We start from the raw sequence: 144,179 nt of genomic DNA on the forward strand, positions 1-144,179 counted from the left end.
TAACACTTTCATTTTCCTCTCTCTGACAATGTCTCAGATGCTACATATGTCAATTAACTGTTCTCCTCTAGATAGAAGCAAGCACCAGGTGAGTATCTCTTCATCTTTATAACTAGAAATTGACTTTTAGGTTGTGCTAGGGCTTCATTACTGCTCAGGCTCTTCTCTAGTTGCGGTATGTGGGTTCCTTATTGTGGTGGCTTCGCCTGTTGCACACCATGGGCACGAGGCGCTTGGACTTCAGTAGTTGTGGCACATGGGCTCAGCAGTTGTGGTTCCCCGGCTCTAGACCACAGGGTCAGTAGTTGTGATGCGCAGGCTGAGGTGCTCTGCGAAATGTGAGATCTTCCTGGATCAGGGATCAAACCCAGGTCTCCTGTTTGGCAGAAGGATTCTTTACCACTGAGCCACCAGGGAAGCCTGAAGATCCTTCTTACTCTCCAGTTTTGGAGAAATAGTTTGGTGTCGTGGATTCTTCCCCACAGATGGCCTGGGTTCAAATGCCATTCTAGCCACTTACTAAATTGAGGGCATTGGGGAATGTGAATTACCTTCTCTGTGCCTCTGTTTTCTCATATGTAAAATAGGGATCAAAAAACTATGGCTTAAAAGAGTAGATTGTTTATTATATTGAAAATGTTTAATTTAAATTTAAACATATTTAAAATTTGTATCTTTTCAATTGCCCTCAGGCAGGGCAGTATCAAATGAAACAAGTTCCCAAAGGGCTAGATGACCAGGGTCAACCTAGGGCATTCGTACATGTACACTTTCCATTTTCTACCTCAGATCTGATATAATTGGGGGGGGGGGCGGTGTGGAGCATATGTAGGGCACAGCTTTCTGTATCTGCCTGAATGCCCTATTCCCTTACTGGGGGAAGATCTAACAAAGTTAAATGCCCAAGTGACTTTCTCACCAGAAAAGTAGACACTAAAGTATTCCTAGGTCAAGCCTGCCCCATCCAAGCTGTGCATGACAATGGAGAGACAAACTTCAACCAGAAGTCCCTGAAGAAATTCTACAAAAGGTAAGAGCTGATGCTTGAGTTGCGGGGAGGCCAGGAAGAGCCAAGACCGCTGACCCAGTAGGAGGAAAACTCCAGCCCGGTGCCAAGTGTCAGAACTGAAAAAGCAATAACCTTTAAAGAGGCATGTGAAGTATAAAGCTTCTGAGAACCACCTTTATTAAATGCCAAGTAATCCAACGTGTAGCGTTAGTGGTTCAGTCATGTCCCATTCTTTACGACCTCATGGACTGTAGCCCACCAGGCTCCTCTGTCCATGGGATTCTCCATGCGGGGATACTGGAGTGGGTAGCCATTCCCTTTTCCAGAAGATCTTCCTTACCCAGGGATCCAACCTGGGTCTCCTGCATTGCAGGCAGACTCTCCACCTACCATCTGAGGTTCCAGGGAAGCCCCTTATCAAACTTACCAATATCAATAAAATACTCCAATACTGCCGGTACAAAAGCCAGGGGCCAGAGATTATTGTTTGCATGGGATCTGAGACCCATTGACTAAATTGTACACGATGTATGTCCCACAGTGCCAAATTCTTATACTTTTACTTACAATCTTATTTGGAGACTTTTGCTGGTTTACAATTCTGGACCTAAAAGATCCCTTGTACTGCATACCACTCAGTCCTGAGGCCTAGAAACTGTTGCCTTTGAATGAGATGATCCAGAGACTAATATGAAACAACCCTATTGTTGGATGATGCTCCCACAAGGATCGAAGAATGCCCCCACCACCTTCTCGGCAAGCCTTAGCCAAGGACTTAAGGGACCGCCAATTAAATCAAAGAGTTGTACTGCAATATATGAATAATATACCTAATGGCCAGTAAAACGAAGGAAGCTTCAGGCCAAAATACAATCCTTACTTTCAACTTTCTGGCAGACTGGGGATATAAAGTGTCCATGGGAAAAGTGAAAACTTCTCAACCAACTGTAAAATATTTATGACAAAAAAACATATTCCAAATGGAAGGGACGCATTAGAGTAACGGCATCAACCACCAGAAGGCAATCCTGAGGATTCTTAGGAATGGCTGGGCTTTGTTGTATTTGGATCCCTAAGTTTGGGATCATGGTAAACCCCTATATGACGCTCTTAAAGGAAATGACAATGAGCCACTGAGATAGACTGCAGAATGCCATAAGGCCTTTCTGTACAATTCACTCAAGTCCATTCTAGCAGACCTGACCTGACAATCCAGATATGGAAATGCTTACAAATGGGAGCAGCTTCATGGACAGGGGGCTGTTTGATATGCAACAGTAACTCATCAGGAAGTCCTAGAAGCAGAAATCCTCCTCCAGGTATGTCTGCCCAGAAGGCAGAGCTAATAACCTGCATGAGAGCCCTGCACCTTGGAGCTAAGAAAAAGGTAACTCCTGCTACTCATTCTAAGTACACCTTCTCTGTGGTACAGGTATGTGGGGCCATATGAAAAGAGAGGTCTATGAACATCAGGAAGGAAAGAAATTCACAGAGGAGATCCAGGACTTACTAGACTCTGTTAGAATGTTGGAAGAACCAGCCATCACTCACTCCCCAGGCCACCAAAAGATGGATAGTAATATAACTAATGGAAATAATTTGGCCCATCATGCATGCATGCTAAGTCACTCAGTTGTATCCAACTGTCTGCAACCCCATGGACTGTAGCCTGCCAGGCTCCTCTGTCCATGGGATTTCCCAGGCAAGAACACTGGAGTGGATTGCCATTTCGTCCTCCAGGGATCCTCCCGACCCAGGGATCAAATGCACCTCTCTTGTGTCTCCTGAGCTGGCAGGCGGGTTCTTTACCACTAGCATCACCTGGGAAATAATTTGGTCTGTCAGGCCACAGAAAATCAGCCAGAACCAAAACCCCAGGTCCTAAAACCCTAGCACTCATCCCACGTGTGGACCTATTGCTGTTTAAGCCTCAGTATTCAGTCATGGACCTAGAGAGCAGATGAATGGGGATGTTATGCTCAACATCACTAATTAGTAGAGCAATACAAATTGAAACTTACCATGAGGGCTTCCCTAGTGACCCAGTAGTTAAGAATATGCCTTGCAATGCAGGGGACACTGGTTCAATCCCTGGTTTGGGAAGATCTCACATGCTGCAGAGCAACTAGGCCCGCGAGCCACAACTACTGAACCCCACGTGCCTAGAGCCCATGCTCTGCAACAAGAGAAGCCACCGAAATGAGAAACCCACACACCACAGCTGGAGAGTAGCTCCCATGCAGCACAAATAGAGAAAGCCCTCACACAGCAAGAAAGACCCAGCACAGCCAAAATAAACAAATCAACAGACAGTTCTCCAGAGAAGACATACAGATGGGCAAAAAGCTCATGAAATCATGCTCAATGTCAGTAATAATTAGAGAAATGCAAATCAAAACTACAATGATGTATCACCTCACACTGGTCAGAATGGCCATCATCAAAAAATTATATAAACAATAAATGGTGGAGAGCGTGTGGAGAAAAGAGAACCCTCTTGCAGTGTTGGTGGGAATGTAAATTGGTGCAGCCACAATGGAGAACAGTATGGAGGTTCCTTAAAAAAACAAAAATAGAACCACCATATGACTCAGAAACCCCACTACTGGGCATATACCCTGAGAAAACCATAATTCAAAGACACATGTACCCCAATGTTCAATGCAGGTCTATTCACAATAGCCAAGACATGGAAGCAGCCTAAATGTCCAGTGACACAAAAATCGATAAACAAGATCTACATATATACAATAGAATATTACTCACCCACAAAAAGAAATAAAATTAGGACCTAGAGTCTGTCATACAGAGTGAAGTAAGTCTGAAAGAGAAAAAAAATCATGGTCTATTAATGCATATATATGGAATCTAGGAAAACGGTACTGCTGAACCTATTGCAGGGTAGAAATAGAAATGCAGTCATAAAGAATGGACATGTGGACAAGAGGGGGAAGAGGGAGGTGGCCAACTGAGAAAGTAGCACAGACATATATACACTACCATGTGTAAAATAGACAGCTAGTGGCAAGCTGCTGCATAGCACAGGGAGCTCAGCTTGGGGCTCTGGGATGGCTTAGAGGAGTGGGATGTGGGTGTGGGAGGGAGGCTGAAGGGAGGGGATATATGGATGCATACAGTCGATTCACTTTGTTCTATAGCAGAAACAAACACAACATTGTAAAGCAATATATTCTGCCCTCCCAAGAGAAAAGGAAACCATGGCTTCCAACAGCACAAGTAGTTCAAATGGGCTGATTTAAGACTGGCCAATCAGCTGATTCCTCGAACCCCTTAAATTTCTCCTTTAACCTTGGGGTGAAGAACCAGATTTGAGAGCCTTGCCTCCTGTCTCCTTGCCAGCTGACCTCACAATAAAACTTCCTTTTCTCAAAAGCCAATGCTATAGTACGGGGTTCTATGCACATCAGGCAGTGAGTCTTTCTTGGTAATAGACGCACGGTTAACCAGACGCATCAAGTGACATAGACACACACACATTTACCTATTTGTTTCATCATAGACTGCTTTGTTTTATACCATGGGTTGTCAAACTATGGCCTGCAAGCCAAACCCAGCCCACCATCTACTGTGTTACTTTTTTAATTTGTTAAAGACAATGTTTTTTGAGAGTCCCTTCAACTGCAAGGAGATCAGACCAGTCTGATTCTAAAGGAAATCAACCCTGGATATTCATTTTAAGGACTATTTCTGAAACTCCAATATTCTGGCCACTTGATGCAAAGAACTGACTCACTGAAAAATACCCTGATGCTGGGAAAGATGGTAAGCAAAAGGAGAAGGGGACAACAGAGGAAGAGATGGTTGGATGGCATCACTGACTCAATGGTCATTAATTTGAGCAAACTCTGGGAGACAGTGGGAGGAAAGAGGAGCCTGACATACTACAATCCATGGGGTCACAAAGAGTTGGACATGACTTACTGACTAAACAACACTTTTAAGAGCAGTTTTAGGCTGATAGCAAAATTGAGAGAAAGGAACCGAGATATTCCCAGGCCACATATTCCCTGACCCTACATATGCATAATGTATGCCACAGTCAACATCTGGCAGCAGAGTGGTAAATTTGATACAACTGATGAACCTACAATGATACATCATAATCACCCAAAGGCCATAGTTTATGTTAGGATTCCTTATTGGTGGTGTACATTCTATGGGCTTGGACAAATGTATAGGGACATGTACCCCTGATTATAGTCATGTACAGAGTTTTCAGTGCCCTAAAAAATATCCTCTTCACCTATTCTTTACTCCTCCCCTCTCAACCACTAATCTTTTTACTGTCTCCATATTTCTTACATTGAGATATAATTGACATACACCAATGATTTCAGGTATATAACATAATGGTTAGATATCTGTATATGTTGTGAAATGATCCCAAGTAGCTGACATCCATTACCATACAATAGTTACAAATGTTTTAGTTGTGACAAGAACTTTTTAGGCTTACTGTACTAGGAACTTGCAAATATACAATAGTGTTATTAACGACAGGCACCAAGCCATACATTATAACCCATGACTTATAACCTGAAGATTTTGTCTTCTGCTTCCTTAACCCATTTTGCTGACCTTGACCCCCTCACCTTTGCTCTGGCAATTACCAATCTCTCCTCTACGAGTTTTGGTTTTTAGTTGTTGCTCTTGTTTTAGATCTCGCATATAAAGCAGATACATATACAGATACATATACGGTATCTGTCTTTCTTAGTCTGACTTATTTCATTTCACCTAATGCCTTCCATTTGAGGTATTTCAAATCCTAAACGATAATGCTGTGAAAATGCTGCACTCACTATACCAACAAATTTGGAAAACTCTGCAGTGGCCACAGGACTAGAAAAGGTCAATATTCATTCCAATCTCAAAGAAAGGCAATGCCAAAGAATGCTCAAACTACCGCACGATTGCACTCATCTCACATGCTAGTAAAGTAATGCTCAAAATTCTCCAAGCGAGGCTTTAGCAGTACATGAACCGTGAACTTCCAAATGTTCAAGCTGGTTTTAGAAAAGGCAGAGGAACCAGAGATCAAATTGCCAACATCTGCTGGATCATCAAAAAGGCAAGAGAGTTCCAGAAAAACATCTATTTCTGCTTTATTGACTATGCCAAAACCTTTGACTGTGTGGATCACAGTAAGTTGTGGAAAATTCTTCAAGAGATTGAAATACCAAATCACGTGACCTGCCTCTTGAGAAACCGATATGCAGGTCAGGAAGCAACAGTCAGAATTGGACATGGAACAACAGACTGGTTCAAAATAGGAAAAGGAGTATGTCAAGGGTGTATATTGTCACCCTGCTTAGTGAACTTCTACATCATGAGAAACGCTGGGCTGCAAGAAGCACAAGCTGGAATCAAGATTGCCGGGAGAAATATCAATAACCTCAGATATGCAGATGACACCAACCTTATGGCAGAAAGTGAAGAAGAAATAAAGAGCCTCTTGATGAAAGTGAAAAAGGAGACTGAAAAAGTTGGCTTAAAGCTCAACATTCAGAAAACTAAGATCACGGCATCTGGTCCCATCACTTCATGGCAAATAGATGAGGAAACAGTGGAAACAGTGTCAGACTTTATTTTTCTGGGCTCCAAAATAACTTCAGATGGTGACTGCAGCTATGAAATTAAAAGATGCTTACTCCTTGGAAGGAAAGTTATGACCAACCTAGATAGCATATTCAAAAGGAAAGACATTACTTTGCCAACAAAGGTCTGTCTACTCAAGACTATGGTTTTTCCAGTGGTCACGTATTGATGTAAGAGTTGGACTGTGAAGAAAGCTGAGCACTGAAGAATTGATGCTTTTGAACTGTGGTGTTGGAGAAGACTCTTGAGAGTCCCATGGAGTGCGGGGAGATCCAATCAGTCCATCCTAAAGGAGATCAGTCCAGGGTGTTCTTTGGAAGGACTGATGCTGAAGCTGAAACTCCAATCCTTTGGCCACCTCCTGCGAAGAGCTGACTCATTGGAAAAGACTCTAATGCTGGGAGGAATTGGGGCCAGGAGGAAAAGGGGATGACAGAGGATAAAATGGCTGGATTGCATCACCAACTTGATGGACATGAGTTTGGGTAAACTCCGGGAGTTGGTGATGGACAGGGAAGCCTGGCCTGCTGTGATTCATGGGGTCGAAAAGAGTCGGACACGACTGAGTGACTGAACTGAACTGATGATAAGTGATGCTGAATACTTTTTATGTACCTCTTAGCCATCTGTATGTCTACTTTGCAGAAACATCAATTCAGATCTTCTGTTAGTTTTAGTAATCAAATTTTTTTTTTTTTGCTATTTTGGAGATTAACCCCTTTTCACAGGAGTCCTCAACCTCCAGTCTGAGCAGCAGCAGCATTAGATTAGAAATAAAGTTCACAAAGTATGTAACGTGCTTGAATCATCCTGAAACCATCCCCTCACACCCAGTCCATGAAAAAATTGTCTTCCACAAAACTGGTCCCTGGTGCCAAAAAGACTTGGGACCGCTGCCTTATCACATTTATCTTTTGCCGATATTTTCTCCCATTCTATAGGTTGCCTTTTAATTTTGTTGATAGTTGTACTTTGCCGTGCAGGAGTCTTTTAGTTTCATGTAGTCCCATCTGTTTATTTTTGCTTTTCTTGCCTTCACTTTGGTGTCAAATACAAAACCTCACCTCCAAGACTAATGTCAAGGAGTTTACTAATGCCTCTGTTTTCTCCTACAACTGTTATGGCTGCAGTCTTACGTTCAAGTCTTTAATCCATTTTGCGTTGATTTTGGTGTATGGTGTAAAATAGCGGTCCAGATTCATTGTTTTCCATGTGGACGTCCTGTTTCTCCAATATCATTTACTGCAGAGACTGTCTTTTCTCTATGTATATTTCTGGCTCCTTTGCATAAACTAATTAAATTGGGTTTATTTCTGGGCTCTATTTTCCACCATTGATCTGTGTGTCCATTTTTATGCCAATACCATACTGTTCTTGTTAATGTTCCATACTTTTGTTGCTTCTAGATTGTGATACATTTGGAATCATACAGTATATATAGCCTTCTTAGATTGGCTTCTTTCACTTAGTAAGATGCATTTATGTCTTCTCCATATCTTTCCATATCTTGATACCTCATTTCTCTTTAGTGCTGATTAGTATTCCACTGTCTGATTGTATCAAAATTTGTTTTATCTCTACACATATAGAAGGATACCTTGGGTATTGTGAATAAAGCTGCTACAAACATCTACATGCAGGTTTTTGTGTTAACGTCCCTGATGACATACAATATGGAGCATCTTTTCATATGCTTGTTTGCCATTTGTATATCTTCTTTGATGAGCACTTAAGGTCTCTGTCCCATTTTAAAACTACACTGCTTGTTTTCTTATTGTTAGGTTTTAAGAGTTATTTGTCTATTTTGGATAACAGTCCTTGATCATGTGTCTTCTGCAAATATTTTCTCCCAGTCTGTGCCTTGTCTTCTCATTCTTTTAATATTGTCTTTCACAGGGCAGAAGTTTTTAATTTTAATCAAATAAGGTTATCAATTACATACCCAAGGTCATCTGAACTTTCTCCACTGTTCTTTTCTGGAAGCTTTATAACTTGACATTTTACATTTAGGTCTATGATCCATTTTAAATTAAATTTTGTAAATGATGTACAGTGTGTGTCCTTTCTTTGCATGTGCATGTCCAGTTGTTTCAGCACCATTTCTTGAAAATACTATCTTTGCTCCATTGTATTGCCCTTTCTTCTTTGCTAAAGATCACTTCATCATATTTATATGGTTGTATTTCTGGACTCCCTGGTGGTGGTTTAGTATATCCATTTGGGGGTCCTAACACTGCTTGGAGATAAAGTGTGTGTGTTCAGTCATGTCTGACTCTTTGCAACCCCATGGACTGCTCCTCTGTTCATGGAATTCTTTAGGCAAGAATACTGGAATGGGCTGCCATGCCTGTCTCCAAGGTATCTTCCCAACCCAGGGATCCAACCAATGTCTCCTGCATTGCAGGCAGAGTCTTTACCTATTCCCTAGTTTATTCATTGAACTATCTGGCTATTCTTTCCCCAATATCATGCTGTCTCAACTACCATTGCTTTATAGTAAGTCTTGAGGTCAAGTAATGTCAGTTTTCCAATTTTATTGTTCTCCTTTAATAGTGTATTCGCTCTTCTGTTTCATTTTTTGTTTGCCTCTGCTTACCAATTTTAGAATAATTTTAGTGATATCCACAAAATAACTTGCTGTGATTTTTACCATCTGCTTTTGTAATAAAATTTTACTGGAATTGACCCATGACCATTTATTTACATGTAGCCTGTTACTGGGCTTATTCTACAAAGTCAGTAAGTAGGCGAGACAATGTCCACCAAGACAGCTACCAATCCCTTCCTATTTGATTAAGCTCCATTCAAGTGTCCTGAGTACAAATTATAAGACTTTATATTAATTGATATACTGATATATTTATTGATAAATTGTATCAATTTACTTTATATCAATTTACTTTATATCAATTATGCCACCTTGCACAAATAGTATTTATGGTTATTTTAAGCAAGATGCTTGCATATTGAGTGTGGCACTTTCACAGCATCATCTTTCAGGATTTGAAATAGCTCAACTGGAATTCCATCACCTCCACTAGCTTTGTTCGTAGTGATGCTTTCTAAGGCCCACTTGACTTCACATTCCAGGATGTCTGGCTCTAGGTGAGTGATCATACCATCGTGATTTTCTGGGTCATGAAGATCTTTTTTGTACAGTTCTTCTGTGTATTCTTGCCACCTCTTCTTAATATCTTCTACTTCTGTTAGGTCCATACCATTTCTGTCCTTTATCGAGCCCATCTTTGCATGAAATGTTCCCTTGGTATCCCTAATTTTCTTGAAGAGATCTCTAGTCTTGCCAAAGAATGCTCAAACTACCGCACAATTGTACTCATCTCACACACTAGTGAAGTAATGCTCAAAATTCTCTAAGCCAGGCTTCAGCAATACGTGAACTGTGAACTTCCAGTTGTTCAAGCTGCTTTTAGAAAAGGCAGAGGAACCAGAGATCAAATTGCCAACATCTGCTAGATCATCGAAAAAGCAAGAGAGTTCCAGAAAAACATCTATTTCTGCTTTATTGACTATGCCAAAGCCTTTGACTGTGTTGATAGCAATAAACTGTGGAAAATCCTGATAGAGATGGGAATACCAGACCACCTGACCTGCCTCTTGAGAAATTTGTATGCAGGTCAGGAAGCAACAGTTAGAACTGGACATGGAACAACAGACTGGCTCCACATAGGAAAAGGAGTACGCCAAGGCTGTATATTGTCACCCCACTTATTTAACTTATACGCAGAGTACATCATGAGAAATGCTGGGCTGGAGGAAGCACAAGCTGGAATCAAGATTGCCAGGAGAAATATCAATAACAGATTCGCAGATGACAACAACCTTATGGCAGAAAGTGAAGAGGAACTAAAAAGCCTCTTGATAAAGGTGAAAGAGGAGAGTGAAAAAGTTGGCTTAAAATTCAACATTCAGAAAACGAAGATCATGGCATCTGTTCCCATCACTTCATGGGAAATAGATGGCGGAACAGTGGAAACAGTGTCAGACTTTATTTTTCTGGGCTCCAAAATCACTGCAGATGGTGACTGCAGCCATGAAATTAAAAGACCCTTACTCCTGGAAGGAAAGTTATGACCAACCTAGATAGCATATTGAAAAGCAGAGACGTTACTTTGCCAACAAAGGTCCGTCTAGTCAAGGCTATGGTTTTTCCTGTGGTCATGTATGGATGTGACAGTTGGACTGTGAAGAAAGCTGAGCACCGAAGAATTGATGCTTTTAAATTGTGGCGTTGGAGAAGACTCTTGAGAGTCTCTTAGACTGCAAGGAGATCCAACCAGTCCATTCTGAAGGAGATCAGCCCTGGGATTTCTTTGGAAGGAATGATGCCAAAGCTGAAACCCCAATCCTTTGGCCACCTCCTGCGAAGAGTTGACTCATTGGAAAAGACTCTGATGCTGGGAGGGATTGGGGGCAGGAGGAGAAGGGGACGACAGAGGATGAGATGGCTGGATGGCATCACTGACTCTATGGACATGAGTCTGAGTGAACTCCAGGAGTTGGTGATGGATAGGGAGGCCTGGCGTGCTGCGATTCATGGGGCCGCAAAGATTCGGACACGACTGAGTGACTGAACTGAACTAAGCAAGATGCAACAACCTTTGACTTCCTCTTTCCCAAGTTATTCATCTTTAATAGTTAGTAAAATTAATTGGCCGTGGTATTACACAGCATAGACAATGCATTTTAGTGGTGTATCCTCTGCCTTCCCCTGTGACAATTTCAATAGAATACTTTTTGTATGGAACTTTCCAATTTGCATGTGTTCTACATATTTATTTTTGCCAGAAGTTTGAGTTTTTTAATCTTATTTTTTTAGATGAAGAAATTAAAGATGTTAAGTTACTTGTATGATTGTCCATCCATTTTCCCTAGAACATTCAAGTTGATGAGGTGGCTCTTAAGTTTTTGAACAACTTCTAGATCGCCAACCACCTCTCTGTGAATGCCCTAACTTGCAGATATTTCTGTTTTATGTTCTCAACACAAGGCAGTTTTTGGAGTTTGGATTGTGGTTTTTGGCCCTCATCTCTGATTATCTTTCCTGTCATGCTTGTTCAAAGAAAGGAAGAAGCCATATGAATGCTGTATATAAATGTTACTGGGCCCTCCTCAGCAATACAAACTCACTGGGAACATAACCCACTTCCAAATGTTACTAGGCAGGTTCTGAACTGATTAATTAGATAGAATATGCTTGGCTCTACTATTTCCAATTATGCATAGGGTCCTTCAGCCTTGAGCCTGGATATATCTAAGAAGGTGATTAGCTGGATATCACAGGAAGTACACACACTGTTGCCCACAGCTGCTTCCTAGTCCCCACACCAAGCAGTAGCAAGAGCGGGGGTAAATGCTTTTAGATCAGAGCAGGATGTGTGGAAGCTTCTGTCACAGGTTGGGACAGTACCCACAGGTGAGTAGAAAAACCCAGGAAGAACAAGGAGAATCCAAATCCAGCAGTTCATCAAAAATATGAGTTGATTCTCTCCAATTTCACTAATGACTGGCTAGAGTAGAAGTTGTCCCCCCTCTTATCTCCCCGGCTTTCTAAATTCACACAGCTGAATGTTTAAAAAGGAATCTAAAAACCAATCATGAATTAAAAATCATCAAATGTTTGAAGAAAACCTTGAAAAAATAAACTATCAAGAAGAAATATCAAACTGAATAAATGAAAAAAAGAGTCCTTATACTTAAAACATTACACAAGCTGAAAGTCAGAAACACTATACAAAATAACTGGCTTATGATTCTGAAAAGTGGCAAGGCATGCAAGACAAGGAGAGACTCAAGAATTACGCCAGACTGCAGGAAGCTAACAGTCATGATAACTAACTGTAGCATGAGATTCTAATTGGGTCCTTTTACTGCATAAGCATTTGGGGGATAACTGGGAAAAACTTGAATGGTATCTGACTATTCGATGGTAGTAATGCATCACTGTTCATTCCTCAATTTTGCCTGTTGTAGCTACAGGAGAATTTCCATATTTTCACAAATTAGACACTAATGTATTTCAGCTGATGAAACATCAGGTCAACGACTTATTCTCCAATGGTTCAGAAACTACAAGTTCTTTGCACTATCCTTTCAACTTTTCTGAAACTTTGAGAATATTTCAAAATAAAAATACATAACAAAAACCTTACTAACACTCAAAAGATAAAGCATTAGTAGAGTAAGACCAAAACTTCAGAATAAATACTCTTAATATACTCAGGCAGTAAAATATATATATATATACATACATATATATATATATATTTCATCAATAAAAATAAACTAGAGATCATGAATGGAGAAGGCAATTACAACCCACTCCAGTACTCTTGCCTGGAAAATCCCATGGACTGAGGAGCCTGGTGGGCTGCAGTCCATGGGGTCGCTAAGAGTCCTACACTACTGAGCGACTTCACTTTTACTTTTCACTTTCATGCATTGGAGAAGGAAATGGCAACCCACTCCAGTGGGTTCTTGCCTGGAGAACCCCAGGGACGGGGGAGCCTGGTGGGCTGCCATCTCTGGGGTCGCACAGAGTTGGACACGACTGAAGCGACTTAGCAGTAGCAGCAGCAGAGATCATGAAAATGAAAACACTAATTATTGGAATAAAAAGTCCAATAAATAAAATAATAGATTAGGCACTGATGAATAGCAAATTAGAGTGATGGTTAAGTAATCAAAGCAATCCTGCCGCAATACAATAGGACCAAGGGAGGACAGAAATCGCAACCAGCTAGTAAAGGAACAGCGAGGAAATTCTCAAAGAACTAATAGGTATAAAATATATGAGAAAATAAAATAATATATAATAAGGCATATAACAGGGAAATTCCCAGAATGACCAACACAGGAGTTTGATCCTTGATTTTTAGAAAACAGAGACTGAGACTCAGCTTAAATGCTGTTAAGATGCTGATTTTGTTAGAATGTGTGAACTCACAGCAATAAGGGTGAGAAAAATGAAACATCAGGCAGGGAAAGATGTGAAGAAATGTAATCCTATGTGTTTATCACGCTGGCCACTGCTTCCCAATGAGCCACAGTGACTCAGCAGAGCATTCACTGAACAGGCTTGTCTAGAGGTTTAGAATCTGAAAGCACTTCTCAGGTCACTTGGCAGTGTGCAAGAGGGTGGCATTGGTATTTATCTTACAGGCTCTCTCCAGCCCCCCACTTCTCATTGGTCAAAGCCCACCCTGAAGGGGCTTCTTCCACACGTAAATGACACGTAACCAGCCTCTCATCAGCCCCTCAGGAGACTAGCTTCTACACACTGTAGTCTGACTATTTCACTTGAATCAGAAAGTAGAGAGTTGAGAAGGACCTGGAGAGAGACAAGGAGTGGAGCTTTTCTGGGTGATTTCCCAGGAGCTGATTGTTGAAACTGCCTTACAGTCCCCTTGCAACAGCCATTACGTCACCAGGCAGAAAGAAGGAGGGTCAAGACCATAGACCCCGCCCGCCCATGGATCCCGCCCACCCACGTGACCTCTTCCTTAACCAATCTCAAGCCCAGGCACTGACCCGGCCCAACGGACACCATTACCCATCCATCCCAGAGCCCGCACCCAGCCACCTGTCGTCTGGCCCGGAGCCCGCCTCCGGCCACCCACATCGTCCACCATGGGAAGGCTCCGAGGAGGCCGCTGGCGCTCGCGCCCCCGCCGATGCCAGCCCCGCGCCCCCGCCGACGGAGCCGCCATTCCCTGGGCCTTGGAGCCGCCCGCCATGATGCCCACACCGCCCTCACAGGTTCGTCAGAACTACCGCCTTGAGTGTGAGGCCGCGCTCAACTGCCACGCTGCCCTGGAGTTCCACGCCTCCTTCCAGTGCCTGGCCCTGGCCTTCTACCTCGACCGTGATGATGTGGGCTTGAAGCACTTCTACCGCTTCTTCCTGCTCCGCTCTCACGAGCACAGCAAGACAGCTGAGAGCCTGATGTTCCTGCAGAACCAGCGTGGGGGCCGCGTCTCCTTCTTCGACATCAGAAAGCCTGAGACCCAGCAGTGGGAGAGTGCACTCCGGGCCATGCAAGACACCCTGCACCTGGAGAAGTGCGTCAACCAGAGCCTGCTCGACCTGCACAAGCTGGCCACTGACAGCAGCGACGCCCATCTGTGCGACTTCCTGGAGACCGGCTACCTGGACCAGCAGGTCAAGTTCATCAAGGAGCTGGGAGATCATGTCAGCAACCTGAGCAACGTGGGGTCCCCGGAAGGCAGCCTGGCAGAGTACTTCTTTGACAAGCTCACCTTGGGCGATGGCGACAAGGAGGACTGATCCTAGACTGGACTTTCCCCTGAGTCCCGGGTGACTGCCCAAGGTCACCCTGCCTGCCATCAAGTCTGCAGTATTGCCCTTGCAGAAAAACTTCACTTTAGTTTTTTTCTTGCAGTTTTGGCAGTTCTTCACATAAAAAGTTATTGGTTGTTCAAATAAAGTTAATAGTTGATGCATAAATAAACGTCTCTAATTTGTATGTGCAAATCTCTCACTCTTAAACTTTAAAACAGGTGTACAAGAGTCTCTCCAGCTACCCAGGCCCTGTCCACATGCAGCTTAGGATCTCCACTGATGGAGAGGGAAGGTGTTCCATGGGACCATGGAAAACAGAAAATCAATCCTCCCCTAGTAAAACAATGTTGGGTGGGGCGTGGTCTGGGGCCCTGGTGAGTGTGGATGCCTGAGCAGAGTTCAAGTATCAAAACATGGCCTGAAAATCATGATTGGGGTTGATCTGGGGAAAGAGTGAAGGGGATGGGGTTGGGCAAGGGTTGAAATGAAGGGGGTTTTCACTTTATGTGAAATGTTACTGCTTAATTCTGGGTAGCACGATGGTGGGTCCAGAAGTCAGCTTGGCCACATCCCTCTTCGGGGTACTCAGCAGCCAGCTTGCCTGCCGATGGACCAGACCCAGCGGCCATACCTGGGACCCTTTTGTCCCTGGTCTCCTCCTGACGTGGACAACTGGCCAGAGCTCCCTGACCGGTAAGCAACAAGAGACTATTGACCTCTCTCCCCTTCCCTCTCTCTTTCCTCTCCTTAACCCTTCCTATCCTTCCCCGTTTTTCTTGTCCCCCAGTCCTGGACACAGGAATCTGGTCGAAGGGCCTCAGCCTGAACTGAGGATTGGAGACTGATCACCTCCTCTTGGCAGAGAACTCGAATTCTGGTTCTGATTTCTGGTAGGGCCAAGTTCCAGTCCTCCCTTCTCTGGAGGCCCAGGGTAAAGTCCCATAACGCCTGGGTATCTGTAGGTGGCAGGAGACGTCTGTAAGGCCACCCCTTTCATCCCCTTCTCCCACCTCCTGCCCCTTCTTCTTTCAACCTGGCTTCCTTTCCTCCCTTTGAAATCTTTGATGTTAGTACTTGGATCTGAAGTTCTGTGTCTCTATAGGAGGTTTTCTGAGAGACTGTATTCTTGTATTTAAGGGAGTGTCTGATGAGGACTGCCAGGTTTATATGTGTGTGTTTTAACACTGTGTTCTGTGTTATGATTTTTGATGGCCATTTTGCTTTGTCTGGCCACCATTTGGTTTAGACCTGCTGCCATTTTGTTAGAACTTGATTTTCTTTCCCTGTGCCTTGAGACCAGGGCTCTCAGGAACACTTATCTAGACCATCTCTAACTCCTGAGACTGAGGGGAAAAGACTTTAAAATTTTTATTTATTTCAACTTTTTGTTTTATAAACTAGTAAATTTTATATTGTAATATCTAATTCATGACTAAACTTAGAAAATGAAGCTAGATCTTGCACTGTGTCTGTCTAAATATGTCTTGGTATGTCTTTGTCTCTGGGTAATATTTTTGAGGTTAATTTGTAAATGAGCTCTATTTATTTGGCTTAAAAAAAGGTAAGCGCTTACAAATCAAATAATTCTAAATTAAACAATAAATTCCAGGTTCATGTGAATTGGGAAATATTCAGTATTAAATACCTGATATTAATGTTTGTTGACCTATCTTATATAGACATGTCTTAGAGTAATTAACATTAAGTAGAATATTTTCATTGTACCTAGGTTTAATATAAGTTAAATATTATATCTGTTACAAGTTTGTCAACAAGGAAATTACCTCAAGTGAGGAAACTTCTAAAAAATGTAAATGAGATATGAGCTTTTATATAAACTCTATTAAGAATTATTCTTTAGAAATATCTGTCTAAAGTAGTCTCTCCAGATTGGCATAACTTAAATTTCTAAGGGTTGTGCCAAGTGTGCTAAGTGTTGGAAGTCTATTGAATAGTTAGGTCATTTCCAAATAAAATAAGATTTTGAAACATATACTACTAAACACTAATTTCCTTTTACAGAGAAACTAAAGAGATTTGGGACTATAAATGATTAATGTTTGATGCCATTCTAAAATGTTCTAAGAAAGCAAGGGTTTTAGAAATTAACACTGGTATTTATGCTCACTGATTTAGAAAATGCTAATATAAAAGTTAGTTCTTGGTTGCTAAAGGAAAGTAGGAAGTGTGTTTTCATTTAAAAAAAAAAAAAGAAAGAAAGAAAAAGGCATGAAAAAAATACTAAAAAGAGTTATGCATGATCAGGATTTTCTAAAATTGGATTACAATTAGATAAATGCATTTTGTTAGAAAGGACACAGCCATAAGAAAAGTGGTTAGAGTCAACTAGGTCCAAATTGGTGGAGCAGACTTTCACTAGACCTTGGGCCTTGGTATTTAGGCCTATTGTGCCATATCAACAAGCTAAATGATACATCCATCAACATTGACTAAATCTGACCAAATGTTCTAAACCCTTTTAATTGATCTTTTTGCTAAAACTTCCTAAATAGAATTCTTTTGAAGTTCTTTTGACCTCTAGCTAACTTTGGGGTGCTTCAGAGGGCCCCTGAAACATCCCAAAGAGAGATATTAAACTGTGTTTATCTGGTTGGTTAAATTACATGAAAAAGATTATCAAATGAGTAATAAATCTGCTCATATTATAATGTATGGTAAAATTACTAATACAGATATCGTAGAAATTATATGGAGTTCTTAACATTCTGATATGTCCTGGTATTCTAATGGAAAACCCTATGACTTCATAAAAGTTAACAAAAGGACTGAATGAAATGGTTTCTATCTGAAAAATTATGGGTTTTCAGGGAGTAGGGAAAACCTTCCTCTCAAACTAATTATGACAATACTTTGGTAAAATTAAACATTATAAGCAAAACAATTATATTTTCTATCTGACTCCTTCAAAAATTGGAAATTCTTAGGTTTCCAGTAAGTTTATCAAATGAGTTAGGAAGGTTATCTCATGGGGTACAAAAATCTCAAGAAATTTTTGAGACCTTAAAAAGGGAAGAATTCACCTAGATTTGTTAGGCAAAATCTGTGTAAGCCTTTGGTGTGAGTTTCTCAGCCTTGTTTTATTTTAAAAGTTCAGTCTGAGACTCTATAAATGTTTCAGCAAGATAAAAAGTCTATAATCAATTGTGGTTATAGAAATCATCAGACCAAAATTAGTGAGAACAGACCTATTTTGCAAACAAACCACCCTTAATTTGATTATATTTGATAAAAATGAGGATAACTTTAGGGAAAAAAAAGATATTTCAAAAAATGTTAAATCCCAGTTAATGGAGGTCTGCATCTAGTAAGACTAATAAGCCACCACCAATGGGAAGAGTTTGGGAAAAGTTGAAAGGAGACACCAGGTGTCTGTCCACTTCCCAGAATCCCTCTCACTAGCATCCATCTTGGCTGAGCGATGCATGCGTGTTGGGAGGCACAGTGCAAAATAGCCTTGAAGGAGAAGGTCCATGGGAAAATGGCAAAGGGCCAGAAGTACCCAGGCATTATGTACTGATAGCTGAAAAACATTTCCTGCCTTTGGCTATGCTCGGTGCCAAGATTTAACAATTAAACATTAAAGACGTTGCTTGAGAAAATGAGTCATGGATAAACACATGGGTCGTTAAGAATGCGCTGTTCCTTGAAGTATCTTTTACTGATTATGTCTTAGCCTCGTACGTGCTCTGCTGGCCGTATGCTCTAAGCTCTTTGTTCCTCGTTCCTATAAAAAGGCTCGACTGCAAAAATAAACTTGTCAGTCCTTGAAGAGACTGTCCAAGTGTTGTTCTTTCAGGTTCGCCACTTCCAAGTCCCGGAGAGAAAACTCCAACAGTGTGCCACCAGGAAAGACTCTGAATTAGAATGATTGGCCAAAGACCACCCGGAAACTAATCCCATCACCATAAAACCCGAGACTGTGAGTCACGCAGCAGAGCAGTTCTCCTGGGTTCCCTTACCCTACTGCTCTCCACCTGGGTGCCCTTTCCCAATAAAATCTCTTGCTTTGTCAGCACATGTGTCTCCTCAGACAATTCATTTCCGAGTGTTAGACAAGAGCCCAGTTTCAGGCCCTGGAAGGGGCCCCCCTTCCTGCAACAGTTGGACCATAATGAAGCCTGAGCACCAAAGAATTGATGCTTTCGGAATGTTTTGTTGGAGAAAACTCTTGAGAGTCCTTTGGACAGCAAAGAGATCCAACCAGTCCATCCTAAAGGAAATCAGTCCTGAATCTTCACTGGAAGGACTGTTGCTGAAGCTGAAATTCTGATACTTTGGCCACCTGATGCAAAGAGCTGACTCACTGGAAAAGACCCCAATGCTGGAAAAGATTGAAGGCAGGTTGAGAAGGGGTGACAGAGGATGAGAAGGGTGGATGGCATCATCAACTCAAGGGGCATGAATTTGAGCAAACTCATTCATTTTTTTTTCCAGTTTGACAGGACCTGTTTATTTCTGTATCCTTATGTATGTTCCTTGGGAATCATTTGATTCCCAAGACGGTTGACTGAAATCGCCCCCTCTTGGTCAGGCAAAATAATAACCACTTGCCTGAGTTGTCTCACAACAGTGGGTCCTGATAAAGCATGTAGAAAACTACCAAGGAGAATGTGTGAGGAGCCACAAGGAGGGAGGAGACACCAGTCCACAATTTGTCTTGTAACACTAACCTGGAAGAATTTTAGAGGGGCCAAAAGGAAGAATGAGGAGATGATATGTCCTGCCGACCTCCCAGAAATCTTCACACTAGAATCCAGCAAGATGACTGGCCAGAGACAACCCGGAAAGCTAACATCATTACTGTAAAACCTGAGACTGTGAGCCACATGGCAGAGCAGTTCTGGGTTCCCTTACCCTGCTGCTCTCAGCCTAGGCACCCTTTGCCAGTAGTCTTTTGCTTTGTTAGCACTTGTGTTGTTCATACCCAATGTTAAGACAACAGCCCACTCATGGGGCTTAGAAGGTGTAATTCATTTTGCCCCAAATAAAACTTAACTCTCAAGTTGTACATTGTTTCTTAGTCGACACTGTCTCCTGGGTGATAGACCTCAGTTCATTTCAGTTCAGTTCAGTCGCTCTGTCATGTCCTACACTTTGCAACCCCATGGACTGCAGCACGCCAGGCCTCCCTGACCCTCTCCAACTCCCGGAGTTTACGCAAACTCATGTCCATTGAGTCGACGATGCCATCCAACCCTCTCATCTTCTGTCGTCTCCTTCTCCTCGTGCCTTCATAGACCTCATTAGGCCCCAAATAAAACTTAACTCACAACTCTCACATTCTGCTTTTTTTTTTTTCAGTTGACAGTACTGACAGGAATATTGATGAAGACTATCTTCCATTGGGCCAGAGAAGTTAGAGCAGAGGCCCTGACAAAATTTCCATAAGATACTCTGTGTACATAAAAATTTTTTTGTATTATCCTCACAAATCACAGGTATTAGTGATACTAAGGTTGTAAAACAAAAGGAAGAATAAAAACTTAAATGATTATCAGCAAAAGCAATGCCTCTTAAAATGTATTTTGCTATGTCTCAATACTTTACAAACCAAATACAAATGAATTCTATAAATCAGGGAAGTCTGAGAAGATAAGTACCAGACAAATCTCAAGTGTGTTTCACAATCATTTTGTTGCAAGCGTAAGAGCCTAATGTCCAGAGCAGCAAATGCTACATTAATTCATCTCCTTCCTGAAATTTTCCATTCTTCCTTCTTTGCATGTCAAAGGCAGCCATAATGTCTGCATATTTCTTAGACTAATTTTATTGGCATTTTCTAACCTTTACCATTGCATCTTTATCTTCCTTTTGGGCCTGTTTCCATTTTATAGAGACATTATGCTATCAAAATCTCCAGACAGGAAAGATGGGGGCTGGCCAGTTCTCAGGCAATGCTAATAGGATTTCCATACCTTTTGTAAACCCTTTGGAAATGCCAAGCGGTGATTTACAGTTCCTCACCCCTGCAGGGCCTTTGTAAAGAAATCACCCAGATGGTGTGAAACACCTGGAACCATGCAGGATGCAAGGCTCTGGGCAGTAGGAATGTTTTGCAGGCTCTGGGCCCTTAGGTGAAGGTGTGGAGCATCCATGAAGAAAGGGATAAAGGGAAAAATAGTGGAGCTTTAACAGGAAGCCTGTATCCTAGACTCACTGAGGGTGAAACTATGCAAAAGAATGGTATCCTGTATTTATGGAAAGTCATGTTTTATTGGAACTGAATAAATACCACAACATGTAGATGTATTACAGAAACTAGAAATAGGCCTATAGATATACAGAGACATATAAATACATATATTGCACATATTAAATAGAATACATGAATGTATTGTTTTATCCTGGGTTGTTTTCCAAAATCCAAAATATTTTAGAACATATGCATACCAAAGAATGTCTAGTCATTAAGTCGTGTGTCAGATTGTTTGGGACCCTACAGACTGTAGCCCACCAGGCTCCTCTGTCCATGGGATTCTCCAGGTAAGAATACTGGAGTGGGTTTCCATTTTCTCCTCCAAGGGATATTCCTGACCTAGGCATCTAACCAGTGTCTCTGGAATCTCCCACATTGGCAGGTGGATTCTTTACTACTAAGCCACCGGGGAAGCCCATTATTTTAGAGCAAGGGGTCAACAATTTTTTTTTTTCTGTAAAGAACCAAATAATAAATATTTTAGGTTTTGTGTGCTACATACAGCTTTGACTATTCAGCTGTTTTGTCACAGCTCTAAAGCAATCACACACAACATATAAACAAACAGGCATGGTCGTGTTTCCATGAAACTTTATGGACATCAAAATCTTCATGTCACAAAATTTTCTTTTTTTTTTTCCCAACTATGCAAACATGTAAAAACCACTGTTAACTCATATGCTGTACAAAAATTGGTGGTAAGCAGAATTTGGCCCATAGGCCATAGTTTACTAACCTTTGTTTTAGAGAGGATCAAGAGCCATAGGATGAAATAAAATTTGATGCTATTTGAACACTGAAACTATTTTAGATTTATGGAACATCTAAGCAGAATTGACCCCTCCTACTGGATATGTCTGCTTTGAAGTGCTACAATAATCACTAGGTGGCTCTGTATTCTGTTTCCTCTGTATTTCCAACAGCATTTCACCCATGCTCTGACAGGCATTCAGCACTAGATGGCGGCAATAACTGACAATGTGCTTTTTCTTTTTTTTTTTTTAATCTTTCCAAGTTAATACACTAAATATAGAAATCATTTACTTTCTGGGTATAGCAAGAAATATCTAATCAATCTCTGTTTTTATTCAAAGAATGTTAAAAATTAGTTTAATGTCAGCTTACAAAAGAAAGTGAAAGTGCAGTCACTCATCGGAGTTTGACTCTTTGCAACTGTCCATGGAATTCTCTCGGCAAGAGAACTGGAGCGGATTGCCATTCCCTTCTCCAGGGGATCTTTCTGATTCAGGGGTTGGACCTGGGTGTCCTACACTGAAGGTAGATCCTTTACCATCTGAGCCACAAGGGAAGGCTCAGCTTACAAAGTGGGTCTCATTTAAATATCCTATCAAAAGGAACACTTTTGAATGATGATTGATTAAAAAAATGCATTTGGTCACATGAACTTAGTTAGGACCTACAGAGAATTAACCTAACACATTTAAGTAGTTCCCAAGTATCTATTTTTAAATATTACTTTGTAAATTACTTTCTATTTACTTTGTAAATATGTATGTAAATACCAATCTAGACAGCATATTATAAAAGCAGAGACATTACTTTGCCAACAAAGGTCCATCTAGTTGAACCTATGGTTTTTCCAGTAGTCATGTATAGATGTGAGAATTGGACTATAAAGAAAGTTAAGCACTGAAGAATTGATGGTTTTGAACTGTGGTGTTGGAGAAGACTCTTGAGAGTCCCTTGGGCTGCAAGGAGATCCAACAAGTCAATCCTAAAGGAAATCAGTCCTGAATATTCATTGGAAGGACCACTGCTGAAGCTGAAACTCCAATACTTTGGCAACCTGACGCGAAAAAATGACTCATTGGAAAAGACACTGATGCTGGGAAAGATTGAAGGCGGAAGGAGAAGGGGATGACAGAGGATGAGATGGTTAGATGGCTTCACTGACTCGATGGACATGAGTTTAAGTAAGCTCGGGGAGTTGCTGATGGACAGGGAAGTCTGGCGTGCTGCAGTCCATGGGGTCACAAAAAGTTGGACACAACTGAATGACTGAACTGACTGACACTGAAGTAGGATCACTCCTGTAAGTCACTGCTTGACTTGGAGGGTTAAATTGCTTTCAAAATCTGATTATTAGCACTGTTGCATTGAAGACTTCTAGTCTATTAAGGCAGTGGTCTCCAGACTTTTTGGCACCAGGGACTGGTTTCGTGGAAGGTAATTTTTCCACAGACCGGGGGAGCAGGGGGATGGTTTCAGGATGATTCAAGTACATTATATTTACTGTGCATTTTATTTCTATTATGATTACGTTAGCTCCACCTCGGATCATTTGCATTAAATCTGCTGTCTAGATTGGTCATAGCTTTTCTTCCAAGGAGCAAGCGTGTTTTAATTTCATGGCTGCAGTCACCATCTGCAGTGATTTTGGAGCCCAAAAGGCTGGGGACTCTTGTATTAAGGAAGAGACAGGATTGCACTTTTGGTAACAGCTCACTAGCTTTCAAAAGACCAAGTTAGAAATTTTGAGTAGGCCACTTTGAGTAGACTTGATTATCAAAAATTGAAAGAGATTAGTTCACTATTGATAACTGATCACAAAGGCAAATTTTTAAAAATTACAAGTTAAAGAAAAGTGCCAGAGTAATATATAAATTATAAAAATCATTGGCACATTTAAAAATGAAATATTTTTCAAAGAGATGGCTTTATTTATGATTGGCTCATTTGACCTTCTTTACCACCTTCTTAATTTAGATCTCCCTCAAGCTGGGAAAGAATAGATGAGGGAATCTAATTATGTCATTTTATTTTACTGCCAAATCCATACTCTAATTTCTTTTCCACATGCTGTTTTCCAAATGTCATGAGATTAGAAAGCCGTTTGTTTTTATTCAACTTTAAGTGGCTTTGTGTATGAGAAATGAATTGCTTTCTGTGTGTGCATACCCGGTGCATCTCCAAGAGAAAGACTATTAAAAATAACTCATCAATCAACAGGTTTAAAATCTAATAAAAATGTTTTCAATGAGGTACAATTCATTGCAGCAGGGTTGAGCAAACCATATGTAGTTATCTCTGCTTGTTCATTCCTTTTCATTTCTGTATGAAAAATGAGTTTTGCTTTGGTATCTTTTTATTCATGTGTATATTAAATCAAGAAAGTACATGATACATTTTGGAACTGATAGAATGTTATTAACAACTCAAAACAATGTCTATGTATTGTTATAACTATGTGTGAACAGGGAAATAAAGGTTACACATTATTCTTGAAGTAGCATCTCTAATGATGCTAGCTTTTTTTGGGCCATACCACTTGGCTTGAAAGATCTTAGTTCCTTGGGCCCCCTGCAGTGGAAGCTCAGAATCTTAACCACTGGTCTATTGGAGAAGTCCCAATGCTAGCTTTGCTTTGCATTGAACATAGTTTCATCTCTCCTTATCATCCTTTAACTAAACTATATTCATCTGAATAAAAGATCTGAAACACATTATTTTGATTAGTCAGAATACTTTATTCCACTAAGGAAACTACGCTTGTTTTTTCTAAGAGATTTTCAACTGACTCTTTGAGACGAGTATATTAAAAGCGAATCAAGGAAGGATGTCTGTACATTTAAACTTTACTTTCTTAGTGAAAATCACATGTAAGCTACATCTGCACAGCATAGAGTTGGAAATGTCGTTGACAATGATCTAGTACATTTAGGTTTAAACATTAAGTCTAAAAATAAGTCAGATCTCAATGACTTTCTCAACTATCTTCGAACAAGTTCCCATAATATCATTAAATTTCGTTTTTTAACCACATACAACTGACAAACCAATCATATAAGCCAATTCAACAGGTTTCCATCTCCATTCTTACATGTGGTGTACTACGGATAATGGCAGTAAAAGAGCATAATCCTATGGATAGCTGTCAGTGTAAATTCACGTTCCATGGTGAATGTTTCCTTTAGTTCTAATAGTTTAGTCAGTTGTCTGAACTGTTTCATAAATGACATTATCTCTATTTGTTTGTTTTCATGCCACTTCATTTTTACAAAAGGCCTACATTATTAACATGACTTATTTTTGCTAACTGAAGGGAATTTGAAAGGATTTTTGCATTTAGGAAAAAAGGTGAATGGTGAAAATAGTGTTCTGCATCTGTTTCACAGTGAGCTGTTAAAGGGGCAGAGCACACCCCAAACACAGAAAGTATCCTCTCCAAAAGCTCCTTCCCTGGAAACAACACTCAGCTTCTCAGCATTAAGCCGTGCTGGCAATGAATTTTGTCTGTGAGCATCTCTGCTTTATCCCAGTTTATTTTGTGCATCTGTCAGCAAGAAATGTCCTAAGGTAATTGCTCCTTGACTTTATGCCATTTTGGTTTACCAAATGTTTCACAGAAACGCTCTACTTGCAGATAGAGGGGGAAATCTGTTGTATTGTTTTTATAAATTGTCTCTAACTTTTACATTTATGATCCATATTTTTTCTTGTTTTACTGTAATGGGTAGGATTTTGAGCACAATATTGTTTTTATAAGAGGTTTCTTTTCCCCCTGGCTTGAAGTTAAGTATTCTTAAGTATTCTTGCATCTTATGGTGTGTGTGTGTGTGTATATATATATTTTTTTGTTTGTTTGTTTGTTTATTATAGGTGTCTTGTAGATAGACATATGAAAGTTGACTTTGCCAAAAACAATTATCATTAGTTGCTACTACATTTTATTTCAATAAGATGACAATTACTGCTAATGAAATATTTCTCTCATTTATTTTATAGAATTACTTAAATAAATTATCTAATATATTACTACTCTTACAATGTTGAGGTCAGTTTTCATTCCAATCCCAAAGAAAGGCAATGCCAAAGAATGCTCAAACTACCACACAATTGCACTCATCTCACATGCTAGTAAAGTAATGCTCAAAATTCTCCAAGCCAGGCTTCAGCAATATGTGAACACTAAACTTCCTGATGTTCAAGCTGGTTTTAGAAAAGGCAGAGGAACCAGAGATCAAACTGCCAACATCCGCTGGATCATGGAAAAAGCAAGAGAGTTCCAGAAAAATATCTATTTCTGCTTTATTGACTATGCCAAAGCTTCTGACTGTGTGGATCACAATAAACTGTGGAAAATTCTGAAAGAGATGGGAATACCAGACCACCTGATCTGCCTCTTGAGAAATCTGTATGCAAGTCAGGAAGCAACAGTTCGAACTGGACATGGAACAACAGACTGGTTCCAAATAGGAAAAGGAGGACGTCAGGGCTGTATATTGTCACCCTGTTTATTTAACTTATATGCAGAGTACATTATGAGAAACGCTGGACTGGAAGAAACACAAGCTGGAATCAAGATTGCTGGGAGAAATATCAATCACCTCAGATATGCAGATGACACCACCCTTATGGCAGAAAGTGAAGAGGAACTCAAAAGCCTCTTGATGAAAGTGAAAGTGGAGAGTGAAAAAGTTGGCTTAAAGCTCAACATTCAGAAAACGAAGATCATGGCATCCGGTCCCATCACTTCATGGGAAATAGATGGGGAAACAGTGGAAACAGTGGCTGACTTTATTTTTCTGGGCTCCAAAATCACTGCAGATGGTGACTGCAGCCATGAAATTAAAAGACCCTTACTCCTGGAAGGAAAGTTATGACCAACCTAGATAGCATATTGAAAAGCAGAGACGTTACTTTGCCAACAAAGGTCTATCTAGTCAAGGCTATGGTTTTTCCTGTGGTCATGTGTGGATGTGAGAGTTGGACTGTGAAGAAGGCTGAGTGCCAAAGAATTGATGCTTTTGAACTGTGGTGTTGGAGAAGACTCTTGAGAGTCCCTTGGACTGCAAGGAGATCCAACCAGTCCATTCTGAAGGAGATCAGCCCTGGGATTTCTTTGGAAGGAATGATGCTAAAGCTGAAACTCCAGTACTTTGGCCACCTCCTGCGAAGAGTTGACTCATTGGAAAAGACTCTGATGCTGGGAGGGATTGGGGGCAAGAGGAGAAGGGGACGACAGAGGATGAGATGGCTGGATGGCATCACTGACTCGATGGACCTGAGTTTGAGTGAACTCCGGGAGTTGGTGATGGACAGGGAGGCCTGGTGTGCTGTGATTCATGGGGTCGCAAGGAGTTGGACAGGACTGAGCGACTGATCTTATCTGATCTGATCATATAATTTTAATAACAAACTGCTGATCGTGGTTTGCTGATAATTTATTCAGCTTTTAGTTTTGTTGATGTTTTCTACTGTTGTGTGTGTGTTCAGTTGCTCAGTCATGCCCAACTCTTTATGACCCCATGGACTGCATCCCGCCAGGCTCCTCTGTCCTAAATCTTATGCCCTGGCAGAATTTTCTTACTTTTCATACTCACACTATCATCTTTCTCACCAAATTGGGGAATGTTTTTTCTACTTAACATAACTCTCATTAATACTGAATATATTTCTTAATATACATTATACCTTGTTCTGATCTTAGACATTTGAAATTTAAAAGCCAAATTCTGATTATTTTTACGTCCTCCTCTCTTCATTTCTGCTTAGCCATGTACAATGGCTATTTGACTGAATAAATGATAGAAAGAAATACCCAGAAGAAGGTAAATTTACTTGAAAGTGTTAGTTGCTCAGTCGTTTTCTACTCTTCATGACCCCATGGACTAGAGTTCTCCAGGCTCCTCTGTCCATGGAATTCTCCAGGCAAGAATACTGGAGTGGGTGGCCATTTCCTTCCAAGGGATCTTCCCAACCCAGGGATCAAACCCAGGTCTCCTGTATTGCAGGCAGATTCTTTACCATCTGAGCCACCAGGGAACTCACATAGATTTATTTAATTCTTCTTAAGTAGCATCCTGGTATGTTCCAGGTAATGACTGAACTCCCATTTTTTTTTTCTTGACCTGCCCTCCAATTATTCCATCTTCTGCCACACCCTGCAAAATCAGGCACTTTCAAGAGTGAAAACACTTTTTGGTTTTTATTAAGATAAAAAACAAGTACCACTTCATTACTGGACAGAAGACAATGCAAAAATAAAATTTTCATTATTTTAAAGTGATACAGCATACAGTTGGCACAAATAATTTCATATGATTTTGTAAACATCTACGGAAAAATAATGACCCTGGAGAATGTGAATTGACACCCATGAGACAAAGACATGCAAGAATAACTTGTCACTATATAGTTAATTGGGGCTTCCCAGGTAGCGCTAGTGGTAAAGAACCCGTCTGCCACTGCAAGAGACACAGGAGACCTGGATTCGATTCCTAGGTTGGGGAGATCCCCTAAAGAAGGAAATGGCAACCCACTCCAGTATTCTTATCTGGGAAATTCCATGGACAGAGGAACCTGGCAGGCTACAGTATATGGTGTCGCAAAGAGTCAGACATGACTGTGAATTTTTTAACTGACCTTGAAGGAAAATGAGTATCATATTTGGTACTGAGTAAAATTTAATCAAGATTCAAATATATTATTATCCAAAAAAGTTACTTAGGCTAATTTAAAATCATATAACATCTACATTCTGAATTCTTTTGGCTGTCCTAAGACAACCACTATCCTAGCTTAGAGCAAAAGGAATGGAAAGTAGTTAGATAAAATAAAGCACATCTCCCATCAGTATTTTTAGTAGCTTATTTTCACACTTCACTTAGAAATTTCATATATATAGTCAAGTAGGATAAAAAGCATGATTTAAGTTGGTTTACTAAAATTACACAAATTATTGTAGCTTTTGTTGGAAAAGATTATACTTAACTCTCTATAAAAATATTACTATTGTAGAAACTATTATGTCTCTAAATATTCATTACTCTTCAAATAATGCCAGACTGAACAAATTCCAAAGTATGCTATTGTTTGCAAAGAGTGAAACAATTATTTAAACACACACACATACACATACAGTCAGATTGTCAGTGTTATGATTACTTTGGAAAAACAAAGTTTGAAATCTTATACTTTAACAAAGTATTGGCTTTTAGATTTTGAAAGTTTTTCCAATTAAATATTTTGAGAACAATTATTTATATATTTTTTATTATATTTATACAACAAAATTATATATGTGAGCATGCTGGCATGTTCAGTAGCTAAGCCATGTCCGACTCTTTGTGACCAAATGGACTGTAGCCCGCCAGGCTCCTCTGTCCATGGGATTTCCAGGCCAGAATACTGGAGTGAGTTGCCTTTTCATTCTCCAGGGCATCTTCCCAACCCAGGGATTTAACCCACATGCATCTCTCATATCTGCTGCATTGTCTAGTGGATTCTTTACCACTGAGCCACCTAAGAAGCTCCAATAGTTTATAAATAAAAATGTGGTTGTAGATTATGCAAAATTCCTTAAATAATAATGTATACAGATGGGGATAGTAAAAAATTGTAGGCCCATTTTACTAACAAAAATTATGATTTTGGATGTCCCTATTGGTCCATTGGTTAAGAATTCGCCTGCCAATCAAGGGGACACAGTTTGATTTCTGGTCCTGGAGGATCCCACATGTCTCAGAGCAACTAAATTCATGTGCTACAACTACTGAAGTCCATGTGCTCTAGAGCTCGTGCTCAGCAACAGAAGCCACTGTGGTCCATGCACCGCAAATAGAGAGTAGCCCCTGCTCCCTGTAACTAGAGAAAGCCACATGCAACGATGACCCCGCGCAGCCAAAAATAAATAAATCAATAAATAGAATCATCCTTTAAAAACATTTTTTTTAAATCTACAATTCTGTTTAAATGAAAAAACATGGCGTTTACGTTTGTCTTTTATTCTGCTGGAAGATATAATTATTTTTCATTTTAAACTGTGTACATTATTAATCCTCAGGATGGACTATAATTTTTAAATATTCAAACATGTAAATTTAGCTCATACTTAAGCTGTAATCAGAAAATGTGGGCAACAGAAAAAACAGAATTTGATGGTTCCCACACTGTATTTAACAGCACTGAGGTATTCAGACATTGGAATTCCACCAAAGCATGTTGGTGAAGTGCAAGTGTTCGTCACTCAGTCAGTCATGTCCAACTCTTTTCGACCCCATGGACTGTAGCCCGCCAGGCTCCACTGTCATGGGATTATCCAGGCAAGAATACTGGAGTGGGTTGCTATTTCCTTCTCCAGAGGATCTTCCCAATCCAGGGATTGAACCCCAGTCTCCTGCATTGTAGGTGAATTCTTTCCCATCTGAGCCAATAGGGAAGGTAGCAGATAAGAATTAGAAACATGTTAGCTTAATGATTTAGCAGTCCTATTGTTCATAAAAATATTATTTTCATCCTAGGCATGAAATACAAAGACCACAGATGCTTCTGAAGCAAAATATTATGAGCACATAAACAGTTGTTCTGTTTGACACTGGTATCAAATATAGTAATTTCCAGGTCAACAAAGTGAGAAATAACTAACTGAGTTATGTGTCCTCTGGAGACAGATAAATAAACATTCTATAGAAATACACACTTTGCTCTCCGATCCCACTTGTCCCCTGCCTCCATCACTTCCTCCAGTGAGTTTAGATGTAGACTCACTGGTAACAATATTTCAAGGCCTCTGACACCACTAGTTAAGTGCAGTTTGAATACATTTCCAGGAGAAAATGCCCGCCTAATCCCTGCTGACTCAGTTTCCTGGTATCTACATTTGTGTTATTTACAACCCTTTGAAGTCAGTACGTTTTCTATATATGTTTTCACATTGCTTATAGCTAAGAGAATTACTGTTTTAGGGAATGATTAACTCTATTTTTTTCCAAGGGCATTATGTCCTAAGAGCCTGTTCAGACATCCTTTAGAGAATGAAAACGATAACAGATATAAAAAGAAAAACACTGGCTCATATAAAAATAAAACTGAACCAAGATCCTCTGTATAAGGGGAAATGGAAAGAAAAAACTTTTAGAGATTATAAGCTAAAAGATGATCACTGTTTGATATGAGAGAAAGCAGAACTATTTTCTCAGACCCAAGACATAAACCAGAGAGTCACTTGCCATGATTGGAAATGTTTTGTGGTGAAAATAGAGAACTCGAAAGGCACATAGGAACTGTGAATTATTAGAACTGCATCTTAGCTATTAATAGATATGTTTCCATTTAGAATCGTTACAGTGATGACTCTCAGAATATAAGCCAAGAAACATCTGGCAAAGTTTAATAACACATACTATCTGCCTCCATTGCGGGCTGTATTAAAAGTAGTGTCCAGTTCACAGGAAGGAAGAGTCCTACCTTACTGATCAGAAACCACTTCCCTGAATTCATCCTCAGTGTACCCCAATGTTAAGTAATAAATAATAATGATGTAAAGAATTCTTTGACAGTACTTTTTAATTTCAGTTTTTAGTCAAGTGTAAAGAAGATTTCAGTAACACCAGTTACATTCTTCTAAAGACTCTTGGAACTCATGGAAGAAATAATTTGATGTAAATCATTTTGTTTTACCAGAAAGTAAAAATCATTTTAACAACTCAATAACAAGAAAGCAAACAACCCAATCAAAATATACACAGAAGACCTAAATAGACATTTCTTCAAAGAAGACATAAAGATGGCCTATAGGCACATGAAAAGATGCTCAATAGCACTAATTATTAGAGAAATGCAAATGAGAACTACAATGAGATATCACCTCACACTGTCAGAATGACCATCATCAAAAAATTTTCAAGAAATAAATGCTGGAGAATGTATGCAGAAAAGGAAATCCTCCTACACTGCTGGTGGGAATATAAATTGGTGCAGCCACTATGGAGAACAGTATGTAGGTTCCTCAAAAAACTAAAAATAGAGGTGCCATATGATTCTGCAATCCCACTCTTGGGTATATATCTGGACAAAACTATAATTCAAAATGATACAAGCCCCCTGTGGAACCCTATACCAAGGGCACAGATGCAGCATGCTGTACCAAGGTTATCTAGCAAGCCCCATAGCAACCATTGCCAATGAGCCAATCCCTCCTCCCCACTGCTCCAATCTAAATCAGCCAGCTCCTTGACCTCACATTAGGTAAAAATATCCCACCCTATTACTCACCCTATAGCACGCTAACCAATCACCTGATGTTATCCTTCCAGTAGGAATTTTCTTTATCTTGAAGCTATAAAACTTGGCTACTAGCCCACAAAGGGATTCCCTGGTAGCTCAGAGAGTAAAGCAATGCAGCAGACCTGGGTTCAATCCCTGGTTTGGGAAGATTCCCTGGAGAAAGGAGAGGCAAACCTCTCCAATATTCTTGCCTGGAGAATCCCATGGACAGAGGAGCCTGGTAGGCTACATTCCACGGGGTCACAAAGAGTCGGACATGATGGAGTGACTAACACAGCCTTGGCTCACCTCTGAGCCAGCCCAGTGCCCTAACAATCAGCGTTCCCTTGTCTGTCAGGAGGTGGGCTCTCTGAGCTTGTAGCACCCTGATTATCTCTGTTCTTTGTTCTTAATAAATTAACTCCTGTCTGAAATATTCCGTGCCTGGACCATGATACACCTCAGCATTCATTGTAGAACTATTTACAATAGCAAAAATATGGAAACACCCTAAATATCCATTGACAGATGAACTGATAAAGATATGGTGTGTACACACACATACACACAATGGGTTTCCCTGGTTGTTCAACACTAAAGAATCCTCCTGCCAATACAGGAGACATGGGTTTGATCTCTGCATCAGATAGATCGCCTGGAGAAGGAAATGGCAACCCACTCCAGTGTTCTTGCCTGGTAAATCCATGAGTCCATGGGGCTGCAACGAGTTGGGCAAAACTTAGCAACTAAACAACAATAACCTATATACAATGGAATATTACTCAGTCATAAAAAAGAATGAAACAATGCCATTGGCAGAAACTTGGATGAATCTAGAGATTATTGTAACGAGTGAAACAAGTCAGGTAGAGAAAGACAAATAGCATGTGATATCACTTACATGTGAAATCTAAAATATGACACAAATGAATCTATCTATCAAACAGAACTAGACTCACAGACTGGAGAAGGAAATGGCAACCCACTCCAGTGTTATTGCCTGGAGAATCCCAGGGACAGAGGAGCCTGGTGGGCTGCCATCTATGGGGTTGCACAGAGTCAGACACGACTGAAGCGACTTAGCAGTAGCAGCAGCAGCAGACTCACAGAGAACAGCCTGGTGGTTGCTGCGGGGGAGGGGAGGTGGGGGGAGGATGGAACAATTTGGCATTAGTGGATGCAACTACTATATAAAGGATGGATAGACAACAACATCCTACTGTATAGCACAGGGAACTATATTCAATATCCTGTGATAAACCAGAATGGAAAAGAATATGAACAAGAAAGTGCATATACATATACGTGAATCACTTCACTATCCAGTAGAAATGAACAACAGTGTAAAGCAACTAGACTTGAATAAATTAAAAAAATATATTAGCTTACTAGATGTATGAACCAGTGACACAACATACTTCCTATCTATGTTACTAACTCTGGGATAGCATATGGGAGATCATCAAGGCCCAATTTACCTAAGGATTTCTGAGTAAAATTTATGGGTGATTTTTAAAGTCTCCAGATACTAGAAATACAATGTAGAATGAAAGAGGGAAATTACATAAAGCCTTTCTTCTAAACAGAAATAATGCTCCTCTTCCCAACATAAAGCAGGGGAAGGAAAACAGGTGTGCAGGACATAGAACCACCATTCTAAGGAGCTTGTCAGCCAACTTCCTGAGAATTTCATTCATTCATTATTTTAGCATCAACAAAGAGGAAAACAACAAAGATGAGAAACAGGAAGATAATGGGGTAGAAACTCTGAGTACAAAGAATATGAAGTACTTACTAGAGGTGAAACTTCTGGAATGATGGAGTGTGAGGCATGGCAAATCCCCTGCCTAGCAAACCTATTTATCCAGTAAAAATTACAGAATTAAAAAAAAATCTATTAAAATCTCTGGAAATTTTCCTAAAACCATACAGCACAGGACAGATGTTTATTAGAGAAAATCTACTGCATCATGGTAAGAACTGTGTGAGTCTATAGCATCTGAGCTGCAGCCTGGCCCATTAGTCACCCATTCCCAGTTCTGTCTCACATGCAGTCTACCAGGCATGTAAAGCAAAGACTGTGGTGGGTCTCTCTCACTCCAGCTCCCAGTCTGGGGTTATATTTTCATCTCAGGAGGGTCAGACTGCTGGTTTTTCTCACTCGTCTCATTCTCAAAGTGCAAAACCTCTATCCTGAATGGGCAGAAGAGAGGAATGGTCTCCGTCCTCACATCCAGTCTTCCCTCATTAGGTGAAAACTCTACCTCAGGTGCTAGAAAGCAGGAAGCCTGGCCTCAGACCAGTGATGGAGTGGAGGTCTGGAGGGACAAGCAGAAAAGACCAGGGCCAATGCTTCTGTTTCCCAGTGCCCAATGTTATATGGAGGTTGTTGCTTTGGAAAAGTGGGGCCTCACCCTCAGTTCCAGTGCAGTGGCAACAGGTATTCTTCCAGGAATAAAGGTGAGATTTATTGGATAAAATCCCCTCAGCTCTGCCTGAGAGGACAGATGGACATTATTTGAATCAGTGAGTGGAGAACTCATGCCAGAGAGTGTTGTTGACAACAACAGGGATCTTACTGAACTAGAGATGTAGTTCAGATATAAATTGTCAGAACAGTCAGAAGTTTAATAGGAGGACCAGGGAAGCAGAGCATGATGAAAAGCCCTCCAAGGATCACAGCCAGTCCTAGACTTTGTAAAGGCTGTGCATATGCATTATGTTGCATCCACAAAAGCAATTAGAGCAGAACATGAAACAGAGCGACACAGACCCATTAATATAGGGCAAAAGTCTTACCAGCACAAGAGGCTTCAACAAACCCATGACAAAACACTGACTACCTAACAAAGTACTTCAACCAGGTGTGACTCCAAAGAAAGGCTTACAAATAATATCATCATCATCTGAGTAGTCTGGAAGACTGTATACATGCCAAAGGTTGCACTCTGTTTAGAGTTATCAGAGGAAAACTTTAAACCCACTAGGACCTAGCTGAACGTGGGACAAATATGTAAATTCCCTGAACTTTGATAGTAGCCTTCAAACCAAACAAACATCCCATGGTAAAGATTAAAAATCTAACTGGCTAAGGTCCTTGCCTGGAGAATCCCATGGAATAAGGAGCCTGGTAGGCTACAGTCCAGAGAGTTGCAAAGAGTCAAACTTTGGGACTTAGCATGCATGCACACAAGGGTTCTTAAACATAGCCTTTGACCAATAAGTGCTTTATGACAGCATAAGGTAACTCTGGGTAGCCAATAATTTAAAAGATAAAAACAACAGGAAAAATAACTTAGAGGCTCTAACACTGAGGGGGAAAAATATTTTGCAGAAATAGCTAAGTCAAGCCACTAAACAAGCAAGTAAAAACAACAAAAAATTCAGAGTTGCTACAATAAACTATATAAATGTCTAGCTCAAAAAATATATTATGAAACATACAAAGAAACAGCAAAGTGTGACATACACAGGGGAAATAAGCTAGCAATAGAAACTGTCTATAAAGGGTCTGTGATGATGGATTTATTAGATAAAAATTTCAAAGTAGTTTATAAGTATATTAAAAAAATAAAGGAACCCATACGTAAAGAATTAAAGAAACGTATGATGATGCTGTTTCATTCAAAAGAGAATATAACTAAAGATACAGACTTTTTCAAAAGAACAAATGGAACATCTGAAGTTGAAACATATAATAATTGATATTAAGAACTCATTAGAGGCTCCAACAGTAGTTTAAACTGGCAGAAGAAAGAATCAATGAAATAAAATACAGATTGATAGAGATAATGCAATCTAAAGAAAAGAGGGAAAAAAAGAAGAAAAAAAAAAGAGCCAGGGAAATATAGGAAACCATTAATCACACCAAGATACACATAATGGGAGCCCTTGAAGAAAAGCAAGAGAAAATGACAAAAAAACAAAACAAAACAAAACAATTTGAAACACAAGAGCAGGGAAAGAAATAGCAATTTACAAATCCAAAGAGTTCAATAAACTTCAGGAGCTATAATGCAAAGAGTTCATTAGAGTCAAAATGTTGAACGCCAAAGAGACTTCTGAACGTAGCAAGACAAAAAAAAAAAAAAAAAAAGACTCATTTGAGCGAACCCCATAAGGTTAACGGGTGACATCAGAAGCAATAGAGGTCAGTGATGTTCGCAAGATGGCAGACTAAGAGGGCTCAACGCCCATCTCAGCCCACCAAAAACAATAAAAACAATGACTAAATAACTGATAAAACTAGCTCTGGGATACTTCTGGAGTGAAAGAAGAAAGCTGCAAAAAATTTGTAGAAGACAAAAAAACAGGATCAGTTGCATCGAAAGGCATAGGAAGCATATTTTTCTTTTATCAGCTAATCCTCCATTCCATCAAAACTCAGCATCAAGAGGAATCTCCTTAACTGCAACCATGCGTGGGTAGAAGACAACAAGAGGACTCCCGGGATCACCACTGCAGACACCTGCAGTTTTTGTCACTGAGCCCCCCTGCAGGTTAAAGTTGACGGTGCAGTTTGGACTCCATACTACCCTCCTCCATCAAAATGACACCCCAGATCAAAATGAAAGAAAAAGAACCACGTGATCCCTGGCCTAGATACAGAAAAGGCATTTGATAAAGTTCAACATGTATGCATGATTAAAACTCTTCATAAAGCAGAAATAGAAGGAACTTACCTCAACACAATAAAGTCCCTATATGAAAAGCACACAGCCAATATCATAAGCAATGAGAGAAAACTCAAAGCTTTCCCTCTAATATCCAGTAGAAGACAAAGATGTCCACTCTGACCACTTTTATTCAACAAAGTAGTGGAAATTCTAGCACGAGTAATTACAAAGGAAGAAATAAAAGGCATCTAAATTAGAAAGGAAGAAGCAAAGTGACCTGTTTGCTGATGACATGATCATACATGCAGAAAACACTAAGGAATCAATAAAAAATGTTCTAAAATGAATGAATTCAGTGAAATTACAGGAAACAAAAATCAGTCACGCTTGTTTACAGTAATAATGAACTATCTAAACAGGAAATTGAGAAAACAATCCCATTCACAAGAGCAACAAAAAGGCTAAATAAAAGACAGAAAAATAACCAAAAATGTATAAGTTTTGAACACTGAAAATTATAAAACTTTGATGAAAGAAATTTAAGAAGATACAGATAAATGGGATGATATCCTGTGTACATGGATTGAAATATATGATATTGTTAACATGTACACAACACCCAAAGTGATTTGGGAATGTGAGCTTGTGTTTGGTAACAAAATGAGTTAATTACATGTATAGTAAATGGTGCTGAACCTGGGCCTTAGCAATCCTTAGCAAATGATACTTTTCTAATTATTTAGAAAAGTCTGAAAATCAAACTGCATAACCAAATGGTTTATAATCAAGAGTTTTATAGTCATGCAACCTATTTTGAGCTACCTCCTTTCTTCTGGCAGTCCTGTGCAGATGTGTAGAAAAATAGAGATATGAACAAGAAAAAACTTGGTGCTTTCAGTGAAACTCAGTTCAGTTCAGTTCAGTCACTCACTCGTGTCTGACTCTTTGTGACCCCATGAATCGCAGCACGCCAGGCCTCCTTGTCCATCACCAACTCCCAGAGTTCACTCAAACTCACGTCCATCGAGTCAGTGATGCCATCCAGCCATCTCATCCTCTGTCATCCCCTTTTCCTCCTGCCCCCAACCCCTCCCAGCATCAGAATCTTTTCCAATGAATCACCTCTTCGCATGAGGTGGCCAAAGAATTGGATTTTCAGCTTTAGCATCATTCCTTCCAAAGAACACCCAGGACTGATCTCCTTTAGGATGGACTGGTTGGATCTCCTTGCAGTCCAAGGGACTCTCAAGAGTCTTCTCCAACACCACAGTTCAAAAGCATCAATTCTTCCGCGCTCAGCTTTCTTCACAGTCCAACTCTCACATGCATACATGACCACTGGAAAAACCATAGCCTTGACTAGACGGACCTTTGTTGGCAAAGTAATGTCTCTGCTTTTTAATATACTATCCAGGTTGGTCATTATTTTCCTTCCAAGGAATAAGTGTCAGTGAAACTAGGACACAGAAAAAACTCACAGACTTAGCTGCATATAGATTACATCAAAGGTGAAGCCGGACAGAAGGAGGTGACTATGACAGCATTGAGGGGGCAGCAGAGGGCTTCAGAGAGCTCTGGGATCTCTGACATCTCCAGCCAATAGCTGCTTCTCAAATGAGGCCTCCCACCTGAGCGGGAACTACAGGAGTAAAACTGAGGCTAAGAACCTCCAGAGCACTGGGGAAGGACAGACAAGTTCAGAAAGCCAAGTTCAGAAAGAGTTGAGATGCCCAGAGGAGGCAGAGAGCAGAACATGCCAGCAAGAAACAGTGTCTGAGAGTACGTGATGGTGGAAGAAAGGGCCAAGGAGGGAACTAGGAAACCCAGGGCTGGCAGGAGAAGCTCACTTGACTCAGGCTACGCTCAGAGAGGCAGAGTGGGGCTGGCTACAGAGTTGGTCATATTTTAAGATGCATACTGTAGTGACAGAGGAGGAGGGTGAGAGCTGTGAATTGGAAATGATATCCTGGAACATCCTTGTATTCCTCACACTATGTCCCTACTAGATGTCCAGGAAAATCCATCTCATTTAAATGAAAGCAACAGGAAAGGAGTAAACTCTGCCAACACAGAAAGGTACTCCAGAATAAAGTGGAAATGACAGTAACATTAATTCCTATAGATGATAGGAAAGCTCATCTAAAAATGGTTATGATCAAGTAGATAAAACTTGGACTCCTCTGTCCATGGAATTCTCCAGCCAAGAATACTAGAGTGGGTAGCCATTCCCTTCTCCAGGTTACCTTCCTGACTCAGGGATCAAATCTTGCTCTCCTGTATTGCAGGCAGATTCTCTACCATCTGAGACACCAGAGAGGCCCATAATTTAACATTACACCAACAAAAAAAAAGTTTTTAGAGAAAAGAAAATAGAAAACAAAAGCAAATGCTTCAAAAAGCAACTATAGTTATGCAGGAATATCATAGAAATACAAATGTAAGTACTTAAAAGGTGGTCAGGAAACAGGAAGTGATGGCCTAAAAATAGGATGATATGAAATGTGAATCAACAGAATTTAGGAAACGAACTTAAAAAAATATTTCAAATGAAGACTAAAGTACAAGGAACACAGAATAACCACTACAGAAAGCACAGTAAAGGACAGAGAAGAAATAAATGAAGACCAAAGTTTAAAGTTTATGGAAACATAAGTAAAAAGAAGTGATTTAAAACATTAAAAGCAAGTCTCCTCATAAAAATGGCTGATTATACACCTGAGGGTAAAAACATGGAAAGTGAGCCTAGAATATCTGTTCATACTAGAAAACCAGGAGATTATTAAATAATATTTGAATCATGAGCACCAATGAGAGAAGACTTATACTTTGCCAGCAACAAGACATTTAGGATATGGATAATAACTGCAAAGAATGGAAAGCATAAATAAGTTTTTTAACATCTTTAAATCCATTAGTACCCCCTTCTCTCTCTTTGTCTCTCTCTCACACACCCCATTACACACCACTGATCGACTTTAAGGAATGCAAAGGTTTTAGAAAATAAATAAAAGGAAAGAATTAAATACTTATCTTGCCATTCCAGGACTTAACTAACTGTAACTTCAGGTACTTCTTTATAGAAACATTCTAGCTATTAAATAAATTTTTAAAAAAGACTGGAATATCATCAATTTGTAGCAATTACTGAAATAATGGAGCAAAGCAATGCCTAGCAATGGCTGTTACTCTAACAGACAGAGCATCAGTAATACAGTGCCTTCTAATGAAAGTACACTATGCCACTTATGAAGCAGCTTTGTTAAAAATGCAAATCAGAATCTAATGAAAATTGTAGATCTAATCAACAATGTCGGATATGCAGATGACACCACCCTTATGGCAGAAAGTGAAGAATAAATGAAGAGCCTCTTGATGAAAGTGAAAGAGGAGAGTGAAAAAGTTGACTTAAAATTCAACATTCAGAAAACTAAGATCATGGCATCTGGTCCCATCACTTCATGGCAAATAGATAGGGAAACAATGGAAACAGTGACAGACTTTTTTTTTTTGGCTCCAAAATTACTGCAGATGGTGACTTCAGCCATGAAATTAAAACACGCTTGCTCCTTTGAAGAAAAGCTAGGACCAACCTAGACAGCATATTAAAATGCAGAGACATTACTTTGCCAACAAAGGCCTGTCTAGTAAAAGCTATGGTTTTTCTAGTAGTCATGTATGCATGTGAAAGTTGGACCATAAAGAAAACTGAGTGCTGAAGAATTGATGGTTTTGAACGGTGGTGTTGGAGAAGACTCTTGAGAGTCCTTTAGACTGCAAAAAGATCCAACCAGTCAATCCTAAAGGAAACCAGTCCTGAATATTCATTGGAAGGACCACTGCTGAAGCTGAAACTCCAATACTTTGGCCATCTGATGCGAAGAATTGACTCATTGGAAAGGACCCTGATGTTGAGAAAGATTGAAAGCAGGAGGAGAAGGGGATGACAGAGGATGAGATGGTTGGATGGCATCACCAACTCAATGGACATGAGTTTGAGTAAGCTCCGGGAGTTGGTGATGGACAGGGAAGTCTGGCGTGCTGCAGTCCATGGGGTCGCAAAGAGTTGGACACAACTGAGCAACTGAACTGAATCAACAATCTACATAAAGTACAAGAGACAGGGAAGCATGTTAAACTAAACTACAGGGATTCAATTAGCAAAATCCAGATTGTGTGAAATCATATAGAAGAAACCATTCCATTCGTTTTTTTTTGTTTGTTTTTCCAAAAAATAAAGGAAAGAGAAGCATTTTACTAATAAAAAGAATCAAGGGACATAATCTATTGCAACATACAGGCTTTATTTGGAAGATAATTCAAACAAATGATAACAAAATATGTACAAACTGCAGAAATGTAAACACTAACCAGCTATTAGATTATGTTAAGCTGTATTTACTACATAGAGGTGATACTGATATTTCTATTTTTTAAAGAGTCTTTTTCATTTAGAGATACATTCAGAAATACCTACAAATGGAGTAATATGATGACTGGGACCTACTTCAAAATAATCAAAAGGGTATGGTGGAGAATGGTTTGGATGTTTGTTAAGAAAGTGGGTAGGTTTATCGATGAAACAATATTGATGTCTATTATTTTTTTCTCTATCTTATTTTTATGATTTCTAATAATAAAACATTAAGATATTTCTAGACTTGCTAATAAAAGGAATGCTCCTGAATGACATTTTTGAGAAATTTTCTTTAGATTAAGGAAATTCCCTTACCGTCTATGTTTTTATCACAAACTTGTGCTGAGCTTTGTAAAACATCTTCTGCTTCTGTAGAGATGTTATTGTTTTCCTCTTTTAAGCCACTGATGTGATTTTTGTAGATGTCTTTTATGTATTTTCCAAAGTAGAGATTCCTCAAACTCTATTTGAACCCAATGCAAAAAAAAAAACCCACACAAAATTATAAAAAATCATTCAGACAAAAGTTTGAAAAAATGCACATAATTTGACTCCTCAAAAAAGCTCAAAGGAAGCCAACAAACAAATATTCAAATCTATTATTTCAGAAAATGCTCCTGAAATAAAGGAAGACTTGAATCTACATTTGAATGCCAACACTGTGTACCTGATGAAAATGATCCAGGATAGTAAATCTCAAGACATATTCTGGTAAAATCATTGGATTTTTAAGAGGAAGAAAGAATTCTATGGCCATCCAGGTAAAAGTGAAAAGGTACAAGAAACTAAGTTGGTATTAGATCTTTTTCAATAGCACCATTAAATGACAGAAGACACTGAAGTACGACTGCAAGAAATTTCTTAAGAGGAAAAAAAAAAAGTTAGAGCCAACGATCTTGTATCCAAGCAAGCTGTCCTTCAAGAGTTTAAAACATTCAGTAAGCAGGCTGCTATCATTTCATGTGCCTTTCCTGGGGAATAACCTAGAGAAAAACCTAAACGTAGCTTTAGTCAACTAGTAATGATCAGGAAAACTTATGGCAAAAAGACTGCTGATGAACATATGTAACTGTACATTTAAGATAAAATAATGGCTTGAAACAGCATGCCAGAGTTAAGGTTTAAATACTCTATGTTCTGAAATTATATATAATACAAATAACAAAAAAATGAGATAGAAAGGAGGAGAAAGACAGGAAGTAGAATAAGCTTACAGATGACCTCATGCATATGAGCTATAAACCACATACGATGTTAGGCTGAAAAATCAAATGAGGTATCCATAACCTCAAGAGAATCATTGGATTCTACAGAAGAACATCTGCAAGTAACTAATACATTAAAGGAATCAATTGCAGGCATTCACCAATGTTGTTTCTGAAATATATACATTTTAAGCAGTAATTTTTAAGTAAAAAAAGAAATCAAAAGGAGAAATCTGGAAAATCATGAGTTAGTATGGCTTTTCCACTAATTATGTGATTTTAATAATGAACCAATTCTTCAGCTTTCAAGAAGTGATTCATTAGATGAACAAAGGGGTGTATTTTTGCTCTTTTGGTCTGATTTGAAGAAAAAAGTGTTTTCAACCCATCAGCCCTGCGTTAAAATGTCATCTCTTCCACTTATTATCTGACTTGGGAAAGGAGCTTAAAATGGCAGAGGCTTATTCTTGGTATGCACAATGGAAAGATGGGCCTTATCTGGTAGATGCCCACCTAGGGTCTATTTTCCTCTCTTCTTTACTAACATAACCATGATGTTGTCCAGGCAACATGCTCAGCTAAAGTACTTGCTTCTTTAGTACTTCAGCTAAAGTACTTTCTTTCAAGCCTCCCTTGCCATGAGAGGTGCCCTTTCACACAGTTCTAGTCAATCACTATTATAAAATAATCTCTCCTTATTACCTTAGTTTCATACCAAAGAAAAAGGGAAATTATTTTAAAGCAACATCTATTATCTTCTTTCTTGTTCTCTGGGCTTGGTCTGGAGCTTTATGGCTTGCAGACATATTCACTAAGGTTTCCAAGTTGTTTTCCAAAACTTGCTGCAGCATCTGCAACATGATAGTCTACCTTGGAGTAATACGGATCTCCAGTTATTGCAGTGGAAATCAGAAGTGGCTTTTCACTCTCTCATGATTAGCCATATCCAAATAAACCACAAAAGAAAGGTCACTGAGCTTTCTAACTCATTGCCCAAAGAATCTCTCACCTCCCCTGTCATCAGCATTAAACTTTCCCAACAGGTATGGAGATGGCAAGTTCATTTAGAACACCACTTATTATCCATACCATCATGTCTGTGCTCTGGGAGGCTACCCTCAAGTCAACAGATTATTATCAGCTGGGTCCCTTTGAGCTCTCCTTCTGGTTGGGTTTAGGAAAAGGAAGACAGCAACAGGAGACCAGGATACACATCCTTTCACCCTCCTGTCTCTCGGGCCAGAATTTTGTACTGGCTGCTTTCTTTCCCAAGGACTTCAGTTTCCACTGGGTGACTCTCACTTGCACCTATCAGTTCTCTTGGGGTTCCAGTGGCTGACTCCCCACGTCCCTTCACACCTAGCTGCTATTTCTGATCCATGGTGCTAGCACTGGGATCCTTCAGAAAACCCTATCAGTTTCCCTTAACTCTGCCTTTCACTCAACCTCAATCACCCCTTTCCGAGTGTGGTATTTGCTTCATGCCACAAAACTGATGGATCCACCACTCTACCTGGCACGGTTCTTAGCCCATAAACAGTGCTTAACAGGTGCTTCTTGCTATTTTTGTATTTATATGGACAAAGTGGTTAATACATCTAAATTTGGTTGTGTCCAATTTCAAGCCGGGTTTTTTTTTTTTTTCATCTCATGGTATTTCTGGCACTAGAGAATTTCTAGTTATTGTCAGCCTTTATAAAACTTCAGCTTAAGGAGTACAATGTGATGATTAGAGGGGTCAATGTATATGGATGTGTTTCTAAAAGTTCAAAGCCTGGAACTGAAAAACAGTTTAAAATGGAAAAAAAAAAAAAAAAGGAGAGACAAATAGCAATGAGTAAAAGATGTGGGGCTGCAGGAGAGAGAGTCGAGTAAGTGAAGGCTGTTATAGTTTGGAGAGTTCAGAGAGCCTGGGGAGTCTGGGCTGTGCCTAAGTGACTGGCACCCACTGTGAGTAGGAGGTACAGGGCAGCTGGGGTGCAGCTGTATTGCCCCTTGATGGGAGGGCTGCAGGGTGGGGAGGCCAGAGAGGGCATAATAAATGTCAGGTAACATAGGCTGCGGAGAAGGCAATGGCACCCCACTCCAGTACTCTTGCCTGGAAAATCCCATGGATGGAGGAGCCTGGTGGGCTGCAGTCCATGGGGTCGCTAAGAGTCGGACACGACTGAGCGACTTCACTTTCACTTTTCACTTGCATGCATTGGAGAAGGAAATGGCAACCCACTCCAGTGTTCTTGCCTGGAGAATCCCAGGGACGGGGGAGCCTGATGGGCTGCCGTCTATGGGGTTGCGCAGAGTCGGACACGACTGAAGCGACTTAGCAGCAGTAGCAGCAACAGCAACATAGGCTGTGTGGGCTCTTTCCATCAAGTGTAAATGAATCAGAAAGAAGTTCCAAGTCGGCCTTCTCATTATGGGCCCTGGGGCATAAACCGGGCTGTAGGCCTGGTTTGGAGTTCAGAAGCTCTGCGGATAAGTGGAGACAGTTTGAACTGGCCTGTGGGCTCTACTTCTGTGGAAACCCCTGTCTTCTTCTCAGCCCCCAAATCCACAACTCTGTGGCAAAGACTTTCACAGGCAATGATTTTGTAACAACAACAAAACACTATTATTTTGAGAGAGGCACACACAACTGTCTTTGCCCAAATATTTATTTTAATCAAACGAATGAAATGTGGTGAGACAGCTGCACAGAGTAAAGTGACAGTGGTAAAATCATGGTATTTTTTCCCTTCCATCAAACATCTTATGAGTCATGTGAGCCCGACTAAATGACAAACATGTTCTCTTGCTTGAGAAGACCACAAGAATCACACATTTTGAACAGGAGCACAAGCTGTAGAGCAAGATATGCCACAGTGAGGGTGGTGACATTACGGAAATAGAAAGTAGCAGTCCCATGAGTGGGCCTGTCGCCCTAGCGAGACGGGATGGCCCTTCTCTCTGTCCTGCCCACTCCCAGATTTTCCCTCACTTTCCGCTGCTCTTGTCAAGCTCAGCTCCTCAGTCAGGGCCGCGATGTTCTAATACTGATCTGTTTTCAGAACAGCAGCCTGTCTACATGCTAACACGCTGCCTGAGTGTGTGGCCGGTGGGAGCCGATCAACACCCCACGCACCTGTGTTTCCAGAGTCTTAGGCGAGGTGGGAGAAGGACGCTATTTCCTTGGGGAGGAGGATAAAGGTGGACGTGTCACCAAGTCCAGCTCTGAGCGAGGTGAAGTCCAGGGAAGGAGCCTTCTAGGGCCATGCCGAGACGCATCTCTGAGGAGCCCTGGGTCAGGAACTCCTCTCATCCTACGTGCAGTGATATCTGGTGACGAGTTTCTCACCTTAAGCAATTGAGGGAACAGTCGGCCAGACTGTACAGGAAAGCTCGCCATGAGACGCCTGCTGCCAACATAAGGCCTAGCTGTGGTTTTATTTCTCTCTGTTTGGATAACATGACTCGTTCTTACTGCCTTCACTGAATTAGACTGCCAAAGAAACGGCTGGTTTGGAAGAACACACACTGAAAAATCAACATTCCTGACTCATCTTGAGATCACCGCAGCAACAAGGACATATTTCTAAAGAGCCAGAATAAACAGCAGTGAGTGGAGGAGAGATGTGGTCTTGCCAGACTATGGCATCACCTCACGTGAACACAGAGGTGTGAGGAAGCGAGCAGACGTGAGACGCCACTGCAACATGATGGATCTCTTGGAAATATCAAATGCCCAGCACAAAGTGGCCCCACCACAGCCACCAGTCCTTCAGTAACTTCCATTTATTCCTATTTCCCTCCTCTGTTCACTTTCCGCTTGCACAAAATAAAAAGACTCCAACTTGGTTTTATTTTGAAATCCTAAAATTAGTCAATAGATATGCCCCTCAGGAAATGGGTTTGGCTCATCAATGAAGAGCCTTGCTCATGTTTCCTCTTGAAATGGATGTGATTACTCAAAATGCAGAGTGTTCTAATTGTCATATTTGTGGCAGAGCTGTTAGTGCTTATTACATAGTTCACTTAAGCAACATAGTTTCCTTCTTTGTAATATTTTATTTCTGGCAAGCCAAAGTTTTTAGTAGGCTGGATTCTGTGCAGAATTGAGACAGAGACAAGGGTGTAGAATTCAGGATTTGCAGTGATAATTCACCTCATGAATTCCATCTACTTCGAAAGCATATCCAATAGCAATAATGTAGGGGATTTCGTCAGAAAAACCTGGCTACTTACATCTTATCTTTAATATGAGCAAAATGATAGAGGAGCCTTAGCTTAAGACACCCTTTATCATCTTTTTTTTTGCATGAACCTCCCCAACTCTATCCCCACCATTCAAGTTTCAGACATTTTTCTAGATTTGAAATAACTTCTATTGTTCAAGATATGGCAACAACATCATACTTTCCACCATGGAGAGCCTTTCTCCCTGACTTTTCCTATGGGAAAAACATGGAAGAGAAAAAATAAAATGTTAAAAATTAGCAGAAGTACTTAAAATCTTCCTGATGCAATTCAAATATTTTCTCACATACTCTTAAGCAAAATCTGTATTTCAGGTTATCTGCTGGAAAGTTGTAAATTTCCTACATAAACAGACAGAAAAACGTTTAGAATGGTAGTGGTATAAAAATAGATGTACAGATCAATGAAACAGGATAGAAAGCCCAGAAATAAATGCAGGCACTTATAGTCAAGAGCCTCTAAATGAAAGTGAAAGAGGAGAGTGAAAAAGTTGGCTTAAAACTCAACATTCAGAAAACTAAGATCATGGCATCTGGTCCCATCACTTCATGGCAAATAGATGGGGAAACAATGGGAACAGTGACAGAATTTATTTTCTTGGGCTCCAAAATCACTGCAGATGGTGACTGCAGCCATGAAATTAAAACACACTTGCTCCTTGGAAGAAAAGCTATGACCAACCTAGACAGCACATTAAAAAGCAGAGACATTACTTTGCTAACAAAGGTCTGGGTAGTCAAAGCTATGGTTTTTCCAGTAGTCACGTATGCATGTGAAAGTCGGACCATAAAGAAAGCTGAGTGCTGAAGAATTGATGCTTTTGAACTGTGGTGTTGGAGAAGACTCTTGAGAGTCTTTTGGACTGAAAGGAGATGAAACCAGTCAATCCTAAAGGAAATCAGTCCTGAATATTCATTGGAAGGACTGGTGCTGAAGCTGAACTCCAATACTTTGGCCATCTGATGCGAAAAACTGACTCATTGGAAAACACCCTGATGCTGGGAAAGATTGAAGACGGGAGGAGAAGGGGACGACAGAGGATGAAATAGATGGATGGCGTCACTGACTCGATGGACATGAGTTTGGGTAAGCTCCGGGAGTTAGTGATGAATAGGGAAGCCTGGCACGCTGAAGTCCATGGGGTCACAAAGAGTCGTACATGACTGAACTACTGAACTGAACTGACTTATGGTCAATTAAAACTACTGCAAAGGAGGCAAGAATATACAATGGAGAAAAGATAGTCTTCCACAAGTTGTGCTGGGAAAATTGGACAGGTACATATGAAAGAATGAAATTAGAACACTCTAACGCCATATACAAAAATAAACTCAAGATGTATTAAAGACCTAAATGTGAGACTGGATACGATAAAACTCTTAGAGGAAAGCATAGGTAAATGCTCTTTGATGTAAGTTGCAGCAATATTTTTTTTCAATCTGTCTCCTCGAGTAACAGAACTCAAAACAAAAATAAACAAATGGTACCTAATTAAACTTAAAAGCTTTTGCACAGCAAAGGAAACTATAAACAAAAGAAGACAACCCTCAAAGTGGGAGAAAATATTTGCAAATGATGCAGCCAACAAGGGATTAATCTCCAAAATACACAAAGAGTTCATACAGCTCAATATTAAAAACACAAAACAAAGAACAATGCAATAAAAAAAAAATAGCAGGTCTAAATAGACATTTCTTCAAAAAAGACATACAAATGGCTAACAGGCACATGAAAAGATGTCCAACATCACTAATTATTAGAGAAATACAAATCCAAACTACAATGAGGTATCCTCACACAGATCAGAATGACCAACATCAAAAAGTCTACAAATGAATGCTGGAGAGGGTGCAAAGTAAAGGGAACCCTTCTACATTGTGGGGATGTAAATTGGCGCAGCCACTATGGAGAACAGTATGGATGTTCCTTAAGAAACTAAAAATAGAGCTACTGCATCATCCTGCAATCCCACTCAAGGACATATCTCTGGAGAAAACTAATTTGAAAAGATACATATACCCCAATGTTCACAGAAGCACTATTTACAAAAACCAAGATGTGGAAGCAACCAAAGATTCCATCAACAGATGAACAGATAAAGAAAATGTGGTATATATACCCAATGGGATATTACTTAGCCACAAAAAAGAATGAAATAATTCCATTTGCAGCAACATGGATAGACCTAGAGATTATACTAAGTGAAGTCAAACAAAGAGAAATATATGATATCACTTATATGTGGAATCTAAAAAATGAAATAAATGAATTTATTTACAAAATAGAAATGGTTTCACATTGAAAACAGACTTATAATTACCAAAGGAGAAAGGCAGTGAGGGGAGGGATAAATTAGGAGTTTGGGACTGAAATATACACACTACTTTATATGCAGGAGATAACCAACAAAGACCTACTGCATAGCACAGGGAATTATACTTAGTATTGTGTAATACCCTGTAACAGAAAAGAATCTAAACAAGAAAAAATATATATATATATAATCTTACTGATTAATAATCTGATCTGTACTGAGTAGCATAAAATGAGAACACTTTTTAGTTTTTGTATCTTTACAGTGTTAGGTGTGGACTGAGCTCAGCTTGTTGGATTTCACTTGGAGTCTTTCATGATGTTGCACTCCAACAATGGCTGGAGCTGGAACCACCTCAGAGCCTTTCTTACTCACATGTCTGGTGGATGATGTTGGTTGGGACCTCAGCAGGAACTATCAACAGAAATACCTACACCAGGCCTCTCTATGTGGATCGGGCTTCCATGCACCATATCAGCTTTACTCCACAGGCAAGTGTCCTAACAGAGCCAGCCAGAAGCCATATTGTCTTTTCTAAACTAGCCTCAGAAGTTATACACCATCACTACAGCTGGATTCTCTTTATTAGACACTATTAACTAAGGCTAGTCCACATTCAAAAGGGCATGAGGTGGGAAATGAGACTTCAACTCTTGGTGGGAAGAGTGTCAAATACTTTTCAGTATGTTTTGAAACCAGAAACTCATCTTGCCTCTAAGATACTGAAACTTGTGTACAAGTTTGAGATGACTACCTTTCTCTTGCTTAAGGTTCCTCCATTTCTTACTAGGCTTCTGGCATGCTTCTTCAGAGCCTATGTCCTTCCTAACTACATCGCCACACAGCACACAGCATAATGACCTACAGCTTTCTATCTGCTGTCATTGTGCTTCACCCTAAGACAACACTGCTGAGTTCTATCTTGACTTTCTTGTGCTTCAGGGGACAATAGGCTATGCCTGGATTAGTAAGAGCTTTCACTCTGTGCTGCTAATGGCAGGGCTTTGGTAGGGCTAAAAGACTCTGGATAAGTTGGTTTCCAGAATAAATGCAAATTTCTGGAAGTTTGTCCATTATTCTATTGCTTTTAGTCCATGAGGTGCTACTCTCAACTGACGCCTAAAGACAAGAAGACTCATAGAAGACCAAGGCTATACTAAGTGAACTAAGTTGATTTTAAATTTGATCTAATTGTCAATCTGTCTGGTTGAAGAAAAGGTCAATGTATTCATAGCATGGTTCCAAGAATCAAAGGTTTGAGTGCCTATAGTCATGAGAGACCACAGGAGAGTCAACAGAGTTACCTTTCTAACTACTGTTCCTTTATGACCAGGCTTCCAAGAAGTTGCTGTCTGGAACAGTACTCTTTGCTCTTTGAAATTTGAAACCTTGAAAACTTTTTTTTTTTTTTTAATTTGGCTGTGCCAGGTCTTACTTACAACATGTTGGATCTAGTTCCTAGTTCCTAGGGATCGAACCTGGGCCCCCTGCATTGACTGCAGAATCTTAGCCACTGGACCAGCAGGGAAGTCCCAAAACTTTGAAAACTTTCAATAATACAAATTTGTCATTAGTAAATGTAAGACCCTAAATATTTCTACAGTTAGAGAAGTAATGAAGAATATAATACCAGGTGATTATCCTATTTGTTAACCTAATTTAATGTGTTATTTGAAACAAGAGTGTTTTTTAACCAGTAAACTACACATTTTAAATCAGGTTAACAGCCTACCTGATTCATTTGGCTTTGTGGGATTTAATTTGCTTTAGTCAACACTAATAAAGAAAATTAAAAACACAGATAAGTGGGAAGACATCTCATGTTCAAAGACTTTAGAATTTATTTTTAAATATCTGTACTACCTTAAGTTATCTAAGATTCAACACAATCTATTAAAATCCCAGTGGAATTCTTAACAGAAGACAATTCTAAAATTCATATTGAATCACAAGAGATGACAAAGAGCCGAAACAGTCTTGAGTAAGAAGAACAAAGCTGTAGACATCACACTCACTGAGTTCAAAATACTTTACAAAGCTATACGGTACTAACAACAAGACAGACACATGGATCAATAGATAATAAAAAGTCCAGAAATAAATCCATGCATCTATGGTCAACTGACCTTTGACAAGGGTGCTATGAACACAAAATGGGGAAGGATAGTCTCTTCAACAAATTGTGTTGGGAAAACTAGATAGTCACATACAGAAGAATGCAGGTAGACTCTTAACATATATCATATGCAAACATCTATTTAAAATACATTAAAGAATTAATTAAACATAAGGCCTGAAACCATAATACTACTAGAAGAAAACTTAGGGAAAAAGCTTCTTGACATTGACTGGAATAGGCAATGATTTTTTGGACATGACACCAAAGCACAGGCAACACACACACAAAATAAACAAGTCAAATTGCACCAAACTAAAAAGCCTCCGCATAACCAAGGAAACAATCGAGTAAAACAGTAACTTCCAAAACAGGAGAAAATATTAGTAGATAATATATCGGATAAAAGGTTAAGAACCAAAATATAAGAGTAACTCAAACAACTCAATAACAATAAATAAGTAAATAACCCCAGGAAAATCAGGGAAAGGCAAATCAAAACCACAATGAGCTATCACCTCACACCTATTAGAATGATGATTATTGAAAAGACAAAAGGTTAAGTGTTGGTCAGGATGTAGAGAAAAGGGAAGGAACCCTTTTGCACAGTTGGTGGTAATGAACTTGGTTCCAATCATTATAAAACATACTATGGAGGATCCTCAAAAAATTAAAGAAAAAACTTCCCTCTAATCCAGCAATCCCACATCTGGGTATATATTTAAAGGAAATGAAATCAGTATATTAAAGAGATATCAGCAGCCCAGTGGTCACTGTAGCTCTATTCACAACACCAAGATACAGAAGAAACCTAAATGAAATCTAAATGAATCTAGAGGACATTTTACTAAGTTTAATAAACCAGGCAGAGAAAGACACATAACTGCATGATCTCATTTATATGTAAAATAAAAATAGTCATGGTGTATGATCTTTTTAATGTGTTGTTGGATTCTGATTGCTAGAATGGATTAAAGATCTCAACGTAAGACCAGAAACTATAAAACTCCTAGAGGAGAACATAGGCAAAACACTCTCCGACATACATCACAGCAGGATCCTCTATGACCCACCTCCCAGAATATTGGAAATAAAAGCAAAAATAAACAAATGGGACCTAATTAACCTTAAAAGCTTCTGCACATCAAAGGAAACTATTAGCAAGGTGAAAAGACAGCCTTCAGAATGGGAGAAGATAATAGCAAATGAAGCAACTGACAACAACTAATCTCAAAAATATACAAGCAACTCCTACAGCTCAACTCCAGAAAAATAAATGACCCAATCAAAAAATGGGCCAAAGAACTAAATAGACATTTCTCCCAAGAAGACATACAGATGGCTAACAAACACATGAAAGGATGCTCAACATCACTCATTATCAGAGAAACGCAAATCAAAACCACTATGAGGTACCATTTCACACCAGTCAGAATGGCTGCGATCCAAAAGTCTACAAGTAATAAATGCTGGAGAGGGTGTGGAGAAAAGGGAACCCTCTTACATTGTTGGTGGGAATGCAAACTAGTACAGCCACTATGGAGAACAGTGTGGAGATTCCTTAAAAAACTGGAAAGAGAACTGCCTTATGATCCAGCAATCCCACTGCTGGGCATACACACTGAGGAAACCAGAAGGGAAAGAGACACGTGTACCCCAATGTTCATCACAGCACTGTTTATAATAGCCAGGACATGGAAGCAACCTAGATGTCCACCAGCAGATGAATGGATAAGGAAGCTGTGGTACATATACACAATGGTATTACTCAGCCATTAAAAAGAATACATTTGAATCAGTTCTAATGAGGTGGATGAAACTGGAGCCTATTATACAGAGTGAAGTAAGCCAGAAAGAAATACACCAATACAGTATACTAACGCATATATATGGAATTTAGAAAGATGGTAACAATAACCCTGTGTACGAGACAGCAAAACAGACACTGAAGTATAGATCAGTCTTATGGACTCTGTGGGAGAGGGAGAGGGTGGGGAGATTTGGGAGAATGGCATTGAAACATGTATAATATCATGTATGAAACGAGTCGCCAGTCCAGGTTCGATGCACGATACTGGATGCTAGGGGCTGGTGCACTGGGACGACCCAGAGGGATGGTATGGGGAGGGAGGAGGGAGGAGGGTTCAGGATGAGGAACACAGGTATACCTGTGGCAGATTCATTTCGATATTTGGCAAAACTAATACAATATTTTAAAGATTAAAAATAAAATAAAATTAAAAAAAAATAGTCAAACTCATAGAAACAGAATAAAATGGTGGATGACAGAGGCTGGAGAAAGGGTGAAATGGAGAGGTAATGGTCAGAAGGTACAAATTTTCAGTCATGTAAGATGCTCAAGTTATGAATCTATAATTTAATTTATAGATTTAATTAAATAATTTATAAATTCAATTAAATTTATTTATAAATATATAAATTTATTTATTATTAAATTTATAAATTTAATTAAATAATTTAATTTATAGCAATGTGACTAAAATTAACAATATGGTATTGACTATGTGGTGGCTCAAATGGTAAAGTGTCTGTCTACAATGCGGGAGACCTGGGTTCAATACTGGTTTGGGAAGATCCCCTGGAGAAGGAAATGGCAGCCCACTCCAGTACTCTTGCTGGAAAATCCCATGGACAGAGGAGCCTGGTAGGCTACAGTCCATGGGGACGCAAAGAGTCGGACACAACTGAGTGGCTTCACTTTCACTGTCTACTGACTATGTGAAATTTTCTAAATGGTTAGATCTTCACTGTTCTTACCACAAAGAAAATGGGAACTATGTGAGGTAATCAATATGACAATTAGGTTGACCGCAGTGGTTATTTCACTAGATATGCACATCAAAATATCAGGTTGTGTATCTTTAATATATACAACTTTATTTGTCAATTATATCACAATAAAACTGGAGACATTAATGCATTCAATATGAAACAAAATTTGAATTCATTTGCCTAGCACAGCTATTTATAATTATGAACAGAAGAAAAACTTCCCACTGTGTTAAACTTTGAAATAAATTTCAAAAAAATACTAGTGCTTTATAGTCATTTGTTGGTGAAAATTGCATTTGAAATAATTTATGAAGTGGGAAAAATGAGATTTTAATAATATGGAATGTAAACCAGTTTCTGGTAATACTTGCACAACATCAGGGAATATTTAGTATGTAAATATGTTTAACAGTATACTTTGTGTTATGTTAGAATTTTTATTAAGGACCCTAGAGTATTTTAAGTAGGCTTATTAAAATTTTCATTTCTCTGCTCTGATTAGGGAAATGTTCACATCTTATACCTGGTATGTCCCTCATAGTTCTAGAATAGTTACAACAAAGAATTATAGAGCAAATGAATCAGATTGCTGATTGTGAAAATAGAATTATTCAATAGCATGACCACAGACCAGGAATTTGAATAAATCCAAAAATATACATATAAAACATATGTTATCACCATTTGTTTTGTTCTTTGACTATAAAAGATAAATTAAGTCTCCAGGAATGCAAAGCCATTGTACACTGCTTTCTAGCTCAAAGTTAACAGTTAAATGTTCTTTTTTTTTTTTGACTGCATGGCTTATGGGATCTTAGTTTCCTGACCACGGATCTAACCCACATCCCCTGCATTCGAGGTGGGGAGTCTTAACCACTGGACTGCCAGGAAAGTCCCAAAATGTTCTTCTAGCAATGAAAACAATCAGAAGACCCCCACCTTCAGCCCAAACACTCAGTTCCAATAGAACATAATACAGCGCACCATGTCAGAAACCAAAGTATTCTTACTGGTTGTGTTTTGCTATCACAAATTGATACCATTATCACTATTTCTTTATCAATCACTTTTCCCTGAATTAACAAGCTAGTCTTTTTATGGCTTCCTCTGTAAACTATGATTAACTCAGTACTTCCCAGGATCTATATATCTGAGAGGTGAATGCAACTGGTTACGAAAGAAGTTGGTAATATTCATTCATTTTCTAAATTGGATTATGACACTAGGTGGCAGCCTTACAAGGCTGCTATTATCTTGGAGTATTCTCCAAATTATAGGCTATGAAGCATCAGCCGTACAAAGTCAATTTATAGTTACTCCTTTTCCTACTTTAGGTCCTTAAGCTTACTTCTCAATAGTCCAAGGAAACCAGAGCACAGGCAAAGTTTAGGGAAATGCTGCCCTGCTCTGGCTAAGAAATGATAGAAAGAGTAGGAAAAGAAAAAGAGGAAAAGAAGGAAGCAGTTACAAATTTCTCAGCTTTGGACTGCAAATTATGGAAAGGAGGTACTTTTTAAAAAATTTAACTATAGTTGATTTACAATATTATGTTAGTTTCAAGTGTAGAGCTTCAGATTCTTTTCCATTATATGCTACTACAAGACACTGATAGTTCTCTGTGCTATACATAGGTCTTTGCTGTTTATTTTATACATAGCAGTGTGTATATGTTATTCCCATTCTCTTAATTTCCCCTAGCATTCTCGTTCCCCTTTGGCAACCATAAATTTGTTTTCTGTCTGTGAGACTGTTTCTGTTTCGTAAATAAATTGATTTGTATTATTTATTATGATTCTACATATAAGTGATATGATATTATATTTGTCTTTATCTGGCTTACATCACTTATAATGATAATCTCTAGGTCCATCCAAGTTCTCACAAACAGTGATATTTCATTCTTTTTACGGCTGAGTAGTATTCCATTGTGAATGCTCATTCATTCATCTGTGCCCAACCCTTTGTGACCTCATGGACTTAAGCCCAAACCAGATTCCTCTGTCCATGGAATTTTCCAGGTAAGAATACTGAAGTTGGTTCCCATTTCCTTCTCCAGAGGATCTTCCCAAGCCAGGGATTGAACCCATGTCTCCTGAACATCCTGTGCATTGGCAGGTGGATTCTTTACCACTGTGCCACTTGGGAAGCACCTATATACACAGAGACACATATATACCATATCTTTTTAATCCATTCATCTGTTGATGGGCATTCAAGTTGCTTCTATGCCTTGGCTGTTGTGAAGAGTGCTGCTATGAACACTGGGGTGAATATATCTTTTCAAATTAGAGTCTTCATATTTTCTGGATATATGTCCAGGACTGCTAATTCATATTGTAACTCTATTTTTAGTTGAGCTATTTCAAATCCTAAAAGATGATGCTGTGAAAGTGCTGCACTCAATATGCCAGCAAATTTGGAAAACTCAGCTGTGGCCACAGGACTGGAAAAGGTCAGTTTGCATTCCAATCCCAAAGAAAGGCAATGCCAAAGAATGCTCAAACTACCACACAATTGCACTCATCTCACATGCTAGTAAAATAATGCTCAAAATTCTCCAAGCCAGGCTTCAGCAATACGTGAACCGTGAACTTCCAGATGTTCAAGCTGGGTTTAGAAAAGGCAGAGGAACCAGAGATCAAATTGCCAACATCTGCTGGATCACCAAAAAAGCAAGAGAGTTCCAGGAAAACATCTATTTCTGCTTTATTGACTATGCCAAAGCCTTTGACTGTGTGGATCACAATAAACTGTGGAAAATTCTTCAAGAGTGAGAATACCAGAGCACCTGACCTGCCTCTTGAGAAACCTATATGCATGTCAGGAAGCAACAGTTAGAACTGAACATGGAACAACAGACTGTTTCCAAATAGGAAAAGGAGTACGTCAAGGCTGTATATTGTCACCCTGCTTATTTAACTTATATACAGAGTACATCATGAGAAACGCTGGACTGGAAGAAGCACAAGCTGGAATCAAGATTGCCGGGAGAAATATCAATAACCTCAGATATGCAGATGACACTACCCTCATGGCAGAAAGTGAAGAGGAACTAAAAAGCCTCTTGATGAAGGTTAAAGAGGAGAGTGAAAAAGTTGGCTTAAAACTCAACATTAAAAAACGAAGATCATGGCATCTGGTCCCATCACTTCATGGGAAATAGATGGGGAAACAGTGGAAACAGTGTCAGACTTTATTTTGGGGGGCTCCAAAATCACTGCCAGAAAAGGCAATGGCATCCCACTCCTGTACTCTTGCTTGGAAAATCCCATGGATGGAGGAGCCTGGTAGGCTGCAGTCCATGGGGTCACGAAGAGTCGTACACGAATGCGCAACTTCACTTCCACTTTTCACTTTCATGCATTGGAGAAGGAAATGGCAACCCACTCCAGTGTTCTTGCCTGGAGAATCCCAGGGACGGGGGAGCCTGGTGGGCTGCCATCTATGGGGTCGCACAGAGTTGGACACGACTGAAGCAACTTAGCAGCAGCAGCAGCAGCAAAATCACTGCAGATGGTGACTGCAGCCATGAAATTAAAAGACGCTTACTCCTTGGAAGGAAAGTTATGACCAACCTAGACAGCATATGCAAAAGCAGAGACATTACTTTGCCAACTAAGGTCCGTCTAGCCAAGGCTATGGTTTTTCCAGTGGTCATGTATGGATGTGAGAGTTGGACTGTGAAGAAAGCTGAGTGCTGAAGAATTGATGCTTTTGAACTGTGGTGTTGGAGAAGACTCTTGAGAGTCCCTTGGACTGCAAGGAGATCCAACCAGTCCATCCTAAAGGAGATCAGTCCTGGGTGTTCTTTGGTAGGACTGATGTTGAAGCTGAAACTCCAATACTTTGGCCACCTGATGCGAAGTGTTGACTCATTGGAAAAGACTCTGATGCTGGGAGGGATTGGGGGCAGGAGGAGAAGGGGATGACAGAGGATGAGATGGCTGGATGGCATCACTGACTCGATGGACATGAGTCTGAGTGAACTGCAGGAGTTGGTGATGGACAGGGAGGCCTGGTGTGCTGCAATTCATGGGGTCGCAAAGAGTCGGACACGACTGAGTGACTGAACTGAACTGAACTGAAGGAATCTCTATACTATTTTCTGAAGAATGTTCAAACTACTATATCAGTTCAGTTCAGTTCAGTCACTCAGTCGTGTCTGACTCTGCAACCCCATGAGCCCAGCTTTCCTTATAATCCAACTGTCACATCCATACATGACCACTGGAAAAACCATAGCCTTGACTAGACAGATCTTTGTTGACAAAGTAATGTCTCTGCTTTTCAATATGCTGTCTAGGTTGGTCATAACTTTCCTTCCAAGGAGTAAGCGTCTTTTAATTTCATGGCTGCAGTCACCATCTGCAGTGATTTTGTGCTCATTTAACATGCTAGCAAGGAAATGCTCAAAACCCTTCAAGCTAGACTTCAACAGTATGGAAACCAAGAACTTCCAGATGTACAAGTTGGATTTAGAAAAGGCATAGGAACCAGAGATCAAACTGCCAATATCTGTTGGATCATAGAAAAAGTAAGAGAATTAAAAAAAAAAATCTACTTCTGCTTCACTGTCTACACAAAAGCCTTTAACTGTGTGAATCATTTCAAACCATGGAAAATTCTTAATGAAATGGGAATACCAGACCACCTTACCTGCCTCCTGAGAAATCTGTATGCAGGACAAGAAGCAACAGTTAGAACCAGACATGGAACAATGGACTGGTTCAAAACTGGGAAAAGAGTACGTTAAGACTGTATATTGCCACCATGCTTACTTAACTTCTATGCAGAGTGTGCTTCTCTTGTGGCTCAGCTGGTAAAGAATCCACCTGCAATGCGGGAGACCTGGGTTTGATCCCTGAGTTGGGAAGATTCCCCTGGAGAAGGGAAGGCTACCCATTCCAGTATTCTGGTCTGGAGAATTCCATGGACTGTATAGACCATGGGGTCGCAAAGGGTTGGACACGACTGAGCGACTTTCACTTCACTTCACGTGCAGAGTACATCATGCAAAATGCTCGGCTGGATGATACACAAATGGGGATTCAGGACTTCTGGTAGAAATATCAACAACTTCAGATATGCGGATGATACCACTCTAATGGTAGGAAGCAAAGAGCCTCTTGATGAGGGTGAAAGAGGAGAGTGAAAAATCTGGCTTAAAACTCAACATTCAAAAAAAACTAAGATCATGGCATCTGATCCCATTACTTCATGGCAAATAGATGGGGGAAAAAGTAGAAACAGTGACAGATTTTATTTTCTTGGGCCCCTAATCACTGCATATGGTGACTGCAGCCAGAAAATTAAAAGACACTTGCTCCTTGGAAGAAAAGCTTTGAAAATGTTGACAGCATATTAAAAACCAGAGACATGACTTTACCTACAAAGGTCCATATAGTCAAAGCTATGGATTTTCCAGTAGTCATGTATGGATGTGAGAATTGAACCAAAAAGACTGAGAGTCCTTTGGACAGCAAGCAGATGAAACCAGTTCATCCAAAAGGAAATCAACCCTGGATATTCACTGGAAGGACTGATGCTGAAGCTCCAGTACTTTGGCCTCACATAAAGAGTTGACTCACTGGAAAAGACTCTGATGCTGGGAAAGATGGAAGACAGGAAGAGAAGGGGGTGACAAAGGATGAGATGGTTGGATGGCATCATGGACTCAATGGACATGAACTTGAGCAAACTCTGGGAAATGGTGAAGGACAGGGGACCTGGCATGCTGCAGTCCATGGTGTCACAGAGTCAGACATGACCTAGGAACTGAACAGCATAGTATTTTCCATAGAGGCTGCACAAATTTGCATTCCCACCAATGTTATAGAAGGGTTCCCCTGCCAAGAAGGAGATACTTTTGACAAACAAGAATAACATTAATGGCTGAGAAGGAGGCTATTTCTTTTATTCTGCACTGAGAGATGTAGGAAGAGGTCAGTTCTTGGGCCACCCCTTTCCCAACAACCTTGAACAAAACTCTTAAGAACTCGGCCTTACAAAGGCACCTGAAATTTTCCTTTGATAAGCCAACCCTTACTCCCATATGGCACAGAACTCTGGCTTGATACGGGTTGGGTCGGGGGGGTCTCTGAAGCTAGCAGGTATGACAGGAGATGAGTTACAATCAGTAACTTGCCTCTGATGGAAACCAAGCTGATCTTCGATTATTCTGACCAAGTTAAAAGAGACCAGATCATTAACTGAACCAATCAGAAGTTTCAGCCACATAGTTAGCAAGGTTTTCCACACTCATGTTTACAAGGAACCTTGTCCCAGAGACGACAGAAAGAGAGGGCATTGTATCTGAGATCCTTGGCTCTTTCTCAAGACTGGGAGATCCTTGAAACACTTCGGTCCATCTACCCTAACACCACCTTAGAGACAGAAGCAAGGGGAAGGGAAGGCTCTCTGAAAGATTAAATATTTTCTTCAAACTCCGATCACCTACAGTTCTGAATGATTCTCAACATTTTTGAATCATACAAAGTTTATACCCAATTGCATATGTAGTGATATTTTTTCTCCATTTAGAAGCTGGTGGGGAAGGGGGTCTTTGAATGACAAAATAAATATTCACATTTTATTGTGTGCTAATTTACTCTGCCACAAGAGTGGGTTTCCATCTATGGAAAGAGTTCCTATTTGCCTCCCTACCAAGTCAGTAAGAAAGAGAGAGAATATTATAGGCTCCTTGTGCTTCTGACATACTTTGTGAATCTGAGTTGATGTGCAAATATCTACTCATCTTGAGACAGAAGAAGAGAAGGAGCTCTAAGCTCCACTTTTAAAATAAAAACTAGTTTTCAATCAGAGTACAGGCTACTGAGTATAAGAAGCTGTGATGCTTGGGGCTGGTGCACTGGGACGACCCAGAGGGATGGAATGGGGAGGGAGGAGAGAGGAGGGAGGAGGTTTCAGGATGGGGAACACATGTATACCTGTGGCGGATTCATTTTGATATTTGGCAAAACTAATACAATTATGTAAAGTTTAAAAAGAAAATAAAATTAAAAAAAAAAAAAGAAGCTGTGCTTGGGGATGTAAATACAAGTGTTCCGTACAGGTCGTCTTCATCAGTGTGAAGTCTGTCCCCGCTTTTGTTTCCTGTCCAGTCTCTCACACACTAAACCAATCCTCCACCATTGATGTGAGTACTCTGTCTCTGGGTACCACATCCATCAGTCCATCAGCTCCACTCTAGTCTCACCTATGCCTTCCTAGCTTGGACCCCATGAGTAGCTGTGTTAAAGACAAAGGCCACATTTTATGCCCTACATCGACACCCTCCAGAGAAAGACCACCAGGGACCTTACTGTCAATGAAATTAAGTTTACTGTTGCAACAAGGGAAGCTAAATCATGGCGAAGAGTGGGGCATTCCGATAAGGAGTTGGGGGATTATTCGAGGATTTGGGTTCATGCTAACTGATTTTAGGAAGGCTCCAAGAAAGTATATGTCTGTTCTGGAGTCCATGTTGTCAGAAAGCAGGAGTAACTTGAGGATTGTATGTGTGTCAATCGCTCAATTGTGTCTGACTCTTTCAGATCTTCGGTCATGGTAATTACGATGTGTCTAGGTGGTAGGAGGAAAGGAGTGGGGCAAAAGTCATCATTGGGAAAGAAGCAGCAATTACAGATATTAGCTGAAAGAGGGAGATATTTGGTTACTTGTGTTGTATGACTGTATGATTACAGAGTGGGTTTGTTCTTGTTCTATTCAGTCATGGTCATGGGAAATCCTCATCTGATGATGATACTCTGTGATTTCATCTTCAACAGAAGAACACCATGGTTTAGGTAGAAATAACTAGATCAACTATTAATACAAACTATCATCTCTCAGGGCTCTTATTTTGTTTCACACGATGAAACATTTATGCTCTAAACCACTAGTTGGCCTTGCCAATTACCACAGTTTTGCTGTCAAGAATTGATCTGAAGAAAATTATGATCATTTGCTTTGACAATTCACTACAAATTAATGTTTTCTAACCCCAAGTACTCCTTCAATGCTCCCTGACAATTAAAAAACACTTCTTGTTGAATTTCTATTATAATGACCATAGAAGCCATTTCAAACTCTTCATGCACTCCTTGGGGTATAATTTAATCACAGCGTCTTTTACTCTTGATAAATGAATATATTTACAAACTAGTTGAAAGAATAAGACCATGTAATTAGAAAACCCTCTCTCTAATTACCTCCCTTCCTCATTGCCTGTAAGTGTCTCTGTGTATTTTAGTTCTTCTTCTTCTCTATAAAAGAAGAATTCCCACATTCCTGTCAGATCTACTGGAGCTTCTAATTCTATGCCATCTAAGTGCTCATGCAACACTGTTTAAACAGTGATTTAATCTCTGTCCACTATCTTCTTTTTCTTCTTTTATTTTCGTATACTTGTTATATACTGAAAATTTTTGTCCCGCCAAAATTCTTCTCTTGAAGCCAAACCTCCAATATGACTATTTTGAGATAGGGCCTTTTGTGGAAGTAATTAAAATTAAAATAAAGTCATAAAGGTAAGGCCCTAATCTGATGGGATTTGTGTCCTTATAAGAGGGAAAGGAGAAACCAGATAGTTTGCTCTCCATCATCTAAGATACAGTGACAAGGCAGGTGTCTGCAAACAAGAAAGAGAGATCTCACCAGAACCCAGCCATTATGGTACAGTGATCTTGAACTTCCAACCTCTAAAACTTGAGAAAATAAATTTTGGCTGTTGAAGCCACCTAGTTTGGGGTATTTTGTTATGGCAGCCAGAATTAATGCACACTCTGTAGCAATTTCCCCTTATAGACATATAGTCTCATCATTCCCCTAACTTGAAACGAGCTAACTTATTCTTCCTTGTGCTCTAGTTTCTTAACAGACTCATTTACTTTCCTTTCCTTCATTTATTTTCTTTCGAAAAATGAAAAAAAAAATCAGAAAATTACAGAGAGAAATAGAACACCTGTGTTTTTACTGTTGGGAATTAATAAGTCCCATGGATGGAGCAGCCTAGTAGGCTGCAGTCCATGGGGTGGTGAAGAGTCGGACACGGCTGAGTGACTTCACTTTCACTTTTCACTTGCATGCATTGGAGAAGGAAATGGCAACCCACTCCAGTGTTCTTGCCTGGAGAATCCCAGGGATGGGGGAGCCTGGTGGGCTGCCGTCTGTGGGGTCGCACAGAGTCGGACATGACTGAAGTGACTTAGCAGCAACAGCAGCATGCTATGTTATAGATTTTTTAAATCAAAAAGTTTACCAAAAATTATCAAAGTATAATTGACACTCTTTTGTCTCAGACACTCCAAGAATTACCCTGGCTGCAGGCCAATATAATGCTGTAAGTCCCAAAATAATAACAGAAAAGCAACTTAAGTTCTTCACTGGAATTTCACTATTTTCTGGTATAATTATTAATACTTTGACTTCTAAGTCACTATAGTATGAAATTCTATTGCTTCCAGATGAGATCTTTAAATCCTAATGACTTTTTGCTTTCACAATGTCTCACAGTGGTACTATCTTTCTAAAGATCAATATCTAAGGCCAAGCCTTATTATTCCATGCAAAAGCTAATCCAATATTTTTTTTATTAGCCTCCAAGGGCTAATTCGAAATAATCTCAATGGGAATTCACATAACTCAAGCTAGCCATTTTAAAACAAATAACTCAACATGAATACATGCTCAACATCACTAATTATCAGGCAAATGTAAATCAAAACCACAATGAGATGTCACATAACACCTTTTAGGATGACTGTACTTTTAAAAAGATACTAAGTATTGGCAACGTTGTAGAGAAACTGGAAGCGTTTTACCATGTTCAGTTCAGTTCACTCACTCAGTCGTGTCCGACTCTCTGCGACCCTGTGAATCGCAGCACTCCAGGCCTCCCTGTCCATCACCATCTCCCGGAATTGACTCAAACTCACGTCCATAGAGTCGGTGATGCCATCCAACCATCTCAGCCTCTGTCATCCCCTTTTCCTACTGCCCCCAATCCCACCCAGCATCAGAGTCTTTTCCAATGAGTCAACTCTTCACATGAGGTGGCCAAAGTACTGGAGTTTCAGCTTTAGCATCATTCCTTCCAAAGAACACCCAGGGCTTATCTCCTTTAGAACGGACTGGTTGGATTTCCTTGCAGTCCAAGGGACTCTCAAGAGTCTTCAACACCACAGTTCAAAAGCATCAATTCTTTGGCATTCAGCTTTCTTCACAGTCCAACTCTCACATCCATACATGACCACTGCAAAAACCATAGCCTTGACTAGATGGACCTTTGTTGGCAAAGTAATGTCTCTGCTTTTCAATATGCTATCTAGGTTGGTCATAACTTTTCTTCCAGGAGTAAGCGTCTTTTAATTTCATGGTGCAGCCACCATCTGCAGTGATTTTGCAGCCCCCCAAAATAAAGTCTGACACTGTTTCCATGTTTCCCCATCTATTTCCCATGAAGTGATGGGACCAGATGCCATGATTTTCGTTTTCTGAATGTTGAGCTTTAAGCCAACTTTTTCACTCTCCTCTTTCACTTTCATCAAGAGGCTTTTTAGTTCCTCTTCACTTTCTGCCATAAACGGTGGTGTCATCTGCATATCTGAGGTTATTCATATTTCTCCCGGCAATCTTGATTCCAGCTTGTGCTTCTTCCAGCCCAGTGTTTCTAAGCCTTTCTCAGTGATCAATGCAAAGAAATAGAGGAAAACAACAGAATGGGAAGGACTAGAGATCTCTTCAAGAAAATTAGAGATACCAAGGGAACATTTCATGCAAAGATGGGCTCGATAAAGGACAGAAATTGTATGGACCTAACAGAAGCAGAAGATATTAAGAAGAGGTGGCAAGAATACACAGAAGAACTGTACAAAAAAGATCTTTACAACCAAGATAATTATGATGGTATGATCACTCACCTAGAGCCAGACATCCTGGAATGTGAAGTCAAGTGGGCCTTAGAAAGCATCATTATGAACAAAGCTAGTAGAGGTGATGGAATTCCAGTTGAGCTATTTCAAATCCTAAAAGATGATGCTGTGAAAGTGCTGCACTCAATATGCCAGCAAATGTGGAAAACTCAGCAGTGGCCACAGGACTGGAAAAGGTCAGTTTGCATTCCAATCCCAAAGAAAGGCAATGCCAAAGAATGCTCAAACTACCGCACAATTGCACTCATCTTACATGCTAGTAAAGTAATGCTCAAAATTCTCCAAGCCGGGCTTCAGCAATATGTGAACCCTGAATTTCCAGATGTTCAAGCTGGTTTTAGAAAAGGCAGAGGATCCAGAGATCAAATGACCAACATCCGCTGGATCATCAAAAAAGCAAGAGAGTTCCAGGAAAACATCTATTTCTCCTTTATTGACTATGCCAAAGCCTTTGACTGTGTGGATCACAATAAACTGTGGAAAATTCTTCAAGAGATGGGAATACCAGACCACCTGACCTGCCTCTTGAGAAACCTATATGCACATCAGGAAGCAACAGTTAAGAACTGGACATGGAACAACAGACTGGTTCCAAATAGGAAAAGGAGTACGTCAAGGCTGTATATTGTCACCCTGCTTATTATTTACCATGTTAGTAGGAATATAAAATAGTACAGCAGCAGAAATAGTAAGGATATTCCCCAAAAAATTAAAAACAGAATTAACGTATGGCCTAATAATCCACTTCTTGATATATATCCAAATTAATTGAAATTAGGACCTTGAAGATATACTGAGACTACCATTTTCATTGCAGCCCTATTCACAATAGCCAAGAATGGAAGAAACCTAAGTGTCTATTGATGGATCAATGAGTGGATAAGGAGAATTTGGTATGTTCACAGAATGGAATATCATTCACCTATAAAAAAGAAGGAAAATCTGTGACATGTGACAAGATGGATGAACTTAGAGGACATTATGCTAAGTAAGTAAGCCAGTCACAGCAAAAAATTACTGCATGATTCAACTTCCATGAGGTATATAAAACAGTCAATCTCATATAAACAGCGAATACAATAGTGGTTTCCAAAGGACAGGAGGTGGGGGGGGGAGTGAGTTGTTATTAAATGGCGTAAAGTTCTGTTATACAAAATGAATAAGTTCTAGGAACCTGCTGTACAACATAGCACCTACAGTTAACAACAAGATATTGTACATTTCAAAGTTTAAGAGTAGATTGCATATCAAGTGTTCTTACACACAAAAAAACAAGGAACATAAGAAAATCTTGGAAGTACTGAATATGTCTACCACCTAGATTAAGGTATTACCAGGGATGTTTGCATATGTCTACCCTCATCTAAGTATATGCATTAAATATATGCAGTTTTTTGTGTATCGATTGTACCTGAATAAAGCTATTAAAAAAAAACCAAACTGTTTCTCTGGTATAGCTAAGAGTTTACATAGTTACAATAAAAAGGAAAGCAATGGCTGCTTAAATAACTAAGCTATATATTCATTAATAAAATTTAGTAAGGTACTTCTAATAAACATGTTCCATAATACAAATTTCTGCTAAGTGGTGATCTCCTTTGATGTTGAAATTCCATTTTGTGTTTCACAGTAAAGTCTCAAGAACATGAGGTCTCATGCATGATTGGACCCTCACAACAAAGAATTGTTGTTCATTGTTCTGGTTACATACCAATTCCTTTAGGAATTTTCTCCACTGAACCATAATGAATAATAAGCATATTCTCTGTGTTCCTTGGCTCCCACCTATCTCTACCCACTCATTTCCTGTACAAAACCAAAATCATACATCTACACATGGAGTCTAAGTGAACTCCGGGAGTTGGTGATGGACAGGGAGGCCTGGTGTGCTGTGATTCATGGGGTCACAAAGAGTCAGACACGACTGAGCAACTGAACTGAACTGGGAAAATTATTGTTAAAAGTAAAGCAGGACATAGATTTACCCAGTAAATGGTATTAATAGTTGGGGTTTGAATTTTTGTACAGCTTTTCATTTTATAGCAATTGACACCAGGTCTGCAGCCACAATTTTGCTCCGACATTGTCCAGTCCATCCCTGCAAAATGAACTAACCTATGCCTTTAGGTCACAGGGTTGGACACAAATGAAGGAAGCCAAGAGAGACAGAAAACAAGAAATCAGAGGAAACCAGATGAAAACAAGATAGTGACAACCTCCAGCAAACCTTGAGTTTCACTATATGCTAATACCACCACATTAGCATGCTGAATGACACTTCCACTAGTGGCCATGATCAGAAGTTGCAGACCAAATAAGGACAGAGAAAGGGCGGCATGCCATTTCCAGGAAAAGACCCCCACCTTTTCCCAGAAAATTAATGCATATGCCCCTCCCCCCTTATTATTCTTATGCCTTAAAAATCAAGCTTCTTCCACTATTAGGAAAGAAGTTGATTTGTGAACTAAGTGTGAGCTTCTCCATTCTTTAGCCATTGAACAAACCTTGTACTACATCCATCTCAGCTTCAGTTTCTGTTTTGTTTTTGGATGCACAAACCCAAAGGAAATAGAACGTTCCCTGGTAAGGCAGAGAGTCTCTGCTGGGTTAGGACCCAGGAAGGGGTCCTCATGACCAATATGCTAACACAATCAAGTATGTTGCTTGAAGTCAAATTCATTTCTCAGCTTTCAAAATGCTTAAGTGAACTCTGAAATAACCTGCAGTCTTTTATAAACAGAACCACTGTAAAATATTTTTAAAGATGAGAATAAAAGTATTCTTTTTTCTTTAATTCAGTTGTCCTGTGCTAAGTCGTTTCAGTCATGTTCAAGTCTTTGCGACCCTATGGACCATAGCCCGCCAGGCTCTTCTGTCCATGGAATTCTCCAGGAGAGAATACTGTGGTGGTTTGCCATGCCCTCCTCCAGGGGATCTTTCCAATCCAGGGATGGGACCCAAGTCTCTCCAGAACAAAGCCCGGCAGTAGAAACTTATGCTCATGAGTGCTTCAGGTTTGCTTTAAGAATATAGTTAAAATGACCAATCCTCACACTTGTGCCAAAATATCTGTATTAACTAAACAAACAGAACAAGTGGTAAGCAGCCTTTGAAAAAGAAAACATTGGAAATTATTCTAGCTCCAGTAAACCAAAATCCATTAAATATATTAATGGAAATATTAAATATATTTCTGTGTAGGCTGGAATTTTTTATAGTTCTATTTTTTCCAGTGTATATAATACTTTTACTATCAGTTTGAATACTCTCCAAAAGAAAACTTACCAATGTGACATAGCAACAGGGAGTGTAAACACAAGCAGAAAAGAATCGGTATGTTGTGCTGAGACTGGATCCATGTTTTCCCAATTATCAGACTATCTTTTACATCCTCAAATTCTTTTTATAAGAAAAATTTTTGAGGACTTCACATTGCTTAGGAGCACAAAAAAGCTGGACTTTGGCGGTGTGTTCAGCCAGTGAAATACAGACCAGAAAAGCATGCTTATACTGGTCTGGTCTTTTTTCTTCCTCCCATTCTTCTCATTTGTTCTTCTGACCCATTCTTCTCTCGTGTCTACTGTGCCTCACATCTCCAGTCAGGCTCCTTAGAAATCTTCCTGTCCCTTCTCCAGTATCACTTTTCAATTTAACCAGAGCTCATATTCTGCCCAGCACTTAACCCAAGTTCTTTTTCCTCATCTCCTTGCCTGAACAGCACAGGGATGAGTGATTGCACTCTGGCTGTTGTTCTGTTTTCAATTTTCCAGTTCAGAGAGTTCACAATTCTGCTCCAATCCCTGAGACAGGGAGGCTGGCTGGGGCCCTGCTATGCCCACCATGGCCTGAGGATCAGCGGTCTTAGACCTCACTTCAGGCTTGCCAAATCAGAATCAACATATCTCCGTTTCTAAAAGATTCCCAAGGCTATCTTGTCTGTACACTAAATATGAGGAGCTCTGGCTAGGTTAGTGGTTCACTGAATTTTTTTTTTTCAAGCTTTACTGATATAATTAACATATAACATTGTGTAAGGTTAAGGCGTACAATGTGATAATATACAGGTGTATATTGCAAAATGGTCACTGTAATAAGGTTAGTGCATCCTTCTCCTTACAAAATACCATTTTGTTGCTGTTGTACTGGTGAGAATGTGGAAGCTCTACTCTCAAGCACAGGTGGCTTTGCAGGCCAGTGACGTATGTCATGGCCAGATCTGAGTCCATGAGCATCTGTGGGGCCTTGGCTGTCAGCATGCACTCGTGTGGCCGCAGGGCCTAGCAGAAGAGGAGCACACAGTAGGCGAGGCAAGCCATGGGAGCTGAGGTCAGTGCTATGCAGTGGCTACCAGTAGGCGCATGTGGCAGTATAGGCCAGTGAAGGAGTCAGGACCAGATCAGGGTCCACAAGCAGTGGGGGCCTGGGCTGTTAGCACTCACTCATGCAACTGTGGGATCTGGGACTATGGGTGGTTAAACAACAGAAACGTGTTTTCTCATCATTCTGGAGGCTAGAAGTCCAGGATCCAGGCGTCAGCAGGTTTGGTTTCTTCTGAGGCCTCTCTCCTTGGCTTGGAGATGGCTGTTGATAATCACTTAGCTAACTAGATTCCCCCTCCTCCTTTAAGCTTATAATATATCAGATGTTATTTTAAATGCCACACATTTATTATTTAAAAGTTTATCATGTTTTCTAAACCATCTTATGGGCAAAGGAATTAAGTCTTTTCTAAAATTTAATATAGTTAGAAAATTTATAAAACTGGATCAAGGTGCCTAAACACATACTTAAAGTACTATTTACACCTGGCCTCGTAGTGAACCACTGAAATTTTAATTTTCAATGCTACTTAACTAATATAAATTCATCTCTATTTAATGGCATAGGTCCTGCTGTAATCAAAACCTTTAGTAGAAAAAGAAAATTTCATAGAGAAATACAGCAGAATGCAGTGATATCAGGAATCACTGAGGCCCCGCCCTCAGATCTTAACCTTCAGATCACAAGCACTGAGGAAGTGGAGTCCATGAAAGGAACAGGGAGGCTCTGGGGTGCGCATGGAGAAATCCCTCCCCTCTTCCAAGCCCATATGCTCAAGTCCAGCCCTGTGATAATCTCCTTTATGCCAAATTCTTCCTAAAAACCAGCCTCTATTTTTTTTTTTTAATTCCAGATTGGAGCATCTATTGTTCCTCAGCAGAACCCACAATACAAACTATTTTTGTTTTAAGGCACTGAGATTTTGAGATTGTTTTATTCCTGGAGCACAATCTGCTGCTGCTAAGTCGCTTCAGTTGTGTCCAACTCTGTGCAACCCCATGGACTGCAGCCTACCAAGCTCCTCCATCCATGGGATTTTCCACAGTACTGGAGTGGGTTGCCACGGCCTTCTACGGGAGCACAATCTAGTGTGACCTAATTCAGTCACTTTCCAGGTACAAAAGATGTATTAATGAAACTAGTGTTCAAGATAAGGTAGGCTGTATTGGAAGTCTAATTGGGGCCATAGATTTCTTGAGTTGGTTCCTTCCTGGTTTGTTGCTTATTTGTTTCCCTGTCTTAAAGTATAATAGGTGTAATTATCACACACATTCATTTGGCCCATCTTTAATAGGACATGTAAAGATTCTGATCTTCCCTCCCAAGGTCACTGCCTTGGATATAGACAGACTGCAAGTCTCTGTGATGACCCCCATAGGGTCATTTCTCCAACAGATTCTCAACAGTCTATGAGAACCTCATCACCCAACTCATTCCAGGCATTCATGGCACAAAATTTTCTGACGAAAGTGACAGTGATTGGCAGACTTGTTTGCAGCTGGGAATAGGGGCCAGGACTAGAAGCACCAAGAGTTTAATGATTCTGCTGATACTGGCCTTTGTGAATAGAAGTTTAATGATTCTGCTGATATTGGCCTTTGTGAATAGAAAGATGTGACAAAAAAGTCCTTTCTACTTTAAAAGTAAAGGACTCCTGCCCTACTGCTTTCCTATTCGAAAATTTTTCCTCCAACTGAAAGTATACTCATCAGGAGTGGAAAGTTGTTATTTTTAAGGAAACATAACAGCCCTTGTTACAATAGCTTTCCAGAAATACATCACAGCAAGGTGTATGGGTTTGTAGAGAGGACTACCTCAACCCAAAGTTGTTTCATGCTCAGCAGTTTCCTGGATATTTATCAATGTGTGGTCTAAATTGGTTTCTGCTCCTGTATGTCTAAGCCTTAGCTTTTCACATTATCTTCTCAACAGTTACATTGTCTCTTTTTCACTATCTTATACTCTGTGCCCCACTATCTTATACTCTGTGCAACACAATACAGAAGAGGCTGCCTTCCTTCCAGTATAACATTAGTGATTCCTTATGCTGCATAGTGGGGGTAGTTGCAGAAATTAAGTTGGGAGATTCATGAGGCACAACTTGTTCGGTACTTGTGTTGTTATGTCTGCTTGTAATCCCCCAAAAGCAATAGGCTCAAAATGATTAAACTATTATATTTCCTCTTAAACAACCCCTCCTGGGGGGATGGGGTGGGAGGGAGACTGAAGAGGGAGGAGATACATACATACATACATATATATATATATTTATTTATTTATTTATTTATCTCGTTCTGCTGATTTGAGTTATTGTATGGCAGAAACTAACACAACAGTGTAAAGCAACTATACTACAATAAAAAAAAAAACCCTTCTTTTGCATTCTGATATGAGTAGTCAATAATTCTTCCCTCCAGGCAAAAGCAGTCTCCAACCATAGCCAACTATGACTCCTTATGCTCCTCTGGGTATATAGAAAGGTCCCTTCATAGAAGCTCTAAAATATCTTCCAGGATCATTCCTCCTTCTTTAAAGGTCAGTCTCCCATGTCAGACTGTGGGACTTTAAAGACTTATGTGCCTCAGTGTCTCCAGATCCCAGGACAGGGACTGTGAACTAATAAACTATCCAGAAATGGCTGGTAAATGAAGAGTTTCTTAGTTCATCTGCAGCTCCCTGTTTCTCCTCCTAGGCATCTTCGCAAACCATAATGTTAATTCTTAAAGTAGACCTCCATTCACAAAACTCTACTGGTTAAAAATGCTCACTGGAACTATATTTTTAACAAGAAAGATGAAGACACCTTAGTCTAATATTCAAAAGCCTTCTTATTCTGCATGAGTTCCTAAATCTTTGTTCCAGAAAACCCACAACAGAGCTCAGCTACACTCTTTGCTTTTTTCCCCTATATCAGTGTCCCACCTGTGCTTTGCTCATGATATTTCATTTACTTCAATCAGTTACCCCCCTTTTCTTCCTCTTTACATTCTGCCTTAGTATTCTACAACATAGTTATTATACTCCTGTGATCCTCAGCCATTCAGCAGGCCATTAGAGCATTCCCAGCACGTCCTAGACATTGTGTGGAGTAGAGGACTTACAGATGTGGAAGATGCCATTGTACCCTGCTGCTTCTGCTGCTGCTAAGTCGCTTCAATGGTGTCCGACTCTGTGCGACCCCATAGACGGCAGCCCACCAGGCTCCCCCATCCCTGGGATTCTCCAGGCAAGAACACTGGAGTGGGTTGCCATTTCCTTCTCCAATGCATGAAAGTGAAAAGTGAAAGTGAAGTTGCTTAGTCGTGTCTGACTCTTTGCGACCCCATGGACTGCAGCCCACCAGGCTCCTCCATCCATGCGATTTTCCATGCAAGAGTACTGGAGTGGGGTGCCATTGCCTTCTCCGCCATTGTACCCTAAAGGAGCCCAATTCTCGGGGACAGACAGATGTGCAAACTTAGAATCCAGTGAAGTGAGGTACTCTGGGAACTCAAGGGATAATGCACCTACCCCAGGCAAGGGAGAACAGTGTTGGGAAATGCACCTTGCAGAGGCTGTAATCTGAGCTGACATTCAAAAACTAACTAGGATTTAGCTAGAAAAAAGAATGAGGTAAGCAGAAGGAGGCGGAGGCAGCAAGCTTCGGAGATTCAAACGCAGATGGTATAATTTAAGCAGTGCATGAAATGCACAACTGCCTACATAGAAACTCCCAAAGAATCATGACTCTATCTGTCATGAATATACTACTTATTGACCTATCTTACAGTTATTAAAAGATTATGAGATCTTCATTATTAGACCAGAAAATGAGAACTGAGCATAATTCATCTTTTACACCCCTAACATATTCTTTCAAAATGCCTTCCATTTACACAGTAGATGACTGATAGATGTGTATTGAATGGACAAATAATTTTTAGATGGAACTGCCCTGAACTGTCACGTCAGGAGTACTTTAGGAGAGTCTGAATATTTAGTTAGTGACTTTGCACAGGGACTTCACAGTGTGGTACTTTTAGGGTATCTACCAGAGGAAATCTGGAAAGCTATTTCAATTTCAGGAGAAATAATCAAGGCTCTGATGGTCAGCACGGCATTCTCTGCTGACATTAGGCTATTACATTTGATGTTGCTGGTGTATGCTAGCAAAGTAGATGCAAACTCCCTATCTGATAATGCAACCCTGGCTCAGGCCACCTGTAGCATTTGTGGGGCTTGTGACAAGAGAACAAATAGAGGCTCACGCATCATATATCTGTGTGTTCACAAGTCAAAAATAACATGCAGAAAAGGGTAAGTAAAAGTGTTCTGTGCTCCTAGCTTGACAAGATACCTTGCTCACCTAGAAGAGTGGGTTCTGGTTCTGAACTCTCAGACTGTGGACTTATAGGTTAGAAGGTAGCCGCACAGACAAAGTCTATCACTGGGCTAGAGAGGTCCTTTCTCCTTCACTTCTGCCTGCTCTGCATCTTCCCACCCTGAGAGGGACTGTGCATTCATGTGGACACCACCAAACACAGGTTAAAACCTCATTCACACCTCACTACTGATATCTACCACTTGGTTACCCCTTGGGCCCAGGACTGTACACAAATTAGGCAGGTCTGCACTCAGTATAATGGGCCCAAGAAACCCACACAGCCCTGGAAGGGGACTGAGGGCCATTAGAGAAGGGAATTCTGAGACATGAGTACCCAGAGTAGGGGCTGGAAGTGGATTGCTAGTGGTCCCACCGGGAGCCTGGTCAGAGGCTAGGAAGGGGCCTGTGTCATCTGGGCCTTAAGGTAGTATTTCTGCTTCCAAACCATCACCCCCTCAATACACTCTCTCACTCCCATGAAGATATAGTCACCATCATAAATATTTAATAGCTTGATACACACTGTCAGGGAAATTAATGTTTCCTCCTCTGAGAAAGATAAAGTTACTGAAATAAATATAATGAACATGTATAAGGAATCTCAAATCCTTAAAATATACAGTAGAATATTTTGTGAGCAGCTCGGGAATCAAACCATCAAAATAGTGACTATAATCATGTGTGAAACTAATTTCGTATTAATGGTTCAACTAGGAAATAATGAAACAAAGGCTTTCATGCAAACTGATAAGAAACTATGAGAATTATCTATGAAAAGTTGCAACAAAAGTGGCTATAGAAAAAACATCTGGACAGCTGACAACCAGAAACAGTCTCAAGAATAGCTATGGTTTCCTGATGCGGGTGAAAGCAATGGAGTCTCCACCTGATAAGGTAAAATTCTTTGACATAAAGCCTAACTCAACCTTCCTTACACTGGTTTCAAAATGGTCATAAAGTGTAATTTGGGAGACTTTCCACTGAAATCGCCAATAGAGCTGTGAGTTGGTTGTACACCTCTACTAATTTATAATGGCAGAAAATTGGTCATCCTTTCCAAGGATAACTATGAAGTTATGATTGAGGTTTCACAATACAAGTGAATTTAATGCATTCATTTTTAGAATAATATAACTTTGGAAAAACTTCTTATCTGTGGGTGCCAGTGGAGGAACAAGGGGAAAAAACACTCAATTCAGAGATGAGCCTTGAGTCAGAACTTCAGTACTCATCAGGCAAATGACTTAGGGTAAGTCATTTCAGTTGAATTCCTTGAGAAACAGTGTCTCAACATAAAATAAGAATCATACTCAGTATTATTTTGTGGAGACAAAACTGGGCCACAGGTGCAATGCTCTGTAAACATCAATGTGTGGAAGAAGAGTTATCTAGTAAAATGAATATATTTGTTTCAACTATCTCCCTCTCTTATTTCTGATGTATGTCATATATAAAAGCTATATCCTTTAGGGTTTCCCTGGTGGCTCAGTGGTAAAGAATCTGCCTGGCAATGAAGGAGACATGGGTTTGATCCCTGATCTGGGAAGATCCCACATGCCACGGAGCAACTAAGCCCATGTGCCACAACTATTAAGCCTGGGCTCTAGAGCCCAGGAGCTGCAACTACTGAGCCCACGTGCCACAACTCTTCAAGCCTGCACACCCTAGAGCCTGTGCTCCACAACAAGAGAAGCCACCACAATGAGAAGCCTGTACAACACAACTAGAGAGTGGCCCTCACTCATCACAGCTAGAGAAAGCCTGCCCAGCAATGAAGACCTAGCACAGCTAAATATATACAAATAAATAAAACTATTTTAAAAAGCTATATCCTTCAACAGCAGGTACATTTCTTTTTCAGCCTCAGTAGCAGCTAATTCCTCAAATTTGAAACATGCAGTGCTCTGATTCAGTCATTAAAATGATTCTGAATCAAGGTGCCATCTTGCCAGCTGATGCTTTCATTTTAATAAGCAATTATGATCAATTATGTTATCATCTATTTGATAGTTTGACAACTGAGACTTTCTGTAAGTAAAATAATGATCTCAACTGCGTTTCTGGTCAATTCTGTCATACTGTATAAACGTCATTATATCATTTTAATGAATTTTTATTCTGCAGAAAATTAAAGTATACATGACTAAGATAAAATAACAAAAATTAGTCAAAAGGTTTATATTCTTCATTGTGCATGTCCTGAGGGGGAAAAGAGCAATTTCATATTGGTAAACATATTCCAGAAGCATAAATAAAGCACTTAATGAAGCAGAGGTTGTTCAAAAACAAGGAGAAATATAGTCAATACTCAACATCAAGAAAAGCCATAAACAAACCCTGAGCTGATTATGGAGATGAACTGAGACAAAGATCTGAAGGAGTTAATGAAGAGTCAGAATTCAGAAAGAGACCTGTGATTTTGACATTAAACAACTACATTATTAACTGGTGTGACATTCATGATTACTGTGTGTTTACGAGCCTAGCTCCAGGAACATTTGTGGTACAAATAAGGCCGTTCTTTGGAATCTACTGCTTCTCCTTAACAAACTTACATGTGTTTGTGCCACTCTTCAAATTCCCCGTGCTCTTATCTATGATTCTGAATTCTGGGGTAGCTTAATGTCTTAAGCTATGACCTATAACTGTCTTTTTCCCATCTCCTTTTTTGAGAACCATGTAACTGTGTATAACAAAAATTTTGGTTTTTTTACACAAACACATACAGTGACAGAGATCCATACCCTACAGTCCTAAAAACCTCCACTTCATGGACAATCCTGCCCCATATATACCCCATTAACCTGCCCTCTAATCTGTGTATTCTTCAGTTTGCATCTCTAAAAGAAACTTTAAAAATCAACAGTTATGACACTATTTCCAAACCTAAAATAAGCTTATGTCACCATATGTCCAACTGGTGTTCAAAATTACTATTGTTTCAGATATCATCATTGTTTGTACATCTTGTTTAATAAATATCTAAGTGTTACTCATGCTCTTTTAATCTAGGTGTTTCTCCTTCACCCTTTCACTCCACTTTCCCAACCATTTAATAATAAAAGAGCTGAGTACTTATTAAATGCCAAATCCTGTGGAAACCCATACATGCATGTCTTCTAATTCTTACAAGGGCATTGCAGGTTGAACACTGATGCCCTCATTCTCTCTTGCCAAGCACCAAGCTTCAAACATAGGAGCTTCTGACTACAAATTTGGCATTCTTTCCACTCTACTATGATCCAATTTCACTTTAAAGGCATACAACTGTATCAGTGTTCCCATATCTTTACTACTTGATGCCCCTGCCATGCAATTTTCTATGTGTCATGCTTTTCTGCAAAAAAGGGAGGAAGGGCAATCATTTCTTAAGATACAGTAATCCCTGAAATGGCCTTTAAGGAGAATTTATACATGGAACAGTACTCACCAACAACCACTATGAATTACAAAATAAGTCAAGGCAAAATCACCTTTTTCATTTTGACAGGAATCTTCCTTACTAGACTGACAGAGGTAGAGAAGAACAAAGAAAGATAGTCTATCAAACTCTTTAAGAGGCTTTATAAAATCCCCCAAAGTATCTTTGGGTAAGAGATGGAAAATGAGGGTCTCATGTAGGTAAAATAACCTACATTCAGAGAATCAAGACTGATTAAGACTAAAATAATCTTCAAGAGATCAATACTGAATGTAAAGACAGTTCCAAATCCAAAACCCAAAGTGAAATATGTTTGCACTTATCCATACCTCCTTTAATTTCTTTCATTAATGTCTTAGAGTTTAAATTGTTTAAATCTTTTACCTCCTTGATTAAATTGATTACTTGGTATTTCATATTCTTTTGGATGCAATTATAAATGGAATTTTTTTCTCTTTCAGATACTTCAATATTTGTGTGTAGAAACATATTTACATACCACATCACACTGGTCAGAATGGCCATCATCAAAATGTCTACAAATAATAAATGTTGAGAGGGTGTGGAGAAAAGGGAACCCTCCTACATTGTTGGTGGCAACGTCAATTGGTGCAGCCACGATGGAGAACAGTATGGAGGTTCCTTAAAGTTAACTAAAACTAGAGCTACCATATGATCCAGCAATCCCACTTCTGGGCATACATCCAAAGAATGTGCAGGGCAAGAATAGAGACTCAGATGTAGAGAATGAACTTGTGGACCCAGTGGGGGAAGGAGAGGGTGGGAAGAATCGAGAGAGTAGCACTGACATATACACATTACCATGTGTAAAAAGAGCTAGGGGGAAGCTGCTGTACAGCACAGGGAGCTCAGCTCGGTGCTCTGTGATGACCTAGAGGGGTGGGATAGGGAAAGGGTGGGAGGGAGGCTCAAGAAGGAGCGGATATATGTATACATGTAGCTGATTCACATTGCTGTACAGCAGAAACTAATATAACATTGTAAAGCAATTATACTTCAATTAAAAAATAAATTTTAAATGTTTAAAAAAAGGATATATGCAACCTAATGTTCATAGCAATAATATTTACAATAGCCAAGACATGGAATCAACTTAAATGTCCATCAACAGAGGAATGGATAAACAAGATATGGTACATATTAATATACACAGTGGAATATTACTCAGCTATTAAAAAGAACGAAGTAATGCCATTTGCAGCAACATGGGTGGACCTAGATATTGTCATACCTAGTGCAGTCAAACAGATAAAGACAAATATCATATGATATCATTTATATTTGGAAACAAAAATTGATAAGATGAACTTATATACAAAACAGAAACAGACTCAACAAACATAGAAAGCAAACTTAACCAACAGAGAAAGGGGAATGAGCAATAAATTGGGAATTTGAGATTATTAGATACACACTACTAAATATAAAATAGATAAACAACAAGAACCTATTGTATAGCACCGAGAACTATATCCAATACTTTGTAACAAACTACAATGGAAAATAATTCAGTATAACTGAGTCACCTTGCTCCTCCAAAAACCTTATCCCCAGGCTGCAAACTATCCATAAGAATTATCTGAACATGAACAAGTACAAAGTGATGTACAAGGGGCCAGGGTCCGGGGTTGAGTACAGTGCAGAGGCCCTGCTTTGCTACCTCTGGAACCACGTGAACATTTCAATGATAGAGACCACAGATTTTCCCTTCAACTCCTCTGATTGGGAGGGTTACCTGCCTCAGGAGGACATTAGGACCAAGGCCGTGGGGCAGGTGTGCTATTGTCTCTCCAGCAGGATCTCTGAAGTCCTCCCGGCTAGGTTGAGAAAGAGATGATCATGATGCAGTCCAGAGGTTTAATGGGGCACCCACAGTCAAATTCCAACAAGACGTGGGCACGAAAACCACCATTCGTCTGGTAAACTCTCAGTTGGTCACCACAGAAGCGGGCTTCCTGAAAGACAGTTTGTACAATGAAGGAATCCTAATTGTGTGGGACCCATCTGTTTACCATTTAGATATCCCAAAGTGGTACAGGAATCCAGACTACAGTTTCTTCAATAACTTCAAGAGCTATCGTAAGCTGCATCCTGATCAGCCCTTTTACATCCTCAAGCCCCAGATGCCTTGGGAGCTGTGGGACATCATTCAAGAAATCTCCTTAGAGCAGATCCAGCTAAACCCCCCGTCCTCTGGGATGCTCAGCATTGTCATTATGATGTCACTGTGTGACCAGGTGGATATTTATGAGTTCCTCCCATCCAAGCGCAAGACTGACATATGCAACTACTATCAGAGGTATTTCGACAGTGCCTGCACAATGGGCACCTACCACCCACTCCTCTTTGAGAAGAACATGGTGAAGCACCTCAACCTCGGCACAGACGAGGACATCTACCTGCTTGGAAAAGCCACGTTGCACAGCTTCCGGACAATTCTCTGTGGAGCATAAGCTCCCCAGCCGGGCCCCCTCACCCTTCCCCATTGGCATTTTACAGCTGGTCTTCTGGACACCCCGGGCCTGGGAAGGAAGACTGTGTGCCTGAATAATCACAGCCCACACTCCAGGCAGCAAGAGCCCTGGGGCTTCAGAAACTCAAGGGCAGGGCCCCCAGCCCAGCCTGCCCTGTTGTCACAGGAGTGTGTGAACCCAGAGCCTCCTGTCTCACTCATGTATACCCGTTTAGCATTCCCTCCAGAGAGGGTCCTCCCGCCCCCGACCCAGGCAAATGCAAGATCCACCTTTCCCACCAGGGCTGCCAAAACTGGTCTGCTTTCCCCACGGGAATGCTGTTGTTATTGCAAGCCAGGGAAACAGGAAAAAAGGTACAGGAAGCTTGGGGCTGGTGCACTGGGATGACCCAGAGGGATGGTATGGGGAGGGAGGTGGGAGGGGGGTTCAGGATAGGGAACATGTGTACACCCGTGGCAGATGCATGTTGATGTATGGCAAAACCAATACAATATTGTAAAGTAAAAAAAAAAAAAAAAAAAAAAAAAAAAAAAAAGGTACAGTCTCTATCCTCACAGAGGAGGCAATGTCACCCCACTCCAGTAACTCTTGCCTGGAAAAATCCCATGGACGGAGGAGCCTGGTGGGCTGCAGTCCATGGGGTCATGAAGAGTCAGACATGAATGAGCGACTTCACTTTCACTTTTCACTTTCATGTGTTGGAGAAGGAAATGGCAACCCACTCCAGTATTCTTGCCTGGAGAATCCCAGGGACAGACGAGCCTGGTGGGCTGCTCTATGGGGTCACACAGAGTCGGACACAACTGAAGCGACTTAGCAGCAGCAGCAGCAGAATCACCTTGCAGTACACCTGAAACACTAAATCTACTATACTTCAATTAAAAATGAAATGCATTTATAATTTTGAGTTCTCTATTTTTCTTGGTAAGTCCAGCTAAAAGTTTGTCATATTTTATCTATATTTTAAAAAACTGTCTCTTAGTTTTCATAATCTTTTCTATTGCATTATTAGTCTCTATTTCATTTATTTCTGCTCTGATCCTGATAATTCCCTTCCTGCTGCTAATTGCTATACAGCACAAATTTTGGTCTTTTGTTTTTCCATTTGTCTGATAACTTTTGATTATTGAGCTCTTTATTGATTCATTGACTATTCAGGAGTCTGTTATTTAATTTCCCCATATTTGTGAGTTTTCCAGTTAGTTTTTTGAAACTGATTGCTAGACTCACAGTACACACAGACTCACACATAATGGAATACTACTCTACCAAAAAAAGAATGAAAGTTTGCCATCTGCAGCAACACAGATGCATTGTATTATGGATGGCATTATGCTAAGTGAAATAACTCAGACAAAGACACATACTATATGATATCATGAACATGTGGCATATAAAAAAATAAAACAAACTAGTAAATATAACAAAAAGGAAACAGGTTCACAGATATAGAGTACAAACTAGGGCTTACCAATGGAGAGAAGGAAGGGAGGGAGGTACTATACAGGAGTAAGAGATTAAGAGGTACAAACTATTATGTCTAAAACAGATAAGCTGCAAGGATATACTGTACCAAAAAAGGGACTCTAGTAATAGTTTATAATAATTGTAAATGGAATGTAACCTTCAAAAATTGTGAATCACTATGTTGTATACTTGTAACTTACATAATATTGTACATCAACTATATATCAATTTTTTTAAAAATCTATTTTTGTACATTTATTTGTTCTTTTGTTTAGATGATCTATCCATTGTTGAAAGTAGGATACTGAATTCCCTTGCTATTACTGTATTGCTGTCTATTTTTCCCTTCAGTTTAATTCAGTCGCTCAGTCCTGTCCGACTCCTTGCGACGCCATGAGTCACAGCATGCCAGGCCTCCCTGTCCATCATCAACTCCCAGAGTCCACCCAAAGCCATGTCCATTGAGTCGGTGATGCCATCCAACCATCTCATCCTCTGTCGTCCCCTTCTCCTCCTGCCGTCAATCTTTCCCAGCATCAGGGTCTTTCCCAATGAGTCAGCTCTTCGCATCAGGTGGCCAAAGTATTGGAGTTTCAGCTTCAACATCAGTCCTTCCAATGAACACGCAGGACTGATCTCCTTTAGGATGGACTGGTTGGATCTCCTCACAGTCTGAGGGACTCTCAAGAGTCTTCTCCAACACCACAGTTTAAAAGCATCAATTCTTCTGTGCTCAGCTTTCTTTATAGATCAACTCTCACATCCATACATGACTACTGGAAAAGCCATAGCCTTGACTAGACGGACTTTTGTTGTCAAAGTCATGTCTCTGGTTTTTAATATGCTGTATGCTGCTGCTGCTGCTGCTAAGTCAGTTCAGTCATGTCTGACTCTATGTGACCCCACAGACGGCAGCCCACCAGGCTCCCCCGTCTCTGGGATTCTCTAGACAAGAATACTGGAGTGTATTGTCATTTCCTTCTCCAATGCATGAATGTGAAAAGTCAAAGTGAAGTAGCTCAGTCGTGTCCGATTCTTAGCAACCTCATGGACTGCAGCCTACCAGGCTCCTCCGTCCATGGGATTTTTCCAGACAAGAGTATTGGAGTGGGGTGCCATTCCCTTCTCCAATATGCTGTCTAGGTTCCTCATAACTTTCCTTCCAAGGAGTAAGCATCTTTTAATTTCATGGCTGCAGTCACATCTGCAGTGATTTTGGAGCCCAGAAAAATAAAGTCAGACATTGTTTCCACTGTTTCCTCATCTACTTGCCATGAAGTGATGGGACCAGATGCCATGATCTTAGTTTTCTGAATGTTGAGCTTTAAGCCAACATTTTCACTCTTCTCTTTCACTTTCATCAAGAGGCTCTTTAGTTCTTCACTTTCTGCCATAAGGGCAGTGTCATCTGCATATCTGAGGTTATTGATATTTCTCCTGGCAATCTTGATTCCAGCTTGTGCTTCTTCCAGCCCAGCGTTTCTCATGATGTACTCTGCATATAAGTTAAATAAGCAGGGTGATGATATACAGCCTTGACGTACTCCTTTTCCTATTTGGAACCAGTCTGTTGTTCCATGTCCAGTTCTACCTGATGCTTCCTGACCTGCATACAAATTTCTCAAGAGGCAGGTCAGGTGGTCTGGTATTCCCATCTCTTTCAGAATTTCCACAGTTTATTGTGATCCACACAGTCAAAGGCTTTGGCATAGTCAATAAAGCAGAGATAGATGTTTTTCTGGAACTCTCTTGCTTTTTCGATGATCCAGCAGATGTTGGCAATATGATCTCTGGTTCCTCTGCCTTTTCTAAAACCAGCTTGAACATCTGGAAGTTCACAGTTCACATATTGCTGAAGCCTGGCTTGGAGAATTTTAAGCATTACTTTACTAGCATGTGAGATGAGTGCAACTGTGCAGTAGTTTGAGCATTCTTTGGCATTGCCTTTCTTTGGGATTGGAATGAAAACTGACCTTTTTCCAGTCCTGTGGCCACAGCTGAGTTTTCCAAATTTGCTGGCATACTGAGTGTAGCACTTTCACAGCATCATCTTTTAGGATTTGAAATAGTTCAAATGGAATTCCATCACCTCCACCAGCTTTGTTTGTAGTGATGCTTTCTAAGGCCCACTTGACTTCACACTTCAGGATGTCTGGCTCTAGGTCAGTGATCACACCATCGTGATTATCTGGGTCATGAAGATCTTTTTTGTACAGTTCTTCTATGTATTCTTGCCACCTCTTCTTAATATCTTCTGCTTCTGTTAGGTCCCTACCATTTCTGTCCTTTATTGAGCCCATCTTGGCATAAAATGTTCCCTTGGTATCTCTAGTTTTCTTGAAGAGAGCTCTAGTCTTTCCCATTCTGTTGTTTTCCTCTATTTCTTTGCATTGATTGCTGAGGAAGGCTTTCTTATCTCTCCTTGCTATCTTTTGGAACTCTGCATTCAAATGAGTATATCTTTCCTTTTCCCGTTTGCTTTTTGCTTCCCTTCTTTTCACAGCTATTTGTGAAAATGGCCTCAGACAGCCATTTTGCTTTTTTGCATTTCTTTTTCTTGGGGATTGTCTTGATTCCTGTCTCATGTACAATGTCACGAACCTCCGTCCATAGTTCATCAAGCACTCTATCAGATCTAGTCCCTTAAATCTATTTCTCACTTCCACTGTATAATCATAAAGGATTTGATTTAGGTCATACCTGAATGGTCTAGAGGTTTTCTCCACTTTCTTCAATTTCAGTCTGAATTTGGCAATAAGGAATTCATGATCTGAACCACAATCAACTCCCGGTCTTGTTTTTGCTGACTGTATAGAGCTTCTTCATCTTCGGCTGCAAAGAATATAATCAATCTGATTTCAGTGTCGACCATCTGGTGATGTTCATGTGTAGAGTCTTCTCTTGTGTTGTTGGAAGAGGGTTGTTTGCTATGACCAGTGTGTTCTCTTGGCAGAATGGTATTAGCCTTTGCCCTGCTTCATTCTGTACTCCAAACGCCAAATTTGCCTGTTATTCCAGGTGTTTCTTTGGAGAAGGCAATGGCACCCCACTCCAGTACTCTTGCCTGGAAAATCCCATGGATGGAGGAGCCTGGTAGGCTGCAGTCGATGGGGTCGCTGAGAGTCGGACACGACTGAGCAACTTCACTTTCACTTTTCACTTTCATGCTCTGGAGAAGGAAATGGCAACCCACTCCAGTGTTCTTGCCTGGAGAATCCCAGGGACGGGGGAACCTGGTGGGCTGCCAGACGTCTATGGGGTCGCACAGAGTCAGACATGACTGAAGCAACTTAGCAGCAGCAGCAGCCAGGTGTTTCTTGACTTCCTACTTTTGCATTCCAGTCCCCTATAATGAAAAGGACATCTTTTTCCCTTAGGATCTGTTAATATTTGCTTAATATACTTGTTTCTATATTTGTGTTAGTTGCTCAGTTGTGCACGACTCTTTGCAATCCCATGGATTGTAGCCCAGCAGACTCCTCTGTCCATGGGATTCTCCAGGCAAGAATACTGGAGTGGGTTGCCATTCCCTTCTCCAGGGGAATTTCCCAACCCAGGGATTGAACTCAGGTCTCCCACACAGCAGGTTGATTCTTTACCATCTGAGCCACCTGTTTGGAACATAGCATAAATATTTTAAAATTTTATATTCTCTTGACAAACTGATCTCTTTATCACAATAATGACACTCTTTGTCTGTTGTTACAGTCTGAGACTTAAAGTCTATATTATTTGATGTAAGTATAGCTATTTCTGCATTCTTTTGATTTTCACTTGGATGAAACATTTTTTTTTCCATCCCTTCATTTTCATTCTTTGTTGGTTTCTGTGCATTAGATAAAACAGTCTTGCCAGCATGGTCTCATGTAGAAGACGAACTCGATCAATCAGCTCAGCCCGAGAACCCAGCTTTGTGTCTTTGTAGAAAGCATCACTATAAACAAAGCTGGTAGAGGTGATAGAATTCCAGTCCCAACCCTTGTGAATGTACCAGCCACCTTCTTGGTTGTGGTGGTTTCTTATAGCTGATGCTGTGCCAAGGCTTGTCAGAGCCCCAAAGGAGGGGATCAGAGTCAGCACCTAGATACAGGCTATTAGAAGCAAGACTCTCAAGCAGCAGCTGGGAAAGTATGAAGGTCACCCCCTTCCAGAGAGACACTGGGAGATGGGCTTTTTTGCCTGTTCCTTCTGTTCTCTGCCTAGGTTTATAGACATGGGTGGGGGTGTCTCCTTCACCCATTAAGAACTTCTTATTTGCTACCATCCTGTGGGACTCTTAAATGCAAGCCAGCTTGGCGATCAGAGCCAAGTGATACAGGGACTCACCCTTTGGGCAGTTGATACAAAAGGTAGGGTACAAACTTTCGTGATTTGAAGTGGGCTGGAGCGAGAAGGCAGGGGATGTGTCCAGGGCTTCTCTGGTCTCCATGAAAGATCATGGCTAGCTCCTAGATGAATGCTAAATAAGAAGTCTGACACTCAGGCAGCAGCCTTTATTTCTTTCAGGCAAAGACTGGGAGATAGGCTTTTTTTGTCTGCTCCCTCTGCACTGTGCCCCAAAGACAGAAACATGGTGAGTGTTCTCTTGGCCACTAAGAACTGCTTCATTGTTGGGTATAGCCTTGCAGTCTCATGGACACAAGCTCCATTCACTTTCAGAACTGGGTGTTTTGAGGGCCCAGCCTTTGGGCAGCAGGCTAAAAAGGTGGAGGGCTACATGTGGCTACCAAACTCATTGCTTCTCAGGTAGAAGCTGGGAGTTAGGGGTTCCCTCTGATTGTATGGCATGTGCAGAAGGTGGGGTTTATGGCCAGAGTTTATGTCAGCCTTTCTTATCCATTGCAGTGTGGGTATTTCCTCAGTGGCCTATGTGTAGGTTTTCGGCTAGTTTCTAGATCTCTTTCAGAGGGAACTGCTCCACTGTACATCTGGCTCATGTGTGGTAGGAGGGGGTAAAACTGATGAAAGATCTCAGGGCAGCCCAGGAAAGATGAACATTATGCATTCAATATTTTTATAATGAGTACTAAAAAGCATGATTGACTGAATTAGGTTCCACTAGATGATACAGAAATCTTAGTTTACTGAGGCACTAATTCCACTCAGCTCCTTAAATTATAGATACTGTATGTGTGTATGCTATTTGCTCAGTTATGTCCAACTCTTAGCGACCCCATGGATTGTAGCCCACCAAGCTCCTCTGTCCATGGGATTTCCCAGGCAAGAATACTGGAGTGGTTTGCCATTTCCTCCTCCAGGAGATCTTCCTGACCCAGGGATCAAACCCGAGCCTCCCGTATTGTGGGCAGAGTCTTTACCATCTGAGCCACCAGTGAAGCCCCATAGATACTGTATTTGAAAGTAAATAAACCATTTCTGAGGTGTGAACCTCACATGACCAGACCTACACAGTGATGGCAAATATCACACAGTTTTAATAAAGACAGAAAAGATTCAAATCAAACATCATTCTGAGACGATGAAGAGACATATGCTTTATTCTATGATGTTTACAGAGAACTTAGAGAAGGTAGTTCTTCTCTTAGGAATACCTAGGGAAGTGCTCTCTAAAATTCCCTTTCGTTTATTTTCCAGAGGATCTTAGCCAAAGGTAGCAAACAAAACAAGAAGAAAATTACAGCCTTTGGAATTGCTTGACTAAATAGCTCTTTCTAAAGACTGGTGGTTTCTTTTGGATACGGTTAAGTGCCCAGGCTACAATTTCCCATTTACTTTCCTTTTTCACTGTGTATACAGGGTATTTACTTCAATTGGATGCAATTTGCACTCTGTCACAGGAAGTCTTTTTGCAGCTTCAAATTAACCACATTTCTTCTTCTAAAACAGGTTATAAAAACTGTCCCTGTCACTCTCCTTTTGACATCGGCCATTTCCTCATACAAAACTCAGTCATCAAATGACTGAAAGCCTATGTAATTCAGGTCTAATGGATTGTAGAAGGCAAGGGCAGTTTAAACAGATCTAGTTTAAAATGCCTTTCCTCAAATAGCTCGTGTATGTGAAAGTGCACACACTTCAAATAGAAAAGATCAAATTCCACTGCCATGCTCCTGTAATACATATCCTGAAAGCTTTTTTATTTATAGCTTTTGTTTGGGGAGGTGTTTAATTTGAGGAAGCACACATATATCTCAGGTGAGCTGGAGGTCTGACGTGACCTCTTTCACACTGGGTAGTTTGAACAACAGTTTAGGCTGCACCTCTTTTTCATGAACAATCTCGGCTTTACCTACTCAACATTGATTTCCCTTAATACAATTTTTAAAACAATTTTACATTATTCCTTAAAGCTTGCACTTTTCCCCAAGAAACATAACTGCATCTTGACTACCATACTGTTTTGGAAGTGGCTTCAGTTTCCAGCACTGTTTATTGTGGCTTTATCTTTCCAAAGGGTCTGATTATCTTATTACAAATATTAATATACACCTTTAGAATAAACCAGTGAAACATTCTCTATTACCATTTTATTTTTTGTCTAAAATGCTGATTAGTAGAAAACCTAGCATATTCCACCAGGCCTTCCTATTGTCATGTGAGACATTAGGCTGCTGGCCCTTGTTAATTAGGAAGATGGAGTGCCAGCACCCTGGGGGCCACTGGAACTCTTTGCAAAACGGTTAACAAAGGAAATTGTGTCCACACACTAATCACATCTGCTGGGCCATTCTAACTGTTTAAACAATTATGAGTGCTTAGTCCTCTCTGCTACACTAATCAGTGTTAGAAACCACCAAGTTGCAAATGGCAGGAGAAGTACAGGAAGAGAGAATATAAAGTTTTTATTCTTTAGGGGACAATTAAACCCAACACACTTTAGAGACTTTATTCCCTTTTCTAAAGTATTCAGCACCTGACTAAGTTAATGTCTACCTCTTCAGATATCTCAATTCAAAGAAAATCTTGGCAACATTTCATTCTCATTTCTATTTGTTATTTCCTGAGTTCAGTTAGAATCCCCTATTTATATGTAAGAAAGTCTCTTTGAATTATGAATTATATTTAAGGAAGTCTACTTAAAGAGGATATGGATTACATAAATTTAGGAAAAAATTAGAATGTTTTTTGTGATCAGAATAGATTTTGGTATATTTATTCATTAAGAGAATATTTATTGAACACTTCTGGCCTATGAAATAACTCTAAGGAGTATATCTTGGTATAAAAATCCACTGTCTCTTGACTTTACACCCCAGAAGGGGAAATAAAGAGCAAGGTTTACCTTTCACCTAGGAATATAAAACTGTATAATAAACACTGATTGAATAAATGAAAGAATATTTAAAATGCCTGGCCAGCAATGTAATTTTAAAACGTATAGGCATGTGTTTTTAGCAGAGAAAACACAAATTTGTTTTTTTATGAAAGTAGAGACTACAGAGCAGATACTGGTAAAAAGACATGATATAGTCATCATGAGGGATTTTTGCTGGATGACATTTTCTGCTAAATTCACAACCCCTTTATGTGTATCTTTAACTACAGAAAATAAAAAATAAAGAAAAAAGTCCTCAAGGAATCCAGAAGTGATGAAAATATCTTTGCCTCCAGAGGAACAAAAATATGAGTTATATCTGACTTCTTCTCAGAAACCATGCAAACAAGGAAAAGAGTAGGGTGAAATATTTAAAGTGTTTATAAAAAGAAAAAAAAAAAAACTTATCAACCTAGAATGTTGTACCCTGAGAAAACATCCTTCAAAAGTGAAGAAAATAAAGATTTTCTCAAACAAAACCTGAGGGCATCTGTTGGCTGTATACCTGCCTTCCAAGAAATATTAAAGAAGTTCTTTAGAGAGAAGGAAAATAACAGTAACACAGGGCAAAAACTCAGATCTACATAAAAAAGGAAGAACATCTGAGAAGGAATAAGTGAAGGTAAAATTAAAACTTCAAGTTTTATTATCCTTAATTGTGCTAATAAGTAACAATTTGTTCAAAATAACAAGAGCAACAATGTCTCTGAGTATGTAGGCTTCTACATAAGTAAACTGAATTGACAGCAATGATACTCAGGGCGGTAGGGAGGAATTAGGATTTTCGTGTTTTTATAAGGTACGCAAACCACCCATGAAATGGTATAATATTATTTGAAAGTGGATATAAATTAATTGTAAACATACACTTCAAAGTCTAGGAAACCCACTTTAAAAAAGTAAAAGAAGTAAAGCTGATATGCTAACAAAGGGGAGAAACTGGAATCACATAAAATGCTCCATTAAAACCACAAAGGGCAGAAAAACAGTAGAAGGCAAAAATAGGAGACAGTAGCAAGTAAGTAGGTGATAAGTGTGCAATTAAATCAATCGCTTGAATATCCACGTCTAAATGTATCAATTAAAAGACAGATGTCAGAGCAGAAGAAGAAACAAGATTCAACTATATTTTGGCTACAGGAAACCTACTTTAAATATAAAGACACATGTTCAATAAAAGTAAATGGACGGATGCCAGGGTCTGGCAGTGGGAGAGATGGTGAGATGTCGGGCAAAGGATTTAAAGTTTCAGTTATGAAGGATGCTAGCTTCTGAAGATCTATTGTGGAGCATAATGATATAAATAATAGTACTGTACTGTATAAGTGAAATTTCCTAAGAAAGTAGATCTCAGGTGTCCTCACTACAAAAGAAAAGAGATGATAACCATATGACATGATGGATATGTTAATTAGCTCGACTGTAGTCATGTCTACCTGTTTCTTTTTGATCCGTGTAGTCTCACATTGTTATGTGTGCATCTGAAGTTGCAATCATCTCTTCTAGAATGTACAGACTGGTTCCAGTAGGTAAAGACCTTCTCTTGTTGGACCCTGGGGTATCGAACCTGGTTCCAGGATCACAGTCGAATGGGACTGGAGCTGGTTCACTTAGCCTATAGTGGGATCCACCACTAGTGGGCCTGTAACTAGGGACTTGAGCTTATGGGGATCTTGTCTGGCCCCAAGGCAAGCAGCTCTCCCTGCAGAAACTTGGTCAGAAGAGCTGGCACTGGGACAGTGTCCTGTTCAGGACCCACAGTGGCATCTGCAGATGACAGGCCTGTTACCAGGTGTGTGAATAATATATGTCTCTCACTGGTGCCCTGAGGGGCTCCCTCTGGAGAACTGAGCATGTCCTCGGGGAGACAGGACCAGCCTGGACTACAGGGGCTGGAACCAAGTCACAGGGCTGCTGCAGGATCCACAGCTGGGGCAGAGACGGGCAGGCCTGCTCCCAGTCGCACAGACACACATGCCTCCTACTAGGTTCGTGGCTGGGCAGGGCTGACCATCGCACTGTTCAGTGAGATGGAGCCAGAACACAAGGCTCGTCAGGATCTGCAGGGAGACCTAACAGGTACCCCTGCCTCCGGAAGCCTGGAGAGGCTTGTCTCCCATCCAGACCCTGGGACAGCAGGGCTGCGCCCACACTGCAGTTGAGACAGGCCCAAGTGAAGTCCCAGAGCCACTTCAGGCTCCGCAGCTGTAATGGGAGGTCAGTGAGCCGACTCCTAGGGGCACTGACAGACATGTCTCCCCTCAGGTCCCTGGGTGGGCAGGACTGCTCCCAGAACATAACTGGGCAGGGCTGGAACCAAGCCACAGGGCTACCACAGACTCTACAATCAGGCTGAAGTCAGTGTGCCTGTCTCCGGCTGCCAAATTATTGCTGCTGTGGGAGAACACGAGTAAAGTGCTTCTTATTTCATCATCTTGTTGATGTCATTCCATATGCCTTAAATATACATAACTTTATGTTTTTATTTTCCAGTCATATCGTAATAAAGCTGGGCAGAAAAAGAAATCGATGGAGAAAGATATACCATGCAGCTACTAATCAAAACAAAATGGGAAGAGCTGTACTAGTTTCAGAAAGAGCAGGCTTCAGAACAAAGTTATCAGGGCTATAGAGGGGCACTAATAATGAATAAGGGGGCAATTCTCCCAAAAGACATAACTACCATTGGTGTCTATGCCCTAACAAGAGCACACTGCATCAAAATACAGAAAGCAAAAACTGATAGAACTACAAGGAGAAATAGATGACACTATGGTTCTAATCTGACATTTCTACACCCCTGCACTAGAACTGGCCAATCCAACAGGCAGAAAAGCAGTGAGGACATGGTTAACTCAACAAACACCATCATTCAAATGCACAGCACAGACATCCACAGATTACTACAGATCCAACAACAGAAGAATCACCTTCTCAAGCTCAAAGGAAATAGTCAACAAAATACACCACATTCTCAGTCACAAAACACACCATAACCAAGTTTTAAAAATAGAAACCAATACCTGCTCTCAAACCACAATGAAATTAAACCAGAATCAAGGAAAGAAAGATACAGATTTTTTAGTTTACAAGATGAAAGAGTGTTGGACATTAACTGTAATTAACTCACAAAATGAACGTACACTTAACACCACTCAACTGCACACGTAAATGATTAAGTTGGTAAATTGAATGTTATATATATTTTCTCATAACTAAAATATTTATAGTTATGACAGACTTTATTTTTTTGAGCTCCAAAAATCACTGCAGATGGTGATTGCCGCCATGAAATTAAAAGACGCTTACTCCTTGGAAGGAAAGCTATGACCAACCTAGACAGCATATTAAAAACCAGAGACATGACTTTGCCAACAAAGGTCTGTCTAGTCAAAGCTATGGTTTTTCCAGTAGTCATGTATGCATGTGAGAGTTGGACTATAAAGAAAGCTGAGTGCAGAAGAATTAAAGCTTTTGAACTGTGGTGCTGGAGAAGACTCTTGAGAGTCCCTTGGACTGCAAAGAGATCCAGCCAATCCATTCTAAAGGAAATCAGTACAGAATATTCACTGGAAGAACTGATGCTGAAGCTTAAACTCCAATACTTTGGCAACCTGATGCAAAGAACTGACTCATTGCAAAAGACCCTGATGCTGGGAAAGATTGAAGGTGGGAGAAGCAGGAGATGACAGAGGATGAGATGGTTGGATGGCATCATGGACTCAATGGACATGAGTCTGAGTAAACTCCGGGAGTTGGTGATGGACAAGGAGGCCTGGAGTGCTGCAGTCCATGGGGTCGCAAAGAGTCGGACACAACTGAGACTGAACTGATGCTTGGGAGGATATGGAACAAAACAGTAGCTCTCATTCATTGCTGTTGGAAGACAGTTTGGCAGTTTCTTACAAAATTAAACATATTCTTAACATAGGATCCAGCAATCACATTCCTTAGTATTTACCCAAAGTTGTTAAAAAATCTTGTTCATACAGAAGACTGCACATACATGGATATAACAGTTTTATACATAATTACCCAAACTTGGAAAACAATAAAGATGTCCTTCAGCAGGTGAATGGATACCGTGCTGCATTACCAATAATGGAATATGATTCAGGACTGAAAAGCAATGAGTTATCAATCCAGGAAGACAAGGAAGAACCTTAGCTGCCAATCGCTAAGTGAAAGAAGTCACTCTGAGCAGGGTACATACTGTATGATTCCAACTCTGACATGCTGGAAAAGACACAAAAGTGGAGACAGTGGTTGCCAGGGTTTAGGAGGGAGAAAATATTGAAAAGGCAGAGCACTGAAAATTTTTAGGTTAGGGCCATGAAACTACTTGGCATGATGCTATAATGGTGGATTCATAATTCACTTGTGCAAATTTATAGAATTCACAACACAAGGAGCAAACGCTAATGTAAACTATGAACTCTGGATGATGATGTGTCAATGTAAGTTCATCATGTGCCCCTCTGCTGGGGCATGTTGACAATGAGGAGGCTCTGCATTTGTGGAAATCTGGGTATATGGGAAAACTCTACCTTCTGCTCAATTTTGCTATGAATGTAAAATTGATTTTAAAGTCTATTTTTAAAGAAAAGGTAAGGTTTTTTATTCACATAGTCACAGTTAAGATTAGCAAGAAACTGGACATTTGTCTTTGACATTAAATTGAATATTTTTAAAACTACCAAAAGCTTGATCCATGTATGTCACTAGGTACTAATGTGTTTGCCCAAGGCTTATTCACCTTCTTCCTTCGCCAGGCATCTTAATGTAGGTATGTTCCCCCAAAGAGAAATTTGATCACACATGGGACGGATTCTCAAAGAACCCTTTGCACCAGTTAACATTAACACAGCGAAGACAATTTGGAAAAGTCACCATGCAAATTAGCTGGATACATCTGGAGAAAATGTATACGTCTGCATGTGCAAATACAACAGAGGAAGAGGGTGACTGCTGGGACATGTAGGGAAACGATCAGATCAGTCACTCAGTCGTGTCCGACTCTTTGCAACCCCATGAATCGCAGCACGCCAGGCCTCCCTGTCCATCACCAACTCCCGGAGTTCACTCAAACTCACGTCCATTGAGTCAGTGATGCCATCCAGCCATCTCATCCTCTGTCGTCCCCTTCTCCTCTTGCCCCCAATCCCTCCCAGCATCAGAGTCTTTTCCAATGAGTCAACTCTTCCCATGAGGTGGCCAAAGTACTGGAGTTTCAGCTTTAGCATCATTCCTTCCAAAGTGATCCCAGGGCTGATCTCCTTCAGAATGGACTGGTTGGATCTCCTTGCAGTCCAAGGGACTCTCAAGAGTCTTCTCCAACACCAGTTCAAAAGCATCAATCATTCGGTGCTCAGCCTTCTTCACAGTCCAACTCTCACATCCATACATGACGACAGGAAAAACCATAGCCTTGACTAGACGAACCTTTGTTGGCAAAGTAATGTTTCTGCTTTTGAATATGCTATCTAGGTTGGTCATAACTTTCCTTCCAAGGAGTAAGCGTCTTTTAATTTCATGGCTGCAGTCACCATCTGCAGTGATTTTGGACCCCAGAAAAATAAACTCTGACACTGTTTCCACGTTTCCCCATCTATTTCCCATGAAGTGATGGGACCAGATGCCATGATCTTCGTTTTCTGAATGTTGAGCTTTAAGCCAACATTTTCACTCTCCACTTTCACCTTCATCAAGAGGCTTTTTACTTCCTCTTCACTTTCTGCCATAAGGGTGGTGTCATCTGCGTATCTGAGGTTATTGATATTTCTCCCAGCAATCTTGATTCCAGCTTGTGTTTCTTCCAGTCCAGCGTTTCTCATGATGTACTCTGCATATAAGTTAAATAAACAGGGTGACAATATACAGCCTTGACGAACTCCTTTTCCTATTTGGAACCAGTCTGTTGTTCCATGTCCAGTTCTAACTGTTGCTTCCTGACCTGCATACAAATTTCTCAAGAGGCAGATCAGGTGGTCTGGTATTCCCATCTCTTGAAGAATTTTCCACAGTTTATTGTGATCCACACAGTCAAAGGCTTTGGCATAGTCAATAAAGCAGAAATAGATGTTTTTCTGGAACTCTCTTGCTTTTTCCATGATCCAGCAGATGTTGGCAATTTGATCTCTGGTTCCTCTGCCTTTTCTAAAACCAGCTTGAACATCAGGAAGTTCACGGTTCACATATTGCTGAAGCCTGGCTTGGAGAATTTTAAGCATTACTTTACTAGCGTGTGAGATGAGTGCAATTCTGTGGTAGTTTAAGCAGCAAATGGTGGGTGTTTTCCTGGCTGGCTGCTCTTCCCAGTCCAGATAGGCTGTATGACTCTCATCAGCACTGCAGGAAAGCATATCTTTCATGCACCTGTTCTGGACACTACTGTGACATACAGATGGTTAGAATCCAAAAGGAAAGTTGACAATGGAAAACTGTTAGTTGCTCAGTCATGTCTCACTCTTTGCAACCCCATGGACTGTAACCCAGCAGGCTCCTCTGTTCATGGGAATTTCCAGGCAAAATACTGGAGTGGGTTGCCATTTCCTTCTTCAGGGGTCTTCCCAACCCAGGGATGGAACCCACATCTCTGTCTCCTGCATTGGCAGGCAGGTTCTTTACCACTAGTGCCACCTGGGAAGCCTGGAGCTCTAAATCGGAACACTGAAAAACACTTTACATATGACCAATAAAAGTAGAGAAAACAGTAGGAAAAGGTTCTTTGTGATGTTTAATTTAAATGTACTAACTGTACCCATCTTTATCCCAGAGAAATTTATAGTTACTTTTATTTATTGACTGCTGCTGCTGCTAAGTCGCTTCAGTCGTGTCTGACTCTGTGTGACCCCATAGACAGCAGCCCACCAGGCTCCCCCGTCCCTGGGATTCTCCAGGTAAGAACACTGGAGTGGGTTGCCATTTCCTTCTCCAATGCATGAAAGTGAAAAGTCAAAGTGAAGTCGCTCAGTCGTGCCTGACTCTTAGCGACCCCATGGACTGCAGCCTACCAGGCTCCTCCATCCATGGGATTTTCCAGGCAAGAGTACTGGAGTGGGGTGCCATTGCCTTATTTATTGACTAGAGACACTTTAAATTCACCACCACCAAAGAAACACATATAATGGTATAGATTTATGATAATGTGTGCACAAATAACATAAAGGAGAAGTAACAACAACAAAAGTTCACTCTTTAGAGCTCAGCCTCTGCAATTAGGTTGGTTAATTTCAAACTCTGAATTCGATTTACAAACTGGGTAATCTTGAACAACTTATTCCATCACTTAGGCCCTGTTCCCTAAGCATTAATATGAACATAAAAAAAGCAGCTACTTCAGAGCATTTCTGTAAGGATCAGATGAATGAACTCATGTCAAGGGCATAGGACAATGCTTGGCATACAGTGAGCAGCGGTTATTACTGTAATTGTAAGAGCTGCTCTAAGTAATTACTAGAAGGCAAACACAGTCATGTGAAATGATAGTATGTTCCTGAGAATCAACTGCACCATGGCTTCTTTCTCTGTGCCTCTCTTCTGTCCAAAAATCATTGCCACTGTAACCACTTGGTGGTACTTCTCTAGTAACAGAAGTAAAACACAGCAAAAGTAAAACAGCAAAGAGCGAGAGAGCAAGAGACAGATAGTGAAAGAAGTCTTTTCCTCTAAATCCTGATTCATAAATCCTGAGGGATGAGAGAAGAGTAGAGAGAAGAGTTAAGAGAAGACAAAATCTGGAGCTGGCAGTCAGGGGACCTGAACCAAACAGTGTCGGGAGCTTTGCCTCTGCGGCGATGTTCTGACCTCTGCATATTTATATTCCTACTTCACACTCTGATTTGCTTCACGAGGCAGAGCCGCTGTGTCTCATCAATTAAAATAGGTGCCCAAACTTGCAGCTGTGAGTTTCTCATGACTCCTGGTTTCAATGTGATGCATTTTTATTTCCTAGTAAATGTCAATTTTCATCAGTTCAAATGTCCTCATGACATAATATGACTTGAAGATATGCAAATACCTCTTTACCAGACACTTCTATAATTAAGTAGAGGTCTTGGGTGAGGAGGTACTGCCTAATTACTTCTGAGAGAATCAGGAGAAATCACACTTGATTATACGCTGTACATTTGCTTCAGGAAGTTCAGAGCCATAGGGCTTCAAGCAAGCAGGATCCCCAGCTTCTCTTTCCCTGAAAGCTACTTCCTCTCTTTCCTCTCAGCCTCTTCACAGCATCTTCTCCCTCTTTATATTCATGCTTCATAGAAAGTCAAGAACATTGCTTTGCATTATAAATGGACCACCAACCAGACTGAGCGCAAATGCAGCACAGTTCTAAAGACAACCAACAGTCAAATCTAAGGGAAAAAAAGACAGGTGTCAGGTGGCTTTAATGGGGAATTATTGGGAAATGTCACCAAGTACAGGCTTCACTGTTAAAGGGAACTTGTCAACTAGTGGGGAAGTGACAAGGATAGCATCTGGCTTGTACACAAAAGAGGGTTTTAGTGCTACTAACTGAATTGAAGAGAAATCCCTAAAGACCTACAACCAAAACTGGAAGTCATAAATCCATTTTTATATACTGTCATCTGTCAGTACCGTTGGAACAGCTTAAGCTAATCACTCTTCTTTTGATTTGTAATTGTTAAAACTTTATGTTCTTTTTAATCAAACAGGGTTTGAGTTAAGCCACACCTCTGGACTGACATTAAACACTGAAACTATAAAATCGGGAGAACATTCTGAATGAGTGTGTATGGTTTGCCTCAATCACTTCTACTGTCCTGACTCGGGTAAAAATGCAGGAAGGAAGGCTCCACTTAGTGAGTTTCTCTATCCCTGATTTGTAGGTCTCCATGGGTTTTCTACTTAGATACGGAAACAACAACTAAATTCTCTGCTGTGATTGCAGGGGTCTGGGGAAGGGTGTCAGAGGTCTCTTTGGTGCTGACACCTACTAAATGTAGAAGAGAATCAGGCCCATATTGCAGTGCTTGATGTCTAAGCAACTGAAACGGTGACTGGAGGTTTTACCCTCAGCTTGTGCTTTACAAATGGGGGCTGTCTATTTAGTTGGAGCCACAAGGCCACAGGAAGTGCTTTGAGGTCAAGCGGTTTGGCCTTTCTAACTCTGCATTTACCAGGAATTGCACAAAGACTGCATCCTGTTTTCAGGACGCTTGATGTTCAGAGACAATTTAATTAATTGCCACTGTCTAGCAGCTCTTCATAGGGGAAGGGTAGAGCCTTAAAACCCTATGAAAATGTTCGCACTTGAAATGCAAAGAAGGGTCACTTAGATCATGGATATGACAAATGGTTCAAATGGAATCTAGGACTAGGCAAGAGATAGTAACAAGGGAATGTAATACCTGATTTACTCAACATTAACAGCAAGAAGAATAATTTTAAGACTAAATCAGAGCTCTGTACTATCCAAAAACCATTCAAACTGCTTATACTTGATAGTTATTTATTATGCAGATCAATGAAAAGCATAGTAAGCTGCTCCCCCTCTCTCTAATGTTGCTGTTCAAGATAAAACTTTAGCAAACAAGTGACAATTAACACTTATTCTCTGTCCTACAGTCACAAACCACTAAGAACACCTTACTCAAGTTCTTGGGATCAATACAACTGCCGTATTTCCCAGGTGAGATATTTGGTCGACAATATGTATCATGGGCTTCCCAGGTGGCTCAGCAGTAAAGAATCCATTTGCAATGCTAGAAACTGCCCGCAATGCAGGAGATGCAGGTTCGATCCCTGGGTGGGAAAGATCCCCTGGAGAAGGAAATGGCAGCCCACTCCAATATCCTTGCCTGGAAAATCTCATGGACTGAGGAGCCTGGTAGGCCACAGTCCATGGGGTCACAAGAGTTGCACACAGCTTAGCATATAAGATCAGATCAGATCAGTCACTCAGTCGTGTCTGACTCTTTGCGACCCCATGAATCGCAGCACGCCAGGCCTCCCTGTCCATCACCAACTCCCAGAGTTCACCCAGACTCACGTCCATCAAGTCAGTGATGCCATCCAGCCATTTCATCCTCTGTCGTCCCCTTCTCCTCTTGCCCCCAATCCCTCCCAGCATCAGAGTCTTTTCCAATGAATCAACTCTTCCCATGAGGTGGCCAAAGTACTGGAGTTTCAGCTTTGGCATCATTCCTTCCAAAGAAATCCCAGGGCTGATCTCCTTCAGAATGGACTGGTTGGATCTCCTTGCAGTCCAAGGGACTCTCAAGAGTCTTCTCCAACATCACAGTTCAAAAGCATCAATTCTTTGGCGCTCAGCCTTCTTCACAGTCCAACTCTCACATCCATACATGACCACAGGAAAAACCATAGCCTTGACTAGACGAACTTTTGTTGGCAAAGTAATGTTTCTGCTTTTGAATATGCTATCTAGGTTGGTCATAACTTTCCTTCCAAGGAGTAAACGTCTTTTAATTTCATGGCTGCAGTCACCATCTGTAGTGATTTTGGAGCCCAGAAAAATAAACTCTGACACTGTTTCCACTGTTTCCCCATCTATTTCACATGAAGTGGTGGGACCGGATGCCATGATCTTCGTTTTCTGAATGTTGAGCTTTAAGCCAACCTTTTCACTCTCCACTTTCACTTTCATCAGGAGGCTTTTTAGTTCCTCTTCACTTTCTGCCATAAGGGTGGTGTCATCTGCATATCTGAGGTGATTGATATTTCTCCTGTTAATCTTGATTCCAGCTTGTGCTTTTTCCAGCCCAGCATTTCTCATGATGTACTCTGCATATAAGTTAAATAAACAGGGTGACAATATACAGCCTTGACGAACTCCTTTTCCTATTTGGAACCAGTCTGTTGTTCCATGTCCAGTTCTAACTGTTGCTTCCTGACCTGCATACAAATTTCTCAAGAGGCAGATCAGGTGGTCTGGTATTCCCATCTCTTGAAGAATTTTCCACAGTTTATTGTGATCCACACAGTCAAAGGCTTTGGCATAGTCAATAAAGGAGAAATAGATGTTTTTCTGGAACTCTCTTGCTTTTTCCATGATCCAGCGGATGTTGGCAATTTGATCTCTGGTTCCTCTGCCTTTTCTAAAACTAGCTTGAACATCAGGAAGTTCACGGTTCACATATTTCTGAAGCCTGGCTTGGAGAATTTTGAGCATTACTTTACTAGCATGTGAGATGAGTGCAATTGTGCGGTAGTTTGAGCATTCTTTGGCATTGCCTTTCTTTGGGATTGGAATGAAAACTGACTTTTTCCAGTTGTGGCCACAGCTGAGTTTTCCAAATTTGCTGGCATATTGAGTACAGCACTTTCACAGCATCATCTTTCAGGATTTGGAATAGCTCAACTGGAATTCCATCACCTCCACTAGCTTTGTTCGTAGTGATGCTTTCTAAGGCCCACTTGACTTCACATTCCAGGATGTCTGGCTCTAGGTCAGTGATCACACCATCGTGATTATCTGGGTCGTGAAGATCTTTTTTGTACAGTTCTTCTGTGTATTCTTGCCATCTCTTCTTAATATCTTCTGCTTCTGTTAGGTCCATACCATTTCTGTCCTTTATCGAGCTCATCTTTGCATGAAATGTTCCTTTGGTATCTCTGATGTTCTTGAAGAGATCTCTAGTCTTTCCCATTCTGTTGTTTTCCTCTATTTCTTTGCATTGATCGCTGAGGAAGGCTTTCTTATCTCTTCTTGCTATTCTTTGGAACTCTGCATTCAGATGTTTATATCTTTCCTTTTCTCCTTTGCTTTTCACTTCTCTTCTTTTCACAGCTATTTGTAAGGCCTCCCCAGACAGCCATTTTGCTTTTTTGCATTTCTTTTTTATGGGAATGGTCTTGATCCCTGTCTCCTGTACAATGTCACGAACCGCATTCCATAGTTCATCAGGCACTCTATCTATCAGATCTAGGCCCTTAAATCTATTTCTCACTTCCACTGTATAATCACAAGGGATTTGATTTAGGTCATATATGAATGGTCTAATGGTTTCCCCTACTTTCTTCAATTTAAGTCTGAATTTGGCAATGAGGAGTTCATGGTCTGAGCCACAGTCAGCTCCTGGTCTTGTTTTTGCTGACTGTATAGAGCTTCTCCATCTTTGGCTGCAAAGAATATAATCAATCTGATTTCAGTGTTGACCATCTGGTCATGTCCATGTATAGAGTCTTCTCTTGTGTTGTTGGAAGAGGGTGTTTGTTATGACCAGTGCATTTTCTTGGCAAAACTCTATCAGTCTTTGCCCTGCTTCATTCTGTACTCCAAGGCCAAATTTGCCTGTTACTCCAGGTGTTTCTTGACTTCCTACTTTTGCATTCCAGTCCCCTATAATGAAAAAGACATCTTTTTGGGGTGTTAGTTCTAAAAGGTCTTGTAGGTCTTCATAGAACTGTTCAACTTCAGCTTCTTCAGTGTTTCTGGTTGGGCCATAGACTTGAATTACTGTGATACTGAATGGTTTGCCTTGGAAACGAACAGAGATCATTCTGTCGTTTTTGAGATTGCATCCAAGTACTGCATTTCAGACTCTTTTGTTGACCATGATGGTCACTCCATTTCTTCTGAGGGATTCCTGCCCGCAGTAGTAGATATAATGGTCATCTGAGTTAAATTCACCCATTCCAGTCCATTTCAGTTCGCTGATTCCTAGAATGTCGACATTCACTCTTGCCATCTCTTGTTTGACCACTTCCAATTTGCCTTGATTCATGGACCTGACATTCCAGGTTCCTATGCAATATTGCTCTTTACAGCATCGGACCTTGCTTCTATCACCAGTCACATCCACAGCTGGGTATTGTTTTTGCTTTGGCTGCATCCCTTCATTCTTTCTGGAGTTATTGGGCACCTACTGACCTGGGGAGTTTCTCTTTCAGTATCCTATCATTTTGCCTTTTCATACTGTTCATGGGGTTCTCAAGGCAAGAATACTGAAGTGGTTTGCCATTCCCTTCTCCAGTGGACCACATAAACCACCTGTCTATTTCATCACTTCTGTCTATTTCATGCCTCAGCTTCTGTGCTGGAGGATTTAGAGGCTCATGCTAGCAAGGAATGTTCAACTTAATTAGAATTCACCTGTCCTTGGGGCTGATACATTAGCAGGGAGAAGAGGCTGGTGCACTTGTGTTAGTGGACAGTGTAGACGAGTTGTGTTGGTGCTAAAGGACTCTAGACACAGCCATGCAGAACATGAGCACAATAAGAGGTGGAATGAATTACAGGCCCTTGTACTGTTTTGCACTGGACTGTTGGCCTGTAGGGTACACAATACAAATTGGGATCTGTTGCTAATAAACAAAACGCATCTTGAAATCTGTAAATTAATTAAAAGGAAACTGTAGCAAACCAGTAGGCCAAAAAGGAAAAAGCAGGAGACTCACCTGTGTAAAATTATACCTTAAACCCGTATACTCCTCACCTTAGGTCGCAATATGCTACAACTATAAAGGAAAAGAAAGAGTGGTTTTTGAAAGCAGCAGCATGGCAGTATCAATCCAGTTGGACTCATAAAACAAGGCCAAATCACAGGATCATGGGCTCAAAATGCCCCAAGTTACATCACGAGCATCATGGTTTAATTTTCTTTGACTTCGCTTCATTTTGTTTCTGGAATTGGCATTTAAAATTTCTGAACAAAGAAAACAACATTTCAAACACACTGCTTCTGTCTGCTCTAATGTCTCCATTCCTCAACCACAGGGCCTGCGTAACACATTTTTTTCTTCAGCAATTGATCAATTGAAGATTAAGGAATTTGGCAACAGACACCTAAGGTGACAGGACAATAATGTACTTGAAGTGTCACAGAACACAGACAGGATTCCCCAGGGCTGTGAGTGAAATGCATTCTTCTTTGGCTAATGAGTTCTGAAAAAGCACCACGGGTCCTAGAGACATACTCTATTAATAAAATGGCTCCAAGAAATGAAATCACACAAATATTGGAAGTTTGTCCTAATCTGAAGGAAAATTTCTACAGTCTTACTGTCTACACAGTTAATATTGTCAGGTTTTTAAAAGTACATATGTTACTAGCCTCTTACCTTCTATTGGTTTGCTATGCCACACAAGACAGGCAATTAAGGAATGTGCAAAGTGGAAACTATATTGGCACAAGTGAAGATTCACACAGATAACACAGACTTCATAAACATCATCCATTATCTATCATTCATCTGTTGCAGATTTTGGCAAATATGCACTCTGCCTTTTCTTTAAACCTAATTTGAATAGTACATTTTTTTTTTTAACAGTGAATAGTACATTTTAAAAAATCAGTCAGAAACAACAAATGCTGGAGAGGGTGTGGAAGAAAGGGAACCCTCTTGCAATGTTGATGAGAATGCAAATTGACATGGTCACCATGGAGAAGAGTATGGAGATTCCTTAAAAAACTAGGAATTAAACTACCATACTACCCAACAATCCTGCTACTGAGCATATACCAAGGAAATGATAATTAAAAAAGACACATGTACCCCAATTTTCTGTGTCTGTGTGTGTGCGTGTGTGTGTGCTCAGTCCTGTCTGTGTCTCTGTGATCCCATGGGCTGTAGCCCACCAGACTCCTCTGTCTATGCCATTCCCCAAGCAAGAATACTGGAGTGGGTTGCCATTTCCTCCTCCAGGAGATCTTGCTGACTCAGGGATCAAACCTGTGTCTCTTGCACCTCCTGCATTAGCATGTGCGTTCTTTACCAGTGAGACACTTGTTCATTGCAGCACTATTTACAATAGCCAGGACAAGGAAGCAATGTAGATGTCTATCAACAAATGAATGTATAAGGAAGTTGTGATACATATACACACTGGAATACTTCACAGTCCTAAAAAGGAATGTATCTGAGTCAGTTCTAATGAGGTGGATGAACCTAAAGCCTACTATACACAGTGAAGCAAGTCAGAAAGAGAAAGACAGGTTCCTCGGCCTAAAGATGGCGGCTTCGGCAGCGAGGGGTGCTATGTCGCTGTGTACAAACATCGGCCAGTCGGTTGCATTTGTCAGAAAAATTCCCTGGACGGCGGCCTCAAGTGAGCTGAGGGAACACTTTGCACAATTTGGCCATGTACGAAAATACACTGTTCCTTTTGACAAAGAGATTGGCTTTCACAAAGGTATGGGTTGGATTCACTTTTCTTCAGAAGAAGAACTTCACAATGCACTACAACAGGAAAATCATGTTATTGATAGAGTAAAGCTCCATGTTCAACCTCAAAAACCCAAAGCTTTACAAGGAGACCAAACATCTGATGAAGAGAAAGATTTTTGAGACCCTCACTGCCTACTGAATAAAGTAAATAAAAGAGGAAAAATAAAAAAAAGAAAGAGAAAGACAAATATTGCATATTAACGTATATATATATATGGAATCTAGAAAGACGGCACTGATTAATTTATCTGCAAGACAGCAATGGAGATGCAGACAGAGAAGAGACTTGTAGACTCAGTGGGGGAAGGAGAGGGTGGGACGAATTGAGAGAGTAGCACTGAAACATATGCATTACCATGTATAAAATTAGACAGCCAGTGGAAATTTGCTGTAGGACGCAGGGAGCTCAAATCCGATGCTCTGTAACAACATAGAGGGGTGGGAGGTGGGAGGGAGGTTCAAGACGGAGGGGACATGCATATACCTATGGTTGATTCATGTTGATATATGGCTGAAACCAACACAATCAGTTCAGTTCAGTTCAGTCGCTCAGTCATGTCCGACTCTTTGCGACCCCATGGACTGCAGCATGCCAGGCGTCCCTGTCCATCACCAACTCCCGGAGTTCACTCAAACTCATGTCCATTGAGTCAGTGACACCATCCAACCATCTCATCCTCTGTCATCCCCTTCTCCCACCTTCAATCTTTCCCAGCATCAGGGTCTTTTTCAGTGAGTCAGTTCTTTGCATCAGGTGGTCAAAGTACTGGAGTTTCAGCTTCGGCAGTGGTCCTTCCAATGAATATTCAGGAATGATTTCCTTTATGATTGACTGGTTGGATCTCCTTGCAGTCCAAGGGACTCCCAAAAGTCTTCTGTAACACTACAGTTCAAAAATATCAATTCTTCGGCGCTCAGCTTTCTTTATAGTCCAACTGTCACTTTCATACATGACCACTGGAAAAATCATAGCTTTGACTAGACAGACCTTTGTTGGTACAGTAATGTCTCTGCATTTTAATATGCTGTCTAGGTTGGTCATAACTTTTCTTCGAAGGAGCAAGTGTCTTTTTAATTTCATGGCTGCAGTCACCATCTGCAGTGATTTTGGAGCCCCCCAAAATAAAGTCCGTCACTGTTTCCATTTTTCCCACATCTATTTGCCATGAAGTGATGGGACCAGATGCCATGATCTTAGTTTTCTGAATGCTGAGTTTTAAACCAATTTTTTCACTCTCCTCTTTCGCTTTCATCAAGAACCAACCCAACATTGTAAAGCAATTATCCTCCAATTAAAAATAAATAATTAAAGTTATTATATAGTTAAAAAAATAAAACCAGGAGGTTTTTCACTGTGGTTAAGTAAAGCAAAATTATTCATACAACTCTGGCAAAAAGAGCAAGGGGCCTATGCTAACAGTAGAAATGAAGCTGATAGGAGTAATCTACTTGTGCCCCCTGCCTGTCAGTGGGTCCTATGTCTGCTTTGTTGCTCCTGAATGTCATGAAGCAACACTCTTAACAGGATGCCAAAGGGCCCAAAAGGGTCTACCACATGATCAGTGAAGCAGACAACAGCTGAATGAAAACAGCATCTTAGAGCCAAAAGACATCTCTTGGCTAACATCTCCTTAGATAATACCATTCTTTATGATATTGCCGATGACCATTCACTGATTCCCCCTTCTCTGTTAACTGAGTTCATACAAATGGGGCCGGGGTAGAGCAAAGAGGCCAACTATCTCTCACCCAATTGTGTCATGTGTCACAGCATCTATACTGGAAGTCAAGTCCTAAAAGAGTAACTGGATAAACTCGCCCAAACCGCTGGTGTTCTTGCAGTGTTGGGACAGGTGGTGAAGTTTTCCTTTGTGGCAACCAAAGGGAAAGAAGAGTGGGAGGGATAAATTAGGAGGTTGGGATTAACATATACATACTACTATATATGGGCTTTTAAAATATGAGTATTTTACATTAATTCTACTCTTCACTTGACTACACTATTTTCCCCCAGAAAATATAGTGTGAAACATTGAGGCAGGATTCTGAATTTTAGTACTGACTTGCTATTCATTCAGTGAGTAGTTACTGAACTATATACTGGGAATCATAGCAGTTGCTGACAATATAACCATGAAAAAGATACAGTGGGTTTGGGGAGCATTGTATTCATTTCTCCTTAGGAAAATACTAATACGTATATAATGAAGTGATAACAAAAATAAGCCAAACACAAGACAGTCTGTCTTGGTTACACTGATAATAACAATGTAATCAACTGCATGAGCTTTTAAATCTGCAAAGGAATAATACCATCTCCCAACTTCTGTCGAAGAGCAGCCTTATCTTCCTCTTGGTTTATTATACTGTGACCCCACCATGCAAGTTTACCTGTAGGAACAACTTGAAGTTTAAACTATTATAGGAGCAATACACTATATAAAAGCTTATTCTTTGTGACCTGGAGGTAAAACAAACATAATATCTCCAAATGATTTAAATAGGACCAGACGTACTTGAGTTTTTATTAAACATTTGATAGAGAATTAGCATTCTACCATCTTCAAGCATAAGGCTAAATTCTTTATCCTTCAAATAATTACTTTCTGTTTTATAACTGCTTTTTAAGATCATTAAAATTTTATCATACAGAGTCCATATCTTACTCATCTTTCTACTTGCATTTCCATAGGTAAAAGTGCTTGGCACGTAGTAAGAAATTAGTAAATGGTATCTGAATGAATTGCATAGTTCATATCTGCATCAATGGAGCATTTTATTGAACATAAGTTTTCAAAATCCCATAAGAGAATTCCTTGGCAATCCAGTGGTTGGGACTCAGAGCTTTCACTGCCGTGGCCTGGGTTTAGTCCCTGGTCAGGGAACCAAGATTCCACAAGCCTGTGGCATGGCCAAAAAAAATTTCCATAAAATATGAAAATATCAAAATTTTTTGTCTCTGAAACCCTGAAAAACTTTACTACTCATTTACTTTAATTTTTTTACTTTTTGGTGATACTGTAAAAGCATCATTTTATAAGAATGACGGTTGTCTATTCTTTTCTAGTTTTAAGATAAATGCATGTAGCTTATTGTATTGTTGTGATCCATGTACATACTATTTTATGTGACTTATTTTTGCTGTTATTATTAACCAAACTGCTTGTTTTTCATATGGCACATAATCATCACCATTTTAGAATTTTTATGCATACCCATTTAAAACTGGGACAGTTTTATTTTTTAGGCTCATAACAGGGATAAAATATTTGTTAGATTTCTTCATGTTTCTTGGTGTTTCAGGTTCTTCAGGAAACTCTATTAATATCTGTGCTTTTGATATACTACTACTACTACTAAGTCACTTCAGTCGTGTTTGACTCTGGGCGACCCCATAGACGGCAGCCCACCAGGCTCCTTCGTCCCTGGGATTCTCCAGGCAAGAACACTGGAGTGGGTTGCCATTTTCTTCTCCAATGCATGAAAGTGAAAAGTGAAAATGAAGTCGCTCAGTTGTGTCCGACCCTCAGCGACCCCATGGACTGCAGCCTTCCAGGCTCCTCCTTCCATGGGATTTTCCAGGCAAGAGTACTGCAGTGGGGTGCCATTGCCTTCTCCGATTTGATATACATGATATATCAAACATATCTAACATTGGATATCTGTTTGAGTTGAGAGAAGATAACTTCTGGCACATTTTAATATATTGATTAGGCAACTTTTACCAATTTTGAAATTACTTACGGATTCTTAAATATTTTAAATGATCGAGCACTATTTTTAAAAAATTAGTATTTGGGTTTCCCTGGTGGCTCAGACAGCAAAGAATCCACCTGCAATATGGGAGACCTGGGTTCAATCCCTGGGTTGGGAAGATCCCCTGGAAAAGGGCATGGCAACCCATTCCAGTATTCTTGCCTGGAGAATTCCATGGACAGAGGACCCTGGCGGGCTGCTGTCCATGGGGTCACAAAGAGTCAGACACGACTGAGTGACTAAGCACACATATATGGGCTTCCCAGGTGGTGCTAGTTAGTGGTAAAGAACCCACCTGCTAACGCCTGCCAATGAAGCTAGATGTAAGAGACCTGAGTTCTATGCCTGGGTCGGGAGATCACCTGGAGAAGGGCATGGCAACCCGCTCCAGTATTCTCACTGGGAGAATTCCATGGACAGAGGAGCCTGGCAGGCTGCAGTCCACAGTGTTGCACAGAGTCGGACACGACTGAAGCGACTTAGCAGCAGCAGCAGCATAGTGATATATGGGATCATCCCTGGTGGCTCAGACGGTCAAGCATCTGCTTACAATGCATGAGACCTGGGTTCGATCCCTGGGATGGGAAGATTCCCTGGAGAAGGAAATGGCAAACCACTCCAGAACTCTTGCCTGGAAAACCCCATGGACAGAGAAGCCTGGTAGGCTACAGTCCATGAGGTCGCAAAGAGTCGGACACGACTGAGCAACTTCACATTTATAGTGGTTTATAGTATGTATAGTGACTTTTCTAAACTACTTTTGTAACGACTATAAGTTTATCGTGTTCGCTAAGGTCCCTGTTTCCTTAGCTTAGTGGTCTAGCATTTGAATTTTCTTGAGGGGCCGAGAGGGGCCAAGAGGGCCCAAGAGGGACCGAGCGGGGCGGGGCCGAGCGGGGCCGAGAGGGTCGGGGCCGAGGGGGACCGGGCGGGTCCGAGCGGGTCCGAGCGGGGCCGAGCCGGGCCGAGCAGGGCCGAGCAGGGCCGGGCGGGGCCGAGAGAGGCCGAGCGGGGCCGGGCCGAGAGGGGCCGAGTGGAGCCGAGGAGCGGGGCCTAGAGGAGCCGAGCGGGGCGGAACGGGGCGGGGCCTAGAGGGGCCGGGCGGGGCCGAGAGGGGCGGGGCCGAGAGAGGCCGAGCGGGGCCGAGCGGGGCGCGGCCGAGCGGGGCGGGGCCGAGAGGGGCGGGGCCGAGCGGGGCCGAGCCGACCGGGCCCCAGAGGAGCCGAGCGGGGCCGGGCCAGGCGGGGGCCGAAAGGGGAGGGGCCGGGCGGGGGCCGAGAGGGAAGGGGCCGGGCGGGGCCGAGCGGGGCCGAGAGGGGCGGGGCGGAGCCGAGGAGGGCCGCGGGGGGCGGGGCCGAGCTGGGCCGAGGGGCGGGGCCCAGAGGGGCCGAGTGGGGCCGAGAGGGGCCGAGAGGGGCCGAGAGGGGCCGAGAGGGGCCGAGAGGGGCCGAGAGGGGCGGGGCCGAGCCGAGGGGCGGGGCCCAGAGGGGCCGAGCGGGGCCGAGCGGGGCCGAGAGGGGCCGAGAGGGGCGGGGCCGAGCCGAGGGGCGGGGCCCAGAGGGGCCGAGAGGGGCCGAGAGGGGCCGAGAGGGGCCGAGCGGGGCCGAGGGGCGGGGCCCAGAGGGGCCGAGTGGGGCTGAGAGGGGCCGAGCGGGGTCGGGCCGGGCGGGGCCGAGAGGGGCGGGGGGGGGGCGGGGCCGAGAGGGGCGGGGGGGGGGCCGGGGCCGAGAGGGGCGGGGGGCGGGGCCGAGAGGGGCGGGGGGGCGGGGCCGAGCCGAGAGGGGAGAAGATTACTTTGCTAGTCTTCACAAGAGTAAGGGATGTTATGAGGGATAAAGAGAGGCATTAGAGCCGTGTCTGAAAGATCCCCGGAGAAAGAATTGGCACCCCACTCCAGTATTCTTGCCTGGAAAATCCAACGGACAGAGGAGCCTGGCAGGCTACAGTCCATGGGGTCACAAAGTCAGACACGACTGGGCAACTTCACTTTCACACATTGATAAAGGACTCAGTTCTACAAAAATACATAAATATCTGCCTAACAACAGGGCATCAAAACATATGAGGCAAAGAAAATGATAGAACTGCAAGGAGAAATACATGAATCCACAATTATAGTTGGAGACTTCAATACTACTCTATCAGAAATGGACAGGTCCACCAGGAAGACACACAATAATTAATGACGTGCACAACTTCATTAATACACTGGATCTGACTGACATTTATACAATACTTCATCCAGCAACAGCAAATCTCCAGCATACCTTGGAGATACCGTGGATTCAGAATCAAACCACCAAAATGAAATGAATATCTTAAGAAAATGAGTCACATTAATTTTTTGGTTTCCCAGTGCACATAAAAATTATGTTTACAATATACTGTAATCTATTAATAAGTGTGCAATAGCATTATGTCAAAATAATGTACATACCCTGATTTAAAAATGCTTTATTGATAAAAAATGCTAACCATTATCTTAGCCTTCAGTAGGTCAAAATCTTTTTGCAACAGTAATATCAAAGATCCCAGATTACCATAACATATAACAAAAACATAGGAAATCTTGTGAGAATACCAGTATGTGACACTGACATACAGTGAGCAAATGTTATTGGAAAAATGATAGACTTGCGTAACACAGGGCTGGTACAAACCATCAGTTTGTAATACATGCAATATATAGGAAGTACAATAAAGCAAAGCACAATAAGATGAGGTATGCCTTTATATATTCCTCTCAATCACATAGAACACTCATCAAGATGCATTTGATTGCATAAACACCTGAACAAATTTAAAAGACTAAAAACTATACGAAGTATACTATCAGATCATAATGGAATTAGGCTAGAAATCAATAACAGAAAGATAGCTGGAAACCTCCTATTACAGACTGAATGCTTATAATATCCCCATATTCATATGTTGAAATCCTGAGCCCTAAAGTGACAGTTATTAGCACGTAGGGCCTTCAACTCAATGGACATGAGTTTGACCAAACCCCGGGAGATAGTGAAGGACAGTAACCTGGAGGGCTACAGTCCATGAGGTCTCAGAGAGTCAAACATGACTTGACGATGCCAGAATTATCCTAATAAAAAGATAAAAGCAAAGATATTACAAGAAAGGAATAACTATAATCTAATCTCTCTCATGAATGTACAATTCAAAGTTCCTCTACAAAACACTAGCAAATCAAATCCAACAATGAATAAAAAGTGTTATACACCATGACTAAGTAGAACTTACTCCTGGTGTACAAGGCTGGTTCAATATTTGATAATCTGTAACACATTGTTGACTGTGGGATTTTTGTAGAAACTAATGCCTGTGGCCAGTGATTTCCTACATAAGTTAATACCGAAAAGTCTCTGGTCAATAATGTTCAGGTAACAAAAGACATGTTGATACATCTCTGCTCAATAAGTAGTTAACATAATTCACTAAATCAAGAGGCTCAAGAAGAAAAATTATATGATTGTATCAATAGATGCAGAAAAAGCATCTGACAAAACCTCAACACCCTCTTGATGAAAAAAAAAAAAAACTCTGAAAACTAATATTGTCTAGCTTTAAAGATATCATCTATTAAAAACTACAACTAACAGGACACTGAGTGGTGAGAAACTAGTTGCTTCCCAACTAAGATCAAGCATCAAGGCAAGAATGTCTACTTTTATTACTCCTATTGATCATTGTACTAGAAGTCATAGATCACGCTGGAATAAAACATGAAAAGGCACTCTTAACGTTGGAATGTTGTTTTTCAGTCCCTAAGTCATATCCAACTCTGTGACCCCATGCATGGACTGTAGCCTGCCAGGCTCCTCTGTCCATGGGATTTCCCAGGCAAGAATACTGGAGTGGGTTGCCATTTCCTCCTCCAGGGAATCTTCCCCACCCAGGGATTGAACCCCCTGCATCTCCTGAACTGCAGGCAGGTTCTTTACCACTGAGCCACCAGGGAAGCCAACACAATAAAATTGTACAGATTTGGGAAGAGATAACAGTGACTATTTGTAGATGACATGCTTTTCTATGTAAAAAAATTCCAAAGAATCAAAAACAACAAAAACTTCTGGAAGTATTAAGTGATTAGAATAAGGTTTCAGGATGCAAGATTTTTATTTTAGCATGAAATAAAAATAAATGCTTAAGTATAAATTTAACAAAATGTGTACAAGATCTATGTGAGGAAAACTACAAATCTGTGATAAAGAAGATCTAAGCAAATGGAAAAACGTAGGTACATGAGAAGGAACACTTGATACTGTCAAGATATTAGGTCTTTCCAATTTGATTTACAGATTCAATGCAATTCTGGCAAGTTTACTTTTATTGTGGTAAAATATATCATGAAGTTAACCATCTTAACCTGTTTTAAGTGTACAGTTCAGTAGTGTTAAATCTATACTGTTGTGGAACAGACGTCCGGAAATTTTTTATCTTATAAAAGTGAAACGCTATACTCATTGAGCAACTCCCTTTTGCCTCCTCCTCTAGCTCCTGATAAGAACCACCCCAGAGTTTGAGCACCCTGCAAAAGACATTGCTAAGATGTACAATCGAGCTCTAGAACTTATTCATCGAGTCTATCTATCACATAGTGCCTACAAATAATACGGTACTGCACACTTCAAAGTAATCAAGATTTCCTTTAATAAATGAAATGTATGAATAAACTGTGGTGTGTCCACAGTTTGGATGGAGTATTATTCAGCAAAAAAGGAAATGAGTGATCAAGCCATGAAAACATATGGAGGAAGCTTAAACATATATTATTGTATATAGTGAAAAAATAATCTGAAAAGGCTATGCACTGAATTATTCCAACTAAATGACACTGTAGAAAACACAAAACTATGGAGATAGCCAAAAAAAAAAAAAAAGTTCAGCCAGGGGTGGGATAAAAAGGCAGAGCGCTGAGGATTTTTAAGGCAATGAAACTATTCTGTAAGATAATATAATGACAGACACATGTCATTATACATCTGTCAAAATGCAGAGAATTTTGCACATAAAAAGACAACTCTAGTGTAAACTATGGATTTAGCTAATAATAATGCATCAATATTGGCTTATCAATTTTAACAAATGTACTGCATCAATGCACGTTTAAGGAAACTGTGGATTGTGTTAGGAGGGTATATGGGACTCTACTTTCTGCTCAATTTATCTGTAAATCTCAATCTGTTCAAAAGAATAAAGTCTATTAGTTTAAAAACAAAAAGTAGGCTGAAAGAACTTGGATGAGGCGGGTGTACTGCTGCTATGTCCCTGCAGTGACCAGATGGCCCCTAAGTTATCATGTCACCACCAGGCCTGAGCACCTGTAACAAGCTGGCACCTGATGAGAACTGCCCCACTCCTGTGCTTGCAAGGGCACCTCCATGTAAACCTGACACCTGGTCGCTATAGGACTCACACAGTTCATGACCACGAGGTCACAATTCAAAAAGGCCCTCTTTTAAGTGCCGCCTGCGAGAACCACAGCTCATCTGTCAGGCAGGGTCAAGGTAGTGGACTACAGGGTAACGAGTTCTCATGGAAGACGATTTGGAACCACAGGAACTTGAGAATGAGAACTCAGGTTTACAGAGCAGATCCATGTGTATGAAGCCTCTGGGTTCATACAGAGTCCAGACATGACAACTAACCTCCCCGGGGCCACACAGTCAGAAAGTGACTTAGAGGGGACAACACTCAGGCGGTTTGGCCCTTACCCTGCAGGCCCAAGCCATGACATGAATGAAGCGTTCTCTGGTTTTCCATGCTTCACAGTCATCAGGTGCTTCCCACAAAGTCTACCCATTGTGACAGGATGGAGAATCTGCCTTCTGAGAATGCAGAGTGCTCATCAGGCATCAGGCTTTGTCCCAAGTATTTTACTTTCAGTAACTTATTCACTTTCCACAGCAGCTTTATGCTCAGCCATCTCCATCGGAAGCAACTTAGTTTCACATCAAAGGAAATTTGGTTGGCACTGCCATAGTTGTACAAAATAAGAGAACTAGGAAACATTGTCTCTTTTTCTGAGGTGCCCAAATTTTTCTGGGATTGCACACGAGGAGGGAGGGAAAGATGGCTGCCCATCACATTAACTGCTTTGGACACTCCTGCTTTTACCAGGGCACTCACTGTACTTCAAAGAGTCATTCTTGTGAGTCATTTATCAACTGAAGAAATCTTGAACAAAGGCAAGAAATTTCACTGAGCAGTGATGCACCATGGCTATCTTCATAGCATACACGAGACTATTCAAAGTATAAACACACATGTTTATCCTATAAGCTATGCAGTAGCAGAAAACAAAAACCAGGTAGTAAAAGCAGAGAATTAAAGCTATTACATACAAGCCGCACGGCTACCTCAGTCAGTAGAGCATGAGAGTCTTAAAGACATTAAATACAGATAATGGAGATCTAATATACGGATTATTGGCATGCTTGAAAGAAAATTCCTGAACAAATGTAACAGCAATATTTAGAGAAGACAATAGAGTTTTCAGAAGCTGAAGAAAAATGTTAATCTTCAGATGAAAAGGTCTTGTCAGGATCAAAACAAAATTAACAAAACTTGTTCAATATCTGAATATGAGTGGTTGGCATTTTGAATTTCAAACATTAAGAATGCCATGGACTTTCAGGGAAGAAAAGAGAGTATTTGCCTTAAAGGCACAAAATCAGGCTTTTCCTGAATGTCAGAGTAACAGGAGATAAAAGAACAGAACATAATACCGGTAAAGGGAAAAAGTTGTGTTTGACTCAATAACTCCATATCAAGTCTTATGTGAAAGCCACAGAAATCAATTTAATTATATATACACTCTGAAGATTCCACCCTCTCTGAAAGGATTCATCAACATTCAAAAATTTAATCAAAATAAAATCTTTGAAATAGAAGTACATAGTAGAATTCCTGAAGGTGAATGTGGAAATCAACTAAATATAAGTAAATCTGAATAATTACTGTAGATATGGTTTAAAAATACTGCAAACGTTAGCAATTCAAATTTCAACGTATTTAATTTTTGAAAAATAATTAAAAAAAATACTTTGGTTCAACAGTCCCTCCTTTCCAAATATATGCTGAAAACAAACATTTGAAAAGGTTGACTGTGGTTTGCAGTAAAACATCAAGGATCTTTCATCAAGTTGAGATTTTAACTTTATTTCTCTAATTTATGACGTGCACTGTGACGCAAGTAGAGTTATTTATTAAGGTCTAACTCTTACCTGAGTATAAACTTCACAAAGGGATTGTGTCTGTGAATCATGCACGATACCTCGAACAGTGCCTGGTACATATTAAATACTTCACACATGTTTGTACTATCAATTTATAAATGAATGGAACTTACCTGGGAAATTACAAGTTTCCCAAAGGTCCCCACTGGTGGTACCTCTTACGAAATCCAAAGTCTTCTGGAAGCGGTTCTGTAGTGTGAACTGACTGTACCTGTAATTAGACAGACAATAGGATGAGTTGGGGGGAAAAGTAACTCAACTTACTTAAAGGATGAAAGGGAAGTCATGAGGCAAAGTATACACAGGTGAAGGTCAACTTCTCTCTAAGTAGTGTTTCCTGGTCTGGCTTTTGTTTAAGTTCCTCAAGTCGGTCAGGCCTGAAGAGTGGGACTGAAAAGCACTGATGAGAGAGAAGTCTCTGTCTGATCATGATGGGTTTGTACACAGATGTCAGTGGGCTGCAGAGAGCAGTTGTTCGAAGAGAGTTTTCCCTGAGAGTGTGACCAGCCTTCTGCCCTGGGAAGACCTTTGGAGCCAGCGCTTCTAGTTTTGTGGGATTGTTGAGTGTGGCCCTTCAGGGTGCCAGGACCACCAGGATGGCTATGCACGCAGGAGAAGGAGTGTACCTCCTGCAGTTTTTGACTGAACGTGACCAGCCACATCAGGATGGACCACGAAGCTACAGAGCTCTGTCCCGCTGGGACCCCAGGGAGCCAGTGTGGCATGGGCACCTTGGAGGTCTCTCTGCCCGGGGATGGCTGAGGGCAGCCGCCCAGGACCGACCCCTCCAGCTCTCCAGATGCCTGACCGCGCGGAGTGGGCTCTGCTACTACAGAACGTCCTTGAGGGCCGGTGATGTCACAGAGCCCACAGGGGTAGGCATGGGCAGAAGCCCGGAGGTGAGAGGCTGCTGTTTCGCAGGGTTGGGGTGCGCGTGGCTCCCTGTCACCTCAGTGAGAGGCGGTCACGGTGGGAGGACCCCGGGAGGGCAGCCAGAGCAGACAGCTGAAGGGCCAGGCCAGCCTCTGTTTCGGTGCCTAAGCATCTTGTCTGTAGAAGAATGAACAGTAAAAGCTCCCATCTCACTCAACAGTGCTTCCCCTTGTGAGAAGAGAACTCAGAAAGCAGTGTCCACTCAGGCACATGCAGGGGGGCTGGGGAGTTTTGCACGAGAAGAGGAGCATCAAGGGTAGATGTCAGTGTCCCCACCTCACCCCCATGACCGAGCACTCTGTGAAGCCCACAAACTGCACAACTGTTCCAGGGGGCCCTGCCCACACTCCTTAGGGTTAACCTGCTCCATCCCCCAAACTAATTCTCCTTTCCTCACTGAACTTCCCCCACCCTGGAAATATGTTTAAAAGATGAGCGTTTCCAGGCACTGCAATTGATTTGGCTTATCCTTTCCAATTTAACTTTGGCACATTTAATGTAGCACAGCCATGTACTCTCAGTACAGCTGGCCAGACAGCTGGCCAAAGAGCGGGCTCCATGGAGAATGCGGTGCTTCTCCCCAGTGTCAGGTCCACAACCTTGACCTCAAGGCAGCCCCTCCAGCCCCACAGCAGACGGAGCAGCAGCCAGGAATGGGGTACTTTCCACGTATCATTCTGCTAACTTCCTGCAGCTCGGCCCGCAGGGATCGCTTCTGGGGTGAGGGGATAATCCATGTTCACAGCCCATTGAGTTCCTGGCCACGGCTGCAGAAATGTCAGTAAGGTGCCAGCTGTGCGCAGAGTTGCCTGGTGATCCAGTCTCTTTTCTGCTGAAGTGCAGTTTGTCAAGGCTGCCAGAAAGTCCAGGATGGAGCTTTGTCACTTGGCTGGACTAGCTGTGGGTCATTGACTTGGTTCCCACGTTAGTTACCTAGTATTCCAGAGTGTAACCATGGTGCTTGTTTGTATCAGGGTATGTATCTTGGACAGTTCCCAGGTTTGAAGATTTAAGAGCTCAGCTTTCAGAGTGTTCAGTGCTATACGTTAGGAGATTCATGACAGGCTCTGAGCAGGGCGGCAGGAGAATGGTTTTCATGAACTATCTCAGTGGTGTAGGTCAGATCACCTCACGCCCTGGGAAGCAGATCACCTGCAGATGAAATGCTTTCTGACAGTGTGACTGTAAATCTCACCATCTGGAAGGCGAACTTGTAATTCCTGGGGGGAACCACAGAGCAGCGCTGCAGCCCTTACTGACTCGGGAGAGGATTGCCCTGCCTGCATCAGCCTCATATCCCGGCTTCCTCCCAGGGGTCTGGGGGTCCAAGGGCAGGATCCAGCAGGTCAGAGCCGGTGGGTAGGCGCCTCCCAGTGACTCCTCTGCATGCGCAGACAGGCGGGCCTCCTCCTGGCTGCTTGCTTCCATACCCAGCCCTGTCTCCCCGTGGTACTGACATTAAGGGGCTCTGATTGCCCCATAAGTGTTCCCTGTCAAGACCCCGGCACTGATGCGTCCGGGTCCTCCTCTTTGCACTGCCACCTCCCCTCCGAAGTTACACACAGCCCTGGTGGTCCACCTCCTCTCGTGCACCTCACTCACGCCCCGGGGTGGTACTTAAAGGCAGCGGTTGTGTGGGTTTTACCCAGGATTGGTCCCCCGTGCACTGAGGGCCCCCCATCCTCTGTGCCCTGGTCACACCAGGTCTGGACCCACCATCGCAATCAGTCTGGATGTGCTGGTCATGCCCTGGTCTCCCCTCTGACCAAGCCAAGTGCCTGAGTTGGCAGGGGGCGGGCTCTCGCCCTTTGCTCTCTTCACACTTCTTGCTCATTCATTCACACAGTTGCGCAGAGGACATGGGGATGCTTATCCTAGCCTCCCTTCCCTGTGTGCCAGGGTCTCCTCTTACCTGTTCACACCCCGGCCAGTTACACTGAAGTGTGGAGCACCTCCTTCGTTCCTACACCCGTCTGAGCACTCCAAGGTGATGATGCTGGGAGGATTGCTCTTTGCTTAATGGGATCAACTGGGCACTCACCCCGTGGCACTAGCCATGCTTTCCTCCACCCTGTTCACATCACCAGCCCAGGAAACACTACACACTGGTTTTCTCCTGCTTACAGCCCGTGTAGTGAAACCAGTGTGCTAGGTTTGCGGGGCTCTTCCTCCTGACCTCGGTCACGCAGCCCTGCCCCATTTCATCAGTGAACTCGTGGTTTGCTTTGTTCAGAGCCTGTCAACTTCCACCTCGGTACTAAGGGTGTGAAGATTCTCCTGTGTGGTCTGTTCACATCCTCACAGAGGAAGCGAGGACCTCCTCTTCTCCTCTCTGCCCTTCTCACCTCCCTCGTGTGTCCCATCTCTGCAGCGACAGACCAGAGATCATTCTCTTTCCCTGTTCACTTTTGTAGTTCAGTTGTCCCACTGCACCAAGTGTGTGGGGCTCTTTCTATTTGCCATGTTCACATTCCTGCCCAGGTACTTCATGGTACTCGTGGGTGGTTCCTGATCATCTTTGTCCTGTTCACTTCCTCTGTCCACTGATGCTATTACAGTTACAGTATACAGGGCTACTGTTCTTTACACAGAAAACTCTGGTGAGTTACAGCAGCACATGGATGGGGCAGGGCTCCTTCTTTGCTCCATGAGAATACTCTGCTCAATGACATCACTGTACTGATGCAGCCAGAATGCATCATATCCCCAGGTCACATCCCCGGTCCAGCTAACCCTCCACAGTGGGTAGGGGTTCTTCTATTGCCTCATTAATATTCTTGGCCAAGTCACACCGCTGGTTATGGGTCAGGGCTCATCCTCTATGCCCAGCTCACACTGCTGTGCCCTGGGCCCTGTTCCCATTCCCCTCTTGTGAGAGATGCTGGGTCTTTCTCACATCGCCTATAAACTTGCATCATCGTCTGTAGCTGCAGGCCCTATTCGCTTTGCTCCAATCCCATATCCTGTGCATTTACACCATCACACTGATGCAGTGATCCAGAGTTCTTCCCCATGACCCCGTTAGCAAACCCTGCACAGTATTCAGTACTGATGGGAGAGGGAGCTTCGTTCTCCTTGTGCCCATCACATGCTTCGTCATTTGCACCACCACACGGATGATGCTGGGCCTGTTTTCTTTGCCATGGTCACGTTCCCTGTTCAGAGTCACCCCCATACTGCTGGTATGAGCATGTGTCTCGCTTCCTGTACACCTCTTCCATCCAGGAACTGATATGGTGCAGGTGTCCCCGATGCCACGCCCATATTTGGGGCTTCTCATCTCTGCCCCTTTCAGAAAGCTCAAGTGACATCGCATCACTGATTAATTGCAGACCCTCCTCCATTCCCCATCACCTCACTGCTCTGACAGAGCAGGGTTCTTCCTCCTTGCCTGTCCACATCCTCTGCAGTTACTCCATTGCATTGACAGTACAGGCGTCTTACTGACTGGCCCGATCATCTCTCCTCCTGCCCAGGTGCAGTTCGCCAAACAATCAGGGGAGCACCTCTCCGCGGATTCACTTCACCAATGCATCTGGGGTGGGGCTTCTCCTCTCCTACTCACACACACGCCCAGGCTGGAGACCCATTGTATTTAAGGAACAGTACTACTCCTACTGACTGCATGCGTAGCCTCTGTCCAGTTGCTCCAATGAACTGACGATGGGAGCCCCTTTTCCTTGGCCCTTTTTATATCCCCGGCCAAGTGCATCACTGCAGGGATATGAGAGACCCATCCTCACTGCCTTGTTCATATACCCTGTTCAATTTCTTTTCGCCTCATTCACAATCTGCCCCATTAATGCTCTGACAGTGCAGGGAGTCCTCCTCATTGGCCTGGTCACGTGCTCCTACCTAGTTTCTCCACTAGGACTGAAAGCACGGGCCTGCTCTCTCCCCATCTATATCCTTTGTCTAGTTCTGGCATTCTGCTCCTGGGACGGGGCACCTCCTCTTGGCCTTGTTCACATTCCGTCTCCCTTGCAACACACAGCTCCTTTCTTTGCTCTGTTCACATCCTTTAACTACAAAACCAGTACACTGATTGTGCAAGCTCCATTTCTCCCAATCACATCTACCAACGAGCCCCAGGGCACTAATTGCACATGACGACTCCTCTTTGTCCTATTCATACATATTGCTTTCTTTCTTACCCCACTGCACTCATGGGGCACGTCCCCTATTCATATTCACTGCCAGGATAAACCAATGCACTGATGGATGGCCAGTCATCCTCCTGGCCCTGTTCACATCATGTCCTTGCTCCACTACACTGAGGGCGAAAGGTTCTTCTTTGCCCCCTTCACAATGCCCACTCCAACTGGTCTTCCTGTCTGCCCTGTGGAGGGATCACTATGTGTAGTCTTCATGTCATTCATAATTGCAACAATGATTTAAAAAAAAAAAGGTGCCTTGATGAACAGAACAACTGCATTGAGATGTAGGTCATCTAGAATGAGTAGTCATACATCTTAATTTGTCTGCCATTAACTCTGGCCAGACAGGGCTATTAACAGGGCAGATGATAGGAACCACAGTGTCAGCCTTAAAAAGACCTGAAGTAATGGCAGCCTATTTCCAGCCAGACCTAGTTGTAGCTTGTCCTGAGACATACTGATAATCTTAATGAGGTGGAAAGTCCACAGGCTCCCACCAAGCAAGTCCCAACAGAAGTACTGCCGATTTTCCCTTGTTCCCCTTTAAGAAACTTCCCATAATGGTGTCCATACCTATGACTAGATGGACCAGAGACAGAGGTGGTGACTAGCATTGGAAATGTAGTTAATATGATAGACCTGATCATAATATCAAGTGGGACCTATGTGCCCCACATTTGATATGCCCTTGATTTAACTGAGTCACCTTAGTTTTTGAAATGGGAGGAATAACTATGACCTGTGCCCCAGTATCAAAAAGGGCCAGGAAAGTTGGTTATTTTGCAGGATCCAGTGGTCCCTCAGAGCAGTTTATGTGTGACAAGCCCTAGGCAGTGGGACAAGCTCCAGAGAGTTGCCATCATTCTAGGGGAGGTACTTAGGTGACTGCTACTGCAGAAGGTCAGGTGAGAGCAGGGCGTGGGGGCATAAGGGGCCCTAGAACTAGGAACTGATGGTGTCTCCCTCTGGTTGAGTGCGGCCTCCTCTATCCATCCAACAAAGGGAACTCATTCCTATGTGAGTGCCTAAGACATCTAGCAGGTTTTTTTAATTGTTGAATTTTATAGATGGAACAAGTTGCCAATAGATAGGATTGTCTGGGGACGATACTTGAGAGGCTCGAGGTTTCTCTGCAGAAGCTGACTGTGAATTAGGAAAAGGTCCTAAATTAAGAAATGCCTCCTTGAGAATTCCCTGGTGGTCCAGTGGTTAAGACTCAGTGCTTTCATTGCCATGGGCCTGGGTTCAATCTCTGGTCGTGGAACTAAGATCCCATAAGCTGTGCAGCACAGCCCAAAAAGGAAAAAAAAAAAGAAAAGAAAATGCCTTCTTTCCTAGGAAAGGAAACCCTCTTACACTGTTGATGGGCGTGGAAATTGGTGCAGCCACTATAGAAAACAGAATGGAGGTTCCCCAAGAAACCAAAAATAGAGTTAGCATATGATCCAGCGATCCCACTCCTGGGCATATACAACAGAACAAAATTACAATTCAAAAAGATACATTCACCCCAAGGTTCATATCACCACTATTGACAATAGCCAAGACATGGAGACAATCTAAATGTCCATCAACAGATGAATGGATAAGGAAGATGTGATACACATATACGATGGAATATTACTCAGCCATAAAACGAATGAAATAATAGCAATGGGAATAACATGGATGGACTTTAAGATGATCAGACTAAGTGAAATAATTCAGAAAGAGAAAGACAAATACTGCATGATACCACTTATATGTGGAATCTGAAATATAACACAAGTGAACCTATCTGAAAAACAGACTCACAAACAGAAAACAGACTTGTGGTTGCCAAGGCAGGAAGAGGTGTGGGAGAAGGATGGAGTGGGACTTTGGGATTAGCATATGTGAACTATTATATATAGGATGGATAAACAATAATATCCTACTGTATAGCACAGGGAACTATATTCAATATCCTGTGATAAACCATAGTGGAGAGAATATGAGAATGAATGTATATATGTGTTTTACTGAATCACTCTGCTGTACAGCAGAAATTAACACAACAGTGGAAATCAACTGTACTTCAATAAAGTAATTTTTCTTAAAAAAGAAAAGAAATGCTTCCTTTCTGGAGTTTCAGTTTTTGAACTCGCCATCCAGCTATGAGATCTTGGTGAACTACCATTACTCACTGATACCCAAAGAGAGATTCAGATGGGGCTCCCTGAGGGAGACGCTCAGGAAGCAGAGGAGGTTGCCCAGAGGAAAAACTGGCATAGCAGGTCAAGCCAGTCCAGGCTCTGATCAACTAAAACTTGCTTGTTGGTGGGTTAGCTGCTCTCAAGTCAACTGGGACAGCTATTCCCTCCCGGGCTTGCTGAATTGTGTGGGCTGAGCCATGAGAGAAAGAAAGGCAGCTTTCCAAGGGGGGATAAGTTCCTTGGATTGTGGGTCAAGGAGGGCAGACTCTGGATTTGAAATGACTTTATGATCTGCAGGGTCAGAGTTTTTGACAAAGTAATAAAGCCACCCAACCATGCCAATTTTGTGTAATAATGCTTTGCCTTCTTCTGCTGTTTGCCATTTATCATTGGTCATCAGGGATTGTGGCTATGCTAGAGTGAGCCCATTCCCAGGCCATAAAAGTCCACTGTAGTAATAGCAGAGGTTCATTTCACACAGTCATTTTCTAGGAGCTCTTCTGATCTGGCTGACCAGTGGCACTTTTATCTATTTGACCGGTGTGCTGAGTACAGGGGCGAATCTATCTAGAGAGGACAGGGAGGAGTCCAACTTGAAGTCAAAACTTATCTCAGAGAACCTGAGGACCTCTAGTTATTCCCACTGACTGCCTCATTTCTTAGACTATGAGCCAGAGTGTGGGGCCTGTAGTAAAGACTCTTACTAAGCCAGTATGTGCCCTTTGCCTGAAGGCTCTGTACAAAGTCCTTTAAGATGGTTTGTATTTCTAGCTCCTCTGTTCATGAAATTCTCCAGGAAAGAATACTGGAGTGGGTTGCCATTTTCTTCTCCAGGGGATATTCCTGAGCCAGGGATCGAACCTGGGTCTCCTGCATTGCAGGCAGAATCTTTACCATCTGAGCCACCAGAGAAGTCCATTTCTACCTTTACGAAACTTCAACTCTCTATCTCAATTTCTTGTTCACTCCTGACAGTTTGAAGCCCCCCCAAAATTAAAGCCTGTCACTGTTTCCACTGTTTCCCCATCTATTTGCCATGAAGTGATGGGACTGGATGCCATGATCTTAGTTTTCTGAATGTTGAGCTTTAAGCCAACTTGTTCACTCTCTTCTTTCACTTTCATCAGGAGGCTCTTTAGTTCTTCTTCGCCTTCCACTTCGATAAAAAATAAACTAAGAAAAAAGAGTTGAAGAGCCAACTGAAGACCACTCTGCCCACACCATGGCATCCTGAGCTAGGGAGCTGCTCAGGGACGACTCAGCTTTCTGAGCTCTGCTATAACACAAACTGAAGAACCAGAGAGATACCAGACCAACACAACGCAACACAAAGCCACTGAAGCACAAGCTGGCCAACAGCCAGCAGTGCCTTCCCACACAGTATCTGCCATCTGATGAATTCAGTTAGTAAACCCAAACACCACGTTACCCCTGTCACCAAATCAACCTGCTCACTGTACCATCTGTTTTAAAATACACTCAAGGTTTGTTTTGATCACATTTTGGTAAGGGAACAGACATGGAGACAACTGCCTTTTGAAAGAGACTTGTACTCAGAGTTCCCCAGTGAATAGGAGGCCCGATGGCACACAATGTCATGTTCAGGGAGAAGTTGAGAGAGAGTAAGAGAGGACCTGGGACTGTTATCACTTCAAAAGTGAGAAGTAACTAGAGGGGGACACTCCTACTCGGCAGAAAGTGAAACAGGCTGCAGCTTGTGGTTGAAGACTTGTAATAAGATTTCTTCATGCTCACAAAGACCCTGGGGAGGTGAGATGTCAACTACCTTGGGCCACTGGCACAGCCTAAGGATTCCAAGATGTCGATCAGCAATTGGAAAAATATAAAAAATAGTTTTTAATTTATTACAGCCTGCTACTCAGGAACCTCCTTCTGAGAACACCCCTGAGCTGCATGGCCCTACAGACCACACATTCCCTATCAGAGCCCCCAGCTTCTCTGTACACTCCCCTCTAACACCTCTCTTGCTGACTCTTCCCTCAGGCTGTCTGAATCCTTGACTTACACAATCTTACAGGATCCTTGCCTAGGAGGGCTATTTCACCCATGCACCCTCCTGTCCACTCCTCCCACTGACTAAGTGCTATGCCTTTCCACACACTTCCTTCTGCATCTTCCCCTTGGGTTGATGTTCCAGCCACTGTTTATGTCCTACTGAGTCTTACTCCTCTGAATAGTCCTTCCTCCCTGGCATTTCCTGGAGGACCTTACTGAAGGTTATCTACACCCTCCACTTAAGAACCTTGTGCAAAGGCTTCCCTGGTGGTCCAGTGGTTAAGAATCCACCTGCCAATGCAGAAGACACAGGTTCAATCCCTGGTCCGGGAAGATTCCACATGCCACAGGGCAACTAAGCCCATGCACCACAACTACTGAAGCCCAGGGTTAACTACATCCACCACTACTACACTTTGTGTTGACTATATCATCATGCTGCTTTGCCCTGATGCCTGCACAGTTTAGAAGTCTTCTGTAGGTTAGGTGCTCCCTACACTCATGCATAGCCTTCCAGGTCTTACCACAGAATGGATATTCTTTCACTCGTGCAACTCCTGCCAAATGTTCCTCTTGGCAGGTGTCTTTGTCTTTCCATTCACTTTCTAATCCATCAGCCTCCAGAATGGCTGTACCTTCTATGCATGTGCCATCCTCGGACGGCTCTCCCCTAGAAAGTTTGCATCCTCCACTCAGGAACTTCCTGGTGAGGCCTTACCTAGGCTGCCTGCTTCAAGCACCTGTGCAGCTCCTGCTAGATTCTCAACTAGCTTATAGCATTTCCACCAATGCTCCCTCTGCCAAGACCTTTATTCACGTAAAAAGTCATTAGGTTTCAAATGCTAGCAGATAATTTTCTTTAAAAAAAAACACCTGTGTAGGACTAGCAAACACATCTGTTCTCCAGATTAGAACTGTGAGCTTTCACTCTGCAATTAATGCTCTAGGAAAGAATGTATTAGAGGTTACTACATGGTCCCCCATTTAAAAATTCTAATTTGGCACCACAAAGGCCCGTTCTAAAGAGTCATAGCCACATGACTGCAGGGCCTGTCTAACTCAAGAACCAGGGAAGCCTGTGGATACTGGAAGATTAAAACATGAAGATTTGCACCTATAGTCAATTAATCTATGACAAAGGAGGCAAGAATACACAATGGAGAAAAGACAGTCTCTTTATTAAGTGGTGCTGGGAAAGTAGATATCTACATGTAAGAGAATAAAATCAGAATACTAATACACAAAATTAAACTCAAAATGGATTATAAACATAAATTTAAGGCTGGATACTATAAAACTCTTAGAGGAAAATAGGCAGGACACTCTGACATAAGTTGAACCAATCTTTTTCAATTCACCTCCTAGAATAATGAAAATAAAAACAAAAATTAACAAATGAGATCTAATTTAACTTCAAAGCTCTGCACAGCAAAGGAAACCATAAACCAAAGAAAAACACAACATAAAGAATAAGGGGAAATATTTGCAAATGAAGCAACCAACAGGAGTTTAATTTCTAAACTATACAAACAGTTCATGTAGCTCATTGTCAAAACAAACAAACAAACAAAAAACAATCAAAGTGGGCAGAAGATCTAAATAGACCTTTGTTCAAAGAAGACATATAGGTGGCCAAAAAGCACATGAAAACATGCTCAAGACCACTAATTATTAGAGAAATGCAAATCAAAACTACAATGAGGTATCACCTCATGCCAGTCAGAAGGTCAAAATGGACATTATCAAAGAATTTACAAGAAATAAATGCTAGGGAAGGTGTAAAGAAAAGGGAACTCCCCCACATTGTTGGTAAGAATGTAAATTGGTATAATCATTATGGAGAACAGCATAGAGGTTCTTTAAAACTAAAAATAGAACTGTCATATGATCCAACAATCCTGCTACTGCTGCTACTGCTAAGTCACCTCAGTCGTGTCTGACTCTGTGCGACCCCATAGACGGCAGCCCACCAGGCTTCCCCGTCCCTGGGATTCTCCAGGCAAGAACACTGGAGTGGGTTGCCATTTCCTTCTCCAATGCATGAAAGTGAAAAGTGAAAGTGAAGTCACTTAGTCGTGTCCGACTCGAGCGACCCAATGGACTGCAGCCCACCAGGCTCCTCCGTCCATGGGATTTTCTAGGCAAAAGTACTGGAGTGGGGTGCATTACCTTTTCCGAATTCAATTGTAATTAGCCTCCAATTAAAATAAAAAATAAAAATAAATAAATGTTTTAAAAGAAGCAAACATAAATAAATAAAAATAACCTGGGGCTACACACACAAAAAATAATAACGATACCTGCACCTCAATGTTCATCGCTGCATTATTTACAACAGCCAGGTCATGGAAGCAACCTGAATGTTCACTGAGAGTAATAGATAAAGACATGGTGCATATATACTATGGAATATTACTCAGCTATTAAAAATAAGAGAGTGAGAGGGGCTTGGTTAAGGCCAGGAGGGTTTCATGGCTCTTGTAATAACCCACAAATCTGTGCAGTGAACATCTTGACAGTGAAGCATCTGTTAATATTTGGCTGAATGAGCACCAGTTGTCAAGAAATGTTTCTTGGATTAAACAAGCACCTACTTCACCAAGCTCTATGCACACCAGACACCGTTACTGTCAGACACTCCGGCAGAGGCTAAGCCAGTGCCAAGCTTCCATCAGTAGAGGAAGGAGGGAGATAGAGGGTGTCACTAGACAGAGGGGAGCAGAGAGGGAACCAAGGTGAAGACTGTGTGGTTCCCAGATGTAGCCCTGGCTTCCTCCTCTGCACAGCACTCTACCCCCACAAGGTGCAGCAGGCCAGGCCAGGGTTCTCACAGCCAGAGGCCCAAGCATCCAGCAATCACATGAGAACCAGGCCTGGCCGCCCCTTGGGGGACCTGTCCAAGCAGCTGGGGAGGGAGACACAGGCAGCCATCTGTTAAGGGTGTGGCCTGTGCCAGGCTCTGTGTTAAGTCACAGTTTACAGGCACATGGTGACTTCATCTCTGGGAAAACCCCAAGATGGAGGAACTCTGATTATCCCTGTTTTACAGATGAGGAAGCTGCTGCTCACAGGAAACAGACGGATGTCCAAGATCACACAGCCAGAAAGTGGTGAACTGGGATGGCGAACCCAGGTCCACTGACCCCACTGTTGAAGCCAGCTGGGCAGCCTCTGCCCAGTCCTGTATGACAGGCCAGGAGCAGCAGGGGGGGGCCCTTCGGCATCTGGTGAACGTCCACAGAGAGTGTCACAGCACTGGCTAAGAAGCCCCGTCTCAAGTCCCTTTTTTGGAATGAGATGGTAAAATAATACATGAACTCAACATGGCCATAATTCCTCTTATGTGTATTTCTTTATGGTTTCCCCATCACTCTTCAATCTTCATGGAAAAGTCCTGCCCCATTAAGTTCACACTGACTGCTCTACCATCCTCTTCAATCACTCCCCTTGGCTTCACCTCCCACTTTTAGATGTTCCCCATCAGGAATAAAGCCTTAGGCTCTTCCCTCACGGTTTTCAGCCCCTCCCCCATTACCACCATCCTTCGGGGAATTCAAGAGGCCCTCTGCGCGCCAACCTCCCAACCTCCCTGGTCTGGACTCCTTCAGAGCCAGTGAGGAAGTCCTGCCCCGCAACCTCAGCCAGCGACTCCCCCCAGGACCACACCCCATACTGTCACCATCGGAAACTGCTCCCCGATTTCAGGATTCCAGCATCCCTCCCTAACCACCCACTCCACCCCTCCATCCCTCATGAGAGGACCCCCCTGCCACCCCATGTCACCCAGACACCTCAAGGACAAATGACAGAAAGCAAGCAGTTACAAGCACAGCCATGAACACTTTAATAGCAGCGCTAAGGGCAGAAGACCAGGCCTCCCTCATCTGTGGGCAGTCTGGGGCGAGATGAAGCTACTGATGAGGTGTGGCTGGACTCAGGGGCCTGGGCATCCCTAATTCTCAGGAGCGGGTGGTGAAGCTTCAGGCTGAGAGAAGGCACGGGGCTGGAAGAGGCGGCGGAGATTCTCATTGTTGATCAGCGCCATCTGCACGTGCTCCGGGCCGATGCGCACCTTGTGGTTGGTGCAGGCCTCCTTCCCCGCCTGGTCCAGGATGTTGGCTATCAGGTACTCAAGGACTGCGGTCAGGAACACGGGCGTCGCTGAGCTCAGGTGGTTGGTGAACTGACTTCGCAGGAGGCGGTCCACGTGGCTCACAGGGAACTGCAGCCCGGCCCTGGTGGAACGGGAGAGGGAGTGTCTCCTGCTGCGACGGCGGTTCCAGAGGTGTCTTCCCGGAGACATGGTGTCGGCTGGATGCTGCCTCTATCAGCTCAGACTGATGATACCTCTGGCTGGGGCCTCCTGAGATGCCAGTGTCTCTCTGCTGGCTGTGTCCCCTTGCTCAGGTCTCTTATTGCTCAGGGAGCTGCCTTTGTGACAGCTCAGGCTTTGTGATGTCATCAGTAGCCAATTGGCCCTGACCAGGACTGGCCTAGAAATGGCTGATAGGAAATCTGGTCTCTCTGTTGAAAAGACCATCTCTTGAAGGGAAGTTTTAACTTTCTGTCAGACTACAACATTCTAGCTAAAAATGTGTTTCAATGAAAAACTAATCTATGTCTGTAAAACACAACTCTGGGTTATTTCATTCCAGTCTTACATCATCTTTGAGCCCTTTTACATCCTTTTGGAAGCCTGTAGGTCACTGATACAACCTTTGCTCAAGGCTCAATTTCCTTTTCATACAGCAATCAAACAATCTGGCCTCTATTAATGTATTTATCCTACTATTTCTGATCAATATTACTTTTCCATTCTTTGGTTTCTCTTGTCAACTAGTTATAACATCTGCCCATTTCCTTATGTGATAAATGCTTTAATACATGTTCCTATCTAGGTAAGTGTCAGGATTTTATACTTATTTGATAATTATCTTTGTTTTGGAAGACACACCCATATGTCCAATTGTTCCACCTATCATGGCCATGTGACTTCAATGACAGAGACGTAAACTACATGAAAATTTAAAGCCCAGACATGTCTTTTCCTGGCTCTCCAATGTGAATTCAACATATCAGTTACACATCATTGACTCTTTTTGTAATTTTTGTTTTCCTCTCTACTGATTTAATATATCTATTGTGTTTTTGGCTCCTTTACAGCTAATAAGCTATTTCCTGCTATTGATAGTCATGGTTGGTAATCTGGTTTTTAGTTTTCCTTGTATTTTTTTGTTAAGGTGAAGTCCATGTAACATAAAATTCACCATTTCAGCAATTTTAAGAGTAGTAATTCAGTGTTTTTGTTACAAATACATTCATGATGTTGTGAAAATATCTGTTCAAATTCCAGGATAGTTTCTTTAACCCCCAAAGAAATTCCAAACCCATTAAGCAGTAAGGCCTTATTCCTCAATCCCCACAAGCCCTGGCAAACACTCTACTTCCTGTCTCTATGGGTTGACCTATACTAGACATTTTATATAAATGGACTCATATAATATGGGGCAGTGTGTATCTTATTTCTTTCATGTAGCACATTTTCAAGGTTCATCCACATTATAGCAGGTATCAGTACTTCAGAAATTTTTATAGCTGAAAAACAGTCCATTATATATATATATCGGAGAAGGCAATGGCACCCCACTCCAGTACTCTCGCCTGGAAAATCCCATGGATGGAGGAGTCTGGTAGGCTGCAGTCCATGGGGTCACTAAGAGTTGTACACGACTGAGTGACTTCACTTTCAATTTTCACTTTCATGCATTGGAGAAGGAAATGGCAACCCACTCCAGTGTTCTCGCCTGGAGAATCCCAGGGGCGGGGGAGCCTGGTGGGCTGCCGTCTGTGGGGTCACACAGAGTTGGACATGACTGAAGTGACTTAGCATAGCATAGCGCATATGGGAGAAGGCAATGGCATCCCACTCCAGTACTCTTGCCTGGAAAATCCCATGGAAGGAGGAGCCTGGTAGGCTGCAGTCCATGGGGTCACTAAGAGTCGGACATGACTGAGCGACTTCACTTTCCCTTTTCACTTTCATGCATTGGAGGAGGAAATGGCAACCCACTCCAGTGTTCTTGCCTGGAGAATCCCAGGGATGGCGGGGCCTGGTGGGCTGCCGTCTATGGGGTCGCACAGAGTCGGACACGACTAAGAAGCAACTTAGCAGCAGTAGAATAGCATATATATATGTGTGTGTGTGTGTGTGTCTGTGTACATATGTGTGTATATGTATGAGTGTGTGTGTGTGTGTGTATTTATATATACATGGGCTTCCCTGATAGCTCAGCTGGTAAAGAATCCACAGTGGGGGAGACCTGGGTTCGATCCCTGGGTTGGGAAGATCCCCTGGAGGAGGGCATGGCAACCCACTTCAGTATTCTTGCCTAGAGAATCCCCATGGTCAGAGGAGCCTGGCGGGCTGCAGTCCATGGGATTGCAAAGAGTTAGATATGATTGAGTGACTAGGCACAGTGTGTGTGTGTGTGTATATATATATATATCATATTTTTGGTTTTTCCATTCACCAACTGATAGACATGTGAATTACTTTTGGCTATTAAAAATAATGCCACTATAAACATTTATGTAAAAGCTCTTCTGTTAACACATGACTTCAATTTTTTCTTTTTTTTTTAAATGCAGATTTTTAAGGTTTTCTTTTTTTAGTATTTTAAAATATTGAATTTGTTATAATACTGCTTCTGTTTTTTATTTGTTTTGGGTTTTTTTGGCCACAAGGCATGTGGGATCTTAGCTTCCTGACCAGGGATCAAACCCATACCCCCTGCATTGGAAGGAGACGTCTTAACCACTGGACTGCCAGAGAAGTCCCTGGCTTCAATCTTCTTATGTATATACCTAAAAGTACAACTGTTTGGTCATGTGGTGAGACTTTTTATTTATGATCTGACCATTTGAAGCTCTCTCTAGATTGATGGTTTGTAGAGATCTAGTTCTCACTGGGTGAGAAACAACATAGAACCTGGTTCATCCGTCTTTTTTGTCTATTTTTGAGCTCAAATTAATGAACAAGCTCATGTCCTCTGGGAGGCTTACTGTTTCTATGTTTATACTTGACCTATGGCTGAAATTGTAGAATTGAAGCTATAAGCTCTATTTCTCTCTGCCTGTATATCTGTGCCTGTAATTCAGAAATGCTTTCACAAACTCTGTGTACATAAAGCTTTCCTACCTCTACATAGTATTAACATAGATTATAAATTATCTGAAATTAATGGGGCTCAGTTCTGACTGGCATATTTAAACACTTGCTTACATATATTGACTATTCCTAAAATTTCCTAAAATAAGGAAACTGAATTTCTGACCTTTTAAATACACTATTAAAAATATACAAAATAATATATATGTGAAATTAAAAATATATTGGAGAAGGAAATGGCAACCCACTCCAGTATTCTTGCCTGGAAAATCCCATGGACAGGAGCCTGGTGGGCTACCATCCAGGGGGTTGCAAAGAGTCGGATACACTTATGTAAGTCCTAAGGATTTGTGTTTATTTAAAACTGAGTTTATGAAATACTGTATTGTCCTTTTGCTTAACAGATAGCCTTGCTACTACCATTCATGTTTACATGGGTGCCTACTGGTGAATCCTTGAGGCTGGCTTCCCCTCTATCCATATTCAACTCTGCCTTAGGTGGGACACTCTCTCTACTCCTGGCCCTCCTGGCAGATTCCTCCCTAGGCTGATGGACTGCACCTCCTGCCATGCCCTCCCTGAGGCCAGCTGCACCTTTCACACCTGCACTTCTCACCATATTTTCCTCTAGGGCAGATGCAGACTCCACCATCCACTTCCTTCCACGTCCTCCTCTAGGCAGAAGTATCCCCATCCTCTGCACTTACCTTCTTAAGGTTCACTTGCTCTCTGAACTCATGGAGTACCTGCTGGATCCTGCCCTACCATGATGCACTTAGAACCGAGCCCTCCCTTAGCTGCACCTTCCAGCCACGCACCTCCAGGTGCCCTGTCGCCTAAGTGGATGCCCACCCTCCCATGCTCCTCCTCCTGAGTCCTACCCTGGGCTGGCTGTAACCTCCACCCATGCCTCACCTAACAAGTATGACCAACAGTTGGCTGCAGCCTCCATCTGGGCACCTGCTGTCAGTCTGCCCCTCAACAGAATGCTGCCTCCATTCATGCACTTCCAGCCTATTCCTCCTCTAGACTGGCTAAAACCTCCATCTTTGCATCTCCTTCTGAATCTTCCTCTAGACTAGTTGAAATCAACTCTCCTGCTCTTCCGGCCACATCCTTCCTTACAATGGCTGCTTTCTGCACTGATGATGCTCCTCCTCCTTACTTCTCCCGCAGGCTGGACACAACCTCTCTGGCTGCATGTATTGTCAGTTTATCCTGTAGGAGGCAGCTCCACTGCTCGCCCAGCTTCTGCTTCTCTTGGGATGGATGCTCCCTCTACCCCTGCACCTCCTGCCTTTTCCTCATCTAGGTTGACTATGCACTTCAACTGGGAAGCACTCGCCATGGCCCCCTTGGGCTAGTGTAACCATCCACTGATGCACTTTCTGTCGAGTCTTCCTTTAACCTCCCTGCTCCCTCTTTTCACGCACCACCTGCTAAATCCTTGTCTAGGCTTGATTTTTCTCTCCGACCATGTACTTCCTAATGGCTTGAGCCCACGTCGGCTCCACCCTGTACCACATAACACATGCTACACATCCTCAGCCACACACACCCTGCCATATCCTCCTCTCAGCTAGATGGTCACTACAGCCACACACCTCCTGCCGGATTCTACCTTAGGATGGCTTCACCTTTGTCCAATTGTGTATGTTTTCCTATCCCTCCCCTAGGTGAGAAAGTCACTAAAACTCCATACCTTCTGTGTCCTCCATGAGTCTGGTGACACCCCTCACCCATGAGCCTCCTGCTCAGTCCTCACCAGGGTAAGTGAGTCTCATCCTAGACTGGATATTTTCTTTTTTTATTTTCAAGCAGAGGATAACTGCTTTTCAATGTAACAGTTTCTGCAGTACAACAACTGTTAATCAGCCATAAGTATACAAACATCCCTTCCTGAGCCTCCCCAGACTGGATGCCGCCTTCATTTATGCATTTCTTAAAACGTCCTCCTGTCTGCTGTCCACTCCTCCTGCCCAAGCTCTTTCTGCCTAGTCCTTCCCCAGGCTGACTGAGTCCTCTAGACACGTAGGTCCTCTTTACATGGCTGCCTTCGATCCATATACTTCCTTCTGGGTCCTTCCTAGACTGGCTGCACCCAACTAACGTTGACTGTGTCCAACCCTAGGATGGATGCTCCCTGGACCCATGCACGTCTTGCTGACTCTTCCTAGAGGCTGTCTGCACCCTCCTCTCATTCGCTTTTTTAATGTCACCCCTTAGGCCAGCTGCTCCCTTCACCTATTTCCATGCTGCGTCATCTTCGCCAAACCTGGGTGACACCCTGATTCATGCATTTCCTGCTGGGTCCTCCTTATACTGGCTGCTCCTACTACCCATGACTTGGCAGCCAGATAGGCTGCCATACTTCCTGCACACTCCACCTTTGCAACTCCTGGGAAGACCTCCCCTACAGTAGATACTCTCTTCAGCCATGTGCTTCCTGCCATGTGCTTTCCTGGACTATGTGTTCCTTCCATCTATGCACTGCTGGTCTGTTCCTCCCCTAGACAGACTGCCCGCCCCTAGTGCAGGCACCACCTGACAATTCCCCTTCTAGACTGTGTGCACCAGCCACCATTTCACCTTCTGCTGACTCCTTGCTGTGCCCTGTATCTACAAATCTCCTAAAGATTCCTCCAGCCACGCACTTCCAGCCCAGTCTTCTGGCTGCACCCTCCATGCTTACAGATCTTTTTGATCCCTCCAGTAATTTGCCTGCAACTTCCATGTATGGAGTGCCTGCTAGACTCTCACATGGAATGCTTGCTTACTGCAAACATGAACTTCCGGCCAGTCCTGCCTGCTAAGTCGCCTCAGTCATGTCCGGCTCTTTGCGACACTATAGATCATAGCCTGCAAGGCTCCTCTGTCCATGGGATTCTCCAGGCAAGAATATTGGAGTGGATTGCCATGCCCTCCTCCAGGGATCTTCCCCACCCAGGGATGGAACTGGCTCCTCTTATGTCTCCTGCATTGGCAGGCAGGTTCTTTACCACTAGCACCACCTGGGAAGCCCTAGTGATAATGCCAATCCTATCTGAGGCTGAATACTACACCTCTTCTCATGAACTTCTGCTCCATCCACTGCTTCATATGCTGTTGGTTCTTTAAAAGGACTCGAATACTCCCTCAAGCCTTCTTCTTCCTGCCCTACCACCCTTAGGATGCATGCTCCCTCCACCCACTGCACCTCTTGACTAGTCTTTCCGAACTCTCCATACACGCACCTGCTGATGACTGCCCCACAAGCACTCATGGGCTTCCTGCTGGTTCTCTTAGACTCACTGCATGTTTCTCTCATGCACTGCCTACAGGCCTTCCTCCTAAGCTGGCTGAACCTTCCTATCCTATAACTATTGCCACTTCTTCCACTAGATTCTCCCTTGACCAATGATCCTACTTGATCCCACTTGATTCTACTATAAGCTGGGTGTTTTCTCAACCCATGTATTTTTTGCAATTTCCTTCCTTCTGCTGGATATTCCCTCTTCTCATGTACTTTCATGTATCTCGGCCTCTTGGAAGGCTGTCATCACCATCCATAGATCATCTTCCAGTACCTCCCCTTGGGTGGTTGCAGTGTACATATCTGTGTACCCTGACATGCCCTATCCTAGGCTGGCTTCATCTCCACTCATGAACCTTTGGTCTTCCCGTTGGCTCTAGGCTCCCTCCACCCATTATCTGCCCACATAGTCCTACCATGATCTCTATGTTCCCTCTTCCCTTGCATCTCTTGCCAAGACATTAATCTGGATGCTTCCTCTTTCCATACACATCTTGGTGGATTTTTACCCAGGCTGGCAGTATCCTCCAGCCACACACATCCTACCTGATCCTCCAACAGCCTGGCTACACCTTTCAGCATGCATCTCTTGCTGGCATCCTATAAGCTAGCTTCATTCTATACCTACACCCTTCTATATGGCAGATGATCCTCCTTAGGCTGGCTGTACTGTGCACACAAACAACTACTGTGATGTGCTTGCCCTAGGCTGGCAGCAATGTACAATAATGGACCTTCTCACATTCTTAGCCCAAGACTCACGCTTTCTCCACCCATGCAGATCTTACCATGCCCTCCTTTAAGGTGTCTGTAAACACCTTTAATGAACCCCCAAAACCTCTCCCAGACTGGATGCTTTCCACCTACACACTTACTGCCCGATCTCCTTTGGATGGTATTCCCCCACCCCCACCAAGCATGAATGCTATCCGAGTCCCTCCCTAGGCATAAAGTTCATCTCATCCATGCTCCTTTTACCTACTCATCCTCCAGGCTGCCTTTACACATTGTGTCCTTCCAGATCTTTCACATAATCACCTCCATACAGAACTCATGCACCACTGGCCATGTGCTACACATTCTGGCTGCATCCTTGGATACACCTTCATCAGAATACTCTTCTAGCCTGCATCCTTTCTCCACCTATTCACCCCCATGCCCTCCCTAGCCTAGCTAAATGATTCAGTCATACACTTCTGGTGACTCTCCCTGAGCTAGATATAAACTTCCTGATTGACAGGGATCTCAGGTTCTCCACCAGGCTAGTTGCTCCCCTCTCCCATGAACTACATTCTGGTCTACCACTTGGCTGGATAATGGTTTGCCCATAAACCACCTACCTGATCTGCCACAGGATTAATATTCCGTCCACCGCCCTCCCCCTGACCCTGCCGCCAAGATCTCACCTAGCCTGAATATTCCCTTTTCTCTGATCTTTCTGGTTTCTGACAGAGGCTGGCTGCATCCTCTAATGATGCGTATGCAACCCAGTCTTACCACAGCCTGGCTACACTTATAACCCATGGATCCTCTGGGCTCATGTTCCCTACACTAGCCGAAACTTCATCCATGAATCTCCTACTAGAGGCATTCTACACCCACGGTCCACCTGCGATCTCTTTCTGTATTTTCGATGATCCATTCACTGTTCACTTCTTCCCGATCTTCCTCTAGGTTGGCTGCATTCTCCACAAATGTATCTCGTCCCAAATCCTCCCCTAGACGGGATGCCTTCATGCATACATATTCTTCCTTATCCTCCTCCAAGTTTTTAATTCCTTCCAATAAGGTACCTCCTCTATCATTTTCCCCTAGCCTAGAGTCTCCCTTCATCCATGCACTTTCCACAAGATCTTCTGCTTGAATGGCTGTCCCCACTGTTGATCAATGCTCTCCCTAGGCACTGTGTCTGTGTTAGTCACTCAGTCGTGTCCAACTCTTTGTGACCCCATGGACTGTAGCCCAGCAGGCTCCTCTGCCCATGGAATTCTCCAGGCAAGAATACTGGAGTGGGTTGCCATTCCCTTCTCCAGGAGATCTTCCTGACCCAGGGATCAAACCCAGGTCCCCTGCATTGCAGGCAGATTCTTTACTGTCTGAGCTATAAGGGAGACCCTTAAAGCTTCCCTAGGCATGAAGCTCCCTAAAACTATGTACTTCCTGCCTGGTTGTCTACTAGGCTAGCTTAACTGTGAACCCAACATCTCGCCAAGTCCTCCACAATGCTGGCTGCATTCTATACCAATGCACCTCCTACCCTGTCCTTCCCTTTACAGTTTGTACTCTGATCTGAATGTCCTCCAGAATACTTTCCTAGCCTAGATGTTCCTTCTACTCCAGCAGCTCTTGTCATGTCCTCTAGGTTTCCTGCACCCTCTATACATATACCTCCTGTGAGGCCTTACCTAGGATGGATGCACCCTTCATCCAGCTACTTCGTGTTGGAACTCTCTTAAGCTGACTGCACCAATAATTTATGCATTTCAGCTGAATCCTCCTTTAGGCTGAATACCTCCCCCATCCATGTATTTCCTGTCAGAATATACACTAGGCTGCCTGCAGTCTCTATCTATGCACATTCTGCAGTCTAGCCCTAGACTTTCTTCACTGATACACCTACTGTCATACTCCAACCACCCCAGCTGAATCTCCATCCAGGCATGTCCTGCCAGGTAGGTCCTCAGTCTCTTGGGGATGCTGTAACAAAATACCACAGACTTGAGTAGCCTTTGAACAACAGGCATGTTTTGCCCACAGTTCTGGAGGCTGAAAGTTTAATAGCACAGCACGGGGATGGTCAAGTGAGGGCCTTCTCCTAGGTCCCAGGCTCCTCATGGTATGTTCACGTGGCCAAAGGGCAAAGGGTGTCCCTGGAGCCTCTTTTGTAAGGCAATAAATTACACTCATGAGGCTCCACCCCTCAGGGCTTGAACATCTCCTGAAACAGACTTCCCTGGTGATCCAGTGGTTAAGAATCCACCTTCCAATGCATGGGATGCAGGTTCAATCCCTGGTCAGGGGAACTAAGATCCCACAAGCTGCGGAGTAACTAAGCCTGGGCACCAAAACTACTGAATACCACATACTGCAACAAAGATCCCACGTGCTACAATGAGGATCTGATGCAGCCAAATAAGTATTTTAAAAACACACACACACACACATAAAACACCTCCTAACAGTCCCACTCACTAATGCCACCACATCAGGCATTAGGATATGAATTTTCAGGGACACAGACCTTCAGACTGTAACATCTTCCCCTAGTGTCGTGCACTCTACAGCCAGGTGCCTCCTGCTGGGTCCTCTCTGAGGTAGGGTAGTCCCTCGTCAAAGGTCTCTATCGTGTTTCTTCTACAATCTTGCATACTCCCTCCTCCATCAATGTTCTCCTGTTTGGACATATCTGCAACTGGGTACATCAACCATGCACCTTCTTCCATATACTATGAATAAGCTGCTTGTGCACCCCCTTCTCATGTACTTCTGGCTGGGTCTTACCTTAACCTGGCTACAGACTGCACTGATTCATCTCCTGCTATGCCTTTTCCTAGGCTGCTGACACTCTACAGCACCTCCTCCCAGGTGATCCCAAGACAGGCTGCACCCTGCACCCACACACTTCCACCAGATGCTTCCCTATGATGGCTGCACCCTCCATTCATGTACTACCTGCCATGCCTCACCCTGGGCTTCATGCTCCCCTCACTCATGGACTTCCTATTGGAGGTGACATAAAGCCAGCTGTACCTTTTGCATGGCCTTCCCAGGTGGCTCAGAGGTAAAGAATTCACCTGCAATGCAGGAAATTCGGGTTCTATCCCTGGGTTGGGAAGATCCTCTAGAGTAGGTAATGGCAGCCCACTCCAGTATTCCTGCAAGGGAAATCCCATGGACAGAGGAGCCTGGGGGGGCTATAGTTCATGGGGTCTCAAAGAGTCAAATACAACTCAGCAACTAAACAACAACAACCTTTCACATAGGCAGCTACTGCAAAGTGGTCCTCTAGGGCATATACTTCCTCCAACCCCTCATATCTTGTCAAGTCATACGCCCTCTGCCATATCTTACATAGGTTGGAACTTTTACTTAGGCTAAGCGTACCATTTCCTCCCCTAGGCTGTCTGCATCTACTATCCATGCACCTGTGGCCGAGTCATCTCCTACTCTGGACACTCCCTATGCCAATTTCCTTCCTGCAAGATTCTACCCAAGAATGCCTGCAACCTACATTCCTGCACGTCTTTCTGGTCTTCCCCTAAGTTGGAAGCTCCTTGAACATGCACCTTAGGCCAGTCTATTACCAAAGCTTGCAACCAAGCACCTCCCTCAAGGTCCCTCTGGACAAGGCTGATGAAATGTTGTCCCTAATATAAGTAAGTTTAGGCTGGTTTGACTACAAGAGCTGGGCCCTAAACTTTACGTAAATTTCCCTCAAATTTGCTCCATCTCAGGCCCAAATCTCTGCTTCACAGGCCCAGAAATAAACATTTTCTATTTTTACAATGTCTAACACAGTTTATAAAGGCTCACGAACCACCCAAGGAGTTTTCAGCATGCTTTGCCTCTTTCCACAGCGTGTCTCCCATGGTCTCTACATATAATAACTCTGCTTATTCATACCTTCAATGAGAGGTTTCTGTCTTGGATTTTGAGCATAGTTTTATTACAATACTTCTTAATAAAATCTTTCCTTACTAATCTTTAGACTTACTTTTTTTTTTCTTTTTTTACCTTGACAATATGGTGTTAGTCGCTCAGTTGTGTCCACCTCTTTGTGACTCCACGGACTGCAGCCCACCAGGCTCCTCTGTCCATGGGGTTCTCAAGGCAAGAATCCTGGAGTAGGTAGCCATTCCCTTCTCAAGGGGATCTTTCTAACCCAGGGATCAAACCAGTCTCCAGCATTGCAGGCGGATTCTTAACCATCTTAACCATCTGAGCCACCAGGGTCAATATGGTGACATGACTCAAATGGAGTGGCGCTTGCAACCTTAGACCTACTGTTTTCAGCTAGTTAATAATGCTGGCCTCCAGGACTCTGTGCAAGCTTTTTGTGACTGGAGTAATCAGGATTCCTGGTGGGGAGTCACAACTCCTTGTCCCTTCTTCCAGACATCTGTCTTTCTTAATACAGTAAGGACTTGACCTTAATTCCCCCGACTTTCAAACTTTTATGGTTTCTGTCTTCCATGTTTGTGTTACTGAGTGGGGGTAAATGACCTTGAATCTTTCATGGGAAATCACAGTTTTAACAAAAGTTCGAATGATTTTTTTTTTTAATTGGATAAATGTGACAAGTAGCTTTGTGTAAATTTAAGGTTGTTATTTTGATACATTTATATATTATAATATGATTTCCACTGTAATGATACTTATCATATTACATACTTACAGTACAATATTATTGTCTGTGTTCAATGAACCATACATTAAATCTCTGTGGTTATCTTAGTACTCATTACAAATCTGTATCTTTAAGCACCATCAATCTTAGTCTCTGACTGGCCCCCCACCCTCCAGTAATTACCATTTCACTTTTTTTAAATGTTTGATTTTTTTTTCAGATTTTACATAAAAGTGGTATCTTACAGTACTTGTCTTTCTCTGGCTTATCTCGATTAACATAATGTGCTAAAGCTCCACTCCTGCCACTGATTTTTACAGGATTAATGTCCCTGAGGACTTCCCTGTAGCTCAAATGGTAAAGAATCTGCCTGCAATGCAGGAGACCAGGGTTGGATCCCTGGGTTGGGAAGTTCCTCTGGAGAAGGGAATGGCAATCCACTCCAGTCTTCTTGCCTGGAGAATTCCATGGACAGAGAAGTCTGGTGGGCTATATTTTGTGGGGTCTCAAAGAGTCAGACACGACTGAATGACCAACACACACACACACACACACACACACACACACACACACACTCCCTGAGCCTTCAGGGATGCTTAATCTAGACAACTGAACACACACACACACTCCCTGAGCCTTCAGGGGTGCTGAATCAAGACACCTGAACACACACACACACACACAGCCCTCCCTCCCCACCCCCGGCCCGTCCCACGCCTCTCTCTGGAAACCACATCTTGGGTTTATAAGACCAAGGTTTTAACACTCGCAGGTGTCAATTTTATTACCCTCCAACTCACCAATAACCCCCAGGTGCCTCTCATACAGGATACATGCTCCATATTTCAACTTTTAATTCCATCTAATTTCTCTAAAAAAGGCAAACATTTGCTGACCAACAATGTAAGATTTGAACAGCCTCTTTGGTGATCTTGGGTTCTCTCCAAACCAGTTCAATTGCTAGGGGATCCACTTTAAAACCTCACCCAAGCAATGTCCTGCTTATTTCATCTAGTATAAAGAGTCAGAAAAACCCATCTCCTATAAAATCTCTTCATAATGAACTTCCCTGGTGGTCCTGTGGCTAAGACTCTGTGCTCCCAAAGCAGAGGGCCCAGGGTTCATTCCCTGGTCAGGGAACTAGAAGCCACATGCCACAACTAAGAGTCTGCATGCCACAACTAAGACCCAATGCAGTCAAATAAATAAATATTTTCAGAAATCTCCTCAGGATTTCCCTGGTGATCTAGTGGTTTGGTGGTGGTCCACCTGCCAATTCATGGGACATGGATTCAATTCCCAATCCAGGAAGATCCCACACGGTGGAGCAACTAAGCCTGTGCGCCACAACTACTGAAGCCTGTCCACTCTAGAGCCCACACTCCACAAAAGGAGCTGCCACAAATAAGAAGCCCACACAACACAACTAGAGAAAGCCTGTGAGCAGCAATGAAGATCCAGCGCAATCATAAATTAAATAATTTTTTAAAACTTAAAAAAAAAAAACAACTTCAGAAGCCATTATTTCCTTCAAAGACTATCTTCATTACACAAAGCCTCCTAAGACCTCTCTCTTCCCATCATACCCCTCTTTTCTCCTTGCCCTCTTTCTTAACCATTTTGATCTAAACTTAAATGCCCTTGAATCCTTTATTCTGTTGCCCTTCAAGTATTCAACCTCCTCCACCTCTGTCAGACCTTTCTCTTTCCTCTCTGTCTCCCAATTCCCTCCAGTCACTTGAGTAGTAAGCTCCCCTTCTCCTACTGGGGGCTCTTTAGACACTCAAGGGCCCCAAGATTAACCAACTGAGAAGGCAATTTTCAAACCCTAGTCTTGCTCTGATATTCATGGCATTGTTAAACATCTTCTGGATCAGTGGACAAACCACAAGGGATGTTCGACTCACTTCAGACTATTTCTCAGAACCTGCTCACCAAACCTCCTGACCTTTCCCAAGTGGTCAATCTCCTGGATCCAGGAGATGGAACCCTCTGGCTTGGCTAGATGAGTCACCACAAATGAAGACATTCTTTTTGGGAGGCACAGTGCAAAATAGCCTTGAAGGAGAAGGTCCTCAGGGAAATGGCGAAGGGCCAGAAGTACCCAGGCATTGTGTACTGATAGCTGAAAAACATTTCCTGCCTTTGGCTATGCTCGGCGCCAAAATTTAGCGATTAAACATTAAAGATGTTGCTTGAGAAAATGGGTCATGGATAAACACATGGGTCGTTAAGAATGCACTGTTCCTTGAAGTATCTTTTACTGATTATATCTTGGCCCTGTACGTGCTCTGCTGGCTGTATGCTCTAAGCTCTTTGTTCCTCGCTCCTATAAAAAGGCTCGACTGCAGAAATAAAATTGTCAGTCCTTGCAGAGACTGTCCAAATGTTGTTCTTTCAGGTTTGCCATTTCCAACTCCCAGAGAGAAAACTCCTACAGGTGGTGCCCCAAACAGGGACTTGATAGGAAGACTGAACAAAGCAGCAAGCCCTGCAGAAAGAGGTAAGCAGGATGGGACAACATAGCAGTAAGATTCCTTTCATTTCTATAATGCATCACTTTTTGAAACAAAATGGTGTAAATGTTTCAAGAGATCAGTTGAATGACTGCTATCATATTTTACTGGAACATAATCTGTGGTTCCCAGAGGAGGGGATGCTCGATCTAGACATATGGAAAAGGGTTAAGAATAATGTTTTGCTAGCATATCAGCAAGGAGTCCGTATTCCCCCTCAATGGTGGGTTACATGGTCACTCATATGGGCTGTCATAGAACAAATTGAAGGGCATAATGTTGATTTGGAAATGGAGACTGTTCAGTCTTTACATGAATATGGGCTTAAGGAACAAGATATGCAATGAGCTTTGAAATATAAGAATGTTATGCTCAATCAGACACAATCCTTAGAAAAACAGCTTGGAGACATATGTATACAGGATGTGTCAAAACTGAAACCACTTAGAGAGGAGGTCATTTCATTCAATGGACAGCCCAAGTCTGTCTGCTCCACCTGTAACAGCAGTTGCTAACTTTGCTTGTACTAACCATTTCACTCCTCCTCAGGAGATGCCTACTTGTGCTTTTGCTTTCCCAATACAGTTTGATCAGCCTGCCCAAGGCCAGAATGCTTGGGCTGGTCTAGATTTTGGTATGTTGTCCAGCTTTAAGAAAGCATGCACTCTGTATGGACCTACTTCTCCTTACTGTGTAGAATTCCTCAGAGGATGGGCTGATCACTGGATGCCATATGATTTTTTTCAAGTAGCAAAGATGGTTCTAAATCCTCAACAATTACTTCAATGGCAAATGTGGGTTGGTGATGAGACCTGATAAATGATGATTGACCAGCAATCTCGTGGTAACCCTGCCAATTTAACCTATGATATACTCACTGGAACAGGAACCATGGCCAATATGACTGTGCAATTAGCTAATATTACCCCTCAGATGTTGCATTTCATTAGAGAAATTTCTTGCAGACCATGGGTAAAGGTTGATAATGTTAACTCTGATGGTTCATTTGTCAAGATTACACAGGGACATGAGGAGGAATATGCCCAGTTTATAGGGAAATTAAAAGATGTCATCGAGAAATCTATCAGAGATGAAACCTTACAAAGTATTATTTTAAAGCAACTTGCCTTTAAAAATGCTAATGAGGAATGTTGATCCGTGCTTAGACCAATTCGAGAAACCAGTTCTCTTATGGAGTATTTGAAAGTTTGTAGAGATATCGGATCTATGTCCCATAGAGCAAAATTAGCAGCACTAGAAACTTTTAATGTGCAAAAGGCTGCCATTGCTAAATGTTTTAACTGCGGGAAGGCCGGCCATATGAAAAAACAATGCCACACTCCAATGCAGACAGCTAAAAATAATAATACTTCTAATAAAAAAAGGCCCCCGGGAGTTTGCCCAAAATGTAAGAGGGGATTCCATTGGTTGAATGAATGTCGTTCCAAATTCGATAAGATTGGAAATGCATTGACACCAGAGGCACAACAAAAACAACAGGGAAACTAATAAAGGGGCTATCCTCTAGCCCCACTACAAAAGGAGGACCCAACATTATGACACTGCAAGCAGCTACATCTAAGAGTGCTTGCATTGATATACCTAGTCCTTATGATATGGAATTAATAGAATTATACAATCCTCATAAAATCCCCACTGGATATTATGGTCCGGTCCCATCTGGAACAGTTGGACTAATTTTGGGACATAACAACTATACAATGAAAGGTTTAATAATGTTGACTGGAGTTATGAATGAAGATTATGAAGGAGAGATACATGTCATGGTAAATGTTGTGAAATTAGGAAATGTATATCTACAAAAAGGGGAACGCTTTGCACAATTACTTTTGCCATATGTCAAATCATTGAAGGCATCTGATAAAATTAGACAGGGAGGTTTTGGTAGCACTAATCTTACCGCCGCACTATCTACCTTATTAAAGGAGCATCAAAAACCTATGCTTACTCTAAAGATACGGGGGAAAAATTTCACAGGTATGTTGGATACAGGAGCCAACATTTCCATTATTAGAACTGAAGAATGGCCCCTTGAATGGGGTAAGACTATGGCTCCTTCCAGACTGTTAGGGGTGGGCAAGGCTGATGCTACACAAACTCTCGTCAGTGCATCCTATTTACAGGCTTATGGTCCTGATCAAATTGTAGCTTACATCAAACCATGTATTACCAGTATCCCTATTAATTTGTGGGGAAGGGATTTTCTTGAACAAACGAAAGCCACGATCTCTCTAAATGAGCCTTTTTAATGGGGGCCA

At 41.8% G+C, this 144,179-nt stretch overlaps 3 protein-coding genes and 1 pseudogene across 3 annotated transcripts; 3 read left to right on the top strand and 1 right to left on the bottom strand.

Annotated features, from left to right (window-relative positions):
• Positions 1-14,192: 14,192 nt before the first annotated feature.
• On the top strand, positions 14,193-15,112 carry LOC129640130 (ferritin heavy chain-like). Its single transcript, XM_055565387.1, has one exon. It carries the CDS (start codon positions 14,276-14,278, stop codon positions 14,930-14,932), a length of 657 nt encoding a protein of 218 aa, XP_055421362.1. The 5' UTR covers positions 14,193-14,275; the 3' UTR covers positions 14,933-15,112.
• A 374-nt stretch (positions 15,113-15,486) lies between these two features.
• Positions 15,487-79,371, top strand: LOC129640163 (beta-galactoside alpha-2,6-sialyltransferase 1-like; annotated as a pseudogene).
• A 23,686-nt stretch (positions 79,372-103,057) lies between these two features.
• Positions 103,058-103,458, top strand: LOC129640137 (SRA stem-loop-interacting RNA-binding protein, mitochondrial-like). The gene has a single exon (XM_055565390.1). The coding sequence runs from the start codon at positions 103,073-103,075 to the stop codon at positions 103,406-103,408; it is 336 nt and encodes a 111-aa protein (XP_055421365.1). The 5' UTR covers positions 103,058-103,072; the 3' UTR covers positions 103,409-103,458.
• Positions 103,459-127,404: 23,946 nt separating this feature from the next.
• LOC129640136 (histone H2A-beta, sperm-like) lies at positions 127,405-128,065 on the bottom strand. Its single transcript, XM_055565389.1, has one exon. The coding sequence runs from the start codon at positions 127,878-127,880 to the stop codon at positions 127,530-127,532; it is 351 nt and encodes a 116-aa protein (XP_055421364.1). The 5' UTR covers positions 127,881-128,065; the 3' UTR covers positions 127,405-127,529.
• Positions 128,066-144,179: the final 16,114 nt, after the last annotated feature.

Source organism: Bubalus kerabau, chromosome X (genome assembly GCF_029407905.1).
Source record: "Bubalus kerabau isolate K-KA32 ecotype Philippines breed swamp buffalo chromosome X, PCC_UOA_SB_1v2, whole genome shotgun sequence".
In the NCBI taxonomy this organism is placed as follows: Eukaryota; Metazoa; Chordata; class Mammalia; order Artiodactyla; family Bovidae; genus Bubalus; species Bubalus kerabau.

Excerpts from the sequence above, each read along its gene's own strand:
- LOC129640137 (XM_055565390.1), top strand. The coding sequence starts at position 103,073 with ATGGCGGCTTCGGCAGCGAGGGGTGCTATGTCGCTGTGTACAAACATC.
- LOC129640136 (XM_055565389.1), bottom strand. The coding sequence starts at position 127,880 with ATGTCTCCGGGAAGACACCTCTGGAACCGCCGTCGCAGCAGGAGACAC.
- LOC129640130 (XM_055565387.1), top strand. The coding sequence starts at position 14,276 with ATGGGAAGGCTCCGAGGAGGCCGCTGGCGCTCGCGCCCCCGCCGATGC.